Genomic DNA, 144,179 nt, shown 5'->3' with positions numbered 1-144,179 from the left:
GAGTACACATTCAGGAATAATTACAAAGTCTCCTATCAAGGAATGTAAAATAAGGAAGTGAAATACCATATTCATTTACAGAAAAGGACAGGTCGGAAAATACTGCCCTTTACAAAACAGAGAAATCATAGATAATTGAACTGTATGTCACAGGAATGTACCTGGGAATTAAAATATTATCCAGAAGAATCTCCACCACTCCAAGTTCCTAGATCATTTCTACCCATGCCAGGACCCTGACTATCTTTCTCCATTCAGAGCATGTAACCAGTAGTGAACCAAAGAGAAGACTCTAGCCTTAGAGAGATGGAGTACATAAAGGTTTCCCCTGTGTCACAGGATACACTCCTGGAAACGGAACTCTGAAACTGGTCAATGTAAGGAAAAGTGTTTAGAGGTAGGCCATGGCAGTTCCCAGTTACATCATCATTAGGACTTCCATGAAAAATCTCTTGTATCCTGCAGAGCCCTAGCTTCTCCTGTGATGTCAAAAGTGTTGTCCTCTCTGTAAATTCTCACATATTCCTTCATTACCTATAGGGTTTACTAATTGGCCTCTAGTTCATAGGAAACATCAATTTGAGTGTGAGAATGAAGGGGATCAAAAGCTCAGAAATGGGGAGTATGAAGATGGCCTTATGTCTTGGTATAAAAAAAAAAGGAAGAAATATGTCAACCCTGGGAAATTTCACTGAGTCCTTGGTAGGAGTTAAGTAGTTACATTGAAGAGATATAATTGATCTGAGCCTTCCACAGATGGGTTCAGGAGCTCAGAGCCTGTCAGCAGCATCTGGACTTCCTTGCTTCCAGTGGTTCCTAGAAGTCATAGAGATTATATCATTAATATCTTTATACCAAAAGCCAGGAGTTGGGAAGAACACTGTTCTTTTCCCTAGGGCTCATGGCTTTTATTTTTTTTTTGCCCAGAAGAAAAAGGTCCGATGGAAGAAGTGAAAGACAAGTCTTGTGTACTCAGCTCAGAGTAAACTCCTCGATTACTTGGATACCTATAGTGCCGTTTGTGTCTGATACTAGTATTTGGGAGGGAGACATGTATCTAGTTCACCATATCACTCTTTCCCCTAGAATTACTCTGACTCCCATTGCCTGATAGTTACCCTTTAGATTTCTCAGTCAATATGTGTGATTAGATGGCAGTTTTTTATCTTTAACTTATTTATTCTTTTTATTTTTTAGCATTTTTTTTGCTTTTTTAATTTGATTTTTCCATATTTACATTTCAAACTCTTTTGCCTTTCCCAGTTTCCTGCCCATAAGATCCCTAACTGGTCCATTTACATTTCTTTTATAATCCCCCTTACTGCCCTTTCACATTCCCTTGAATTGGTAATAAAACCTAGTTTAGACCAAGGGAATATCCTTCAATTGGTGTCCAACAAAGCCATTCTCTGCTACATATGCAGTTGGAGCCATAGATCTTTCCATATACAATCTTTGAATATTCGTATAGTACCATGACATTGTGGTTCATTGGGATTGTTTTTCTTAACTGATTGAAAGCTCCTTCAACTCTTGTCATTCTTTCTCAAAATCTACCAATAAGAGATCTGTTTTCCGTTCACTGGTTTTCCACTCTCATTCACATCTCTATTTGTCATGCTCTAGCTGTGTCTCTCAGGAAAGACCTATATCCGTTTTTTTCTAATTATGCAATTCTAAGCTTCATCAATCTTATCAAGTTTTGGTGCCTGATATACCTATCTATTTCTATATCTATATCTATATATATCTACATATATATATATATATATATATATATATATATATATATATATAACCTACAGCTACGTGGTTAGATGGAATTTTAACATGGATTTGGGAAACAATTTAAAGAAAGTAGAATCCACAAACGAAGGTATCAAGTAGACTCTCCATTTCTTATGAACCTAATGAAGCTGAGGATTCACTGGACCTCAAGCCATTCCTCATCCTGCTCATCCTCCTGAATTTATGTTTTGCATGGTAAAACATCCAAAATCCTCAAGTCTCTTCCTGGGAACACCGGAAGGTAGATCTTAGAGAACTGATATCTAATGGGACTACAGAAACACATTCTATATTTCATTCTGTCCTTTACTTTAGTGATGTCTTGTAATTTTTGGATAAAATAAGAATATGGGAGTTGTAAAGAAGATACACAATATTTACACTTTTATGTTCACTCTATAGCTCTGCCCGCTTTGTTGCCAAGATCATTGCAAAAAATTGAATTGGATACAGAACTTTTGAGTACACATTCAGGAATATATATAAAATGTCCCCTCTCAAGTAATGTAGAAAAAAATTTAATACAATATTCATTCAATTGAAGGTCTGTAAGGAAAGTACTTGCCTTTGAGAAACAGAGAACTCCTAGGAAATTGAAGTGTGTCACAGGAATAAAATTATTATCCAGAAGAATCTGCTCCACTCCATGTTCCTAGACCATTTTTACCCATGCCAAGCTCCTGACTAAATCTCTCCATTCAGAAAATGTAACCACTAATGAAACAAAGAGAAGAACTTAACTTTAGAGGGATGTAGTATGTAAAGTTTTCCAATGTGTCACAGGAGATACTCCTGGGAAGGGCAACCTCGAAACTGGTCAATGTAAGGAAAGCTGTTTAGCAGGTAGGCCATGGCAGTTCTCAGTGACATCAGCATTAGGACCTGCCTGAAAAATTCTAGTATCCTGGAGAGCCCTATCTTCTCCTGTGATGTTACTAATGTTGTCCTGACAGCAATTGCCTCTCAGATATTCATTCAGAACCTCTATGGTTTACTAATTGGCCTCTAATTCAGAGTAAACAACCATTTGGGAGGGAGAAAAAAGAGGGTAAAGAGAACAGAGATGGGGAGAAGGAAGCTGGCCTTCTGTTTGTATTAAAAAGGAAGAAGTACTTGGTCCATTGGAAAGCTCAGTGAGTCCTGGTTAGGTGTTGAGTGGGTATGCTGAAGAGATAGCATTTATCTGTGCCTCAACATATGGGAATCAGGAGCTGAGAGCCTCCGAGTAGCATCTGGACTTCCCTGCTTGTTATGGTTCCTGGAAGTCAGAGAGTTTATATATCATTAATTTTGTTATTCCAATAGCCAGTTGTTGGAAAGGGTCCAGTTGTTTTCCTGAGAGCTCATGACTTTTATTCTTTTTTTTCCCAGAAGAGAAAGGTCCTAAGGAAGAAGGGAAAGACAAGTATTGTGTCCTCAGCTCAGTGTAAACTCCTCCATGATTTGGATTCCTATAGTGCAGTTTGTGTCTGAGACTGATATCTAGGAAAGAGAAGTGCTTCAAATTTGGACTTCATCATCTCAGTCTTTCCACCAGTATTATACTTAGTACAATTCCCTGACAGGGACTCTTTAGATTTCTGAGTCAAAAGGTCTGGTTAGCTGACAATTTTATTTATTTCCTTTTTTATTTTTTCACAAATTGTATAGCTTTTTTTAATTGGATATTACTATAATTACATTTCAAATGTTATTTCCTTTACCAATTTACTGTCCATAAGACTCCTTACTGCTCCCCTCACAATTCTTCTATAATCCCCCTTACTGTATCTGGACATTCCCTTGAATTAGCAGTAAAACTAGGGAGAACCAAGGGCTTCTCCTTCCATTGATGCCCAACATCGCCATACTCTGCCACATATGCAGTTGGGGCACAGTCTTTGAGTATGGTTTTGTACCAGAAAGCTCTGGTTAGTTGAAATTGTTGTTGGTATGAGGTTGAAAGCCCATTTAGCTCTTGTAATCTGTCCTCAACATCTAGAAACAGGAGGTCCATTTCCAGCTCTCTGGTTTGTCACTAGCATTCACTTCTGTATTTGACATTCTCTAGTTGTGTCTCTCATTTAAGATCTATATCCAGTTCCTGGGAGCATGCTCTTCTTAGCTTCAACAATCATATCTAATTTTGGTGGCTGATATATCAATCTCTCTCTCTCTCTCTCTCTCTCTCTCTCTCTCTCTCTCTCTCTCTCTCTCTCACATACACATACACACACACATACACACACACACACACACTTTTGGTGGCTCCTACAACTATGAATTTTGATGGAATATTTACATTGATTCTGCGTAAGTAGGTCAAGATTATAGGATCCACAAATGACAATGCCAAATAGACTCCCGCCTATTCTTATAACCTTTACAAGTTTAGGTTTCACTGGACCTCAAGCCATTACTCTCACTGCCCATCACACAGAAAGTGATTTTTGGCCTGAATAAAGAATCATGGTAAAACATCCAAAACCCTCAAGTCTTTCTCTGGCATCACAGGAAGGCAGATATTAGAGAACTGATATCTAATAGAACTACAGAACCGAATTCTATAGTCGATGTTGTCCTTTGATTTATGATGTCTCGTAATTTATGGATAAAATGAGGATTTGTGTGTTGAACATTTGAAGTAGGTATGCAATATTTCCACTCTTTTATTCATTCTAGCTGGGCACCATTTGTTACCCATTTCATTGCAAAAAAAAAGCAATTGGAAAAATGAAATTTTGAGTACACATGCAGGAACATATATAATGTCCCCTGTCAATGTTTACAATCAGAAAATGTAGCACAATATTCACTCAATTAAAGGCTGTAGGGAAAATATTGGCACCTTGGAAACAGAAAACCTAGGGAATTGAACTTTATGTCACAGGATTGGACCTGGGAATAAAATTAATCTCCAGAAGAATCTCCTCCCTTCCGTGTGCTTAGATCTTTTCTACCCATGACAAGCCCCTGACTAACTTTCTTCATTCAGAGCATGTAATCACTAGTGAAGCGGAGAGAAGTCTCTAGCTTTAGAGAGGTGTAGTGTGTAAAGGTTTCTACTGTGTCACAGGAGACACTCCTGGAAATGGCACCTTCAAATCTGGTCAATGTAAGGAAAGCTGTTTAGCAGGTAGGATATGGCAATTCTCAGTAACATCATCATTGGGGCCTCCTTGAAAAATCTCTTGTATCCTGGAGAGCCGTAGCTTCTTCTGTGACATCACACGTTTTGTCTTGACAGCAACTGCCCCTCAGATATTCCTTCCATATATCTATGGTTTACTAATTGGCCTCTAAGTCAGAGTAAAGAGCCAACTGGGAGGGAGAACAAAGAGGATTAAGAGACCAGAGATGGGGAGAAGGAAGCTGGACTTCTGTCTTGGCATAAAAGAAAAGAAGAAATATGTGGTATTTGGAAAAACACCCTGGGCAGATGGCTTTAGTTCTTTTGTTCTATGTGTTAACCAAGCTCATGGAGAAGTTGCTGAACATCCTAAAAACCTTTGGGCAGATGGTAAAGTTTCTAGATACCCCTTTTTAGATTTTGATTGTCCTGGGGATTGTATGGCTGATGGAAAATATTTCCCAGGAAGAGTGCTAGAGCCAGATTTATTTTTAGATTCTTTAGAAGACATGGGATTTTTCTGATATACTTGGGCTAATGGCACAATGTCTAAATGATTTTTTATCGATGTGGACTTTCCCTCAGAACTTTGGAAATATAAAAAAGGCTTTGTATTTTTGAAGTTTAATATGCACAATGACAAATCACTTTGAGCATGAAGAACACTTTCTGGAGCCCTAGAGAGGGGTGAAGAGATTACCTGAAATCCTAGGGCACATGATGAACATACCTTTTTGGTAGAAGGAGGAGTTACTTGAGCTTCTTGGGAAAATATGGAATGTCCAGCATGCCCTTGTAAGGATTGGAAACTTTCCACAATCCCTTCGTCATTTTTGGAAAACTACAAGAACCTTTTGGTTCTTTTTTTTTTTTTTCGGAGCTGGTGACCGAACCCAGGGCCTTGCGCTTCCTAGGTAAGCGCTCTACCACTGAGCTAAATCCCCAGCCCCGAACCTTTTGACAGATGGAGAAGGTGTGGTACTCACCTGAGGAGTAGTTGTAGCTTTTGATGTCTCTTTGGCAGCAGAAGATGCCACAAAATCCCTTTTGGCAGAAGGGGGAATGTTGAAACTGTCTCCCTTAGAGGAGAAATTTCTCAAGACTCTATCAGAAGGATCAAATCTTAACCCTGTGTTTCTAGAAACTGGATGCCTGAGGTCAACATTGGTAGAGGGACAATGTTCACTAATTCTCCCCAGAGTGCACATGTGATATAAATCTACTTGTGTAGATGGGGATAGTTGTAAAGAATGCTGTTAAGATGCAGTAGATCCTAAGACATCCTTCTCAGATGAGGAAGGTCTTAATGTACCATGTATATGTGTAGAAATCCTGACTGTGACATCAGAATGGGTGGAAGGTATTAGAGCTACCTCTGAAGATGTGACCTCTCCTAGAGCATCATGGACATATGTGAGAAGTCAGAGAGCCATATTAGCAGATAAGGATGTTTCTAGATATTGTTGTGTAATTGTGGAAGTTCCAAGAAAAATTTCATCTGCTGGAGAAGAGGAAACAGACCTTCGTATGGAAGTGACACGTTCCCTAGCCTGCTTGATAGGGAAAACAGGTTCCAAGGCCCCTTCAGAAGATTATGTAAAATCCAGAGCCTTTGAGGTATTTGACAGATGCTTTGGGCCTGCTTGTGGGTATAAAGAAGGACTGACAACCTTTTGTGCACATTTGGAAGAGTGTGTACCATCTTCTGTAGTTGGGGAAGATGGCTGATCTTGAGGAGATAAGGAAGTTCCCATAGCCTCCTGTGAAATTTTTGGAGGTCATATGCATTCTTTTGCACAAATTGAATCGAAGGAATCACTTTCCTCAGATGTTGAGTATGCTACAGACACTGGTGTTTGCATATCATGTTCCGTCACTCCTGGTTCACATATGGTTGGATCCATAATGTTCTCTACAGATGGAATATGTCCAAGAACATCTTTTGTACATGTGTCACATCCACAAGACATTTCTAAGATGTGACTGTGGGTAGAATGCCTTTAGTAGATGTTTCTTGTCCCACGGTCCCTTTATGAGATGGAGTACTACTCATAGAATCCTGCTTAGTTTTTGGAAATTCTAGCATCTATGATATATATGTGGAAAATTTTGGAGCAGGGAATATTTTATCTTCATTGCACATTGTATCAATATGGAATTTGCAAGGCTCATTGACTGTGTGTTATGATAAATATGGCTCTTTTCAGCCTGATAGCAAGTCAGGGGGGTCCATTTGGGTGGTAGAGCATATTTGAATAATTTTCTATTGTATAGGGACATTGGAAGCACTGGGGGAGGTGATGAGGTTGCTAGATCACATTTTTCACACCCCTTGGGTGGACTCAAAATTTTCTACCATATCTTGCGTGGTTTGGAACTCTCAAGAGCCCCTTGTGAAGCTGGAAATGGTCCTTGATCTAAAGGTGTGCATGCAGAAAGTTTTCTCTCTGCTTGGGCTGTTTTGTGTGTTATGAGGTTCACTTGGGGATTTGTGACTGTATTTTGTCCCCCTTGGACCATAAATGATGACTTAAGCCCATTTTTAATAGTGGAGGAGATTAAAGGTCCTCTTGGTTTAATAGGGAAGTTCTGAAATCCCCTTTGTTGACAGAATCAGTTTTCAAACTCATTTTACCCGAAGCAGATTACATAAGGTACTTTGGTGGAGATCGGGGACATCTTTGACTATCTTTGTGAGTGGACATAGCTCTCTGCTTTCCTTTGGCTCCTGGAGAAGTTATTATAGTCTCATGTGGAAAGGGGTCAGGATTTAATCCATTTGTGGAAAATGAGAAATCACTGAGATTACCTTTAAGAGAAGTTATGCAGCCCTCTTTGTTTGTTGGGGCCTGTTTTATGTCCCCTTGACCAGAGGGGTCTTGTCCAACACACTTTGGAGGACAATTGGAAAGATTGGAGATCTGTAGGATAGGGAATGAACATTTGAAATACCTTTAGAAACTCTTGGGACAGAGAGCTGATCACCCAGAAGTGTGGGCAATACCTAGACCTCAGGGAAGGGGAGACTGCCACTTCTGCCCACCAGGCTCCACATCCCTAGCCCAAGAGGAAACTGCAGAGTGCCTCTAGACACATGAATATAAGAGCAATCAAGCTGCAGGAGCCCTGTGTCCAAACTGCAACTGGATCGGAACTGGTCAAAACTACATCCTATACCCAAATCTCCTGTTCCAATTACCTGGCTGGGGAAGATTTAGACCAGCAGAGGGACAGAAACCCCTGAGAACTCTGCTCACATTCTTGACTCAATAAAAAAAAAACACCTAGCTCCATCTGGGCCTATTGTGCATACTGACCTAGGAGCAATAGGGGCAGGGCATTTCTGGTTACTGCCCTCATGGAGACCTGAAAGTCAGCCCAAGGAACGACTTCATGCCTGAGACCAGAGGTGGAACCAACTTTTCTCCTCCAAGTGTCCTGCCTGATGGACTCAGGACACACAAAGGCAGAATTTCCATTGCGACCAGGCACTTCCAGTTTCTAGTTGGCACCAGAGCCTCGCTGATCCTGGCCCAGAACTCCCTGCTCCTAAATGCTGTGGGAGAGAGCTGATCAGTCAGGAGTGTAGGCTATAGTGACACTACAGGGCAGGAGAGAATGACACTTTTATACACCATTGCCCACATCTCTGGCCCAAGAGGAATATAGGAGGAGTAAAGCTGCAGGACCACCATGTTCCAGACTGTGCCTGGATCTGAACTGAACTGCACAAACTGCTCCCTGCACACAAATCCTGAGGGTGTGTGAACTATAACTTCAGAGGAGCAGACACTCCTGGGAAACCAGAGGAGACTATTCTCTGTCCAGATTCCTGATTCAAGAGGAAAACAGCTTGTGCCATCTGTGCCACCCCCACACAGAGGAACCTAGGAGAAGTAGGTGCAGTTCCTGCTGGTTCCTACCCACAGGGACAGCTGAAATCCAGTGGACAGGAGCAACTACATGCCTGAGAGCAGAATACTCTGTTCCCATAACTGAGTAAAAGAAAACAGGAAAACAGGTCTATAGCAGTCCTGACACACAGACCTAAAGGACGGTCAAGCCACTCTCAGAAAGAGTCAGACAAGCTAACTCCAGAGACAACCTGATGGCAAGAGGAAAGCACAGGAACGTAAGCAACAGAAATCAAGACTACTTGGGCTCATCAGAACACAATTCTCCCACCAAACAAACACTGGATATCCAAACACACCAGAAGAGGAAGATCTTGATTTAATATGACATTTTAACAATATCATGATAATCAAAGATGTTAAGAAGGTCATAAATAAATCTTTTAAGAAAATACAGGACAACAGAAGTAAATAACTAGAATCCCTTAAAGAGGAAACACAAAAATACCTCAAAGAACTACTGGAAAAACAGCAAAACAGGAGAAGGAAATGAGAAAAATCATCCAGGAGTTAAAAATGGAAATAGAATCAATAAAGAAAGCACGAAGGAATACAACCCTGGAGATGGAAAACGAAGGGAAGAGACTAGGAGTCACAGACCAATAGGTGATTCTAGAGATAGAAGACAGAATATCAGGAGTAGAAAACATCCACACAACTGTCAAAGATAATGTAAAACAGAGAAAGCTCCTAGCCCAAAACATACAGGAAATCCAGGAAACAATGAGAGGCTCAAACCTAAGGATAACAAGTATAGAAGACAGTGAGGACTGCCACCATCTAGGGACAGTAATATCTTCAACAAAATCATAGAAGAAAACTCCCCAACCTAAAGAAAGAGATGCCCATGAACATACAAGAAGCCTACAGAATTCCACATAGATTGGAACAGAAAAGGATATCCTCCCATCACATAATAGTCAAAACACGAAATGCACAAAACAAAGAAAAATATTAAAAGCAGTAAGGGAAAATGTTAAATAACGTATAAATGCAAACCTATCAGTATTACACCAGAATTCTCACCAGAGACTATGAAAGCCAGAAGATCCTGCACAGATGTCAAACAGATTATAAGAGGACACAATAGCCAGCCCAGGTTACTGTATCCCGAAAAACTCTCAATTAACATAGATGGAGAAACCAAGATATTCCATGACAAAACTAAATTTACACAATACCATTCTACATATTCAGTCCTACAAAGGATAATAAATGTCAAATCCCAACATAAGGAGTCAAGCAAAACCATAGATAAAGTGAGAATTTACCTTTTCGCAACAAAACAGAGAAGAGAAGCATACAAACATAAAAAACCTCAAATTATGAAGATAAAAGAAAGCAACCATCACTAGTACTAAATATCTCTGAACATCAATGAACTCAATTTCCCACTAAAACGATACGGATTAACAAACTGGATATGGAATGTGGACCCAGCATTTTGCACTACAGGGAACAAAGCTCAGAGAAAAAGACAGATATTTCCTCAGAGTGAAAGGCTGGAAAACAACTTTCCAAGCAAATGGTCTGAAGTAGCAAACTGGAGTAGTCTTTCTAATGTCAAATAAAATCGACTTTAGCCAAAAGTCATCTAAAAAGATAAGGAAGGTCACCTCATATTCATCAAAGGAAAAATTCATCAAGATGAACTCTAAATCATAAATATCTATGCTCCATATAAAAAGTGCATCTACAAACATAAAAGAAACCTTACTAAATCCCAAAGCACACATTGCACATCACACAATAACAGTAGGATATTTCAACACCCCACTATCATCAAGGGACAGGTCATGGAAACAGAAATTAAACAGAGACTTAGACAAACTAAGAAAAGTCATGAAACAAATGGACTTAACAGATAATTATAGAAGATTCTATCCTAAAGCAAAAGGGTATACATTCTTCTCACCACCTCATGGTACTTTCTCCAAAATTGACCATATAATTGGTCCTAAAACAGGCCCCAACAGATACAGAAAGATAGAAATAATCTCATGCATCCTATCAGTCCACCACGGGCTAAAGCTGGTCCTCAATGAAAATAAGGGAAGAATGCACACATATACATGGAAGTTAAACAATGCTCTACTCAATGATAACCTGGTCAAGGAGAAAGAAAAAAAATTAAAGAATTCTTAGAATTTAATGATAATGAAGGTATAATATACCTAAACATTATGGGACATAATGAAAGTTAGCTAAGAGGAAAGCACATAGCTCTGAGTGCTTGTGGAAAAAAAAAACAGGAGAGAGCATATGTCAGTATCTTGACAGCACACCTAAAAGGTCTCGAACAAAAAGGAGGAAATACACCATGAGCAGTAAAAGATAAGAAATAATCAAACTCAGAGCTGAAATCAACTAAGTAGAATCAAAGAGGACCATAGAAGGAATCAACAGAACCAAAAGTTGGTTCTTTAAAAAATCAAAAAGATAGATAAAACCTTGGCCAGACTAACGAGAGGACAAAGAGAGTGTGTCCAAATTAACAAAGTCAGAATGGAATTATAAGGGTGACATAACTGCAAAATCAGAGGAAATTTACAAAACCATCAGATCCTACTACAAAAACCTATATTCAACAAAACGTAAAAATCTGCAGGAAATGGACTATTTCGTAGAGAGATACTAGGTGCCACAGTTAAACCAGGAACAGATAAAACAGTTAAACAACCCTGTAACTCCTAAGGAAATAGAAGCAGACATTAAAGGTCTCCCAACCAAAAAGAGCCCGGGTCCAGATGTGTTTAGTGCAGAATTCCTTATTTATAATAGCCAGAAGCTGGAAACAACCCAAATGCCCTTCAACAGAGGAATGGATGCAGAAAATGTGGTACATCTACACAATGGAATATTACTCAGCTATCAAAAAGAATGACTGTAGGAAATTCATAGGACAATGGATGGATCTGGAAGATATCGTCCTGTGTGAGGTAACCCAATCACAGAAAAACACCCATGGTATGCACTAATTAATAAGTGGCTATTAGCCCAAATGCTCAAATTACCCTTAATGCATAGAACACATGAAACTCAAGAAGGATGACCAAAATGTGAATGCTTCACTCCTTCTTTAAAAGGGGAACAAGAAAATGCTTGGCAGGGAATAGGAAGGCAAAGATTAGAACAGAGGCAGAAGGAACATCCATTCAGAGCCTGCCCCACCTGTGGCCCATACATATACAGCAACCAAACAAGATAAGATGGATGAAGCAAAGAAGTGCAGGCAGACAGGAGCTGGATGAAGATCTCTCCTGAGAGACACAGCCAGAATACAGCAAATACAGAGGCGAATGCCAGCAGCAAACCACTGAACGAATCAGAGAAAGTACTGTAAGGGGCTCTGGACCCAATATGAACAACAAAGCCAACCAACCAGAGCTTCCAGGGACTAAGCCACTGCCCAAAGACTATACATAGGCTGACCCTGGGCTCCAACCTCATAGGTAGCAATGAATATCCTAGTAAGAGCACCAGTGGAAGGGGAAGTCTTTGGTCCTGCGAAGGCTGAACCCCCAATGAACGTGATATTTGGGGGGAGGGCGGTAATTGGGGAAGGATGGGAAGGGGAACACCATATAGAAGGAGAGGGAGAGGGGTTAGAGAGGTCTGGAAACCGGGAAAGGGAATAACAGTCGAAATGTAAATAAGAAATACTCAAGTTAATAAGTAAACGAATGTGAACAGATAAACACATATCGGTTTTCACTTCTTCATAATTTCAAGAAGAACCTGAAAGAGAATATACAATGTTCCAGAGACATATACGGGAATTTAAATTAGCCAGTATAAGTATGTTGTTAAAATTTTCTGCCTTCTGTTATTTAATAATTCTGACTATTCCTGCTACGAATGAAAAGACAGTTGTGTAATGTCTACCAAACCCGAAAGCCTGAAACATTGTGAAAACTGTATTTCTCCCTATTGTGGGTCTTTGGTCACCATTCATTTCATTGCTCATCTAAATTCTTTGTTTCTCAAGTAGATCAGAGGACTGCATGAGGGTGTCACTCTCATGTAGAAAACCAAGAAACTTTCTGCCCTTGCATGTATTTGCTCTTGTGAGCATGTAAATAAAACTTTCAGTTCCAAGAATAAAACATGGCCATCCAATGGGATTCCGTGAACCAAAAACTTTCTTTCTGCCATCAATGAACTTTAGCACACTCGTAGCAACACAAACAATAATATAAAGGAATAATCGTGGAATAATAATATTAATAAAATAATAATAATAATAATAATAATAATAATAATAATAATAATAATAATGGAATAATGCCCTCGAGGGATAAAGGACTAAGGAAAATACACGTTAAGCCCTGTTTTTCAAGGGATATTGTATCCATGAAAGCAATATACTTCACACACAAAAATCACTCACCCTGTCACCGCTTCACAGAGAGAGTTGAGAACCGGAGTGGTCTTTTCTTAGGACAAGATACATCAACCTTCCAAAAAGAAAACAAATCCAGACAGTCTGTGTGAGGATGGTAAGCTTATGCACGACTAACACACACACACACACACACACACACACACCGACACATGCACACACATGCACACACACTCACATATGCACAAACACACACAGACACACACACAGACACACAGACATACATCTCTGATGTCTGCTTCTTAGAGTGTTCACATGCACACCAGGTGTGAAAAGATGAATTGGACCCAGGAACCAGTCGGTCAGCAGAATCTTGGTGTGCCTACAAGTGAGTTAGGGGTTCCTCCAAGGAATTCAGTGTCACAGCTCTTTTAGAAGGTATTCGGGGATGCACTGTGTGCATATATTTTACTCAGGGTGAACAAGGGCTACACAAACCTTGGAGAGCAGAAAGGGGTTTTCGGGTGCATTTACATTGATGGAGGCCTCATTTGGTTGTGCTTCATTAATCTCTCTCCCAGCCTCGGTCTGTTGTTCAGGGATCTCCATTTGACCTCATCAGAAACCGACTCCACTGAATATGCCCATCCCCACCCCTGATGTCTTGCTTGCTCGATTTCAAAGGGTTGCAGGTTTGGACTCTGCATTCCCCATCAGATTAAATCCTCAGGAAGGTCGCCCTCTAGATGCCATGAATTCACCAGTGCATCAAGTTTCTGCATTAACCCGTATGTCCCCTAATTCTGGCCGGTTTTCTTTGCACCGTACTATCCCTCCATCTTCCCCACCGACCCTCTGCTCCTGTCCTCAGTCGCCCTCACTCACCCACAGAATCTGTTCCACTTTTCCTTTCAGAGAGGTAGATGCTTTGAAACCCCCTCACCGTCCTTCTCCATTCCTGTGTCCTCTCTGCATACGTAGATTGTAGATAGAATATGATTTGTCTCACAGCTGATACCATGCATAGGTAAACGCCCGCCATGTTTGTGTCTCTAGGTCTCAGTTCACTCTCGGGCTGATTTTTTTTCTAGTTTCATCTATTTTCACTTAAGCTTCATGATGTTATGCCTCACCCATGATGTCAAATCTCGCCCCCATGATGTGATATCCCAGACCCGATGATGTCATGCCCCACCCCAATAATTTCACACCCCCGTCCCCATGATGTCATGTCCCCGGCTCCCTCCTTGCCAGAATTGTTGTATCTATTCACTAAGTAACATTCGGAATGCTACCCTGTCACCACACTCCTCCAGGCCCCCACCATTTACAGTCCCTCCTTCTATCTTCTCCCCTTCTTCTCTGAGAGAGTGGAGGTCCCCTCTGGGTGCACCCTCTCCCCTCTGCAGGACTAGATTCATTGTCTCCTACAAGCTATTGAAAACGCAGCCTGGGTAGGAGAACAGGATCCACAGACAGGTGACGGGTTTAGTGAACCCAAGTGAGGACCACTGTGCTCCTCTGCCTCTCTCAGTCCTTCCCTCAGCTCTTCAGTGAGACTCAGTGAGCTCCATCCGATATTTGGCCGTGCGCCTCTGCTTCTGTGTCAGTCGGCTGCTCGGTGAAGCCTTGCAGAGGAAAATAACGCTACCCTCCCTTCTGCAAACACAAGAAAGGACCATGAATAATGTCAGTGTTTACCGTTTGCCCATAGGATAAGTATCACATCCGGTCACTTACCCTTTGGCCATTCCCTCATTTCCTCTTCCTTCTCTATCCCTGTGTTTCTTATAGAGGGGGCAATTTCTGGGTCAAAATTTTGGGGGTGGGTTTGGGTCCTTATCCTTCCACCTTGGGTCCTTTGTGGCTACAGAAAGTGGCCATTTCAGTATCTGTATCCCCACTGTTACGAGTCTCAGGTAAAGTCACCCTCATGGACGCCAGTGTAGCCTCACCCATTCCAGATTGCAGGCAAATCATAGAGAAAGCACCCACCCTGGACAGTCACTGATTTCAGTTTATTCTCTTGGCCCTCTGTCCCTCTTGCCCGACTCTCCCAAGAAATGATTCTCAAACCCCATTTCCCTTCCCATCCCACAGCCACCCAATCCTTTCCTTCCATCTGCCTCCTCTCATTAGTTTATTCCTCCTTCTGAGTGAAATTCAAGCATTTTTCTTTGTTCTTTCTACTTGTTTATCGTCTATGGTCTGTAAATCGTAGTGTGTGAATTCTGTACTATATGGCTAATACCCTCTTTTATGTGAATATGTACATGTTATTTTGGGTCTCAGTAACCTTATTCAGGACAATACTTTCTCATTCCATCTACTTGGCCGCATCTTCACAATGTCCTTATTTTTATTAGCTGCGTAGTATTCACTAGTGTAATTGAACCACATTTTCTGCAGCCAGTCTTTGGTTGAGGGGCATCTCGGTTATTTGTATTTTCTACTCATTATGAAGAAATCAGTTAGGAACATTATGGAGCACATGTCCTTGCGGTATGGCAGAGGTCTTTTCAGATATAAGACCAGGTGTGGTATAGCTGGGTCTTTAGGAAGAATATTCCCCATTTTCTCAGAATCCACTGGATAGATATGCAAAGCATTATACAGATTTGCTCTTCCCCCAGCAAATGGTATTCGTATCCTGATATTTATCTGCTTCCTCAAAGGAGGTTTCCCCCTGACTAGCCCTCTATCATGGACTCAGGGGATCGCATATGAACCTTCTTCCCATTTAAACCGGTCAGTTAATGCTAGAGCCTATTACTGAGAGCCAGGGGAAAGTTGATACTGGAAGTTTGATGGTGGGGTTAGGTAGAGAGCCAGAGGTGGATAAGAGGGGAAGGGAGAGGACTGAAGAAAAAGAGGAGGAAGTAATGTTGGAAACAATCCATATGGCCTGGAGAAAGCTCATGTAGCAAGGGGTTTTATGTTTGGGGAATACATTATGATAGCGTTAGATCTGCACACATTTATAGATTATAATTATAATAACCAGATTGTGTATTTTCTTTATGAGCTCATTGGGTTCTGAAATTATAATAAGCTTTTCTCAACAGTATTTCTGAATCAAATTTTCTGTTAATAGAGATCTCCCCTTGTAGGGGCTCTAACCATTGCTCCATAATCCAGTAGACACAGCTGATTCTTCCTCAGTCATGTCTCTTGTATTTTCTATGGACATCTGTGTCTTCAGTGATCCAGGCACAGTGTTCCTTTTTATCGAGGTCTTCAATGATCTCACCCAGAGGAGTTTCAGGTTTCTCAACTTGTTCCATCTAGTTGACTGCAGTTTCACAATGTCCTTATTTATCATAGCTGCACATGATTCCACTTCAAATATTTCCTGATAACAGTGAACCGTCGCTAGCAGGCTAAAATTTCCCAGGGAAACATTAAACATTCAGTCTCTAAATCTAGATCTCCTCATCCCATGATGCTTGGGTTGACTGAATGGACGTAGCATGAGGAGTTTGTTCTTACGGACATCAAAGCCAATTCCTTCTCCAGTAATGGATGCCATCCCTCTGTCAGAGATTTTTACCCTGGTTATTTTCTGTGACTGATGTGATTTAGAAATTGTGACACCATCTGCATGCTAGAAAGCAAGAGATGTTTCAGGTTGACCCTGCTTCCATAGCCAATGATGTCACATGTGCCCATTGGGCAACCATGTCACACCCAAACAGCAAGATGATGTCGTCTTTGACTCCACACGTGACCATCAAATTGCCTATTGTCCTGCATGCACCTTGGCAACCATGTCAAAACTGACTGTGAGATAGCAACTTTGAATCTACACCCAAAAGTAAGATGGCCTCTTTGACTCTCTTAATCCTACCTGTCCATGAGCATTGGAGGTCTTTCTGTCTTCTCCTGCCTTGCTCAGTTTCTATCTTCAGAAACTTGGAGTTCACACCATACATGTTACTGATGTGCTATGTTAAAGTTATTTTATATTTCATATTTTATATTTTATATATTTAAATATATATATATATATATATATATATATATATATATATATAATATTTTCATTTAATTTTTCATCCGTCCACTTGGGTGAAGGTGTTTTTCATAAGTAGGTCATTTCTGGTAAAACTTTGGGATCACATATATTCACTAGTATATGATGTGTAAATGGCGATACACTGAGTTCTCCTTTTCTGATATAATCCCCTCGACCTCATTTGGTTGTCTTACTGCTCTAGCTGGGAATTTTAGAAATTTACTGAAAGGATGCTGCGAGATTAGCAGTCTGTTCTTGTTCTCCAATTTAGTCGAATTACCTTTCGCTCCCCCCCCTTATTTTGATATTAACTGTGGCCTGCTATATTGCATTTTATGTAATATTTTTTATATTCATTTTAGTACGTTATTGCATTAGGTATATGCCTGACATCCCTTGTCTCCCTGAGACCATAAATATGGAAGGACGATGGATTCTGTCAAAGGCTTTTTCAGCATCTAATGAGAGAGTCTTACATTTTGTCCTTGTGACTTCAATTCTGCTCCTTCACACCATTGTGTAATAGTGGGTATTAATAATTCATATTAAATATATTAATAATTAATATATTAATTTTATATATTATTGTAATATATCAGTTATATTATTAGATCAGTATATATTAATTTAATATAGTAACATAATATATTAATATTAATTATATTTACCATATTAACATAATAATTTAATTCATAAATACGATATGTTAAATTAATATAGTATATTAATATTAGTTATATATTATAATGCTAGGATATAACAATTTAATATGTTAATTTATTAAAAAATATATATATATTGCATGATATGCAACTACCACAAAGATAAATCCAAGTGGAGTTCACATGTTAATGGGAAATGCTGAGGGCAGAATTTTTTTTTTCATTTCAATTTGTTAATATGGTGGATCACTTTGATGGGTTTTCATAGATTGATCCACTCCTGCATCCTCAGGAGAAAGCCTACTAGATGGTCCTGGATGGCGGATTGATATGTCCAAGGATTTTGTTTTCAAGCATTTTACCTAGTATTTTTTCCACCTATGTTCGTAAGGGAAATTCGTCTGAAATTCTTTCTTTGATGAGTCGTTTTGTGATTTCGGTGTCAGGGCGACTTTGGTGTCATGTAATCAGTTTGGTGATTTTCCTTCTGTTTCTGTGTTTTGGAGTATGTTGAGAATTCTTTGAAAATCTGGAAGAAGTCTGTGCTCAAACAATCTGGCCCTGGGGCTCTTTCAGTGGGTATATTTTTAATTACTGTTTGTGTCTCTTTAGGAGTTTTAGAGCAATTTACATAGTTTATCTTACCTCAGTTTACCTGTGGTCAGTGTTATCCATCTACACAATCATCCATTTAATTCAGAGATTCTAATTTTGCAGACAGCAGGTTTTTGAGACCTAATGATTCTGTGACTTTCATCAGTGTCCATCGATCAGCTCCCTGTTCATTTCTGATTTTGTTATTTGGATGCTGTCTTACCTCCTATTACATTATCTTTTTAAGACTTTGTCTGTCTGGTTGATTTTCCCAAGGAGCCAGCTCTTCTTTTTGTTAATATTTGTATTCTCTTTGTTTCTGATGGATCACTCTCACCTCGAGTCTGATCATTTCTTTCTGTCCCCTCCTTTAATATGTATTTGCTTCTTTTTATTCTAGAACTTTCAGGTGTGCTGGGAAGTTGCTAGTGTGGGGTCTCACCGGTTTCTTTATGAAAGCACTCTGTGCTGCATGTGCCATTCCTCTTAGTACTGCTTTTCTTATGTCGTTTAAGTTTGGAGACAAAATGCCATCATTTCCATTTAATTCTAGGAACACTTTTTTTTTCAAGTCTTCTCTGAACTGGTGGTCCTTCAGTTGCAAGCTATTGAATTTCCATAAGTTTATAGACTTTTTGTTATTGATGAAGTCCAGTTTTAATCCATGGCATTCTGAGAAGAGCCAATGGTTAACGCAGTCTTTCTGTATCTGCTGTGGCTTGTTTCGCGAGGGAGAAAATGAACAATTTAGGATAAGGTTCCATGAGGTACTGAATAGAAAGTGTGTACTTTTGTGTTCATGTGAATTATTCTGTAGATATCAGTGAGGTCAGATTAATTGAAACCTGTGTCAGTTACATCTTCTATTTTTTTTTCTTTTCTTTTTATTGGAGCTGGGGACCAAACCCAGGGCCTTGCGCTTCCTAGGCAAGCACTCTACCACTGAGATAAATCCCCAACCCCACCTCTTCTATTCTTATTGTTTTCTTTTTTAGTTTCTGTCTCAATGACCTGCCCTTGGTGAGATGGGACATTGATGTTTCCCACTATTAATATGTGAGGTTCGATATGATATTTAAGCTTCAGCAATATTTCTTTCATTAATGTTTCTACTTTTGTCTTTGGGATATAGACATTCAGAACTGAGAAGCCATTTTGGTGGATTTTTCCTCTGATGAATAGAGTATGCAGGTGAGTATGTGATCCCTTCCGTATTTGGTGCTGTGTAATTTTTAATTTCTAGTGGGAGGTTGGAATGGTTCAACTTCTGAAAATCCATCAACATAATCCACTATATAATGAAACTGAAAGAAAAAAATCACATGATAATCTCATTAGATGCTGAAAAAGCAATTCCAACCCCGCTTCATGCTAAAAGCATGAGTGTGATAAGGGAGACCAGTCCTATGGAGAAACATAATAAGCAATGGACAGCTAGCCGGTAATGAACATCAAGCTAAATTTATTTTGCTTTTTTTTTTCTGGAGCTGAGGACCGAACCCAGGGCCTTGCGTTTGCTAGGCAAAGGCTCTACCACTGAGCTAAATCCCCAACCCCTTCAAGCTAAATTTAAAGAAACTTAAAGGAATTCCATTAAAGTGAAAGACAAGATAGGTCCGCCCTATTCAGTATAGTATTTGAAATTCTATACAGGGTAAAAGCATGGTTGAAATTTGGTTCTGACATGGAATATTGCCAAGTGCTGTGAAGGAGGAATGACACAGCATTTTAGAAATCCTGGGGTATTGCCCACTCTTTAGCACAGTCTTATTACACCTTGGTCAGTCATAGCCCAAGGACGAAGTATACTGAGAACTTCATGCACCGTTTCACTCGGTTGTTCCCCTCATATCTCTCTTATTCTAAGAAGTACATAAAAATCCTCATGGAGCTTCCCACCACTCAGGGAGCAACATCATTGGCATTTGCAATTATAGTGGTCGAGGTCTTTTAGGAGTTTCCTCTGTGGAAGACCAATGCTTCCACCATCACCAAAGGAAATGTAGAATAATGAGCGATGGACACCACACTTAAAAAGCATTTGGAAAAATAAAATTGTTCGTTAAGCTGGCTAACATGTTTTAACTACTGGCTCTGATGTAAAAAAAATCAATAAGGGTACAATTTGAAGTTTGGAAAGGCTGGGACTTTTTAAGGTCAGGGATCAAGAACAATGTCGGCACTGGCTATTGGTGTGAGTATCACAGAGGCTGGACGTTGAGGACTGATTTCTGCACCAGTTGTACCCTCAGCTTCCTGATAGGATTTAATAAGGATTGACAATCACAGGTGTGCATTCTGATCATTTAAAGTAGATATGACATTTTTTTACACAGATGTTTAGATTTGTGCTTTTTAAAAGATTCTTATTAGAGTACTTTTCAAGATAAATAATATGATAGTTAACCATTTTTTCTGTAAATTTAAATTGCTGCCTACAGTAAAAGGAAACCAACTGAGCAAACTACTTTGCTTACTCTTTGTTACTCTATAACAAATTGCTCACATATGAAGTTACGTTGGCCTTGAGAGTAATATGTTTTCTTTATGTGTACTATGCAATATTTATTCTCATACAGTATTGGGTGTCATTTTTTTCAGCATCAAGCACGAGAAGAAACTAGAACATGATCACATTTGCAATTTTACATGTCGTGAATGATTTCTCTAGGATATCAAAGCTACTTGTTGTGGTTTGCCCTGAATTTACCTGTATTTTGATGCTAATTCCACTGCCCTAAGGACAGCTGCCTACTCATATACTCAGAACTCAGGTGACTTTACCAGAACAACCTCCCATTGTATTTGTAAATTACAGGTGAGGGTCAGGTACAGGATAGAAAGAAACCTGTCATTAAAGGAGAAGGAAGGATCTGTGAGAGAGATGTTTGAAGGAAGAGGAGGAGACTAGAGGAAAAAGGAGAGATAGGAAGAGGAGAGGGTGAGAAGCCATGGCAGGTTAGGTTATGATTTGGTCTGTGTATTTACAGGTTGATATTAGTGTTCCTAAGGGATGGATGGTAAAGAGCTTTTTATATTTAAGTGGGCAATTATATCTTATCAAATGGGTCAAGATTATTGTGTTGTGTGTTTTTCTATGTGAGGGATTGAATATAGGAAAGTGTGTGGCCGCAAGGGAAACTGGGCTGACAGGGAGTAGGGATGTGTTTTCACCAAAATATCTACCGGATATATTGGGACACTATGGTGCTAGTGATAGCAAGGTAAAAGACATGTTTTCTTTTTTCTTTTTTCTTTATACAACAACAGATGGTGAACCAAGGTGATGGGCAAGAATCCACTAGTAATCATAAAGTTGAGAGAACCTTTTTATTTTTTTAAGTAAGAGGACACCGGTGCCATATTAAGTCACGTGATAACTTAAGGGCTGGAAATCAAACAAAGAAATTGGAAAGCAGCCTAGGCTGACATGCTGTCAGTCCCCTGCTGTGTGATAAGTAGTGGCAGCTCAAAGAATTAAGAAATTAAAGCTGCTTTTTAAAGAAATTGTTTAGAAAGTCTTTCAGGACACTCATATTCTTTTTAACATGGGCTCCACGGAAATTTTGGGGGGGAATCCCAGTTACATAAAATATGTCTTTTTTTTTTCAGGAATTATTAACAAGTGTTTAAGTGTGTTTTGAGAAAGAAGAGAGTAGAGAGATTACCTGAATCAGGTGGGGATTTTCATCTACTTCCAGAACTTAGGGAAAAATTAGTCACTACCAAGTAGAGAGTTGTGATGAAATGTCTGTAACACCATGGAGAGTGAATTTAGACATATATTGTAGAAGTTCTAAGGATAAAGAAACATCTGTGGCTTCAGATAGAGAGTTTAACAGATTGAGATATTTTGGGAAAAAGTCCTCGTTTGATGAGCTGTTTATTGACATTAGAATTGATAAAAGGTATTTGGTTAGTTTTATGAATTACCCCAATATATATCTAGGAACGGTTTGTGGTTACTTTTGATATTTACTACAATAGGATGCTCAAATTCTCTTAACATGGGCTCCACGGGAACTTTGGGTTAATTTCCTGATATCACCGAGTACAGAGTGATATCAGGCTCATTGTTTACATAAATTCCTTTTTTAAAAATTGTTTAATCTTCATGATGGTTGTGACTTTGAGTTTTATGCTTTTATTATTATTCTGGGAGAGAGTGCAAGATACAAGCTTTTCTGGTTTCAGACTATGGAACAGAGTATTTTGGGAGAGAGATTTTGTCCTTGTGTTTTTAAAAATTGTGATTAGGTTCTGGAAACCTCACAAAGTCATACTGATCAGATTTGAGAGCGGTAGACTGCCTGAAAAAATATATTCAGGAGAATCAAACAAAAAGATATATTGATTCTAAACCTTTGTCTTGAGGGTTGTATTTTGCAAAGTGAACCTACTTGGAATCCTGGTCTCAATGACTTTCAGCTGGGTCCAGTCAGGACATATCGGCTATCACATTTCTTTCATTCTCCCTACCTCCTACCCTAAGGATATCTCAACACCCATGTACACCCTGAAGACGTTAGGGAGGAGTCGTCATCTCAATTCCTGGTATTTGTTGGGTGGGGCTTGAAGTGGTTATTCTAAAGTTATTTTTATAAAGAATTCAAAATTGGTTGAAATTTAGCAGGGAGGAATAAGATAGATTGAGTTATACAGTCAGAATCGCATTTGGTAACTAAGCTTGATCTTATCTTTGTTTGGGTATAGAATTTATTTGACAAAAAAAAATTTAAAAGTACAAGAGCCAGTCCTAATATTGTTGTCATTACAAACCTCTGAGTTGATTACACCTGTGAGTTAAGATTCAAATAGCAAAGTCATGGCTCTGACTTTGTAAGAGTACTTTCAATACAATATTATGATATAAAGACAACAGTCCAGATTGTCTTAGATAGATCGATGGTTTTCAAAAACATCAGAAATCCACAAAATTTGAGATTTAAAGTTATTATTTATCTTTAGTTGCTCCTAACTGTTCCCCTTTGGCAGATTTAATGAAGAATTTGAACATCTATACCTCCAGGTGAGGAAATATTTGTGGCTAGGCAGTCACTGGAAAAAATGCCTGTTTCATCTGCAGATTTATACTATCCAGAAAAGGACAAATGAGCAGAGGATTTCACTGATAAACCCTGCCAATACAGGATAATCAGGCCTTTCAAGTCTGCATTCAAGAGGCTGTAGGTTGGTCTTGGGTTAGAAGGCTGAAGACTTACGCTCACATGTTGCTAACAGGGGACTGTGCTTGTAGAGATTTGTCTCTACAACCTCTCAATTCCTATGTGTATAGATAGTTGGTCATTCTCAGATTTCTGACGGGGTTGGAGACTAATTATAGTCTCATTGCTTATCAGGCTGTATAACTCTGAAAATACAAATTTTATTGGATAGTTATCAGATAGTATACAAGCTATCCAAGACATAATGTAGATTTTAAGCCTTTCTGAAGCTGGAATGAAGAACTAAATATTCTGTCTATCTGATATAGTGATGGACAGGATGTTGAGTTTATCATAGGGTTTATAAATTGTAGAACAGTAATAATCTTACTCAATTGATATATAAATGAAAAGGCTATTTCCCTGGACAAAAATGGGGGAAATGTTGTTTACACTGAAGTTATCTGTATTTTGATGCTAATCCACTGCTCCAAGGACAGCACTTGTCCTTTACTCAGAACTCATGTGACGTCCCCAGAAACCCTTTCCCATTATATTTGTGTAGTACAGGTGAGGGGCACGTACAGGATAGAAGGAGGCCTATCCTTGGAGGAAAAAGAAGGATGGGCAGGAAAGAAGTTTGAAAGCAGTAGAAGAGACTAGAGGAAAAAGGAGAGACAGGAAGACGAGAGGGTGAGAAGCCATGGCAAGTGAAGTTAAGATTCTGCTCTGTGTATTTACTGGTTGTTATTAATGTTCCTAAGGTATGGATGGTACCAGGCTTTGTATGCTTAAGTGGGCTATTATATTTTATCAATTGGGTCAAAGATTGTTGTGTTGAATGTTCTTTTATCTGAGGTTTTAACTGTAAGAACATGTGTGGCAGTAATAGATACTGGGCAGCCAAGGAGTGGGGGTGTACTCTACAAAGATATCAAGCAGAGATTTGGGAAAGTATGGTGCCAGAGTTAGCGGAGTTAAAGTCTAGTTTTTTTTATTTTTATATTTTTGCAACAACACATTCACTTCTGTATTTGACATACACTAGGTGTGTCCTTTAGGAAAGATCTATATCTGTTTCCTGACAGAATGTGCTTCTTAGGTTCATCAATCTTATCTAGTTTTGGTGGCTGAATATATATATATATACTGAATATATATATGTATATATATGTATATATATATATTTTTTGGTGGTTCTACAGCTATGAGATTAGGTGGAATTATAACATGGATTCTAAGCATCTATGTCAAGAATGTAGAATCCACAATCGGCAATGCCAAATAGACTTGCTGCTGTTCTTATGAGCCTATTAAAGTTGAGGTTTCAGTGGACCTCAACTTCTTCCCTGCCTGCCAATCCTCCTGTATCTTATCTTTGGCCTGAAGAAAGAATCATTTTAAAAGGTTCAGAACCCTGACATCTCACCCTTGGAACACAGGAAGGTAGATATTACAGAAATGATATCTAATGGGACTACAGAACCACATTCGATAGTCCATGCTCTCCTTTGATTTACTCAGGCAGTTATGCATTTGCATAAAATAAAAAATTGGTAGTTTATCATTTTACGTAGGTACACAATATTTACACTTGTAAATTCACTTTAAAACTTGGCCACTTTTGTTGCCAAAATCATTGCAAAAAAACCTAGAATTGGTAAACAGAATGTCTGAGTACACATTAAGGAATATCTATAAAGTCACCTATCAAGGAATGAACAATTAGAAAATGAAATACAAAATTCACTCAATTAAACGTCTGTAGAGAAAAAAAATGGCCTTTGGGAAAGAGGGAAAACCTAGGAAATTGAACTGTTTGTCACAGGAATGGACCCGGGAATAGAGTTATTATCCAGAAAAATCTCTACAACCCATGTTCCTAGATCTTTTCTACCCAATACAAGACCTAAATGACTTTTTCCATTCAGAGCCTGTAACCACTGATGAAGCAAAGAGAAGTTTCCAGCTGTAGAGAGATGTAGTACATAAAAGTTACCACTGTGTCACAGGAGACTCTCTTGGAGAAGGCACTCTTGAATTTGGTCAATGTAAGGAAAGCATGTAGGCCATGGTAGTTCTCAGTGACTATATCATTTGGCCCTCCCTGAAAAATTTCTTGTACCCTGGAGAGCCCTAGCTTTTTTGATGTCACAAGGAACTGCATCACATATATTCCTGCAGCACCTCTAGCGATTACTAAATGGCCTCTATTTCAGTGCAAGCAGCCATTTGGTAGGGATGACAAAGAGGATGTACATAACAGAAATGAGTAGAAGATAGTTGGCCTTCTGTTTTAGTTTTAAAAAATGAAGAAATATGTGGTACATGGGAAATCACAGTGAGTGTTGTGTAGGGGTTGTGAGGGTTCACTGAACACAAAGCCTTGATCAGAGCCTTCCACATATGGGATTCAGGAAGTGGGAGCCTCTCAGTAGTATCTGGTTTTCCTTGCTTGTTATGGTGCCTGGCAGTCAGAGATTTTTTTATCATTAATTTCCTTATTCCAAAAGCCAGGTGTTGGGACGGGTACAGTTTTTTTGTTTGTTTGTTTGTTTTTTTCTCCTGAGAGCTCATGGCTTTTATTTTTCCCCCCAGAAGGAAAAAGTCCTAAGAAGGAAGGGAAAGACAAGTATTGTATACTCAGGTCAGAGTAATCTCCTCCATTCTCTGGATTCCTATAGTGCAGTTTCTCTCTGACACTGATATCTGGGAGAGAGAAATGCTTCTTTTTTTTTGCATGATAAATTTTCATTTATTTATGTATTAACTTCTTTCAGCAGCATACACATTCTGTACTTCTTTTTTTCTTATTAACTTGATTATTTCTTATATACATTTCGAGTGTTATTCCCTTTCCCGGTTTCCGCGCAAACATCCCCCTCCCCCCTAACCTTCCTTATCGGTGTTCCCCTCCCCATCCTCCCCCCATTGACGCCCTCCCCCCAACATTCTAGTTCACTGGGGGTTCAGTCTTAGCAGGACCCAGGGCTTCCCCTTCCACTGGTGCTCTTACTAGGATATTCATTGTTACCTATGATGTCAGAGTCCCGAGTCAGTCCATGTATAATCTTTAGCTAGGGGCTTAGTCCCTGGAAGCTCTGGTTGCTTGGCATTGTTGTTCATAAGGGGTCTCGAGTCCCTTCAAGTTCTTCCAGTTCTTTCTCTGATTCCTTCAACAGGGTTCCTATTCTCAAGTCAGTGGTATGTTGAGAGCATTCGCCTCTGAGTTTGCTGTATTCTTGCTGTGTCTCTCAGGAGCGATCGACATCCGGCTCCTGTCGTCCTGCACTTCTTTGCTTCATCCATCTTGTCTAATTGGATGGCTGTATATGTATGGGCCACATGTGGAGCTGGCTCTGAATGGGTGTTCCTTCTGTGTCTGTTTTAATCTTTGCCTCTCTATTCCCTGCCAAGGGTATTCTTGTTCCCCTTTTAAAGAAGGAGTGAAGCATTCACATTTTGATACCCAACTTGAGTTTCATTTGTTCTAGGCATCTAGGGTAATTCAAGCATTTGGGATAATAGCCACTTATCAATGAGGGCATACCATGTGTGTTTTTCTGTGATTGGGTTACCTCACTCAGGATGATATTTTCCAGTTCCAACCATTTGCCTGTGAATTTCATAAAGTCATTGTTTTTGATAGCTGAGTAATATTCCATTATGTAGATGTACCACATTTTCTGTATCTATTCCTCTGTTGAAGGGCATCTGGATTCTTTCCAGGTTGTGGCTATTATAAATAAGGCTGTGATGAACATAATGGAGCACGTGTCTTTTTTATATGTTGGGGCATCTTTTGGGTATATACCCAAGAGAGGTATAGCTGGATCCTCAGGCAGTTCTATGTCCAATTTTCTGAGGAACCTCCAGACTGATTTCCAGAATGGTTTTACCAGTCTGCAATCCCACCAACAATGGAGGAGTGTTCCTCTCTCTCCACATCCTCGCCAGCATCTGCTGTCACCTGAGTTTGTGATCATAGCCATTCTCACTCGTGTGAGGTGAAATCTCAGGGTTGTTTTGATTTGCATTTCCCTTATGACTAAAGATGTTGAACATTTCTTTAGGTGTTTCTCAGCCATTCGGCATTCCTCAGCTGTGAATTCTTTGCGTAGCTCTGAAACACATTTTTTAATAGGGTCGTTTGTCTCCCTGCAGTCTAACTTCTTGATTTCTTTATATATTTTGGATATAAGCCCTCAATCTGTTGTAGGATTGGTAAAGATCTTTTCCCAATCTGTTGGTTGCCGTATTGTCCTGACCACAGTGTCCTTTGCCTTACAGAAGCTTTGCAGTTTTATGATATCCCATTTGTCGATTCTTGATCTTAGAGCATAAGCCATTGGTGTTTTGTTCAGGAAATCTTTTTTCAGTGCCCGTGTGTTCAAGATGCTTCTCTAGTGTTTCTTCTATTATTTTGAGTGAATCTGGTTTGATGTGGAGGTCCTTGATCAACCAGACTTCATCATCTCCTTCTTTCCTCTACTGTTATGCTGACTACCATTCCCGGACAGTGTCCCTCTAGATTTCTGAAACAATATGTTGATTACCTTGCAGTTTTATTTACTTATATTTCTTTCATTACTTTTTCTTTGTTTGTTTTTTGTTTTTGTTTTTTTGTTTTTTTCTTTTTCGGAGCTGGGAACCGAACCCAGAGCCTTGTGTTTGCTAGGCAAGCAGTCTAACACTGAGCTAAATCCACAACCTATTTTTTTTTAATTTTTAAGCTAACTTAATACTTTTTGGATATTTCTATATCTACATTTTAAATCTTATATCCTTTCCCAGGTCCTCTCCATAAGAGACCTGCACATTTCCCTTCCTTTACATTTAAACCCCCCTTACTGCCCCTTGACATTACCTTGAACTGGGAGTCAAACCTAGGGAGGACCAAGGGCCCCTCATTCCTTTGGTGTCCAACAATGCTATCCTCTGCTACATATGCAGTTGGAGCCATAGGTCTGTCCATGTACAGCCTTTGAATATCGGTATAGTACCAGAAAGTACTTGTTCATTGGCATTGTTGTTCTGATGCATTTGAAAGCATCTTCAGCTCTAGAAATCCTTTCTCAAAATTTACCAACAAGAGGTCCATTTACAATTCTCTGCTTTGTCACTGTCATTCACTTGTGTAATTGACATGCTCTAGCTGTGTCTCTCAGGAAAGATCTATAACCTGTCCCTGGCAGCATGCACTTCTAAGTTTCATTAATCTTAATCGTATCTATCTATCTATCTACCTAGTTATCTTTCTATCTCTGTCTCTGTCACTGTCTCTGTCTCTGTCTCTGTCTCTGTCTCTCTCTCTCTCTCTCTCTCTCTATATATATATATATATATATATATATATTTGGTGGCTTCTACATCTGTGAAATTAGGTGAAATTTTAATATGGATTCTGAGCTCCTAGGTCAAGAAGGGAGAATCCACAAATGACAATACCAAATATACTCCCTCCTGTTCTTATGCGCCTATTGAAGTTGAGCTTTTACTGGACCTCAAGTCATCCCTCTCCCTTCCCATCATCCTGTATCTTTGTTTGGCCTGAAGAAAGAATCATCCTAAAACATCCAAAAGCCTGAAGTCTCACCCTTGGAACACAGGAAGGTAGATATTGCAGAAATGATATCTAATGGGACTACAGAACCACATTCTATAGTCCATGATGTAATTTGCTTTACTGATGTCTGATAATTTTTGCATAAAATAAAAATTTGGTGTTTATCATTTGAAGTAGGTACACGATATTTACACTATTACAAATTCACTCTTTAGCTTGGCCAGCTTTATTGCGAAAATCATGGCAAAAAACTAGAATTGGAAATCGGAATTTTTGAGTACACATTCAGGAATATCTATAAAATCCTGTATCAAGGAATGAACAATTAGAAAATGAAATACAAAATCCACTCAATTAAATATCTGTAGGGAAACAAGGGCCTTTGGGAAACAGATAGAACTTAGGAAATTGAACTATTTGTCATATGAATGGACCTGTGAATAATTATTATCCAGAAGAACCTCCTACATCCCATGTTCCTAGATATTTTCTACACATGCCAAGATCCTGAATAACTTTCTCCATTCAGAGCACATAACCACTAATAAAGCAAAGGGAACTCTCTAGCTTTAGAGAAAGGTTCTACATCAATGTTTCCACTGTATCAAAGGAGACACTCCTGGAAAGGGCACCCTAGAATCTGGTGAAAATATAAAGAAAGCTCTTTAGCAGGTAGGCCATGGCAGTTCTCAATGACATCATCATTAGGCCATCCCTGAAAAATCTTTTGTATCCTGGAGAGCCCTAGTTTCTTCTGTGATGTCACAAGTGTTACTGTGACTGCAACTGCCTCTCAGATATTCCTCAGTACCTCTAAGTTTTATTAATTGGCCTTTATTTCAGTGTAAACAACTTTTTGGGAGGGAGAACAAAGAGGATATATATATATCAGAGATCCCCATCTCTGGAAGGAAGTTGGCCTTCTGTTTTAGTTTAAAAAACGGAGAAATATGTGGTACATGGGAAAACACAGTGAGTACTATTTAGGGTTTGTGAGGGTTCACTGAACACATAGCCATGATCTGAGCCTTCCACATGAGGGTTTCAGGAGGGATGTTTATCAGTAGCATTCCTTGCTTGGTATGGTTAGTCGAAGTCAGAGATTATTTATCACTAATTTCTTTATTCCAAAAGCCACCTCTTCGGAAGTGTACAGTCGTTTTTCTGAGAGCTAATGGATTTCCTTCTTTTTACCCAAGAGAAAAATGTCCAAAAAAAGGAGGGATGACAAGTATTGTATCCTTAGGTCAGTGTAAACCCCTCCTTGCTTTGGATTCCTATAGTGCACTTTGTTTCTGACACTGAAATATGGGACAGAGATGTACATCTAGTTGAGACATCATCATCTCAGTCTTTCCATTATTATTACTCTGATTGCCTTTCCCTGACAGGTACCCTTTAGACTTCTGTGTCAATATATATGATTCATTGACAGTTTTCTTTTCTTTTTTACTTCTATCATTTGTTTTTTTTATTTTTTTAGCAATTTTTATTGCTTTTTAATGGATACTTCTATATTTACATTTCAAATATAGTTTCCTTTCCCAGCTTCCTGTCCATAAGAACACTAACCTGTCCACCTCCCATTTTTCTATAACCCCCATTATTGCCTCTTGACAGTCCGTTGAAGTGGGAATCAAACCTAGGGAGGACCAAGGGCCTCTTCTTCCATTGGTGCCCACTAAGGCCATCTTCGGATACATATGCAGTTGGAGCCATTGGTCTGTCCATGTGCAGTCTTTAATATTGATTTAGTACCAGAATGGTTTCCTTCTTTTGCATTGTTCTTATGGGGAGTAAAGCCCCATTCAGCTCTTGTAATTCTCATTCAACATTTACAAACAAGAAGTCCATTTTCAGTTCATGATTAACTTTCTTCATCCAGAGCATGTAACCGCTAATAAAGCAAAGAGAATTCTTTAGGTTTAGAGAGATGGAGTATCTAAAGGATTCCACTGTTTCACAGGAGACATACCTGGAAAGGGCACCCTCAAATCTGATCAATGAGAGGAAAGCTGTTTAACAGGTAAACCATGTCACGTCTCAATGACATAATCATTAGGCCCTCCCTGAAACATCTATTGTACCCGGGAAAGCCCTAGCTTCTGTGATGTCAAATGTGTTGTCATGACTGCAACTCCCTCTCAGATATCCATTCAGTACCTCTAGTGTTTACTAATTGAACTCTAATTCAGAGTAAATAGCCATTTGGGAGTGAAAACAAAGAGGATGAAGAGATCAGAGAAGGGGAGAAGGAAGCTGGCCTTCTTTTTTGGAATAAAAAAAGGAACAAATACATAGTCCTTGGGAAAGCTAAGTGAGTCCTTGGTTCAGATTGAGTGCTGAAGAGATAGCCTTGAGGTGAGCCTTCCATATATGGGTAACAGAAGCTGGAGCCTCTCAAAAACATCTGGACTTCTCTGTTATTATGGTTCTTGGAAGTCAGAGAGTTTATATCATTCATTTCTTTATTTCATAAGACAAGTATTGGGAAGGGCACAGTTGTTTTCCTGAGAGCTCATAGCCTTTATTTTTTTTTGTCAAAAAGAATGTGTCCTAAGGAACAAGGGATGGACACGTATTTTGTCCTCAGTTCAGAGTAAACTCCACCATGCTTTGGATACCTATGCTGCCATTTGTGTCTGACACTGATATCTGGGAGAAAGAAGCGCTTCTGTTTGAGGCTTCATCATGTCAGTCTTTCCACTAGTATTGCTCTGAATACCACTTTATATTTCCGAGTCAATAGATGTGATTCGTTGTCAGTTTTCTTTTATATTTTTCATTTTTTTTACTCTTTAGCAATTTTTATTGTTTTTTAACTGGGTGTTTCTATATTTAAATTTAAAATATTATTTCCTTTCCCAGATCCCTCCCCATAAGGTCCAAACCCGTTCCCTTCCCTTTCTTCTCTAACCCCCTTTTCAGCCAATTGATATTCTCTTGAACTTCGCGACAAACCTAGGGACGACAAAGGGTTTCTACTCCCATAGTGCCCAACAAGGATGGGGAGAAGGAACCTGGCCCTCTGCCTTGGAATATAATTAAAGGAGAAATACGTGGTCCTTGGGAATGCTAAGTGAGTACTTCATATGTGTTAAGTGGAGTAACTTAAGAGATAGCCTTGATCAGAGCTTTTCCCATATGGGAATCAGGAGCTGAGAGCCTCTCAGAAGCATCTGTACTTCCTTGTTCTTATGGTTCCTGTAAGTCAGAGAGTTTATAACTTTCATTTCTTTATTCCAAATGCCAAGTGTTGGGAAGGGCACAGTTGTTTTCCTGCGAGCTCATGTCCTTTATTCTTTTTGTCCAAAAGAAAAAGGTCCCACGGAATAAGGGAAAGACAAGTATTGTGTCCCTAGCTCAGAGGATACTCCTCCATGCTATGGATTCCAATAGTGCAGTTTGTATCTGACTCTGATATTTGGAAGAGAGAAGTTTTTCTAGTTTAGACTTCATCATCTCTGTCTTCCCACTAGTATTACTCTGAATACCACATTAGATTTCCAAGTCAATAGGTGTGATTTGTTGACTGTTTTCTTATCTTTTATATCTTTCCTTTATTTATTTTTAAGCAAATGTTAGTGTTTTTTTTAAACTGGATGTTTCTATATTTACATGTAAAATATTATTTTCTTTCTAATTTTCCTTCCTATAAGAACCCTACCTAATCACTACCCCTACTTTAAACACACTTTCTGCCGCTTGACAATCCCTTGAACTAGAAAACAATCCTAGGTTTGATCAAGGGCTTCTCCTTCGATTGGGGTCCGTCAAGGCTATCCTCTGCCACATATCCATTGGAGCAATTTGTCTGTCCATGTAAAGTCTTTGAATATTGGTCTAGTACCAATTCTGGTTCATTGCAATGTTGTTCTTATGGTGTTGAAAGCCCCTTCAACTCTTGAAATCCTTTCTCAAAATCTACCAACAAGAGGTCGGTTTTCAGTTCACTGGTTTGAAACTAGCATTCACTTACGTATTTGACATGCTCTAGCTGAGTCTCTCAGGATGTATCTACATCAGGTTCCTGGTAGAATCCACTTCTCAGCTTCATCTAGCTTATCTAGTTTTGGTGGCATATATATATATATATATATATATATATATATATATATATATATATATATATATATATATATATATATACACACACTTTTGGTGACTCCTACAGTATGAAGTTAGGTGGAATTTATCATGGATTCTGTGCACATAGGTCAAGAAGGTAGAATCCACAAATGGCATTGCAAAATATACTCTTTCCTTTTCTTATGAACTTTTTGAAGTTGACGTTTCACAGGTCCAGAAGCCATTCTTCTTTCGGCCCATTCTCCTCTATCTTATGAAACAAGGAGCAAAGAGATTGTATGTCCCCAAATTGTGGGTTGGATCAGACATAAAGCGTGTTTTCTGGATACAAGAAGTGTTGCCTTCATGTCATATAGCAGCTGTGGTTTCCTGCACAGCTTCAAGCCAGTCAACAGGGAAGAATGCAGTGATAAGGCCTGAAAACTGCTCTACCTACCTGACATACCATGGACAGTTAGTGTCTTCTGTTGGAGGGTTAAAAAATTATTTGTACGGGTTTATCATAGAGGTATTAAGAAGTACTTTAATGTAGAAGATATACACAGGTAGGATTCAAAGAAATAGAGTGATGTGGGTAAAATAAATGGAAAAATTATCAAAATCATTGGTGGAAATTCTCAGAGTAAAATGTATAAACTGTATTCCTCAATATTATGTATATAGAAAATATTCTATTACACAGGGATATTTCATGAAGCGACCTTATGATTTTGGTTGTTTACAACAGATATGCCAATTCTGTTAGTTGAATGAGTGGATTATATAATTTATTTTAATAAGTTTAAAGTGGCTATTTTCAAAAATAGTAAGCGTTATTTCCGTGTACATGCTCAACAATGGGCTTCTATTAATCATATTAGAAAAACACAATATATCAAGGAAACATAATTAAATCTGGCTACATACCTAAACAAAATATTCAAAAGTGAAGAAACTCAAGTGACTAAAAATCGAAAGTGAAATATTTATCCTCCTTCTACATTACTGAAATGTAAATCAAAATTATTCTGAGATTTTTTTCCTCCGTTTCAGAAAATTCAGTTTATAACACATGAGTCAACTTATGTTTACTGTGTTATGGAGAGAGTGGAACATTCCTATTCTCCTGGTGGGAATGCAAACTTCTACAGTAACTTTGGAAATCAGTATGATGTTTCTTCAGGAACACAGAAATGTATGCGCCTAAAGATATAACTCGAGGAAAATATATCCAAATGTTGATTAATCCTAGTATAGAGCCCCTTGAATATTTGGAAATATTCAAGTTGTTCCTTAACAAAAGAATGCATAAAGAAAAAGTGGTGCTTTTACTGATTGGAAAAGGAAAGCTTGTAATTTTCAGGACAATATATGTATCTTGTGAAAGTCATCATTGATGAGATAATCCAGATCAAAAAAAAAAAAAAAAGGGATACATTTCACTTTAATCTGAATGTTAATTCTCCACATTGTATCAGTATTATTAGTTTAGTGTAAAAGTCAAGGGACATGGTCCAGACTGTCCTCACTTTGGGACGTACAAATGTACTTATGGATTGCAGAGGAACAATGTCAGGAACAGGAATGTCAAATATGAAGAAAGAGGGGAGAGGATGAAAATGGAGGGAATGTAGAGATGTAGAGTTAAATTGGGAGACATTTGAGGCTTGGAATGGAAACCTAATACAACAGAAATAAAAAATACATTGTTTTTTGTTGAGGTAACTAAAGATTTATAGCTATAAGGATAGGAGATAAAACATTGATTGGGTGTATCTATATGAATTTCAATAATTAGAAACTCACAAAAAATATGGATTTCGGCTTTCAATAAATCTATAATACAGATAATGAAATATATAGTCCTTAAGGAGACAGATGTGAATATCTCTGTTGTAAACATAAATGTATTATGTTATATGCATTATATGTGTAAAATAATCTATTTATTTGTTTACATTTTAAATGTTATTTCCCAAACTGGTATTTCTTTCTTGAATCCCCTGATCTATTCTGATTCTCATTTTCTAATATGGTGCTCCCCCATCAACATGCCCACTTCCACTTTTGCCCTCTAACATCTCCCTTCTCTGGGATATGAAGTCTCCACAGGACCAATTGCCTCCCTTCCCAATTTGGCAGATGAGGCAGTTTTCTTCCCCATATGCTCTGCTATCTATGTAGCAGAAGTCTTGGACTGGCCAAAGCATACTCTATGAGGTGGAAAATTTCCTGAACCTCTGAAGGGTAAACCTAATGGATACTGTTGTTCTTCATATGGGGTTCCAATTCCCTCCAGATCCTTAAGGCATTCTCCTAACTCTTCTTTTGTGGCTGTCAGGTGCTGTCAAATGCTTAGGTGTTTCTTCATCTATTACAGTCAGGTCATGCAAGAGCCCCTCAGAGGGCAGACATATTAGGGTTTTATCTGCAAACACAGGTGGTCTCTGGATTGCCTTTCTTCATCTCTGCTCCATTTTTGTACTTACATTTTTTTTAGATTGGAGATTTATAGGTAAAACTTGTGAGCTGTGTGGGCAGCACCATCCCTTCACTGGGCGGCATGTCTAGCTACAGGAGGCAGTCTCTAGTTGTTCTATCTTTTTTGCTGCTCGGTATTTAAACTACCACCATCACAGTAAGATTCTGGGAGACACTTGCATCCCTGGCATCTGGGATTTTCCTGGGGATACCCAAGTTCACCACCCACCACTGACGCTTATTGTTATTTACTCCACATTTCCTCTGAATTTCTCTCTTGTCTCTTTAATTGTTGCAACTCCCATCACTTTGTCCATCATTTTCTACCTCTAGCTAGGTTCTTCTACTCCTCTGCCTTCCATGATTATTTTGTTCTCCCTTCTAAGTGGGTGTAAACATCCGCAATTTGGCCTTCTAACATGTTACCCTTCATGTTATAAAAGATTTGTATAGTGGGTATTCTGTTGGCAGGGATAATATCTACTTGTCACTAAGTGCATCCCATGTCATGTCCTTTTCGATTTCTGTTACTTCATTATTTTCCTGTTCAATCCTTTGTCTACAAAGTTCTTGGTGTCCTCATATTTAATACCTGACTAATGTTCCATTGTTTAAATATAGCACTCTTTCTGTATTTCTTCCTGAGAGGAGATGAGGTATATCATGATTGTTTTCAGCATTCGAATATTATAAGTAAGGCTGCTGTGAATATCTTCAACCACATGTCCTTGTTATGTGGGGATCAAGTTTGAGTATATGTGTTGAAGTGAGTGGTAAAGCTGGGTCTTCAGGTAATGCTATTTGCAACTTTCTCTGAACCTCCACACTGATATCCAAAGTGGCTATACAGCTACTAATCATACCAGCAGTGGAGGAGTGTTCCACTTTTTCTACATCCTAGCCCACTCTGCTACTGCATTAGTTTTTTGTCTTATCCATTCTGATTGGTTTAACGAAGACTCTTATGTTCATTTTGATTTGCCTTTTTGTGAACTAAGGATGTTAAACATTTCTCGATATGTTTTTCACCTATTGAGATACCTCAGTTGAGAATTCTTGGTTAGCTCTCTAATCCAGTTTAAAAATTGGGTTGTTTGGTTGTCTGGGAGTTTACCTTTCTGAGTTCTTTCTATATTTTTTATTTTGGCACTCTCTCAGATATAGGTTTGTTAAAACTCTTTACCAAATATGTAGGTTGCTGTTTCCTATTGGCAGTGTACTTGGCTTTAAAGAAAGTTTTCAGAATGCTGGGATTTTGTATATTGACAGATGCTCTTAATGTCTGAATCTTTGGTGTTCTGAAATTTTTCTCCCGTGCAAATGTGTTCTAGGTACTTTCTGATACTGTCCCTTCTATTGACTTCTGCATATCTGATTTTGTGTGGATTTCTTGATGTACTTGGACTTGAACTTTGAAGAAGGAGATAGAAATGGATCAATTGGCACCCGGCTATATCTAGACCACCAGTTAGGGTAATGTAATTTCTTGGAACACTTTGTGTTATGTATAACATACTTAGTCATCAGTGAAATGAAAATCAAAACAACCCTGAGATTCCACCTCACATCAGTCAGAATGGCTAACATCAAAAAGTCAGGTGACAGCATATGCTGGCAAGGATGTGTACAAAAAGTAACACTTCTCCATTGTTGTTGGGATTGCAAACTGGTACAACCTCTCTGAAAATCAGTCCTGAGTTTCCTAAAAACTGGTCATTGCACTTGCTGAAGTAACCAGCTATACCATCCCTGGGCATATACCCAAATGATGCTCCAACATACAACAAGGACACATAGCAACCTTATTCATAATATCCAGAAGCTGGAAAGAACCCAAATGTCCTTCACCAGAGGAATGGATACCGAAAATGACATATATTTACACAAAGTACTACAACTCAGCTATCAAAAACAATGAGTGCATGAAATTCATAGGCAAATGGATGGACCTAGAAAATATCATCCTGAGTGGGGTTACCCAATCACAGAAAAACACACAAAGTATGCACTCATTGATAATTGGATATCAGTCCAAATGCTCTAATTACCTATGATACAATGCACAGACGACACGGAACTCAAGAAGGAAGACCAAGATGCAGATGTTTCACTCCTTCCTCAAAAGGGTAAATAAAATATCCATAAGAGGAGTAGGGAGGCATTGTTTTTAGGAGACTGAGGAATGGCCATTCAGAGTCTGCTGGACATATGGCACACACAAACACACACACACACACACACACACATATGTGTATATATATATATATATATATATATATATATATATATATATATATATATATATATATATATATATGCACCAAACTCTTTTGGATAAAATAAGGATTTGAGAGTTTATCATTTGAAGTAGGTACACAATATTTACACTGTTACATTCACTCTATAGCTAGGCCCCATTTGTTGTCAAAAACATTGCAAAAAATGGAATTGTAAAACAGAATTTTTGAGTACATATTAAGGAATATTTATAAAATCCCCTATCAAGGAATGTACAATAAGTGAAATACAATATTCATTCAATTAAATATCTCTCGAGAGAATACTGGCCTTTGGGGAACAGAGAAAACATTGAAAATTGAACTATATGTCACAGAAATGAACGTGGGAATTAATTATTATCTAGAAGAATCTCCTCCACACAATATTCCTAAATTTTTTATACACATGCCAAACCCTGACTACCTTTCTCCATTCAGAGCATGTAACCACTAATGAAGCAAAGAGATTCCTGTAGCTTTAGAGAGATAGAGTACATAAAGGTTTCCACTCTGTCACAGCAGACACTCCTGGAAAGGGCACCCTCAAATCAGGAAAACTGTTTAGCTATTAGGCCTTGGCAGGTCTCAGTGACATCACCATTAGGCCCTCCCTCAATTATCTCTTGTAACCTGGAGGCCCTTAGCTTCTTCTGTGATGTCACAAGTGTTGTTGTGGCTGCAACTGACTCTCAGATATTCCTGAAGTACCTTTGGGTATACTAATTGGCCTCTATTTCAAAGTAAACAGCCATTTGGGAGGAAGAATAAAGAGGATGAAGACATCAGTGATGGGGAGAAGGAAACTGGCCTTCTGTCTTGATACAACAAAAAAGGAAGAAATATGTGATACTTGGGATAGCTCAAAGATACCTTTGTAGGGATTGAGTGGGACCTATGAAGAGATAGCCTTGATCTGCCCCATACACTTATGGGAATAAGGAGCTTGGAGCCTCTCAGAAATATCTGGACCTCCCTGTTCTTTTGGATCCTGGATGTCAGAGGGTTTATATCATTAATTTCTTTATTCCAAAAGCCAAGTGTTCGGCAGGGCACAGTTGTTTTCCTGAGAGCTCAAAGCCTTAATTCTTTTTGTCAAGAAGAAAAAGGACCTAAGGAAGAATGGAAAGACAAGTATTGTGTCCTCCCCTCAGAATAAACTCCTCTATGCTTTGGATTCCTATAGTGCAGTTTATGTCTGACACTGATATCTGGGAGAGAGAAGTGATTCTCGTGGAGACTTCATTATCTCCATCTTTCCACTAGTATTACTCCGACTACCATTCCCTGACAACGACCTTTAGATTTCTGAGTCAATAGCTGTGATTTCCTGGCAGTTTTTTTTCTTTTATTTCTTTCATTTTTTTAATTTTTAAGCAAATTTTATTCCTTTTTTATTAGATATTTATATATTACATTTCAAATCTTACTTCCTATCCAAATTCCCTGCCCATAAGATCCCTAACTGGTCCCCGTCTTCTTCTAGAACCCCCCCTTACTGACCTTTTTCAGTTCACTGATTTGCCACTAGATTGCACTTCTGTATTTGATGTGCTCTAACTGTTTCTCACATGGAAGATCTATATACGTTCCTGGCAGCATGCACTTCTTAGCTTCATCAATCTTATCTATTTTGGTGAGTGATGTATATATATTACTGCCACAATTACGGCATGCTCTGAATGGGATTCCATCAGTCTCTGCTCTAAATTCATAGATAGTATTGTTCCACCTTTTAAAAAGGAGTGAAGCATGCACATTTTGTGTGTTCTTTTCTTGAGCTTCCAGTTGTCTGTGGACTGAATCTTGGGTAACTTGAGACTCTATGCCAATATTCACTTTTGGTGATTTCATACCATGTATGTTTTTCTGTGATTGGGTCACCTCATTCAGTGTGATATTTTCTATTTCAATCCATTTGTCTATGACTTTTGTAGATCATTGGTTTTGATACCCTAGTAGTACACCATTGTGTACATGTACCATATTTTCTGTATCCATTACTCTAATAAATGCCATTAGGGTTCCTTCTAGCCTTTGGGTATTATAAATAAGGCAGCTATGACCATAGTTGAGGATGTGCCTTTTTTGTATGTAGGAACATCTTTTGGTTATATGCCAAGGAGAGATCTATCTGGGTCCTCAGGTAGTGCCATTTCCAATTTTATGAGGAATCTCCAAACTGATTTCCAGAGTTGTTGAACCAGTTTGTAATCCCACCAACAAGGAAGGAGCATTCCTCTTTCTTGACATCCTTATAACATCTGTTGTCTCCTGAGTTTTTATTTCAGCCATTCTTACATGTGTGAGTTGGAATCTCAGGGTTTTTTTTTTTCATTTAGATTTTCTTGATGAGTAAAATTGATGAACATTTCTTTAGATGCTTCTCAGATATATGATATTACTCAGTTGAGAAATCCTTGTTTAGTTTTTTACCAAAATTTTAATAGTGTTATTTGTTTCTCTTAAGTGTAATTTCTTGAGTTCTTTTTATGTATTAGGTAAAAGCCCTCTGTCAGATGTAGGATTGGTGTAGACCTTTTCCCAATCTGTTTCCTGCTGTTTTGTTCTAATGACTATGTCTTTGGCAGGCAGTTATCTAATACATTGAAGAAATATCAATTAGTGAAATAGAAAAGGGATTGGCTTCTTACTGATTTCTGTACGTGTCCTGAACAGTAATTGGGGGAACTGAACAGCCATGTTCTATTCCTACAAGGCATGTTTTTCTACACTCGTAGCTCTAGAGAGACTTAGCAGTGATCCTGGGCATCTGCACATCAACTATATGCTTATGGAGTTTGTAGTTTTCATCCTGCCTTCTGTAACTGCAGCCAAAGATGTTCTGAAGCCAAAGTACACCCTGTGCAGATGTGAATATGCCTGAGGAGGCTGTATCCTTCATTTCCTGAAGCATAGCTAAGGGAGACATAGGAAATCAGAACTCCCAGCTCAACTGATATCTGGAAATGCTTGCATTATGCTTTCATCTCTTTATATGTTCTTGAGTATCCTTTGGTGTTCTAGCATTGGACTGCAATGAAATGCTATGCAGGAGAGGTATAGGAAATACCTGAACTCTTCCATTAGCCATCAGCGAGATGAGCTCTATTTGCATTCAATTGACTGTGTATGTTTCTGGTCTTTGTTTGACCATGCAGTTCTGATGTCTCATACTTCATTGTTCATGTGTCCAAATTGTGGGAAAAGCACACCTCATAATTGTTTCCCATCCCCCATCCTGGGGTGTTAGATTTTAGTGCAACCCTTCACATTTTATATTGTGGATCCACTGTCCTAACTTTTTTTTCCACATGAACATCCCTATTATCCCTGCATACTGTGTGTATGTGTGTTTGTGTGTGTGTGTGTGTGTGTGTGTGTGTGCGTGTATCTGTGTATCCTTTGTGTGTATGTGTGTTTGTTTGTCTCCTTAAATGGTTAGTTTGTATGAAAGTTTACAGAAATCTTATCACTGAAATAAGTCTTTGTTAAAAATTTATATAGTGTGGATGGGGCATAATCCAAATGTTCTCCCAAAACGTGGCCTTCTAGAAAGAGTAGCATACTCTGCAATAAAAGAATACACTTGACAAAGAAATGCAGGCTGACAGGAACAGGATGTAGATCTCTCCTGAGAGACACAGCCAGAATACATCAAATACATAGGCGAATGCCAGCAGCAAACCACTGTCCTGAGAACGGGACCCCCGTTGAAGGAATCGGAGAAAGGACTGGAAAAGCCTGAAGGGGCTTGAGCCCCCATATGAACAACAATGCCAAGCAACCAGATGTTCCAGGGACTAAGCCACTACCTAAAGATTATACATGGACTGATCCTGGGTTCCAACCTCATAGGAAGCAATGAAAAGCATAGTAGGAGCACCAGTGGAAGGGCAAGCCCTTGGTCCTACTAACACTGAACACCTAGTGATTGTTGGGGGGAGGGCGGTAATGAGGAAAGGATGGGGATGGGAACACCCATATACAATAGGGTTAGGGATTAGGGAGTGGGGTTAGGGGGATGTTGGCCAGGAACCTGGGAAAGGGAATAACAATTGAAATGTAAATAAGAAATACTCAAGTTAATAAAGAAAAAAAAGAATCCATTTCAAAACAAAACTTGGAGAAAATACCCTGTCATGTCAACATCATAACTGTGAACTGTGACATTGTTTCCTTGTCTTCTGTGGTCAGATATGTGGTCTTTGAAGACAAGCTGCATCCTGTGGATCTGTAAATAAGCTGAGAGACTTTCAATTCAGTCACATGAAGCATGTGAAAGGCATGACAACACAGTTGCAGCCATTGTGACACTGCCATCCCAATGGATACATGGAAGTGTTGAAAATCACAGAGTGGGATTCTCATGTCTGAACTTTGAAACCCAGCTAGGAAAAGTGTAACCTGTCAGTTCACTTCTTGAGTACCATCCACAAGCCAAGGATAGGCTCAGATGAAATACTGTTGAAGATAGGTGCTGTTCCTTGTGTGCTGCATCTGAGGGTATGTGGAAGACCATTCAGCCTCTTGGAACATGGGAGATCAGAGTAATGAGAAACAGAGGGGACAATTCCTTGGTTTTTTTTGTTTGTTTGTTTTTTGTTTTGTTTTGTTTTTTTTTTTCTGGGCCACCATAACTACGTTTTTCAGGCTAAGGATTTGCTCATTGAAATCGAGAGTCTCACATTAGTAAAGGCAAAGCTCTATGAATCCTCAATATCAAAACGGGCTCCAAGGTTCTTTTTTAGTTACTGGGATTTACAGGCAGTCCTTCATACCTTCTCTACTAGATTCACAATTTTTTTTCTGGCTTCATGTACATAATACATATTCTTTCATTCTCTCTCTGTGTGTGTGTGCCTCTCTGTCATATTTTTTCCTCTTTCCTACAACAGTCTTTACTAATGATCACATATTTCATGCCAATTTATGCACTTCTTTATCTCATAAACCCCAGCGTGATCTGAACTTGGTGTCCTCTGGAGAACCTCAATTAAAAATAGAGTTGACATTCAACTCTATTAGACTAGAACTTAAACAACTGTGAATATTCAACAACTCCCAACAAGCCTAGGGCCCAATAAGAATGTATGGAAAGTAAATTTTCAGAGATCCAAGAAATGCATGGCAAGCTGAACATGGGCTGGCTTCTCTTTTGTGGGACTGACAGCATCATGACAGAGGTAATATGGGGCTTTAATAAACATGTGGAGTTTAATAATAGCTAGACTCTACCCTTATTTTATCATTCACTGTCTGTATGTTTCTAATGGATGTTATCGAGAAATGTAGTAGTGACACTCTTTCAGGAGTATAGACATGGTCACATTTGGCACACAACAGAAGAATTTGACTTCTTCACTGGTTGAAGCTCCTTATCAGTGATCTACAACATCTTTGTCCCCATGAATAATGCTTTGTTTTGGGGTGTGTGTGTGTGTGTGTGTGTCCGTCTGTCTGTCTTTGTCTCTGTCTGTCTTTCCTCCACATGATACCTCTCCATAGTACAGCGTGACTTCTTAATTGCTCATTCCAAGGTTTACCCACCATGCTTTCTCTGACTGTTTTTGAGGCTCAAATAGCACATATGTTAACCAATGCACCTGCAGCCTGACCTGTGAACTGTTTCTCACATCATAAACAGCCCCATGGCTAAAACATGTTATTTTTGAGGCTCTGAGCAAAGTTTTTATCTGAATTTACACAATCACTCCTTATTTTTTACTTTCCCACCCGAAGTGTACTACTCTGTGGATCTTTCCCAAGACTTTGCTTACTTGTATTTATCTATGTACCTGCTCTACAATGAAGGCAAAATCCCAACTCTTCACCATTAGTTAGGAGGAGCAATGGATGAGGAAATTGAAGAAAATGATCATTTAGCTCCAGAAGATGTCCTCTTAGAGGGATTAACTGTGTAGTATCGATGCATAAATGACATTCATCCTGACCTAAGTTCTCAACTTCCTTTCTTCTTTGTCATTTTCATCGTGCAACATAAGGTGGGGAAGAACAATATCTGGGCTTTGTTTGAAAACTTAGGCTTCAATATCTGTACATGAAGGTGGGAAGGAATTCCATAAATCAGTCATATCTCCGTTTTAGAAGGGAGAGTATTTGAAAGTCTTCCCTTGTGTCTCAGGCAAAGGTACTAGAAAGGGGAACTTGGCTTGTTGATTTGGAGAATAACTAGTTAATGTGTAGTTATGTGCTGTTGAAGGGGACACTCCTCTGGATACATTATTGTATGCCTGAAATTCCATGGTATTCTCTGTGATGTCAATAGTGTTATGGAAACAGAAGCTGCCCTTGTGGTATTTAGTTTGTGCTTATTGGTTTACACACAGACATGTTTTTCAGGATAATCAAGTTATTTACAGGGAAAACAGTGCATGGAGAGATGAGAGAGAGACAAAAATGAAATTAGGACTTCTTTCTTGTTATAAAAGTGCAAAAGAAATAATCTGGTGTAAAGTAAAGACAGTAAGCCCTGAACCAGTGCTGGGGAGCTTCCTGGAGAAGCTGTACTTGGTTCAGGCCTTCTAGGAGCAAGATTTATGGTCTGAAACATCTGGATTCTTAAAGAAGGGGCCAAGAGTCAAGAATATCTGATGAATGTTTGGCAGACAGCCAGGAATTGACAAGCATGCTGTTGGTTTGCCATGAGTTCTTTAATTTAACTCTGAATGAGAAAGATATCCAATAGGAGCCACATAGTTAAACTTTCAACTCTGAAGATAGAGTATTGGACTTCATCTTCTGAGGATGAATGCATTTTACATGTCATTGACATATTGTGACAAGAAGAGAGAGAGGGATACTCCCCTGGACATGTATCAAGATCTCAGACTCATTTTTCTTGAACATATATGATTAAGTCATGGTGTTCCTAAGCACAATGGACTACAGAATTGACCTGCATATGTCTAGCAATCATGGTTGGAGGCAGCAGAGTAGCTAATAGGTCCATCTTGAAAAAAGCTTTCTTACTCTTTCAGTGCTTCAAAGTGTCTGTAGATTTCCCCTTTCCTCATGCTTTGTTGGGGGACTCAGCATGGTCTCTCCTGTGACTGGGCCATTAATATGCAAGTTCCCTTCTGTTTATCTACAGGGTCTGCTGGGAAGGAATCATGCCAATGTTCCACCATCAATGAACAAGTACAGCAGAAATTGACTATTGAGCTAAAGAAGAAAACCTGTGAGTTGGATAAATTTCCAGGAATACTGACCCATTGCATCAACAGAATTTCAACAAAAGATAGTTATTATACACAGTCATTCATTGATGTCTTGACCCCTCTGTTTTACCCCAGTATTTTCACATCAAAAGAAACTACAACTCCAACGTCCTCATGCACTAACTAATTTTTCTAATGTGCCTCTCAAAAGCAGAACTTGAAGGTAGGATAGGAGTGTAATGGGAAGCTATTTCATTTCTCATAAAAGAAGAAGCTGTGTTTGAATAACAGTCGAGATATGGCAAGAAATATGTGAGCTCTCATCCTGGATTTTAATAGACAGAGAACGCATTTTCTGTCCTCAGAGGAACTCAAAGCTGGTCAGCTACAGAAGCACGGTAACTTAGACTTAGATAAATAAACTTTTGTTTTTTATTTATTTTAAAGATTTATTTTATTTGATTTTTATGAGTATACTATACTTGTCAAACACACCAGAAGAGGGCATCAGATGACATTATAGATTGTTGGATGCCACAATGTGTACACTTTGAATTGAACTTATGACTTTGGAAAAACAGGCAGTGCTCTTAAATGCTGAATAATCTTCCCAGCCTAAACTACATCTTTATTATTATTATTATTATTATTATTATTATTATTATTATTATTAAGCTACCCTACATAGATCAAAACTTACCCTTCTCCAAGGGTCTTCTCCCTTCCCTGTCTCAAGAATAACTTACAATAAAGAAAGTCACCATAATCCTTAATATCTGTCAACATCAATGGCATCAACTCCCCAATAAAAAGACATAGATTAACAAACTGGATACGCAACGAGGACCCTGCATTCTGCTGCCTATAGGAAACACACCTCAGAGACAAAGACAGACACTACCTCAGAGTGAAAGGCTGGAAAACAACTTTCCAAGCAAATGGTCAGAAGAAGCAAGCTGGAGTAGCCATTCTAATATCAAATAAAATCAATTTTCAATTAAAAGTCATCAAAAAAGATAAGGAAGGACACATAATATTTATCAGAGGAAAAATCCACCAAGATGAACTCTCAATCCTAACTATCTATGTCCCAAATACAAGGGCACGTACATACATAAAAGAAACATTACTAAAGCACAAAACACATATTGCACCTCACACAATAAGAGTGGGAGATTTCCCTGGAAGCTCTGGTTGCTTGACATTGTTGTACTTTTGGGGTCTTGAGCCCCTTCAAGCTCTTCCAGTTCTTTCTCTGATTCTTTAAACGGGGGACCTATTCTCAGTTCAGTGGTTTGCTGCTGGCATTCGCCTCTGTATTTGCTGTATTCTGGCTGTGTCTCTCAGGAGCGATCTACATCGGGCTCCTGTCGGTCTGCACTTCTTTGCTTCATCCATCTTGTCTACTTGGGTGGCTGTATATGTATGGGCCCCATGTGGGGAAGGCTCTGAATGGGTGTTCCTTCAGTCACTGTTTTAATCTTTGCCTCGCCCTTCCCTGCCAAGGGTATTCTTTTTCCTCATTTAAAGAAGGAGTGAAGCATTCACATTTTGATCATCCGTCTTGAGTTTCGTTTGTTCTAGGGATCTAGGGTAATTCAAGCATTTGGGCTAATAGCCACTTATCAATGAGTGCATACCATGTATGTCTTTCTGTGACTGGGTTAGCTCACTCATGATGATATTTTCCAGTTCCAACCATTTGCCTACGAATTTCATAAACTCGTTGTTTTTGATAGCTGAGTAATAATATACCATTGTGTAGATGTACCACATTTTCTGTATCCATTCCTCTGTTGAAGGGCATCTGGGTTCTTTCCAGTTTCTGGCTATTATAAATAAGGCTGCGATGAACATAGTGGAGCACGTGTCTCTTTTATATGTTGAGGCATCTTTTGGGTATATGCCCAAGAGAGGTATAGCTGGATCCTCAGGCAGTTCAATGTCCAATTTTCTGAGGAACCTCCAGATTGATTTCCAGAATGGTTTTACCAATCTGCAATCCCACCAACAATGGAGGAGTGTTCCTCTTTTCCACATCCTCGCCAGCATCTGCTGTCACCTGAGTTTTTGATCTTAGCCATTCTCACTGGTGTAAGGTGAAATCTCATGGACTGACCCTGGACTCTGAACCCATAGGTAGCAATGAATATCCTAGTAAGAGCACCAGTGGAAGGGGAAGCCCTGGGTCCTGCTAAGACTGGACCCCCAGTGAACTAGACTATGGGGGGAGGGCGGCAATGGGGGGAGTGTTGGGAGGGGAACACCCATAAGGAAGGGGAGGGGGGGAGGGGGATTTTTGCCCGGAAACTGGGAAAGGGAATAACACTTGAAATGTATATAAGAAATACTCAAGTTAATAAAAAAAAAGAGTGGGAGATTTCAACACCCCACTCTCATCAATGGACAGATCATGGAAACAGAAATTAAACAGAGACGTAGACAGACTAAGAGAAGTCATGAGCCAAATGGACTTAACGGATATTTATAGAACATTCTATCTTAAAGCAAAAGGATATACCTTCTTCTCAGCTCCTCATGGTACTTTCTCCAAAATTGACCATATAGTTGGTCAAAAAACGGGCCTCAACAGGTACAGAAAGATAGAAATAATCCCATGCGTGCTATCAGACCACCACGGCCTAAAACTGGTCTTCAATAACAATAAGGGAAGAATGCCCACATATACGTGGAAATTGAACAATGCTCTACTCAGTGATAAAATGGTCGAGGAAGAAATAAAGAAATTAAAAAGTTTTTAGAATTTAATGAAAATGAAGGTACAACATACCCAAACTTATGGGACACAAGAAAGCTGTGCTAAGAGGAAAACTCATAACGCTGAGTGCCTGCAGAAAGAAATAGGAAAGCTTGACAGCACACCTAAAAGCTCTACAGCAAAAAGAAGCAAATACACCCAGGAGGAGTAGAAGGCAGGAAATAATCAAACTCAGAGCTGAAATCAACCAAGTAGAAACAAAAAGGACCATAGAAAGAATCAACAGAACCAAAAGTTGGTTCTTTGAGAAAATCAACAAGATAGATCAACCCTTAGCCAGACTAATGAGAGGACCCAGAGAGTGTGTCCAAATTAGCAAAATCAGAAATGAAAAGGGAGACATAACTACAGATTCAGAGGAAATTCAAAAAATCATCAGATCTTACTACAAAAGCCTATATTCAACAAAACATGAAAATATACAGGAAATGGACAATTTCCTAGAAAAATACCAGGTACCGAAGTTAAATCAGGAACAGATAAACCAGTTAAACAACCCCATAACTTCTAAGGAAATAGAAGCAGTCATTAAAGGTCTCCCAACCAAAACGAGCCCAGGTCCAGACAAGTTTAGTGCAGAATTCTATCAAACCTTCACAGAAGACCTAATACCAATATTATAAACACTATTCCAAAAAAATTGAAACAGATGGATCAGTCCCGAATTCCTTCTATGAAGCCACAATTACTCTTATACCTAAACCACACAAAGACACAACAAAGAAAGAGAACTTCAGACCAATTTCCCTTATGAATATCGTCACAAAAATACTCAATAAAATTCTGGCAAACCGAATCGAAGAGCACATGAAAACAATCATCCACCATGATCAAGTAGGCTTCATCCCAGGCATGCAGGGATGGTTTAATATACGGAAAACCATCAACGTGATCCATTATATAAACAAACTGAAAGAACAAAACCACATGATCATTTCATTAGATGCTGAGAAAGCAATTGACAAAATTCAACACCCCTTCATGATAAAAGTCCTGGAAAGAATAGGAATTCAAGGCCCATACCTAAACATAGTAAAAGCCTACAGCAAACCAGCTGCTAACATTAAACTAAATGGAGAGAAACTTGAAGCAGCCCCACTAAAATCAGGGACTAGACAAGGCTGCCCACTCTCTGCCTACTTATTCTATATAGTTCTTGAAGTTCTAGCCAGAGCAATCAGACAACAATAGGAGGTCAAGGTGATACAGATCGGAAAAGAAGATGTCAAAATATCACTACTTGCAGATGATATGATAGTTTATTTAAGTGATCCCAAAAGTTCCACCAGAGAACTAGTAAAACTGATAAACAACATCAGCAAAGTGGCTGGGTATAAAATTAACTCAAATAAATCAGTAGCCTTACTCTACACAAATGAGAAACAAGCCGAGAAAGAAATTAGGGAAACGACACCCTTCATAATAGACCCAAATAATATAAAGTACCTTGGTGTGACTTTAACCTAGCAAATAAAAGATCTGTACAATAAGAACAACAAGACACTGAAGAAAGAAATGGAAGAAGACCTCAGAAGATGAAAAGATCTCCCATGCTCATGGATTGGCAAGATTAATATAGTAAAAATGGCCATTTTTCCAAAAGCGATTTACAGATTCAATGCAATCCCCATCAAAATACAAATCCCATTCTTCAAAGTGTTAGACAGAACAATTTGCAAATTCATCTGGAATAACAAAAAACACAGGATAGCTAAAACTATCCTCAACAATAAAAGGACTTCAGGGGGAATCACTATCCCTGAACTCAAGCAGTATTACAGAGCAATAATGATAAAAACTGCATGTTATTGGTACAGAGACTGACAGTTAGACCAATGGAATAGAATTGAAGACTCAGAAATGAACCCACACACCTATGGTCACTTGATTTTTGACAAAGGAGCCAAAACCATCCAATGGAAAAAAGATAGCACTTTCAGCAAATGGTGCTGGTTCAACTGGAGGTCAATATGTAGAAGAATGCAGATGGATCCATGCTTATCACCCTGTACAAAGCTTAAGTCCAAGTGGATCTAGGACCTCCACATCAAACCAGACACACTCAAACTAATAGAAGAAAAACTAGGGAAGCATCTGGAACACATGGGCACTGGAAAAAATTTCCTGAACAAAACACCAATGGCTTATGCTCTAAGATTAAGAATCGACAAATGGGATCTCATAAAACTGCAAAGCTTCTGTAAGGCAAAGGACACTGTCGTTAGGAGAAATCGGCAACCAACAGATTGGGAAAAGATGTTTACCAATCCTACAACAGATAGAGGCCTTATATCCAAAATATACAAAGGACTCAAGAAGTTAGACCGCAGGGAGACAAATAACCCTATTAAAAATGGGGTTCAGAGCCAAACAAAGAATTCTCAGCTGAGGAATGCTGAATGGCTGAGGGACACCTAAAGAAATGTTCAACATCTTTAGTCATAAGGGAAATGCAAATCAAAACAACCCTGAGATTTCACCTCACAGGAGTGAGAATGGCTAAGATCAAAAACTCAGGTGACAGCAGATGCTGGCGAGGATGTGGAGAAAGAGGAACAGTCCTCCATTGTTGGTGGGATTGCAGATTGGTACAACCATTCTGGAAATCAGTCTGGAGGTTCCTCAGAAAATTGGACATTGAACTGCCTGAGGATCCAGCTATACCTCTCTTGGGCATATACCCAAAAGATGCCCCAACATATAAAAAGACACGTGCTCCACCATGTTCAACGCAGCCTTATTTATAATAGCAGAAGCTGGAAAGAACCCAGATGCCCTTCAACAGAGGAATGTATACAGAAAATGTGGTGCATCTACACAATGGAATATTACTCAGCTATCAAAAACAACGGCTTTATGAAATTCGAAGGCAAATGGTTGGAACTGGAAAATATCATCCTGAGTGACCTAACCCAATCACAGAAAGACATACATGGTATGCACTCACTGATAAGTGGTTATTCGTCCAAATGCTTGAATTACCCTAGATGCCTAGAACAAATGAAACTCAAGACAGATGATCAAAATGTGAATGCTTCACTCCTCTGAAAGGGGAACAAGAATACCCTTGGCAGGGAAGAGAGAGGCAAAGATTAAAACAGAGACTGAAGGCACACCCATTCAGAGCCTGCCCCACATGTGGCCCATACATATACAGCCACCTAATTAGACAAGATGGATGAAGCAAAGAAGTGCAGACCGACAGGAGCTGGATTAGATCGCTCCTGAGAGACACAGCCAGAATACAGCAAATACAGAGGCGAATGCCAGCAGCAAACCACTGAAGTGAGAATAGGACCCCCATTGAAGGAATCAGAGAAAGAACTGGAAGAGCTCGAAGGGGCTCGAGACCCCATATGAACAACAATGCCAAACAACCAGAGCTTCCAAGGACTAAGCCACTACCTAAAGACTATACATGGACTGACCCTGGACTCTGACCTCATAGGTAGCAATGAATATCCTAGTAAGATCACCAGTGGAAGGGGAAGCCCTGTGTCCTGCTAAGACTGAACCCCCAGTGAACTACATTGTTGTGGGGAGGGCGACAATGGGGGGGAGGGTGTGGAGGGGAACACCCATAAATAAGGGGAGGGGGACGGATTAGGGGGATGTTTGCCAGAAAACCGGGAAAGGGAATAACACTTGAAATGTAAATAAGAAATACTCGTTAATAAAAAAAAAAAAGTAAAAAAAAAAAAACTTTAAATCTGCCCTTCTGAAAAAAAAAAAGATTAGGAAAGGTTAGCATCTGGATTCTGTTAAAGCGAAATGGGTGTTGGGAGCCATGTTTTGTGTCTTAAGCAATCAAAAATCTTAAAAAAAAATAGATTTAATCTTCTTCGAATTCAGAAAAAAAAGTCACCATAAAATCTGCCCCTCGACCTCAGCACTAAATAAAGAAAATTTAAATTTTACTTAGCTATGGAGATTTTCTTGTTGACTGGGCTCATAGCTTTAGACTGGAAGTCAGGGAGATCCTTTTGGAAGAAACTGCTTGCCTTGGAGGAACTGGGAAACAGTGAGTTAGAGTAAGATTTTGGTCCACCACCTGATCCCTTGCTGAGAATAAAGTCTCCATTTCACCGCTTGGAAACTGGGTAAGCTGGGTAAGCAGGCATAGCTAACAAGCCAATCCAGTTGTGTAAATGTTTGTCCATATACAGGGTATAAAGGGAGAGCATTTCATTGACTAAGTTGAATATAAATTCTGTCCACTATGTTCTTATCACATGCAAGGAAACTTTGGTGGATTTTGTCTATCCTGGGGTCCACAAACATCGCTTGACACTCTCATTGCCATTTCTTCCTTGATAGGACACTTAAGGGAACTGAGAGAGTGAGAGAAAGCCACAGACAACAATATTCTAAATTGTTGAGATCAAGGCCTTCTCATAAGAAACACTTCCTTCTAGCTGTGAATTCTGCAGAGAGGCAAAGTTCAACCAATGCTTGATAATGCAGTTGATATCTGGTATACAGGCTCGTTGACTAACTATTCTATTGGAGAAAGGAAGCATCAAAAGTTAGTGTGAGATCACAAAAAGACTTAAAACTGAGTCAGAACTCTGATTAGTAGCAGAAAGTGTTCCCAGTGAAGGTCACAAATAACATGAAGGGATTTTGTTTGAGCCAGTGTTACTCTGCTGGATTCCTCAGATTTCATATTTACTTGAAAATCTGTCACAACAAACTGTAAAGATATCATACAGTAGTCCAGAGAGACCATACGCAAAAGTATATAATTCCTTCAGAAATACAATGTTGAAAATACTGCACATCACAAATTTGTATGTAAGGCTAAAATTATTGTTCTACATAGATGAAAGCATTCCCTCAATTCTATCTTAGTAACTTGGTTTTATTTTTTCCATTTGGAAAATTGCTGAGTATTCTTCAGTTCCACACCTGAGCTGAACTGACTCTTCCTAAGATTGTATACATAGAGGACATCTGAGTAGCAACTGACATTTTTAGCCAGGTGGGTCTCCCCATGGATCTTTTCGGCATGAATAAGCATGCATAGACATATTTTAGCTAAGGGATTCATGTAGTAGCCTAAATATTACAGGATCGCTCTGCAGTAAATAATTTTATTTTACACAGGTGAAGGAGGGTATATCAAAGGCTGTGTATCAAACGTTGTAGATATTACACCATCTGTAGATGATAATATATCAAGAAGAATCCCTTAGGATTACACAGATTGATCTAGAAACCCCCACATTCTAATCCAGGACAAGTAATCACTTGGCTTTGAAACTTACAATAATATAATGCTGCGGAGCTATTTGGAGTGTTAATAGATAATGAGAAACGACCTAAAAAGCACATGCATATGTACAAGATGCTATTCAAAAATTATCCAGAGGCAGTTTGGCAACCTACATTCAGCACAAAGAGATTGATTCTTCACTACATAGATTATGATCAGATCAATTGAGTATTGAGAAAACTATATAAGAGCTCACTTGTGTATCGCATGACTGTACAACTAGGTATTCACAGCAAACATGACATTCAGGAAGCATAGCCTGAACTTGCCAATAATGGATGGAGTGCATTTAGCTGACGAGGTCTGACCATGAAACTCAAATTTCAAAAATACCAATTAGATTTGAATTTACAGAACAATAAATACTTAATGAGTTTTGGGGCGAAATTCTAATCTAAAGATTCCAAAAATTAGTTATCAATCAGCTCTAATCCCTATGGAGATATTAATGGTAGATATAATGAATTTAATCTGTACCCAGAGGTATAAATAAATGGTGCAATTTGAAGTGATTTGATATGTTAAAGAGACATGCAAAACAAAGGAAGTCATGCTATCTTTGAACAGATTTGATTCTCAAACATGTAGCACGAATTACTGAGGAATGACCTAGACACACACATGCACATATCCTACAATTAATTGACTTGCTCTGTGCCGTGTTTAGCATGCTAGATTAATCCAAGATAGGAAGTATATATTACACAAGTAATTTAAACCCAATATAAATGAAAAGAATTCAGAATGCCTCTTGTGAATGCCATCATAGATGAGTTAATCCAGATCAAAAGGAAAAATTAGTTACATATTCACTTTAATCTGAACGTTAATTCTCTAAACTGTGTATCTATATGATTTGTTTTCTGTAAGAGTCTAGTGAACCAGACTTTCGATATTTTGAGAAGTGCAACTGTACGTATGTATTGCTGAAGGACACAGTCAGGAACAGGAATATCAAATGTGAAGAGACAGGCGAAAGAGCAACAATGATAGGAATCTAGTATATACAGCTAAAATTGGGAGACATTTGAGGCATTGAATGGAAACCTAATGGAGTAGTAAGACAAAATATTTTTTTAATTTTTTGTATAAAATAACTATATATTTATTATAGTTACAAGAACAGAAGATAAAATATTGAAAGTGTTTATGGGAAATTTGAATAATAAGGAAGTCACAACAATAATGGATTTCAACTTTCAGTAAACCTATGTTACAAATAATGACGGTATAGTCATTAAGGAGAGGGATGTGAACATCTCTGTGGTAAACATACATATCTTACATTACAAACATTAGAAGTGTAAAATAATCTATGTGTTTGTTTACATGTCAAAGTCATTTCCCAAACTGGTCTTTCTTTCTTGAATCCCCCAAGCCTTTCTGATGCTCTTTGCTTCTACGATGGTGCTCCTCCAACTACATGCCCACTTCCACTTTAGCCATCTAACAACCCCATTCTACAGGATATGACATTTCCACAAGACCAATTGCCTTCCTTTCCAGAGATGGCAGATCAGGCAGTTGACTCCTCCATATGCTTTGCTATCTATATAGCTGTATCATGTAGTGACCAAGTATACTCTAGTTGGTAAATTTCCTGAGACTCTGAAAGGTAAACTTAATTGATACTGTTGTTTTTTATATTGGTTTCCAAACCCCTTAAGATCTTTTAGGCATTAGACTAACTCATCTTATGTGGCTGTCAGTTTCTGTCAAATGTTTAGCTGTATCATCATCTGTCTCAGTCAGGTGATAGCAGACCCCCTCAGAGAACAGACATATTAGGGTCTTATCTGCAAGCACATCTGGACATAAGGAATAGTGCAAGGATTTACGGTCTGTGGATGAAATCATTCTAATGATGGAGCAGTCTCTGTAGGGGCTTTCTTCATTCTCTGCACTTTTTTTTTTACATTTTTTAGGCCTTGGATATTTATACGTTAAAAATTTTGAACTGTGTGGGGAGCCCCATCCCTTCACTAGGGTCATGTCTAGCTACAAGAGGGAGTCTCTAGTGGTTCTCTCTCTTTGCTCCTTGGTATTTCAACTACCATTTTCCCAGTAGGTGTATGGGAGCCTTTTGCATTCCTTAAATCTGGGACTTTACTGGGGATACCCAAGTTCAACACCCAACATTGATGATTATTGTTATTTATTCAATTTTTCCTCTGGATCTCTCTCTTATCTCTTTTCATTGTTGCTACTCCCCCTACTTTGACCATCCTTCTCTACCTCTAGCTAGGTACCTGCTTCCCTCTGCCATCTATGTTTGTTGCATGCATCCACAATTGGCTTTCTTTCATGTTACCCTCCATGTGATAAATGATTTGAATAGTGGGTATTCTGAACTTTGTGTCTAACATCCAATTGTCCATAAGTACATCCTATGATATGACCTTTTTGATCTCTGTTACTTCACTATTTTCCAGTTCCATCCCTCTTCCTACAGCATTCTTGGTGTCCTCATTTTTAATACCTGAGTAGTGTTCTTTGTTTTATTATAGCACACTTTATTTATTCCTCAGTGGAGATGACATATATCACGATTGGTTCCATCATTTGACTAATATGTGTAAGACTGCTTTGAACATGTGGATCAAGTTTGGGTATATGTCTTGAAGTGAGTGGTAAAGCTGGGTCTTCAGGTAAAGCTATTTGCAATTTTCTCTGAACGTCCACCTTGATATCCAAAGTGGCTATACAGATACCAATCTCACCAGCAGTGGAGGAGTGATCCACCTTCTCTACATCCTAGCCTACTCTGCTAATGCACTACTTGCTATATCTTAATCATTCTGTTTGGTGTAATGTAGAATCTCTGGTTCATTTTGATTTGCTTTTTTCTCATATATATGGATGGTGAACATTTCTTGAAATGTTTCTCAGTTTTTTAGATACCTCAGTTGAGAATTCTTGGTTTACCTCTCTAACCTATTTTAAATGTTTGGATATTTGTGTGTCTGGGGCAGTAAGGAAGGGGTTGTCAATGTGGAGGGGACATCCAGTATAAAACGGGAGTGGGAGAGGTTAGAGGTGATGGACAGGAACCCAGGAAAGATAAAAATATTTGAAATGCAAATGAGAAATAACCTATTTAAAGAAAATGGAAAAAAGAATAAACTTACACTTCTAAAAGATTACTATTGAATAAATATAGCTATTGAGATTTTAAAACATTTAAAACATTTCCTATGGAAATTAAAATTGTATGTGCAAATGGAATAAAGTGCTCTACACTATATTAGCTAGTTATGGAGCCTGAGAATTAAACTTAAGTGTTCTATAACTATCTTTTAGGACATATTTAGGAACTTGTTTTAATTATTTCTACACCCTATCTGAGCCTGACATTTTTTTATTGACTATGTCCAATTGTTTTTAAAAAGATACGGAAAAGTTACTTAATCTTTTCACAAACATTGTCAAATATATTTCAGCACTGACTCAATATGTATTAGGGTGGATATTATAAGGTACTATTAACCTACTGTTTTCATATAAAAGCAAATTCTGTACCTATTTATTGGATCTTTTTACTTGTTTTACTATAGGAAATATCAAAATTTACATTTGCATCCATTATCATTTATTTGAAGATATTAATTTCATTGATTGTAATATGGCCCAGATGCAGTGCAAAATGGGAGAAATGTGAGGACTGCTGAGAAGCGTAGGGTCTCCTCTATTTTAAGCTTGGCACATACCAAAATCAAAGATATAGAATGACTGATTCTGAAATGTAAAAATGAAGTAGTTACAAATGGTTTATGTATTGTGAAAAATAATAAGCAGTCTTCATATTTAAGATTTTTAATATTTAAAGGAAAAGTTATTTTAGGTTCCTTTTAATGGATGTCCTTCTGAGGAGATTATTGGGTCTTAGTAACCAATGCCAACAAATATGTTACACTGCTCTACTTATCATTTTAAATTAATAATAACTGGAGTAGGTAAGTCCTGGAAGAAGATTTGTCCAGTATACTCCTGTCAGTTTAAATATTGGATATGCCAAAGATGAAAAGAGTTATCTTTGGTTCCTTTATTGAATATTCTTTAATGAAATGAATGTTTTCAAAAAAATATTAAAGAATATAGCCATACCTGAACAGATTTTTGTCACAGGTTTTTGTTAGTGTTCTCACTCTTGTGTAATTTCACAATAGGGTCATACAATATTGTTAGTATATCTAAGTCGTTCATCACATTAAATCATCCACTAATCTTCAGCATGTTCAAGCTGATAACATCCATAATGTAACCTGAACCAAATTTCCACTTTATTTCCTTTTCTGCTCTATTACACGTTGATGTCATTGTTTCTAGCATTTGTCATGGATTTATAAATAAACATGCTTATGTAGTCCACTCAGAATCACTTGTAAATATTCTTCAACAACTTTCAATCAATACGAAAGTTCAGGTCTTTTACACTTGTTTAAATTTGCATGAAGCACTTCCCTGCATGAGGTCTTCTACAAGGTCTGCTTTCTCCTCCAGAAGTGTTCTTCCAATTATTCCTGTCACATAGCCAGGTTTCTGTTTTAGGTCTACGTAGAATTAGCTCTTTGTAACAAGTTTGTTTTTCTTGTCTAAAGTTTCAATGGAATAAACTCTTGATACATAATTTATTAGGGGAAAAATAGAACATTTTATTTTCTCAAATAAAGAGCAACTATAAAATGGTTGATGTTGAAAATGGTACAGAAAACAAAGAAGTGGATAGGGATCACATTGGTGACAGAGAAATAATAGTTACCTGTATGAGAGCAATGTTAGTAAAGATAAGAAATGATGGATCACGATTAGTTTTCATGATAGCATATGAGGATCTCTTAGAACCTTAAATGTAGTGATAAGATTTGAGGTAGAATGGAGAGCAGGTTGGAAAGTGGCTGAAGATTTGCAAATAGAGACAGAGTATGATGTTATGCCTTTAAATAACAAAGAGGAGATGATGGGAAATTTGACAGATTAATGTAAAGGAACCTAAGTATTTCATCTCTGTTAATTACCTGAGGGGAAGTGTCAAATAGACATTTTATTTTAAAGATTATGGCTGATAAATCTTCCTATAGCTATTAGGTTATGAACATAATTCACATTAAAAATTTTGCTTCATATAAGAAAATATTTTCACGTTTTAATAATAATTATTTCATGATTGAGATTCTGAGTATGTGACATTTGTCTACTTATCATTTTTGATCTTTCAAATATGTAACTATGTATGTATGTATGCATGTATGTATGTATGTATCTATCTATCACTCTGATCTATCATGTATAGCAATCCATTTGTTATATTTTCTACCTCACATATGTCTTTTAGTATCCTGAAATTATATCACATGCTGGAAAAGCTAATTACATATGTCTGATGCTAAAACACATATACAGTTACATTACCAAACTAAATCTTTGTGTTTTATGAAATAGATGAAGAAATTTTATAGTATAAAAATTACCTACCTTGAATCTATTTTCTGAACTCTAACTTTAAATGAATCAAAATTTATGAAACAGCTTTTAAAAATCTTGAGTACTAATAGATATATGAGACAATTTTCATAAAATTAATAAAAGGAACTAGTGTGCTTTTTTATGTTACAATATAAATATATATACACATATATACACATACAAACAAATATATATACACATATATAAATATATATAGATGTGTCCTCCTACACATATATACATATACACATATATAAATATATATACATATGTCCCTATATACACATTCACAAATAGACATATATACACATATACAAACATATCTAAATATGTCCTTATGTACACATTCACATATACAATTACATACACATATACATATATACATACTACATTCTTTTACTAACCAAAAACCTTGCTTTTGAAAGAATTTGCCTAGGCATGACGTATATGGTTTAGCCAAATAAGAGAAAAATTATGTTATTGTCAAATGGCTCTGTTTGAGAACTCATTTCTGCTTGTTTAACATGAGGATGGTTCTACAAATCTGACTTTTGGTACTTGGAGATTATATGAACTACTCTAACTCATTCATACTCTTACTCCAAAAATAAGTGATTACTTATTATGTTTCCAGTACATGTCTAGAAAATAGGTTTATAAAAAATGTAGTTTCTGATTTCCTTAAAGAGCTTTACCATCTAGTGAGTATATAATCAAATATCATCATTTATTAAGAGTATAATCTACACTATTTTCTTCATATTCTATCATTTTGCTCCTCCAAAACAAGATTTAGGTATCAGTATACTACATTTTTTAAATACAAGAAACAAAAGTGTGAAAAAGTCCCCTTGAAAATCAGGATTACTTGAATTAAAATTCAAGTTCACATAATATATTGCTCAAAGTCATTTTTAAAAATGTATTATACTTGCTGTCTTGAGTCACAAAGTTCAATAATTTTCTTAGTAAAACATAAACCAAAAAAATATCCAAGGGAAAAATATTAATAAGATACAATTACAAATTGTTTCTCCACTGACTTATTACCTTTCATATCTTTACATTTAACACAGAACTAGAAAAAAAATAAAACCTCTTCCACCAATTCCCAACAGCCGTGTGAAAATTGTTTGGAACGGATGGAATTTTATAGATGAAAATTAAAATAAAACTGTCAGTTTGTGACCCTGCTGGTAGATGCTTGAAAAAACATGTATATTTAGGTTGAGTTTCTACAATATAAACTGGACTTATCCTACAACTAGATGGCATGTGCTTTTGGCCAAACAGAATAAGAAAATTAGCAGATGAGCTCCATGTCTTACTACATTATTTTACAAACTTGCTTGAAATCGTGGTTTTCATAATTGACCAAAATCTCCATCAGTATAGCCCTTTAAAAAACAACTTGTTATCACCTTTTGTTAACAAACTCTATATTTTTTATACAAGAGTAAGATTAAGTAACTGCTATTGAGGTGGTTTTAACAATTTGCAATGCCATTACAGCTCATAGGTTGTAAGTGTTTTAAAAATTGTTATATTGGAAACATGGTCAAAGGATCTACACTGTCTTGATTTTTCTCCTCTGATCACATATTGGATTACCCATTTCTACATTACCTGCAATAGCTGTAAATGATTGGAATAGTCTCTATCCCTCTGAGGAGAAAATGATGTACAGGATTGTTCAGCTAGAGTGATGTATTTGTAGCAGTAGCAAAAGTTTCAATTATCTTATATTTTCCAAGGGAAAGTTGACTGTACAGACTATGGTAAACAAATAAAGCAGCAGCCACAATGTTTGTGGATCTTGAGTCACTGCTGATTTCAATTCCATGAGATGGGCACAGCATATAACTTCTCCCTTTCTATGCTTCTTACAGAAGCCTGGCTGTTTCTACTAGGTTGTGCCACTGCTGCTGTTTCCTGTTTGTTAACCAACTCTACTAAATTGATGTACTAATATATTCATGAAATATTTGCTAATGGAACAAGCTGCCTCTGTTAACATGTGTAATGAAATTCTGCTTTCCGGACAACACAGATGGGAGTTGCTCCAATGAACAGTTTTTAAACTGGTCAACCCCCACTACCCCCAATGCCCCCATCATTTTTTCTTACCTTGGGAGGGAGGAGGGATACAAAGGATGTTAAAGGTTTTAAGAGTCATCATCAAAGGTTGATATTTGGAAAAAATAAAGTTTTAGTTTGAAAATTTATCAGCTGTGGTCTGTCCTTTGAGTGTAATATCACTCCGGCATTTGATGTATGCTGCATGGAAGGACCCTGCGGATGCCAAGTTAACTGCAAAAAGACAGGTATTTTGTGGTTCTGCATATATCAGTGAATATAAAGTTTTTATCAACACTAGTAAGAAGCAGGAGGTTTGGGGGGAGAGAGAAGGAAGATGGTTACTATGTGTAAAATGCATTGCATCTCAGCTACATAAATTCAAAGAGATCTGTATCAGAGAGGGAGTGACAGGCACACACCAGAGATGCTGAGCACTATACCAAAAATGGTAAAGTGGTAAGTTTTGTGCTGTATATATTTTGATACGAAAGAAAGGAAAAAACAAATAAAGAACAATGAGAACAATGACTGTGTATAAAGATCTGCTGGAAGAACTTTGTCTGAGACTCTAAATATTCAACACTAAATAAATTATCTAAAATAAATGATGACACACTCATTCATGTAGCTGGGCACAGAAGGAAAATCCATTCAGAGCCTGCCCCACATGTGGCCCATACATATACAGCAACCCAATTAGATAAGATGGATGAAGAAAAGAAATGCTGACTGACAGGAACCGGATGTAGATTTCTCCTGAGAGTCACAACCAGAATACAGCAAATACAGTGGTGAGTGCCAGCTGCAAAACACTGAACTGTGAATAGGACCCCCGTTGAAGGAATCAGAGAAAGAACTGGAAGAGCTTGAAGGGGCTCCATATGAACACAATGCCAACCAACCAGAGCTTCCAGGGATTAAGCCACTACCCAAAGACTATACATGGACTGACTCTGGGCTCCAACCACATAGGGAGCAATGAATAGCCTAGTAAGGGCACCAGTGGAAGAGGAAGTCCTTGGTTCTGCCAAGACTGAACCCCCAGTGAAAGTGAATGTTGGTGGAAGGTTGGTAATGGGAGGAGGATGGGGAGGGGAATGCTCATCTAGAAGGGGAGGGGGAGGGGTCAGCGGGATGTTGGCCCAGAAACTGGGAAAGTGAATAACAATCGAAATGTAAACAAGAAATACCCAAGTTAATAACGATGAAGGAAAAAAAAAAGACATGTCTTTGCTGTGAAAAAAAAATAGAGAAATAAATGCACCCCCCAAAAAAAACACATAACAGTCCCATCATCTCATCAAAAATGCAAAGCTACCCTCTGGTTTCTGAGAGGTACAGTACTCATTCTGGAAAAGAAAAAAAGAATATACATTAGCGCGTGAGTGCACACATACACACACACACACACACACACACACAAACACACACACACACACACACATTGAAAATTAATTGCAAAAAAAAAAACAATAAACCTTGACAGTAATTTCCAGATTTTCTACTGACATGCTTTGCTTTCTCTCCAGTTTCCTGATAGAACATATTTTTAATATCCTTGCATTTGTGCTTCAGGGAGCATAGAAGAGGTAGGAATGCTTTTAAATTAGGTAGTATGCCATGAAATTAGTATAATTTTCATATGAAAAGTCATTCAAATAATAAATTGACAATGAATACAAAGTCTCAAAATGCCCAGGCCCCATTGTCCTCATTAAAAATAGGACAAATGGCAACTGCTACTCTCTGATGTACTGTACTGTATGATGTCATGCATTTAGAGTATATTAGATTTCTAACTCTCTTTCAAAGTACAAATTCAATGATATAAAAAAAGGAGGTCATAGAATAAAGAAAACCTTTCTTCCTCTCATCTGACAAATATAATTACTTCACCATGTAAGGAATGCATGTGATAAATACTGGATTTGAAGTAACACCACAGATAATTACAGCATTTTAGGCACACTGAATAGAGAAAGAACTGCTTATCTGCACAATGCCAGTGATCTTTTATGAATGGGACAGTGGAAGCTAACTAATGTATAGTGTGTGTAAGGAAAAATAAGTTTATATTTTTTAAAGGGCAATAGTCTTTTAACAAACTAGCTTGCAACACAGAAATAAAGCACTATAAAAATTGAAATAAATGTCTTTAAAATTTTCTGTTATTTGAAACACAATTTTACATGGTACATTTCTTGTCTGGCCCTCACATAACTCTGCAAATATCTGTTGAATTCAAGCTGTCTCAAGGGTAAAGGTATAAAGTTCAATGTTTCTGTTGGATTTACTTGAGCTCAAAGAGTGTCTGGATTTGTTGGTCATGGCATTCTGTCTTAAACCCTCAAGTGTCTATCAGGCCCAGTTACACCAGAACAATTCAGCAATTCAAGGTTTATTTTTCTGTGCAGAAACATCTGAGTACATGGCTTAAGTAGGATTTAACAAGAGCATATTACTGTTTGTTAAAAACAATAAAAAGATAGTTGTATACCTTTTGAATGAATTATCTCTATCCTATTTATTATAATACTTTTTTAAAATAGAAGAATATAACTTTTTACTCTGGATTATTTCTGAAACGAGATATACAAAGCTATACTTTAAAAACATTGTTCATAATCTGAAGAGATAGCTCAGTGAGTGAACTGTCTACAGCATAAGTTAAAGACCCCAGAATGTAATGGTGCTCCCTGCTTACTCGTACTGGGGAAGGGTAATAGAGTCAGGGGGTCATGAAAAGTCACTACCCAGACAATCTGCTCAAGTGAAAGTCTTCAGAATCAGTGTGAAACCCACATACACATATCTGGAAATAAGACAGAAAAGTGAACACCCTTCACACACATTTACAAATGAACACACACACCACCACCACCACCACCACCATCACCACCACACAGAAAACATAGCAGTCACAAACCACAGTTTTGTTTATTTGCTTAATTCACTATTTAATAATTCTGTGATGTCTACTTAAACTTATTATTAAAGTGAAGCTTTTCATGTTAAATATTTTTAACATAAACCTAGACAAATTTAAGCAAGACATGCATGTGCTGTTGACATTTACCACTAAATATACTGCTGTTTCATGGGTGATGGTATCACTGGCTATAAGTACATGCAATTGCTATAGAAAAAGTACAGGCTCTTTTTAAATTCAAGCTTCATCTCATGAAAGCTACATTAAAGAGAACAGAGACAGGAACAGAATAAGAGCATCATTATTATTAATCTACTTTCATGTACATATTTTATAAAACTCAAGTAAAAAAATATCATGGTGCATCTGATGGTAGAGATGGCTATTTCTCATATGTTCTGTATAGTGTCAAACACTTAATATGAGAATGCATTTTAAAGAAGAAAGACAGCTATAAGGAAGGAGATGCATTTTACCTTCTTTATTATTGTCTGATATGTATCATTTTCCTCTATTTTGGAAATTGGAATTTAACTTTTTTCTAAGATGATGTATGTGAAAGAAAGGAAACAAAAACCCTGGAAGGACTACACTTTGTCTCTACAGCTGTATTGTCACAGCATGAGCAATTGTGGATTTTTCAATTGAATACTTAATAGTCATGATACAAGTCAAAACCATCACATTTGTGCACTCACACAATTCAATTAGAGAAAAAAAGTAGATCTAGACTGTCAACCCTAAACTCAAAAGCAAGTAGAGAAAGCCCAGGGAAGACAATAGAAAACAAAGTGTGAGAAAGGAACAGGAGGCTTACCTCAAAGAAATGAGAGAGCTTCTAGATGGTGGTTTATGTTAAAAGATTCAAGAATCTTTGTTATGTACGAAAGATAAGGATCAGCAGACTATAGTGTTTCACGTTTTTAAAGAAAAGTAATTGAAATAATAGTTCCATTTTCTTATATGAACACAGAATCATTGCAAAGAAAAATAGACCGCTGATTTTATTGGTTTTATTGGTTAAAGAATCATTGGCATATCTTCCAACATAGCTTAAACCACTCTCAGAAAGATTTTTATGGGATAAGACAGGAATAGAGAGTATTGGGTCAGTGTTGGGATACAGGCATCTTCCATGTATTTTCAGTCCCATACTAACATCCTATTAAACTGTGAAAATATAAAATTATTAATTGATTGAATGAAATGCTAAGAATATAATTACTTATATGAAGCAGTACTGTCTGTGTATATGACTTTCACACTTAGAGTAATATTAGGAGATGAATTCATTTAAACAATTGTTAAAAGTGCTGTGGTACAGTGGTGAAATACAGCATGTAAAGTATTACTTTCTGGGATTGAATACTGTCTCTCCATTATCTAATCGTAAATCAAATAAGAATGTAAAGAGACAAGTGCCTCTGAGAAAACACTCACTATAAAATATAAAATGACCTTATACATTCAAAAGAATACTAAAAATATTTTAGATCTTCTAAAAGGCCATAAGCATGATCATTTTAGAATGGGTTCATAATGTCATACAATATATTTTATTTAAAATTTAAAGCTCACAGGTGTGAAGTTTTGTTTGGTCCGAACTGTTTTCCAGCTAGCATGCATTATCTTCTACCTGACTTACCTCTTTAATTCTGACTGATTTTTATTGCAACATTCTATGTTGCCAAATTTTGTCTGCTCTGTGATAGCAACAACCATTTTTGTGCGAGTGTATTTGTCAAACATGTAGAACCAAATTAAATCTGATGTGTCATGGTGAATGGAATTGCAAAGATAGCTAAAGTTTACAAGATATATTTTGATATTAAGTACAGGCATAAAGGAAACTCTGTAGTACATTGATTTTTGCTAATTTGTTTGTAAATATTTTGAGATAAAAATGTAAAACCATGTTCTTTGAGAAAATAAGAATACCAAATTGCTAAAATGCCAGAAAATATAAGATACTTACTCTGAATTGCAAGGGAATGCAAAATCAAAATTAACAAGGGGAATTTGATGGGATGGCTATTGTGTATGCAATATTTTTATGTCACAGAATTGTACCCTTACATTAGTACTTTTTGGTACATGAAAGAGCAAAATGACCAAACTGAATTTTATTTCTTGTAGGACAGTTAAAAGGAACCTAGAAGCTATCCTTTTAAATTATTTTAAAACTTATTTTGCATTAGATAAATGTCTCCTTTAATAAGAGTAGAATGACTTTTTTCTAAAATACTTTTGCTAACTTGAGACATTCAAAAATGAATTTTGCTTTCTTTTTCCAAAAGCCAATACCAGTGTACATGAAGAAAGTCCATCAGTAGTGAGAAAATAATTGCTTCAGTTCTTCAATAATCATTTCCTTTGGTAAGTGAAATTTTATCCACGTGTTTGAGAATTAATCTAACTATTGTCATTTCCATCATTAGATATAGAAGAAACAATGATGTAAAGAAGTGGAATTCACAACCACAGTAAACTTATTAAGGGAAAGCCATATCTGCAAGCCATAGGAACTTTTCCAAGCAATTCCAATTGACATTCTTACACAAATTCTTTTTTATAATAAATGTAGTAAACAAAACGCACCCATACAAAGAGTAATATCTTCGGAGTTAGTTCACATTAAATTCAAACGTTCTCTCTAGATATAGAGTCTTATTAATTAATCTATTATTACATTGGAAGGAATAAAAGAGAATATGGTTTGGTTGAGTTGGGTAGTAGGCAGCAATCAGAAGCATCAACTTCTTTGTGGTAATGTAATAGATATGAATTTCCTTTCTTCCATGAATGTTTTAACAAGATTCTTCCCTTTTAATATACCCAGTCTCTTGATTTCTTTCCGGATATCACAGATCCCATAATGGTTTGACTAAAAAGTGTTCACTATGTCAGGATAATAAACTTAGTCTTAGAAATTCCCTATTTGTTGTTACCTCTGAATAAGGAAGTTTGAATCAGACAAGCTACTTGATTCCACAGAGATGTCATCCTTCTCTAATTAGCCTTTGCACACTTTTGTCCATAATACCATGTCTTAGCCAGAGTTCCTATTGCTGTTATGAAATATCATGACCAAAAGTGAAAAAAGAAAGTTGGGGAAGAAAGTGTTTATTTTAGTTTACATTTTCTTTTTTAAATTTTATTTCATAAAATTTTACAATCCAGATTTCATCACTCTTCCGGTCCATACTCTGTTCTACATCCCATACCTACTCCCCTCATTCCCATCTAAATGAAGCTGTCTCCCACTCCACCCCCAGGCTACCAGACCTCTCCACTCCCTGTGGACTCGAGTCTCTTGACAGTTAAGTGGATCTTCTCTTGTTGTGTCCACAACCAGCACTCCAGTCTTAAGGACCTCATATTAGCTGGTGCATGATGCCACCTTGATGACTCAGTGTATGAAAAAAACACTGGGTTCCAGGTTAGTTAACACTGCTGGTCCCCCTACAGGGTTGCTCCCCTCTTCAGCTTTCTCCAGCTTTCCCCTAGTTCGACCACAGGGCTTAGCAGCTTCTGTTCATTGACGGAGTGCAATTGTCCACATCTAACTCTTTCAGCTGTTTGTTGGTTCTTTCAGAAGGCAGTCATATCAGGTCCGTTTTGTGAACATGACGAAGCATGAGTAATTGTGTCTGGCCTTTAAGGCCTCTACTTAATCTGGTTCACAGATATGGCAGTTCACTGGAATTCCTTTTACTCAGGCTCTTCTCTGGTTTTGTCCCTGAAATTCTTTCATAGAGGAACAAATATGTGTCCGAGATTTGATTTGTGGATGGCAACATTATCCCTCACTTGAGGCACTCTCTCCCTCATGGAGGTAGACTCTACAAGTTCCCTCTACCCACTCCTGGACATTTCACTGAGTCCTGATAGTCTCTTGCCTCTCAGGTCTCTGGAATATTCTAGAGCCACCCCCCTCCTCCAACCATTTAGCTCCTGAGGTTGCCTGTTTCCATTCATTCTGCTGGCACTCAGGACTACAGTTCTACTCCCCACGAATACCTGACCATGTTACACTATTTCCTTTACTGTCTTCTTTCTCACCCTGGTCCCTCACTTTTCCCTTCTGTTTTTCATTTCTTCTCCCTCTCAAGTGGGATTGAGATTCCTCATTTTGGCTGTTCAGCTTGGTAAACTTTTATTTTTCCTTTTATAAAAATTGGAGGGATTGGGGATTTAGCTCAGGGTTAGAGCGGTTGCCTAGTGAGCGCCAGGCCCTGGGTTTGGTCCCCAGCTACGAAAAAAAAAAAAAAGAAGAGAAAAAATTGTATATTTTCGTTTACATTTCAAATATTATTTACTTTCCCAGTTTTCCAGTCATAAGAGTCCTATCCCTTCCCCCACCAGTTCTTCTATAAAGGTGTTCCCACTCACCAACCACTCCCTTTGTCAGCACCCCCTGACATTCCCCTACTCTGCGGGTTCCAGCTTTGGTAGCCTAAGAGCTTCTCCTCCCATTGACGTCCAACAAAGATACATATGCAGTTGAGGCATAGTTCTGTCCATGTACAGTCTTTGTATATTTGTTTAGTACCAGAAAGCTATGGGTCGTTGGCATTGTTGTTCTTATGTTCTTGAAATCCCATTCAGTCCTCGAAACCTTTCTCCAAATATACTAACAAGAGGTTCATTTGCATTCCACTGGTTTGCCAATAACGTTCACTTCTGTATTTGACATGCTCTACCTGGGTCTCTCAGGAAAGATCTATATCGGCTTGCTGTCAGGATGCACTTCTTAGCAACATCAATTTTATGGAGTTTGTGGCAGATCTATCTATCTATCTATCTATCTATCTATCTATCTATCTATCTATCTATCTATTTTTATCTCTATGTATCTCTATCTATCTTTATCTATATCCATCTCTATCTATCTATCTTTATCTCTATCTATCTCATCTAACAGTCTGTATGTCTGTCTGTATGTCTGTATGTATGTATGTATGTATGTATGTATGTATGTATGTATGTATGTATTTTGTGGTTCCTAGAGCTATGTGGTTAGGTGCAATTTTAGGATGGATTCTGTGCAACTAGGTCAAAGTTTGGAATCAGCAAAGGCCAATGCCAATCAGGGAGTCTGACTATTATGAACATATTGAAGTTCATGTTTCTCTGTACATCAAGCCATTCTTCTTCCTGCCCATTTTCCAGAGTCTTGTGTTTGGCCTGAAGAAAGGATCATGGTAAAACCTCCAAAACCCTTAAGTCTAGCCCTGGGAACACAGGAAGGTAGATATTGTATGACTGATTTCTAATGGGACTAGATATCTTCATTCTATAGTCCATAATGTCCTTTGCTTTACTAATGTCTCATAATTTTTGGATAAAATAAGGATTTGGGAGTTTATCATTTGAATTAGGTACACAATATTTAGAGTTATATTTACTCTATAGCTGGGGACTCTTTGTTGCTAATTCACTGCAAAAAATGGAATTGCAAAACAGAATTTTTGAGTACACATTCAGAAATATATATATATATATATATATATATATATATATATATATATATATATATATATTCTCCTATCAAGGAAAGTACAATACGAATATGAAATACAATATTCAATCCATTAAAGGTCTGTAGGGAAAATACTGGCCTTTGGGAAACAGAAAACCTAGGAAATTGAAGTGTATGTCACAGGAATGGACCTTGGAATAGAATTATTATCCAGAATAAACTCCTCCATCCCATATTCCTAGATCACTTCTACCCATGCCAAGTGCCTGACTAACTTTCTCTATTCTGAGCATTGAAACCAATAATGAAGAAAAAAGAAGCCTCTAGCTTCAGAGAGATAGATTATATAAAAGTTTCTCTTGTGTCACAGGAGACATACCTGGAAAAGGTACTCTAGAAACTGGTCAATATAAGGAAAGTTTTTAGAGGTAGGCCATGGCAGTTCTCAGAGTGATCATCATTAGTCCCTCCCTAAAACATCTCTTGTAACCTGGAGATTCCTATCTTTTTCTCTGATGTCACAAGTGTTGTCTTGACAGCAACTGTCTCTCAGATATACCTTCAGTACCTCTAGGCTTTACTAATTGGCCTCTAGTTCAGAGTAAACATCAATTTGTGAAGGAGAACAAAGAGGATGAAAAGATCTGATATGGGGAGAATGAAGGAATCTGGCCTTCTCTCTTGGTATATGAAAAAGGAAGAAATATGGCGACCCTGGGAAATCTCACTGAGTCCTGGGTAGGAGTTGAGTAGGTACGTTGAAGAGATAGAATTGATATGAACCTTCCACACATGGGATCGGGAGCTCAGAGCCTGTCAGAAGCATCTGGACTTCCCTGCTCCTAGTGGTTCCTGTAAGTCAGAGAGTTTATATCATTAATATCTTTATCCCAAAACCCAGGTGTTGGGAAGGGCACTGTTCTTTTCCTTTGAGATCATGGCTTTTCTTTGTTTGTGAAGAAGAAAAAGGTCCTAAGGAAGAAGTGAAAGACAAGTATTGTGTCCTCAGCTCAGACTAAACTCCTCGATTATATGGACACCTATTGTGCAGTTTGTGTCTGATACTGGTATTTGGGAGGGAGACATGTTTCTAGTTCATCATATCAGTCTTTCCCCTAGAATTACTCTGACACCCATTGCCTGATAGTGACCCTTTAGATTTCTCATTCAATATGTGTGATTAGCTGGCAGTTTTCTTTATCTTTAACTTATTTTTTTTATTTTTTACCATTTTTTTGATTTTTTAATTGTTTTTCCATATTTACATTTCAAATATGTTTGCCTTTCCCAGTTTCCTGCACATAAGATTCCCTAATCACTCCCCCTACCCTTCTTTTATAATCCCCCTTACTGCTCTTTGACACTCCCTTGAATTGGTAATAAAACCTAGATTAGACCAAGAGATTCTCCTTCCATTGATGACCAACAACGCTGTTCTCTGCTACATATGCATTTGGAGCCATAGGTCTATCCATGTACAATCTTTGAATATTCGTATAGTACAAGAAAAGTCTCGTTCATTGGCATTGTTTTTCTTATTGGATTGAAAGCTCTTTCACCTCTTGTAATCCTTTCTCAAAATTTACCAACAAGAGATCTGTTTTCAGTTCACTGGTTTGCCACTACCAATCACTTCTGTATTTGACATTCTCTAGCCCTGTCTCTCAGGAAAGACGTATATCTGTTTCTTCTAATCATGCAATTCTAAGATTCATCCATGTTATCTAGTTTTGGTGGCTGATATATTTATCTATATCTATATCTATATCTATATCTATATCTATATCTATATCTATATCTATATCTATATCTATATCTATATCTATATCTATATCTATATCATCTATATCTATCTATATCTATATCTATTATATATATATATATATATATATATATATATATATATATATATATATATATATATATATATAATAGAGCTATGAGTTTAGATGGAATTTTAACATGGATTCTGGGAAACAAGGTCAAGAAAGTAGAATCCACAAATGACAGTGCCAAATAGACTCTCTCCTTTTCTTATGAACCTAATGAAGCTGAGGTTTCACTGGACCTCAAGCTATTCCTCATACTGCACATCCTCCTGAATCTTATGTATGGCCTGGAGAAAGAATCATGGTAAAACATCCAAAAACCTCAAGTCTATTCCTGGGAACACAGTAAGGTAGATAATGCAGAACTGATTTCAAATGGGACTAAAAAACCGAATTCTATAGTCCATACTATCCTTTACTTTAATGATGTCTGGTAATTTTTGGATAAAATAAGGATTTGGGAGTTTATTATTTGATGAAGGTACACAATATTTACATTGTTATACTCACTCTATAGCTGTGCCCCCTTTGTTGCCAAAATCAATGCAAAAAATTGAATTGGAAAACAGAATTTTTGAGTACACATTCAGGAATATATATAATGTCCCCACTCAAGGAGTGTAGAAAAAATTTAATACACTATTCATTCAATTGAAGATCTGTAGGGAATATACTTGCATTTGAGAAACAGAGAAAACATAGGAAATTGAAGTGTAAATCAGAGGAATGAACCTGGGAATAAAATTATTATCCAGAAGAATCTCCTCCACTCCATGTTCCAAGATCTTTTCTACCAAAGTCAAGCCCCTAACTAACTTTCTACATTCAGAACATGTAACCACTATTGAAACAAATAGAAGTACTAAACTTTAGAGAGATGTCGTACCTAAAGTTTTCCACTGTGTCACAGGAGAAACCCATGGGAAGGGCACACTCGAAATTGGTCAATGTAAGGAAAGTTGTTTAGAAAGCAGGCCATTGCAGTTCTCAGTGACATCATCATTAGGCCCTGCCTGAAAAATTCTTCTATCCTGGAGAGCCCAGCTCTTCTGTGATGTCAAAAGGGTTGTCCTGACAGCAAAAGCCTCTCGGATATTCCTTCAGTACCTCTAGGGTTTACTAATTGCCCTCTAATTCAGAGTGAACAGCCATTTGTTAGGAAGAAGAAAGAGGGCAAAGAGTACAGAGATGGGGAGAAGGAAGCTGGACTTCTGTATTTGTATAAAAAAGGAAGAAATACTTGGTCCATTGAAAAGCGGAGTGAATCCTGGTTATGAGTTGAGTGGGTTTGCTGAAGAGATAGCCTTGACCTGAGCCTTGCCCATATGGGAATCAGGAGCTTAGAGCCTCCCAGAAGCTCTGGACATGCCTGCTTGTTATAGTTCCTGGAAGTCAAAGAGTTTATGTCATTAATTTCGTTATTCAAAAAGCCAGGTGTTGGAAAGGGTCCAGTTGTTTTCCTGAGAGCTCATGGCTTTGATTCTTTATCCCAGAAGAGAAAGGTCCTAAGGAACAAGTGAAAGACAAGTATTTTGTCCTCAACTCAATGTAAACTCAGCCATGATTTGGATTCCCATAGTGCAGTTTCTGTCTGAGACTGATATCTAGCAAAGAGAAATGCTTCAAATTTGGACTTCATCTTCTCAGGACTTCCACCAGTATTATTCTGACTACAATTCCCTGACAGGGACTCTTTAGGTTTCTGAGTCAATAGGTCTGGCTAGCTGCGAATTTTCTTTTCTATATTTCAGTTTTTCCCTATTTCACAAATTTTATATCTTCTTTAATTGGATATTTCTATATTTACATTTCAAATGTTATTTACTTTCCGCGTTTCCTGTCCATAAGTTTCCTAACCGGTCCCCTTCCCCTTCTTCTATAATCCCCCCTTACTGTGGCTGGACATTCCCTTGAAAAAGCAGTAAAAACAAGGGAGAACCAAAGGCTTCTCCTTCCATTTATGCCCAACATCGCTGTACTCTACCACATATGCAGTTGGAGCCATAGGCCTGCCCATACACAGTCTTTGAATAATTGTTTAGTACTAGAAAGCTCTGGTTAGTTGAAATTTTTGTTCTTATGGGGTTGAAAGCCCATTCAGCTCTTGTAATCCTTTCTCAACATCTACAAAAAAGAGGTCCATTTTCAGTTCTTTGGTTTGCCATTAGTATTCACTTCTGTGTTTGACATGCTCTAGCTGTGTCTCTCATGAAAGATCTATATCTGGTTCCTGGCAGCGTGCTCTTCTTAGCTTCAACAATCTTATTTAGTTTTGGTGCCTGATATATATATATATATATATATATATATATATATAGATAGATAGATAGATAGATAGATAGATAGATAGATATAGATATAGATATAGATATAGATATAGATATAGATATAGATATAGATATAGATATAGATATAGATATAAAGGTGTTTAGATGAGATAGATAGAGATAAAGATAGATAGATAGAGATGGATATAGATAAAGATAGATAGATAGAGATACATAGAGATAAAAATAGATAGATAGATAGATAGATAGATAGATAGACAGACAGACAGATAGATCTGCCACAAACTCCATAAAATTGATGTTGCTAAGAAGTGCATCCTGACAGCAAGCCGATATAGATCTTTCCTGAGAGACCCAGGTAGAGCATGTCAAATACAGAAGTGAACGTTATTGGCAAACCAGTGGAATGCAAATGAACCTCTTGTTAGTATATTTGGAGAAAGGTTTCGAGGACTGAATGGGATTTCAAGAACATAAGAACAACAATGCCAACGACCCATAGCTTTCTGGTACTAAACAAATATACAAAGACTGTACATGGACAGAACTATGCCTCAACTGCATATGTATCTTTGTTGGACGTCAATGGGAGGAGAAGCTCTTAGGCTACCAAAGCTGGAACCCGCAGAGTAGGGGAATGTCAGGGGGTGCTGACAAAGGGAGTGGTTGGTGAGTGGGAACACCTTTATATATATTATATATATATTTATATTTATATATATAAACTCCTACAACTATGAATTTTCATGCAATATTTACATGGATTCTACATAACTAGGTCAAGAATATAGGAACCACAAAAGACAATGCCAAATAAACTCTTTCCTGGCTTATAACCTATTGAAGTTGAGGTTTCACTGGACCTCAAGCCATTCCTCTCAGTGCACATCACCCAGAAACTGATGTTTTGCTTGAAGAAAGAATCATGGTAAAACATCCAAAACACTCAAGTCTTTCCCTGGTAACACAGGAAGGTAGATATTAGAGAACTGATATCTAATAGAACTTCAGAACCAAACTCTATAGTCCATGTTGTCCTTTGCTTTACTGATGTCTGGTAATTTATGGATAAAATAAGGATTTGGGAGTTGATCATTTGAAGTAGGTACACAATATTTCCACTCTTATATTCACTTTATAGCTGTGCCCTATTTGTTACCAAATTCATTGAAAAAAATTGAATTGGAAAATGAAATTTTGAGTACACATGCAGGAACATATATAATGTCCCCTCTCAATGAATTTACAGTCAGAAAATGTAGCACAATATTCACTCAATTAAAGGTCTGTAGGGAAAATACCAGGACATGGGAAACAGAGAAACCTAGGGAATTGAACTTTATTTCACAGGACTGGACCTGGGAATAAAATTAATCTCCAGAAGAATCTCCTTCTTTCTGTTTTCCTACATCTTTTCTAACCATGGCAAGCCCCTGACTAACTTTCTCCATGCAGAGCATGTAATCACTAAGGACGAAGAGAGAAGTCTGTAGCTTTAGAGAGATGTAGCATGTAAAGGTTTCTACTGTGTGACAGGAGACACTCCTGGAAATGGCACCTCCAAATCTGGCCAATGTAAGAATAGGTATCTATAGGTAGGCTATGGCAATTCTCAGTGACATCATCATTAGGCACTCCATGAAAAATCTCTTGTATCCTGGAGAGTCCTAGCTTCTTCTGTGATGTCACAATTGTTGTCTTGTCAGCCACTGCCTCTCAGATATTCCTTCCATATATCTATGCTTTACTAATTGGCCTCTAATTCAGAGTAAAGAGCCACTATGGAGGGAGAACAGATAGGATCAAGATATCAGAGATGGGAAGAAGGAAGCGGGCCTTCTGCCTTGATATAAAAGAAAAGAAATATGTGGTTCTTGGGAAAAACACCGCTAAGATAGCTTTAGTTCTTTTGTTCTCTTGGTTAACCGAGATCTTGGAGAAGTTGTTAAACATCCTAAAGACTTTAGGCAGATGGTAAGGTTTCTAGATAACCCTTTTTAGATTTTGATGGTCCTGGTATTAGATGGCTGATGGTAGATGTTTCCCAGAAAGAGTGCTAGAGCCAGATTGATTTTTAGATGCTTTATAAGACATGGAATTTTTCTGATATACTTGGGCTAATAGCACAAGTTCTAAAATATTTTTTTTTCGATGTGGACTTTCCCTCAGACCTTTGGAAATATAATAAAAGGTTTTGAAGTTTGAAATCTAATTTGCACAATTACAAATCACTTTGAAAATGGAGAACACTTTCTGGAACCCTAGAGAGGTATGAAGAAATTCTTTGAAATCCTATGGCACACAGTGAACATGCCTTTTTGGTAGAAGGAGGAGTTACTTGAGCGTCTTGGGACAATATGGAATGTCCCGCATGCTCTTGTAGGATTGTCAACTTTCCACAATTCCTTCATCATTTTTGGAAAATTCCAAGGCCTTTTAGACACATAGAAAGTGCGGGACTCACCTGAAGTGTAGTTCTTATTTTGGTGTCTCTATGGAAGCAGAAGATGTCACAAGATCCCTTTTGGCAGAAGGGGGAAGGTTGAAACTGTCTTCCTTAGAGGAGAAATTTCTCAAGACTCCATTAGAAGGATCAAATCTTAACCCTTTGTTTCTAGAAACAGGGTGCCTGTTGTCCACTTTGGAAAAGGGAGAATGTCTACTATTTCTCCCCACAGTAGATATGTGAAATAAATCTACTTGGGGAGTTGGGGATAGTGGTAAACCATGCTGTCCAGATGCAGTAGATCCTAAGACATCCTTCTCAGATGAAGAAGGTATTAATGTACCGTGTATATGTGTAGAAAGGCTGACTGTGACATCAGAATGGGGTTAGGTATTGGAGCTACCTCTAAAGTTGTGACCTCTCCTCGAGCATCATGGACATATGTGAGAGGTATGAGAGCCTCATGAGCAGATAAGGATGTTTCTAGATATCGTTGTGTAATTGTGGAAGTTCCATGAAAAATTTCTTCTAATAGAGAAGTGGAAACAGACTTTCATATAGAAGTCTCAGGTTCCCTAGCCTGCTTGATGGGCAAAACAGGTTCCAAGGCACCTTCAGAAGATAAGGTAAAATCCAGAGCATGTGAGGTATTTAGCAGATGTTCTGTGTCTGCTTGTGGGTATAAAGAAGGACTGTCAACCGTTTGTGCATATTTGTAAGAGTGTGTAGCTTGTTCTGTGGTAGGGGAAGATATCTGATCTTGAGGAGATAAGGAACTTCCTGTAGCCTCCCATGAAGTTTGCGGAGGTCATATGCATTCTTTTGCACAAATGGAATCCAAGGAATACACTTCCTCAGATGTTTAGGATGCTATAGACAATGGTGTTTTCATATTATGTTCCCCTACTCCTCGTTCACATATGGATGGATCCATAACCTTCTCTACAGATGGAATATGTCCTAGAACATCTTTTGTACATGTGTCACATCCACAAGCCATTTCAAAATATGTGGTTGTGGTTAGAACTACTTTTTTCGATGTTTCTTGCCCCACGGTCTCTTTATGAGGTAGAGTACTACTGAGAGAGTCCTGCTCAGTTTTGGGAAATTCTAGCATCTCTGATGTATATGTGGTAAATTTTGGAGCCTCCCCTTTCAGGACAGAATGACCTAGAGTCCCCTGAGGAGGTAGAGGATGTTTTATCTTCTCTGTACCTTGTATAAATATGGAGTCTGCATGGCTCATTGACTGTGTTGTGAAAAACTTGGATCTTTTGGGACTGAAGACAAGTCAGGAGGGTCCTTTTCAGGGGTAGAGTATATTTGAACAATTCTCTGTTGTATAAGGACATTGGAAGTACAGGGGGAGATGTTGAGTGTGCTAGATTACATTTTTTATGTGCAGGAGGCACAAGAGTTCCGTGGGTGGGCTCAGATTTTTCTACCACATCTTGTGGGGGTGTGGAACTCTCAAAGCCCCTTCTGAATCTGTCAATGGTCCTTGATCTAATGGTGTACATGCAGAAAATTTTGTCTCTGCTTGGGCTGGTAGGAGTGTTATGAGGTTCACTTGAGGATTTGTGACTGCATTTTTTCCCTCTTTGACCATAAGTGATGACTTAATCCCATTTTTAATAGTGGAGGACTTTGATGGTCCTCTTGGTTTTATAGGGAAGTTCTGAAATCCACTTTGTCAGCACTATCAGGTTTCAAACGCATTTTACCCGAAGCAGATTGCATAAGGCACTTTGGTGGAGATGGGGGACATCCTTGACTGTCTTTGTGAGTAGACATAGCTCTCTGCCCTGCTTTGGCAGCTGACAAAGGTTTTAAAGTCTCCTGTGGAGAGGGGGCAGCACTTAATCCATTTGTGGAATATGAGAAATCACTGAGATTACCTTTAAGAGAAGAAATTTTGCAGCCCTATTTGTGTGATGGGGACTGTTGTACTTCCCCTTGACCAGAGGGGCCTTCTCCAACACACTTTGTAGGAGAATTGGAAAGACTGGAGACCTGTAGGATAGGGAATGAACATTTGAAACTCCTTTGGAAACTCTGTGGTACAGCGAAATGATCACCCAGAAGAGTGGGCAATACTGAGACTTCAGGGAAGGAGAGATTGCCACTTCTGCCCACCTGTGCCCACATCCCTAGCCCAAGAGGAAACTGCAGAGTGCCTCTGGACATATGAATATAGGAGCAGTCAAGCTGCAGGAGCCCTGAAGTCCAAACTGCACCTGGAACTGAACTGGTCCAAACAGCATCCTACACTCATATCTCATGTGGGGTGGGGAAGTCTGAGACCATCACAGGAGCAGAAACCCCTGAGAACACTGCTAACATTCCTGACTTACGAAAAAAACACCTAGTTCCATCTGGGCCTCCTGTGCATAGGGACCTAGGAGCAGTAGGGGCAGCACTTTTCTGTTTGTGCCTCACATGGAGAGCTGAAAGTCAGCTTGATTGTTCCAGATTTGCTGTAAACAAATAATTTTCTGTGGCTTGGAAAGGGTTTAAAATATTTTCATTCACTTTTGATATGGAATTAGTTAGGACTTTGAGAAAAGAGGGCAGACAGGCCCTAGAAAGTATATTTTTAAAATTATTTTCTTAAGATTCAACTTTTTCATGCAATATATTTGAATTATGATTTCCCTTTCCTTTATTCCCCCCCCTTCTTCTATACCTCTCCAGTCATCTGTATAAACATTCTTCTGACTCTCACTAGAAAACAAACACTCATCTAAGGGATAAAAATAAAATGAAAGTTAATGAACTGGAGTAGAACAAAACAAGGAGTTAGATAAGAGCCAATACAAGGTACAAGAATCAGATACAGACACAGAGACCCAGACTTCCATTCACACACTCAGGAGTTCCATGGAAACATAAAACCAGAAAAACATATATAAACAAAACACACAGAGTAAAAATTAATAGATAAATAAACAAATAACAAAAGGAAAAAGACATTCTGAAGAAAAAGTCCTGACGATTATGAGACAAGGATCCTCCAAAGATGATGTTCTGTTCCCTTAGTGCTTTATGTGAAGTTTATCCTTAAAATTAGTTTGTGTACCCAGTGAGATTCCCTTAGAGAAAACTAAGTTTTCATTTTCAAATGATTACCCATTGGAGTTAACTTCAAGTTTAGAGATAAGGTGATATGCAGGTCTTGACTTCTTTCAAGGGCTAATTAATAGGTAAGGAGATCTGTGAGATGCTGTCCTCTGAGCATGATACAGTTGTCACACTCAGGAACTCACAATAGTTACATCTATCTGAGCAGACCCTATATAGTATTCACCCTGCCTATTCAAAGGAACTAAGTGAAGTACAGGAGAATAGAAAATGAGGTAGCCTCGGGTGTCTTAACAGTTGTTAAGTGTATAGCTTCATGCCCATGTTCAAAGAAGAGGCTCAGGTTAAATCCAGGGGGTCATGAAGCAAAAAGATAAAAGACATGCATGTGTTATTGGTATTTGTTCTAAGGAGCGTATGTTCGTTGGGGAAGATAGGGGATTTTGAGTGTAGAGGGCTTCCATACATGTGTTGTGCATGTATGTAATTCTCAAACAATAACTTGCTTTCTTAAAACTTCCAAATGTAACCACTAAGAACTGTTTGGCAGACACTCTTTCAAATCTGATCTATGTGTTTTTTAAATTGGGTCTCATTGTTTAGCTCAAATTAACCTAGAACTCCCAGTGTTCTGTCTACTGGCTCCCATGGTCTTGTAGCAGGTTTATTTTACATTGACAAAATTATACAATATGTGTAAATCTTCTGTTTATGAAGTTTGATTACATAATGCAATATTCTGTCATTTGTTTTTCTTTTAACAAAATATCTTGAATACATGTGCATGGGAGATTTCTTCATGGAACATCATGCATTTAATAGATGGTAGTATACTCATTTGTTTAAATAATAACCTAATGGTGCCTTTCAGATTACTTTCCTTTTCATTAACTAAAGTTTGCTACAGAAAATCAGCATGGACTTTGACTCAGGCACTCTACTCAGTGGTGATTATTTACATTATATTTTGTATACATTACAAAACATGTTGTAGGAATGATGTCAAGGGTGTTAAGTAATGGAATACTTGTATAGATACTGGCAAATTTCCATCTCAGAAGAGTATAATAAATTCATATTGCCATCAATTTTATATGAAAGGACCCATAGTATACCATTCAAAATTAAATGCTACATATATTTTAAAACGTTATCAGTCTCTGACTTCTGTCAGTTGTTGAATTAGGGGAAGGATTAATGAAGTTGAAGCGGGGGGCAACCTCTATAGGAAGACCAGCAGTCTCAACTAATCCGGACCGCTGAGATCTCCAAGACACTGAGCCACAAAGCAGGCAGCATACACAAGCTGCTCTGATGCCCTGACACATGTATGGCAGAGGACTGCCTGTTCTGGCCTAATCCTTGAGAGACTTGAGGCCACAGGGATTATGTTGCATGGCAGGATCTGGGGAACATCCTCTTGGAGTCAGGGAAGGAAGAGGTGGAATGGGATGAGGAACTGTGGGAGGGGACTAGGAGAGTGTACAATGAAAGGAATGTAAATAAATAAAATAATTTATAAAATAGTTTCACTCATAAGTTCAAATGCTAGATTCTTTTTAACATCTACATTGCAATTCAATAGTGAAGTTTAGCATTTTATGCTTACTGCACTGTGTAAGCATTAATCCTTAATTTGCTCTTCATACTATATGCGAACTGTCTCCTTTCTGATTACATTGCATCAACTGTGTTTTCATATGTAGAAGGCTTACTATTTATAATTTGTGCAGAAAATACATTCATGATTTTTTTTAATGATTTGTTATGTGTGAACGTCTATATATAGATTTTAGCACATGAACACATTCACCTGGGAAGACCAGAAGATGTCAGATCCCTTGGAGCTGCTTTTATAGTAGGTTGCAAGTGGCTTGATGAATGTTGGAAACTGAACGTGTTTGGTCTAAAGAGTAGTAAGTGCTCTTACCTACTAAGCTAATACTACAATACTTATTCCCTAATATACTCAACCTATTTATCATTTTGTCATGTATTTCAAGGTATCTTTGAAATTGAGACATCTTGCCACATTGTAGGTGCTGAGATTACATTCAGGCATTAGTTTTTCCAACTTTCTTTTCTTTATTACGTTAAGATGTGTTAGATTAAATATGTTAATATTATGCAGTAAATCCTCCAAATGTTAACTTATAGAATGTTGGCTTACTGTTTGTTTCTTTCCTCTGGAATGACTATATTAATTTTACAGTTTGCAGTTCTCTCTTTCTTTACACAATTGATCTGATGTGTTTTTCTTTCATATAGAATGAAGTAAACGCCTTTTAGTTTTTCTTTGAATAGTTAATGTACTAAGAAAATGTGTTGAATTTCCCATTTTAAGCCCAATACAATACATTATTTCTTTAAAATATTCCTAGATTTTTGTTTTTTCTTTTCTTATTACTATTGTTCTCACTAGTCTCATTATTAATAGTCTGTGTAAGCTTTCATGTGTTCTGTTAATGTAGTGAATATGGAAGTCTTCCAAACATATATGTGTAGGTATCAAATTTAGATTCTTGGTTTTTCATGGCATAAAATTTTATCTGCTTATCCACCTCACTGGAACACACTATAAAACATTAAGGTGACATGTAGCTCCAGGCTTCTTTTATATACAATGTTTTCATCATTTGGATTTTAATAAATATTTTTGATTATTCTAATATATTTTGTTTTCCATGTCCAGTTAATAAATCTAGTAGGCTTATTTTAATATTTAGCTAATAATTTAATCATATTTATTATGCACTTGATACCTAGCTAATATGAAATTATCTTAGATACAATTGAACAAATGTAATTAGTTACCAACAGCATGAATCTTGGTACATAATTTTGTTCGTTATTACTATGATTTGCATAAAACAGAGAATATTTCATTGTCCCAATCCTGATGCCAATTTTATACAGTATGACAGCTACCAACTACATGTGACATTTAATCATTTAAAAGAAGTAAGTGTTATATTGTTATATGATATTTCCACAACATCAAGTAAATAGATTTTTTTTGCTTCAATTAATTAAATGCGCTATAGCAGGAAAAAGTTTAATTTCCTTTTGTTACATTAAGACCAAATTTAAATTTTCCATTCTCCTGCCTATCAGAAAGTCACCATTTTTATGCAGGAAATGTGCCAAGCTCAGGTCAAATTTCTAGTATAACACGTAATTACAATCATCAGTCTTGTCAGTTTCAAGTGATTGTTCACATCATGCCTGTAAAAACACAATGATCAACATGGCAGGATAACCATAAGTGCAGTACAGTGGCATAAATAGCTTGGTGATAGCCAACAGCTCTCTAATTTTGCTTAAACCTGTTCAATGAACATGTATGGTACTGGTAATTTAGCCACATATATAAGGCTATTGAAGCTGTGGTTATGGGGGAGAATGTACAGCCCCTTACTTACTTAAGCCAGTATCATATCTAAGAACAATCATAGCCATGTGTCCTTATATACAGAATTAATTACAGTCTCTGCAACAAAGATAACAGTAAATATCCCAGCCATTCAAAATGCAGGATAGAAATTTCAAGTCCAGTCTCAATGTCTCTATCTACAAAATGTCACTTGACTCAAGGGTGAGGAACATTACAGATGATGGGGCAAGAAGGTTGTAAGAGACTAAAGTTTACAATGAGATGGTGACTGAAAGTAACACCAGAAATTAAACTTATACCATCTCACTAACATGACTGCCTAAACAACCGCAAGAAGAGAGGGAATGGGGAAGAATTAAAGTTCAGTTTTCTTTCTGTTTCATCGTCGTAGTCGTCGTCGTCGTCGTCGTCCTCCTCCTCCTCCTCCTCCTCCTCCTCCTCCTTCTCCTCCTCCTCCTTCTCTTCTTCTTCTTCTTCTTCTTCTTCTTCTTCTTCTTCTTCTTCTTCTTCTTCTTCTTCTTCTTCTTCTTCTTCTTCTTATTCTTCTTCTTTTTCTTCTTCTTCTTCTTCTTCTTCTTCTTCTCTTCCCCCCTCTCACTTTCTTGCTCTCTCTCTCTTTCTCCTTCTCTCTGTCTCTCCATTTTCTCTCTCTCTCATTATTTCCTGTTCACATTTCAAATGTTATTCCCTCTCCAGGTTTTTAGTCCATGAGCTCCTAAACCGTTCCCCCTACTCCTCTCTAAGGGTGTTCAGATTCCCACCTATGGCCTCCCCACACCTCCCACATTCCCATACACTGGGGGTCCAACCTTGGTAGAATCAAGAATTTCTAATTACATTTTTTCCCAGAAAGGCCATACTTTGCTACATATGCAGTTGGAATCATGGGTCAGTCCATATATAGTCTTTCTGTTGTGGTTTCTTCCCTTGAACCTCTGTTTGGTTGGCATTGTTATTATTATGGGGTTGAAATCCCTTCAGCTCTTTCAATCCTTTCTCTACTTCCTCCAACAGGGTTCTGGTTCTTGGTTCAGTGGTTTGCTATATGCATTTGCCTCTGTATTTGACATATTCTTGCTGTGTCTCTCTGGAGGGATCAATATCCAGTCGTTGTCAGCCTGCACTTCTTAGCTTTATCCATCTTATCTAGTTTTGGTGTCTGTATACATATGGGCTACATGTGAGTCAGGCTCTGAATGGCAGGTCCTCCAGTCTCTGTTATAAACTTTGCCTCCTTTTCCCCTCCTATGGGTATTTTGGTTCCCCTTTTGAAAAAGGAGTGAAGCATCTGCATTTTGGTCATCCTTCTTGAGTTTCATGTGGTCTGTGTATTGCAGGATGGGTATTTCAAGCTTTTTGGATAATAGCTACTTATCAATGAATGCATACCAAGTGTGTTTTTCTGTGTTTGAGTAACCTCACTCAGGATGATATTTTCTAGTTCATATCATTTGCCTATGAATTTCATGAAGTCATTGTTTTGATAGCTGAGTAATATTCTATTGTGTAGATTTACCACATTTCTGCATCCATTCCTCTGTTGAAGGGCACCTGTGATCTTTCCAGCTTCTGGCTATTTTAAATAAAACTGCTATGAACACAATCAAATATATTTCACTGTTGTACGTTGGACCATATTTTTGGTATATCCCCAAGAGAGCTAAAGCTGGGTCCTCAGGTCATGGAATTTCCAATTTTCTGAGGGACCATCAGACTAATTTTCAGAAGGGTTGTGTCAGTCTGCAATCCCACCAACAATGGAGGAGTGTTCTTCTTTCCCTCATCCTCACCAGCATTTGCTGTCACCTGAGATTTATATCTTAGCCATTCTCACTGCTGTGAGGTGGAATTTCAGATTGATTTTGATTTCAATTTCCCTGATGACTAAGGATGTTGAAGATTTATTTAGGTGTTTTTTTGGCCATTTGATAACCTTCAACTGAGAATGTTTTGTAACTCACTATACCCAATTTTTGATAGTGTATTTTTGCTTTCTAGAGTCTAACTTATTAAGTTCTTTGTATATTTTGGATATTGCCCACTATCAGATATATGATTGGTAAAAATGTTTTCCCAATCTGTTGGCTGCAGTTATGTCCTAATGACAGTGTCTTTTGCCTTACAGAAGCTTTGCTATTTTATGATGTCCTATTTGTCAATTCTTGATCATAGAGCATAAGTCATGGGTGTTTTTTTCAGGAAATTTTCTCCAGTGTCCATGTGTTGAAGAATCTTCACCACCTTTTCATCTATTTGTTTGAGTGTATCTGGTTTGACGTGTAGGTCCTTGATTCACTTGTAGTTAAGCTTTGTACATGGTCATAAAAATGGGATAATTTGCATTCATCTAAATGCTGACTTTCAGTTGAAACAGCGCTATTTTTGGAAAATGCTATGTTTCTTCCTTTGGATGGATTTATCTCCATTGCCAGAAATCAAGTGGTAGGTTTGTGGGTTCATTTCTGGGTCTTAAATTCTATTCCACTCTCTATCTGTCTGTCACTGTACTAACACCATGCAGTTTTTATCACTATTGCTCTGTAATACTGCTTGAGTTCATGGTTGATGTTTCCCGCAGAAGTTCTTTTATTGTGAAGTATAGTTTTAGCTATAGTGTGTTTTTCTTATTCCAAATGAATTTGCAAATTGCTCTTTCTATCTCTATTAAAGAATTGAGCCGTAATTTTGACGGAGATTGCATTGAATATGTAGATTGCTTTTGGAAAAATGGTCATCTTTACTATATCAATCCTGTCAATCCATGAACATGGAAGCTCGTTCTGTCTTCTGAGGTCTTCCTCAATTTCTTTCTTCAGAGACTTGAACTTCTTGTCATACAGATCATTCACCTGCTTGGTTAATCTCACACCAAGATATTTTATATTATTTGGGACTATTGTGAAGTGTGTGATTTCATTATTTTCTTTCTCAGCCTGTTTATCCATTTAGGAGAGGAAGTCTTCTGGTATGTTTGAGTTAATTTTATACCCTGACTCTTTGCTGAAGTTATTTATCAGGTTAAGTAGTTCTCCAGTGGAACTTTTGGGGTCACTTAAGTATACTATCATATCATCTGCAAATAGTGATATTTTGATTTCTTACCTTCCAATTTGTATCCCTTTCACCTCCTTTGTTCTCTGGTTTCTAAGGCTATGAAATGGAGTCCTGTTTTGAATAAGTAGGGAGAGAGTTGGGCAGCCTTGTATAGTCCTGATTTTAGTGATATTGCTTCAAATTACTCTCCATTATTTTGATTTTAGCTAGAGGTTTGCTGTGTACTTCTTTCACTAATTTTAGAAATGGGCCTTCAATTCCTGATCTTTCCACGACTTTTATTCTGAAGTTTCACGCCCACCTCATCCGGCATGGAAGACACAACACGGTCGGATTCTTCTCTACAGCCTTTATGGCAGGACCACCTCTTTGCTGATAGAGGGGCCTCCAGAGGCAAAAGCGCTCACCTTATATACACAACACATTGTGGCTATGCTAATTGTCCTTCAGGGATTGGCAGAGCATGAATCACCCCACTATCACCCCTGCAACTTTTCCTTCAGGGATTGGCAGCGCATGAATCCCTCATTAGCATATTAACTTCCTGGCCAACTGACACCAAGTGAAAACCCCGCACATGTGCAGTACTTTTGTTCACCACAGGAGGGCGCCAGATCACCTCACTATCCTACATCTGCTTTGGCAAGGGGACAAGCCTGTGCATGCGCAATAAATCGTTTACTACCAGACAGGACTGGATGTCAGCACCATCTATGTTTTACCACGATGCTCCAGTGTAGCTGAAGGGTAGTTGAAATTTGTCAAATGCTTTCTAAGCATCTAATGAAATGACCATGTGTCCTTATCTTTGATTTTGTTTACATGTTGGATAACATTGATGGTTTTCTGTATATTAAAACGTCCCTGTGTCCTTATCTTTGATTTTGTTTACATGTTGGATAAAATTGATGGTTTTCTGTATATTAAAACATCCCTGCATCCCTGATCATGATGGATGATTGTTTTTTGATTCGGTTCACAAAAATTTTATTGAGTATTTTTGCGTCAATATTCATAAAGGAAATTATTATGAGGTCCTCTTTCTTTGTTGGGTCTTTGTGTGATTTAGGTATAAGAGTAATTGTGTCTTCATAGTAGCTATTTGGTAGTGCTCTGTTTCAATTTTGTGGACTAGTTTGCACACTATTTGTATGAAGTCTTCTATGAATGTTTAATAAAATTCTACCCTGAACCCATCTGGAGCTAGGTTTTGGTTGGGAGACCTTTAATAACTGCTTCTATTTCTTTAGAATTAATGGGGTGTTGAGAAAGTTTATTTGATCCTGATTTAATGTTGCTACCTGGTATCTGTCTAGAAAATTGTCTATTTTTCCATATTATCCAGTTTTCTTGTATATAGACTTTTATAGTGGCATCTCCTGATTTTTGGAATTTCTTCAGATTCTGTTGTTATGTATCCCTTTTCATTTCTCATTTTGTTAATTTGGATACAGTCTCTATGACCACGGATTAGTCTGGCTTAGGGTTTATATATCTTGTTGTTTTTCTCAAAGAAACAGCTTCTGGTGTTGTTGATTCTTTGTAAAGTCCTTTTTGTTTATACTTTGTTCATTTCAGCTCTGAGTATGATTATTTCCTGCCTTCTACACCTCTTGGGTTTACTTATTTCTTTTTGTTCTAGAGCTTTGAGGTGTGCTGTCAAGCTGCTGATATAGGCTCTCTCCTGTTTCTTCTCACAAACATTCAGAGCTATAAGTTTTCCTCTTAGCACTGCTTTCATTGTGTCACATATGGTTGGGAATGTTGTATCTTCATTTTCATTAAGTTCTAAGAATTTTATAAATTCTTTCTTTATTTCTTCCTTGACCAAGTTGTCATAGAGTAGAGCATTATTCAACATCCATGCATACGTAGTCTTTCTGTCATTTTGTTATTGTTGAACAGCACTCTTTGTCTGTGGTGATCTGATAGAATGCATGGGATAATTTCTACCTTCATGCATATGTTGAGGCCTTTTTAGTGTCTGATTATATGGTTAATTTTGCAGAAGGTTCCAAGAGATTCTGAAAATAATGTATATCCTTTTAATTTTAGGATGGAATGTTCTATAAACATCTGTTAAATAAATTTGGTTCATAACTTCTGTTAGTTTCTCTACATCTCTATCCAATTTCTGCTTCCATGATCTCTCCAGTGGTGAGAGTGGGGTGTTGAAATCTCCTACTATGATCTATAATGTGAAGTACAATGTATGCTTTGTATTTCACTAAGGTTTCTTTTATGAATGCAGGTGCCCTTTCATTTGGAGTATAGATATTTTTGATTGAGAGTTCATCTTGGTGGATTTTTCCTTTGATGACGATGAAGTCATCATCCTCCCTATCCTCCTTAGAAAGCCATGTCCTTCCTTATATTTTTTTAAAGACGTTTTGTTGAAAGTCAATTTTATTTGATATTATAATCCAACTTCAGCTTGCTTCTTCAGGCAATTTTCTTGGTAATTTGTTTTCCAGCCATGCACTCTGTGGTAGTATTCGTCTTTGTCTCTGAGGTGTGTTTCCTGCCTACAACAAAAATGCTCGATACTATTTATGTATCCATTGTGTGAGTCCGTGTCTTTTCATTGGGGAATTGAGTCCATTGATGTTGAGAGATATTTATTTTTCTTGTTAAATGTAGAATTATCTTTGTTTGTCTCTCATTTCATTTCCTTGCAAGGAAATTATATTCTTGTTTTCGGTATGATGTATTTTCTCTTCTTGTGTTGGACTTTCCATTTATTATCTTTTGAAGGCCTGGATTTGCTGAAAGAGATTTCATAAATTTGGTTTTGTCATGGAATATCTTGGTTTCTCTGTCTATGTTACTTGAAAGTTTTACTGGATACAATAACCTGCTCTGGCAATTGTGCTCTCTTAGGGTCTATTTGACATCTGTGTAGGATATTCTCACTTTCATAGTCTCTGGTGAGAAGTCTGGTGTAATTCTTATAGGTCTGACTATATATTTCACTTGGACCTTTTTCCCTTACTGCTATTAATATTCTTTCTCTGTTTGGCACTTTTGGTGTTTTGACTATTATGTGATGGGAGGAATTTCTCTTCTGCTCCAATCTATTTGGTGTTATGTGTGCTTCTTGTTTGTTTATGGGCATCACTTTCTATAGGTTAGGGAATTTTTCTTTTTTAATTTTGTTGAAGGTATTTACTGGCCCATTAAGTTGGGAGTCATTTCTTTCTTCTATACCTATTAACCTCAGGTTTGAACTTTTCATTTTGTCCTGGATTTCTTCTATGTTTTGGGCCAGGAACTTTTTGGTTTTACGTTATCTTATTCAGTTGTGTCGATGATTTCTATGGAATCTCCTGCCCCTGAGATTCCTCTTCTATCTCTTGCATTCTGTTGGTGATTCTTGTATCTACGGCTCCTTGTCTCTTCCTTTGTTTTTCTATCTCCATCTTTGTCAACTTTTTGCTTTTTTATTATTTCTATTTCTATTTTCAAGTCGCCCACCTGTTTGGTCATGTTTCCTGTAATTCTTTCATGGATGTTTGTGTATCCTCTCAAAGGGCTTCTACTTGTTCACTTGTTTTTCCTCCCTTTTTCTAAGGGAATTGTTTAGGTTTCTCTCAAATTCCTCCATCATTATCAACAAATGTGATTTTTTTTATTACTTTTTTTATTAACTTGAGTATTTCTTATATACATATCAAGTGTTATTCCCTTTCCCGGTTTCCGGGCAAACATCCCCCTCCCCCCTCCCCTTCCGTATTGGTGTCCCCCTCCCAACCCTCCCCCCATTGCCGCCCTCCCCCCATAGTCTAGTTCACTGGGGGTTCAGTCTTAGCAGGACCCAGGGCTTCCACTTCCACTGGTACTCTTACTAGGATATTCATTGCTACCTATGGGGTCAGAGTCCAGGGTCAGTCCATGTATAGTATTTAGGTGGTGGCTTAGTCCCTGGAAGCTCTGGTTGCTTGACATTGTTGTACTTTTGGGGTCTCGAGCCCCTTCAAGCTCTTCCAGTTCTTTCTCAGATTCCTTCAACGGGGGACCTATTCTCAGTTCAGTGGTTTGCTGCTGGCATTCGCCTCTGTATTTGCTGTATTCTGGCTGTGTCTCTCAGGAGCGATCTACATCCGGCTCCTGTCGGTCTCCACTTCTTTGCTTCATCCATCTTGTCCAATTTGGTGGCTGTATATGTATGGGCCACATGTGGGGCAGGCTCTGAATGGGTGTTCCTTCAGTCTCTGTTTTAATATTTGTCTCTCCCTTCCCTGCCAAGGGTATTCTTTTTCCTCATTTAAAGAAGGAGTGAAGCATTCACATTTTGATCATCCGTCTTGAGTTTCGTTTGTTCTAGGGATCTAGGGTAATTCAAGCATTTGGGCTAATAGCCACTTATCAATGAGTGCATACCATGTATGTCTTTCTGTGTTTGGGTTAGCTCACTCAGGATGATATTTTCCAGTTCCAACCATTTGCCTACGAATTTCATAAACTCGTTGTTTTTGATAGCTGAGTAATATTCCATTGTGTAGATGTACCACATTTTCTGTATCCATTCCTCTGTTGAAGGGCATCTGGGTTCTTTCCATTTTCTGGCTATTATAAATAAGGCTGCGATGAACATAGTGGAGCACGTGTCTCTTTTATATGTTGAGGCATCTTTTGGGTATATGCCCAAGAGAGGTTTAGCTGGATCCTCAGGCAGTTCAATGTCCAATTTTCTGAGGAACCTCCAGACTGATTTCCAGAATGGTTTTACCAGTCTGCAATCCCACCAACAATGGAGGAGTGTTCCTCTTTCTCCACATCCTCGCCAGCATCTGCTGACACCTGAGTTTTTGATCTTAGCCATTCTCACTGGTGTGAGGTGAAATCTCAGGGTTGTTTTGATTTGCATTTCCCTTATGACTAAAGATGTTGAACATTTCTTTAGGTGTTTCTCAGCCATGCGGCATTCCTCAGCTGTGAATTCTTTGTTTAGCTCTGAACCCCATTTTTAATAGGGTTATTTGTTTCCCTGCGGTCTAACTTCTTGAGTTCTTTGTATATTTTGGATATAAGGCCTCTATCTGTTGTAGGATTGGTAAAGATCTTTTCCCAATCTGTTGGTTGCCGTTTTGTCCTAAGCACAGTGTCCTTTGCCTTACAGAAGCTTTGCAGTTTTATGAGATCCCATTTGTCGATTCTTGATCTTAGAGCATAAGCCATTGGTGTTTTGTTCAGGAAATTTTTTCCAGTGCCCATGTGTTCCAGATGCTTCCCAAGTTTTTCTTCTATTAGTTTGAGTGTGTCTGGTTTGATGTGGAGGGCCTTGATCCACTTGGACTTAAGCTTTGTACAGGGTGATGAGCATGGATCGATCTGCATTCTTCTACATGTTGCCCTCCAGTTGAACCAGCACCATTTGCTGAAAATGCTTTTTTCCATTGGATGGTTTTGGCTCCTTTGTCAAAAATCAAGTGACCATAGGTGTGTGGGTTCATTTCTGGGTCTCAATTCTATTCCATTGGTCTATCTGTCTGTCTCTGTACCAATACCATGCAGTTTTTATCACTATTGCTCTGTAATACTGCTTGAGTTCAGGGATAGTGATTCCCCCTGAAGTCCTTTTATTGTTGAGGATAGCTTTAGCTATCCTGGGTTTTTTGTTATTCCAGATGAATTTGAAAATTGTTCTGTCTAACTCTTTGAAGAATTGGATTGGTATTTTGATGGGGATTGCATTGAATCTGTAGATTGCTTTTGGTAAAATGGCCATTTTTACTATATTAATCCTGCCAATCCATGAGCATGGGAGATCTTTCCATCTTCTGAGGTCTTCTTCAATTTCTTTCCTCAGTGTCTGGAAGTTCTTATTGTACAGATCTTTTACTTGCTTGGTTAAAGTCACACCGAGGTACTTTATATTATTTGGGTCTCTTATGAAGGGTGTCGTTTTGCTAATTTCTTTCTCGGCCTGTTTCTCTTTTGTATAGAGGAAGGCAACTGATTTATTTGAGTTAATTTTATACCCAGCCACTTTGCTGAAGTTGTTTATCAGCTTTAGGAGTTCACTGGTGGAACTTTTGGGATCACTTAAATATACTATCATGTCATCTGCAAATAGTGATATTTTGAGCTCTTCTTTTCCGATCTGTATCCACTTGATCTCCTTTTGTTGTCTGATTGCTCTGGCTAGAACTTCAAGAACTATATTGAATAAGTAGGGAGAGAGTGGGTAGCCTTGTCTAGTCCCTGATTTTAGTGGGATTGCTTCAAGTTTCTCTTCATTTAGTTTAATGTTAGCAACTGCTTTGCTGTATATGGCTTTTACTATGTTTAGGTATGGGCCTTGAATTCCTATTCTTTCCAGGACTTTTATCATGAAGGAGTGTTGAATTTTGTCAAATGCTTTCTCAGCATCTAATGAAATAATCATGTGGTTCTGTTCTTTCAGTTTGTTTACATAATGGATCACGTTGATGGTTTTCCATATATTAAACCATCCCTGCATGCCTGGGATGAAGCTTACTTGATCATGGTGGATGATTGTTTTGATGTGCTCTTGAATTCGTTTTGCCAGAATTTTATTGAGTATTTTTGCATTGATATTCATAAGGGAAATTGGTCTGAAGTTCTCTTTCTTTGTTGTGTCTTTGTGTGGTTTAGGTATAAGAGTAATTGTGGCTTCGTAGAAGGAGTTCGGTAGTGCTCCATCTGTTTCAATTTTGTGGAATAGTTTGGATAATATTGGTATGAGGTCTTCTATGAAGGTTTGATAGAATTCTGCACTAAACCCGTCTGGACCTGGGCTCTTTTTGGTTGGGAGACCTTTAATGACTGCTTCTATTTCCTTAGGAGTTATGGGGTTGTTTAACTGGTTTATCTGTTCCTGATTTAAATTCGATACCTGGTATCTGTCTAGGAAATTGTCCATTTCCTGAAGATTTTCAAGTTTTGTTGAATATAGGTTTTTATAGTAAGATCTGATGATTTTTTGAATTTCCTCTGAACCTGTAGTTATGTCTCCCTTTTCATTTCTGATTTTGTTAATTTGGACGCACTCTCTGTGTCCTCTCGTTAGTCTGGCTAAGGGTTTATCTATCTTGTTGATTTTCTCAAAGAACCAACTTTTGGTTCTGTTGATTCTTTCTATGGTCCTTTTTGTTTCTACATGGTTGATTTCAGCTCTGAGTTTGATTATTTCCTGCCTTCTACTCCTCCTGGGTGTATTTGCTTCTTTTTGTTCTGGAGCTTTTAGGTGTGCTGTCAAGCTGCTGACATATGCTCTTTCCTGATTCTTTCTGCAGGCACGCAGCGTTATGAGTTTTCCTCTTAGCACAGCTTTCATTGTGTTCCATGAGTTTGGGTATGTTGTATCTTCATTTTCGTCAAATTCTAAAAAGTTTTCAATTTCTTTCTTTATTTCTTCCTTGACCAGGTTATCATTGAGTAGAGCATTGTTCAATTTCCACGTATATGTGGGCATTCTTCCCTTATTGTTATTGAAGACCAGTTTTAGGCCGTGGTGGTCCGATAGCACGCATGGGATTATTTCTATCTTTCTGTACCTGTTGAGGCCCGTTTTTTGACCAATTATATGGTCAATTTTGGAGAAAGTACCATGAGGAGCTGTGAATAAGGTATATACTTTTGCTTTAGGATAGAATGTTCTATAAATATCCGTTAAGTCCATTTGGCTCATGACTTCTCTTAGTCTGTCGACATCACTGTTTAATTTCTGTTTCCATGATCTGTCCATTGATGAGAGTGGTGTGTTGAAATCTCCCACTATTATTGTGTGAGGTGCAATGTCTGCTTTGAGCTTTAGTAAGGTTTCTTTTACGTATGTAGGTGCCCTTGTATTTGGGGCATAGATATTTAGGATTGAGAGTTCATCTTGGTGGATTTTTCCTTTGATGAATATGAAGTGTCCTTCCTTATCTTTTTTGATGACTTTTAGTTGGAAATTGATTTTATTTGATATTAGAATGGCTACTCCAGCTTGCTTCTTCTGACCATTTGCTTGGAAAATTGTTTTCCAACCTTTCACTCTGAGGTAGTGTCTGTCTTTGTCTCTGAGGTGTGTTTCCTGTAGGCAGCAGAATGCAGGGTCCTCGTTGTGTATCCAGTTTGTTAATCTATGTCTTTTTATTGGGGAGTTGAGGCCATTGATATTGAGAGATATTAAGGAATAGTGATTATTGCTTCCCGTTATATTCATATTTGGATGTGAGGTTATGTTTGTGTGCTTTCATTCTCTTTGTTTTTTTGCCAAGACGATTAGTTTCTTGCCTCTTCTAGGGTATAGCTTGCCTCCTTATGTTGGGCTTTACCATTTATTATCCTTTGTAGTGCTGGATTTGTGGAAAGATATTGTGTAAATTTGGTTTTGTCATGGAATATCTTGGTTTCTCCATCAATGTTAATTGAGAGTTTTGCTGGATACAGTAACCTGGGCTGGCATTTGTGTTCTCTTAGGGTCTCTATGACATCAGTCCAGGATCTTCTGGCCTCATAGTTTCTGGCGAGAAGTCTGGTGTGATTCTGATAGGTCTCCCTTTATATGTTACTTGACCTTTTTCCCTTACTACTTTTAATATTCTTTCTTTATTTTGTGCGTTTGGTGTTTTGACAATTATGTGACGAGAGGTGTTTCTTTTCTGGTCCAATCTATTTGGAGTTCTGTAGGCTTCTTGTATGTCTATGGGTATCTCTTTTTTTAGGTTAGGGAAGTTTTCTTCTATGATTTCGTTGAAGATATTTACTGGTCCTTTGAGCTGGGAGTCTTCACTCTCTTCTATACCTATTATCCTTAGGTTTGATCTTCTCACTGAGTCCTGGATTTCCTGTATGTTTTGGACCAGTAGCTTTTTCCGCTTTACATTATCTTTGACAGTTGAGTCAATGATTTCTATGGAATCTTCTGCTCCTGAGATTCTCTCTTCCATCTCTTGTATTCTGTTGGTGAAGCTTGTATCTACAGCTCCTTGTCTCTTCTTTTGGTTTTCTATATCCAGGGTTGTTTCCATGTGTTCTTTCTTGATTGCTTCTATTTCCATTTTTAATTCCTTCAACTGTTTGATTGTGTTTTCCTGGAATTCTTTCAGGGATTTTTGTGTCTCCTCTCTATGGGCTTCTACTTGTTTATTTATGTTTTCCTGGAATACTTTCAGGTTTTTTGTGTCTCCTCTCTATGGGCTTCTACTTGTTTATATGTTTTCCTGGAATTCTTTCAGGGATTTTTGCGATTCTTTCAGGCATTTTTGCGATTCCTCTCTGTAGGCTTCTACTTGTTCTCTAAGGGAGTTCTTCACGTCTTTCTTGAAGTCCTCCAGCATCATGATCAAAAATGATTTTGGCACTAGATCTTGCTTTTCTGGTGTGTTTGGATATTCCATGTTTGTTTTGATGGGAGAATTGGGCTCCGATGGTGCCATGTAGTCTTGGTTTCTGTTGCTTGGGTTCCTGTGCTTGCCTCTCGCCATCAGATTATCTCTAGTGTTACTTTGTTCTGCTATTTCTGACAGTGGCTAGACTGTCCTATAAGCCTGTGTGTCAGGAGTGCTGTAGACCTGTTTTCCTCTCTTTCAGTCAGTTATGGGGACAGAGTGTTCTGCTTTCCGGCGTGTGGTTTTTCCTCTCTAAAGGTCTTCAGCTTTTCCTGTCGGCCTGTGTCTTGAGTTCACTAGGCAGCTTTCTTGCAGCAGAAAACTTGGTCTTACCTGTGGTCCCAAGGCTCAAGTTCGCTCGTGGGGTGCTACCCACAGGCTCTCTGCAGCGGCAGCAACCAGGAAGACCTGTGCCTCCGTTTCCGGGAGCTTCAGTGCACCAGGGTTCCAGATGGTCTTTGGCTTTTTCCTCTGGCGTCCGAGATGTGTGTGCAGGGAGCAGTCTCTTCTAGTTTCCCCGGCTTGTCTGCCTCTCTGAAGGTTCAGCTCTCCCTCCCACGGGATTTGGGTGCAGAGAATTGTTTATCCGGTCTGTTTCCTTCTGGTTCTGGTGGTTTCTCAGGCACAGGGGTCCTGCCGCTCCTGGGCCCTCCCCCATGGGAGCCCAGAGGCCTTATGTGATTTTAAGTCTAAATCTTGGTTTTCTTGTGTAGTTTAAGTATCCAGTATTTTATTTGGTGGGATAACTGGGCTCTGCTGATGCCAATTAGTATTGTTTTTTTTTCTTAGATTTCTAAACTTGCTGCTAGACATTGGGTTCTGGTGTCCTGTTCTCATCTATGTAGGCAGCTCTCTCCCCTATGGGATTTGGGTACAGGGAACTGTTTGGCCATTCAGTGAAGTCCTCAGTACACACCAGAACCATGGGTAATGGTGGCTAACTGTTCCTATATCCCAGTGTCCAGAAGCACTGTTCAATTTCTCCTTGCATCAGGGATGTGGGCTGAGATGGGCAGATCTGTCAACCTGTCCTGCAGACTCAGGATTTCCTGCGAATAATTTTATTGCACAAATTTAAATGTAAATATAAAATTCTGGTTCTTGAGTTGATTTTCTGGAAATTTAACTGGGAGAGGAAAGGCCTCACACTCTAGCTAGAGAGCTACCTATACAAATACAGAAACTACTAATGAAAAGGAAGTTTCTTTAAAAATATTTCAAATTATAAAAGTATTCATTTTCTGTGTTACCTGTGGGTAGGTTGTTTATTTGTTTTTGCTTATTTGTTTGTTTTAATTGAATATGGAGAAATATTTACAATACATCAAGATAAGTGTGAAATTCATCACAATAGAATCATCTGCATTCCAGCAATTTTTCTACAAAAGCAGAGTCCACTGAGAGGTCAAGTATGTACAACAGACCTCCTGCTTCATAATTGTCAGAGCATTAAGTCTGTCTCATGTTCTCTACAATTAGATATTTATAACTTTTGCATTAATGGGTACAGATCTAATCTAATAGATCTAATAAGCTAGTATACCTGACTAAGTCTCCTGAGGAACTATGTATTGTTATATTTTTTGTTGTTTTTTTTTTGTGGGGAGCTTTGTTTTTCATTATCCCCAATAGAAAATTAATCTAGAGATGAATGAGTGAATAGAAACGAAAATTATGTATGATGATGAGAAATTCCCCAAAACAGAGTGTACACAAAGGTAAATCTGAAATGTGTGTGGGTAGACATGCACACATGCTCATAACCCATGTAGCTGACAAGCATTCCACACCAGATCAACTTAAGTGATTTGGGAATTAACTTATTTCACACAGAAGCAAACTCATGGGGAATACATTTTTTTTCTTAGCCGTGTCTTTAAGTGACCAAATGGTGAAACGGGATGTAAACAAATACTGCTACCCTGCATTGTTGTTTATACTAACATTTTAATTCATGTACAATCTCCATGTGCTCTTTCTCTATTGTGTTTCTCTGTGTCTGTGTTTCTGCATGAATATATAGGGACACACGTGTATGTGGCATACATGTGAGTGCATGTGCATGTGTATGTGCATGTGTGTGTCCATGTGTGTTTTTATTTGTGTATGTGTGTGTGTGTCTTATATGCTGTTTGTAAACAAAAGTAAATTGTGTATTTATAATTTGGAAATACTGAAACTCACAATTGATTTGTGGATTAACCATGTGACTGATCTACTCACATATCTCTGAAATCCCATTATTTCAAGTGAATAGAGAGAGAACCTAATATGCTGGTGGTTTCTCTTTTCTACCCTTGTCAGGAAAACGTAATTTTTGGCAAGAAAACCCAAACTTCAGCAAAGTCATATGCACCCCACAAAATAGGACAGTTATATCATTTGAAGGGAAAAGGTATCAGACTGGTAGAAAAATGAGTTTGCCACCTCTCCAATACTTGAGAGACATGAGATTGAACTTCAGAAGATATAATGGGAAGGGACAGGCAGAATCCCCAAGGAACCAAAGTAAGCTAAACACTGGAGCTTCTCATTACATGAGAGCTCATGGATTGATAAGGATGGTAAGCATAATGATAAGAACTTTCAAGACCATACTCAGTCTCCATAGAAGGCTACAATGTGAACAAGATGAGAAGTAGTCACCACCACAGTGCTAACAGCTACTTTACAAGTTACAGTGTGAAAAGCAGAGTGTAACTGTAGAAAGAATAGAAGGATGATATCTGAAAACAGACAAGGCTGCGCTGGAACTGAACAGTTTTCCATGTGAGTAACCAAGCAAGCACACAGCATGTGCCATATGCAAAAGTGAGCAAAGAGGAATGAACTGTGTAGATACTATGTGTACAGAAATACAGGTAGTTTGGTGGAATTCTAAGATGTTGAGATGAAAGAATAGGAAGGAATTTCTATTAAGCCAGGCAACATGTCTTGCTCTTAGAATACTCACATTCAAGAGACTGAGGGAGAGAAATTAGGAATTTCAGGTTAGCCTGGACTACATAGCAAGACACTACATCTTTTATTCTTTTTTCTTCATTTAAATGAATAGTCTGATTGATAGAATAACATGAACAATATTAAGAAAACAGAAATGTAATGCCTATGCAGTGATACTCCTGCTAAGAAAACATGTTCTATAAAGAAACAGGAACTATTAAGTTACAAATACCTGCTGTCATATTGAAGGTTGTGGAATGAAGGGGTATGGTGTTGTTTGGTTGATCCTTCTTCACTTTCATGGCTCACTTTACACATCTTAAAAAGCATTTCTGATGACCTCGTTACTGTGTAGACATCGAGATGTGCCTTACTTTTAATTCTATGTATTAAAACCAGTAATCATTTATTTATCAAATGATAATTTGATTTGATTTATCTTCAAAAATAATGAGTCTTGAGGAAATGATACCTTTATTGTGTGGGTTTGAATATTCATAATAGCAATCAGAGTATAATGGGGCCCAACACACACACACAGGTTTGTTGGAGAGACAATACCTTTGGCAACAAGAAAGCATAGAAATGAGTGGGTTGATCTGTTTTTCTGCATAACATTTATAACTAGTTAATGATAAGAATGAGTAAAAAATTGAGATACTGTCAAGGTTTTCTTTTACTTAATTTGAATGATTGCTTATACAGCATGTGAAACTGAACTCAGACCCATGGTAAGCCTTCTGCCAGAGCTTCATTAGTGACAGGACTACAAGTTTGCACCATCTTTGTAAATGTTTAAACACTTTGCTCAGTTCTTCGTACACTTTTGAAAATCCCCTGGTGTTAAGAGAGAAAGTATTAGATATGAAAATCTGTGAGAATAAATCACTTCTAAGCTTTGATTTTTGTGACTACAGAGAAAGACTTTGACTCTGATGAAACTGAGTGTCTAAAAGTATTAAAAAATCAATATCTCTCATCTGCAAGATACTTCTAATGGCTTACTGCTCTGTCTTCCAGGAGATGAGTGTCAAATGTGTCAGTTGCTCTTTGTGGCAGGAAAAGGGCTTGTCTGTCAAATGCTTTGCTATTACCAAGTTCTCTGAGGTTCCTGGAGAATGCTTCCTCCAGTTCACCCTCATTCTGCTCTCATAGCGTTTGCTATCTACACCAGTCCATCTCTACACACCCCCATATACTTCTTTCTGGCGAACTTATGTATCCTGGAAATTGATTAAGAAGACTCTGTCATACCTAATATTTGGTGAGCCTTGTAAGTGAGATATGAGGAATCTCTCAGGAGGCATGTGCCACACAAATGTTTTTCTTCACACTTTTTGGTATAAATGAGTGCTGCCTATTGAAAGGCATGGCTTTTGTCCACTGTATTGCCCTGCTTCACTTTGCAACCCAAATGGGTCATGAGGTATGTGCCTATTTGGCAATTGTTTAATGGGAAATAGGTTGCCTTGTAGGGTTGGGACAAATCTATTGAAGCCCAAATCTAACCACCCACAAGGAGTTGATAAATTCTTGGTCATCTTCCATATCACAGTGACATCCTTGCTGAATGCCACCATCTATAATTTAAGGAACCAAGAAGTCATGGCAGCACTGAGAAGAACTCTGGGTCTGAAGAAAGTTCTGATAATAAATAGGAAATTAAGGATACCAAAGTGCTCTTTCAAAAAGGTGAAAAGTCTGTGAAAGAAAGAAAACAAAACCACTGTGCTCTTTCTTGCTGTCTTGAAACAAACTTTAAGAAACACAACTTTGTTTTAGAGTGTTCTCTTTATTCTCCACCATGCTTAATTGTAAAGAATTGTAAATTATGCTTGCTACTAAATTACTTCAGTAGGTTAGTCCAGTACTTAAACATTTTCAACTGGGAAGAGTTTAAACCACATGCTAATGTCTCAGGCGCCTTGAAAATTCTCTGTATCCATTCTTAGCTCTTTGGAAATCTTCCAGAAATTGTTTGTAAATGATCTCATCTTGTTATGCTACAATTCCATATTCCTCAGTACATGTAAATTCATTGCATTGGACTGGAACTGCTAAGTAGTTCTCAGGACAGTGAATTGTTAGGCTCTGCTTTGTGCACCATTTGGTCAGTCCATACTTCAGTTCTGGACACCCAGGGGTTATGATTTTGAAACAGGAGTAGTCTTTCCTCCACTTTTTAATTTCTAATAGGATGGTGGAAAAGAATTTCAGCCAGGTGATTCTCAACATCAATATCACAGTTTCAGATAAACACAAACACACACACACACACACAAACACACACACACACAAAGACACACAAGTATGCATGCACACACTATACAGGAATTGAAGTGGGTTTACAAGTGACAGAACACAAATATGAATGTCAGCTAGTGTCAGATAATTAGATTCAGGTTGCTATTAAACAAGAAAATAAAATAACATGAAATTAGAATCTTGAGTCTTTATGAGTATAATGAAACAAAAATAAAATTCCATTTAAGTGTGCTGAAAATATGGTGGTCATTAAAAAAAATTACCATGACAGAAAAACTAAAGTATTGTTTTAGGCATGAGTCACCCAAACAGAAAGACAATAATTATATTCTCCTTGGACTCATTGTTCTGAGTCTACTTACATGCAGTAAGGACCATTCAGGTAAAAATGTTGGTAAAAAAATAACCGAGAGGCTGAAAACAAAGCCTAAATTTTTCAAGAGACACACAGTTTTCCCATAGGTTTTAAGTAATTCTCCTATAACTTTTATTACTTTAAAAGGAAATACAAAAGAAAAATACATTAAAATATTTTAAGTACGAAAGGAAAATAAATTAAAATAATTCATTGCTCTGTAAATGGGAGTTGTAAAGATGACAGGCATCCTCCTAATGCTTAACTGCCATAAGCAAAGCAAGAAACACATTTTGGTATCTGTGTCAAGTACATATAATCTCAACTTAAAAGAGAAAAACCACTGAGTAAATCCAAAGACAAGAGACATTCTTGCAAAGTAATTATTTATATTCAAAGTTGTGGTCACAGAAGATAAAAATAGTAATGGATTATCACAAAACAGAATGATGTAAGATATGTAATAGCTAAATGTCAACTGGATTTCTGGATTGGAAACGGGCATAGGAAGTGTACAGTTCTAGAATCATTGATGTTATTATTTGGTCAACTTACTGTGTTACTTGTAGCATTTTTTTTTCAATTTTCTGATTTTTGAGAATTAGTCATTAGATTGATTAAAGTATGTAAAATTCTGGAATTAGGTTACGATATAAAACCGGTTGTACTATTTCCTATCAATTAAATCTGATTTCCCTGTATAGTTTGAATTCTGCTTTATTTTTTGTATTTATTTTATTACTTTATTTATGTCTCAAATGCTGTCCTCCCTAAGTTTTCTCCTGAGTCCCTTACCCCAAACACCATCCCTTTCTGATTTCTTCTTTCAAAAAGACAAAACAACAGTAGTTATAAAGCAGGTTAAGTCCCTGAATAGATGTTCATTTGGCCACACATTTGAAAATCTACAAAATTGATAGTGCAGATATCAGGAAATAGCTTCAAAAATGATCTTCAAAAATTACATATTCTCCAGTTATCAGCTATCAGCTGTCAGCTTGACAAAACTGGAAGAATCTAAGAACAAAATATCTTTGTAATGTACGTAGAGAAAATTGATCAGACAAGAAGGTAAACAGAGAGCAACCTTCCTGGATTCAACACAAGAGAGCCTTTGTTCCTGTAGTGTATTCTACATGAGTTTATAAAGGTTATGGGCTAATACCTGGAAATGAACTCCTACAAAAACCAAGAACAAACTAACCACAAATTGCAATATTAATAAAAGCCAAACAAATATGTGGAAAGCATTATTTTCAGCTCTATATGAGAATATTAAAGTTTATTAATTAGTATATTAATATAATTTTAATTTCATTACTGCAATTTTTAAATAAATAGATGTTAAGTGAGTCATGTGATCATTAAACTTTAGTGGCTTTGTTTGCATTATAGATCAATGAAGTGTTTATTTGACTGTGATCATCACTATGAATATTAACGAAAATCAAATTATGTCAACCAGGAAGTGCTCTTCTGTTTTTTTACTTTTTATTGTACATATGTAACAGTTTTATCTGCTTGTTCACATGTGCAATACATGGATGCCTAGTGTCCAGGAGGTTGAAGAGGGTGGGAGATTCCGTGATGCTGAAATTACAGCCACTTGTGAGCTGTCACTTGGCAGCTGGGGATCGGCCCCTGGTTCTCTGGAAGAACAGTTAATGCTATTAATCACCGAATCATTTCCTCATCTTCAGCAAATGCCATTTTTTGTTAATATAGTGCCTAAGCTGTCCTGTCTTCTGCATAGACCACTGTTTTCTCAAATGTGAAAATTTAATATTAAACAAACACCCACCTGCTTCTTACCTTCATACATACTCACACACACAGACACACGCACAACTGCTCTTACCTTCAAGTTTACTTACTTACACACACACACACACACACACACACACACACACACACACACACACCTTCTTCTTACCTTCAAGTAGACTTAGTAATTTTCATAGTTATTTGTTTATTTATTCACTTTACATGCTACAAAATGCTCCCTCCAGTTCACCCCTCTCAAAATCCTTCCCCTACCTTTTCACCTCTGAGCAGGAGGGGAACCCATGGGTATCTCCTCACCTTGCATAGCTAGTCTCTGTGATCATATCCTCTGCTACTGAGGCCAGACAGAGCAGCCTAGATGGATAGGGGTGGGAGGGTAGGGGTCATATCCAGAAAGAGGCAGAGAGCTGGGGTAAGAGATGCTCATGGATCAATAGGTGTTTCCTTAGCTGAGAATCACAGCCTCAGTGATAGAGACCTGAAGAAGCCATCTCCTGTAGCCAGAGCACAACCCAAATGGAATGATATAGACACCTACTTTTGACCCAAAATTTATTCTGACCACAAGAAATGAAAGGGCCGTGCATAGAACAGAAAGTGAGGAATGATCACCCAATGATTAGTGCAGATTGAGACTCACCCCATGGATGAGCACCAATCCCTGACACTAATAATGAAACTCTGTTATGCTTGGAGAAAGGAGTCTAGCATGGCTTCCCTCTGAGAGACTCCTCTAAGCTGCTGACTCACACAGAAGCAGACATCAACTAGCTGAACCATGGGTAGAGCTTGGGGACTCTGATGGAAGAACAAAACGAAAAGAATTATGGCCTCTAAAGGTATTTGCACTCCAGAGGCTTTGTCTTCATGTGGGTAACGAACAACTAGAATTGGACTTTCCCAAAACATGTTGTCCATAGATGGAACATCTGTTTCTTTAAAATTTATTTCTTTAAATACTCACTTTACATCACAATATCGGTGCTCCATCTTCAAGATACGACAACACCCATAGTCAGGGGTACCCGTAAAAAGACAAAGCTATACATTTCCTATCTATGTCCTGGGGGTTCAAGTTCAGTCCATGTTCATTCTCTGGTTGGTGGTTCAGTCCTTGGCAAACCCCAAGTGTCCCCGTGAATTGACTCTATTGGTCTTCCTGTGGAGTCCCTCATATCATCTGGGCTTCAATTCATCACCTGTATTTTTTTCTAAAGAATCCCCAAGCTCCAGCTAATGTTTTGTGGTGAATCTTTACACTTGTTTCTCTCAGCTGTTGGGTGGAGTCACTCAGAGGACAGTTATGCTATGAACCTGTCTGCAAGCACATTAGAGAATCTTTAATAGTGCCAGGGATCAGTGCTTGCCTACGGGGTAGGTCTCAATCTCTGCTAGACATTGCTTGGACGTTCCTTCCATGTCTTCTCTATCTATTTTTGTCTCAGAAGATCTTGTAGGCTGTGTTCATTTTGAAATGAAGGTTTTGTGGTTGGTTATTTTTCCTTGTCACATCACTGGGAGTAATGCGTGGCTACAGAAGTGGCAAATTAAGTATCTGTATCCCCATTGCTAGTGTCACCCCAATAGACACCCTGGGGATTCGCCTTCCCCAGGTTTCTGGGACTTCCTAGAGATGTGCACCCCACACTTGTGATTTCTATTCCCTTTTCCCTCCATTCACTATACCTAATTCCTCCAAACCAACTATACCTAATTCCTCCTACCCATTCCCTTCTCTATTTATCCTCCCATTCAGTTTCCTCCCTCCCTCCATCCGCCTCAATATCTATTCTGCTAAGTACATTTTAAAGTCAATATTTAGGAAAAACACTGAGTATGTATAGGAAATATTCCATAAGTAATTGTGGTGGATGTTTAGACAAGATATGCACATATTCAATTTTATAGAGGCCAAAATTACTACATATATTGTTAGAAGAGACACTGTCTTTATGACATTCAACATAAAGTAAAACCATTTATATATTCTATTAAGTTATACAAGGGAATCTGTTAAAAGAGTTACACACATCACAGAACTTTATTACTTTGAAAGCTTTCTTTATTGCAAATATTTACACAATGAAAATTACAAAGGTCTAAACTCATGTGAGTGTATTTTTTGTAAAGTTATAGTTTATGTATACAGGTTGATGACAACAGTCATCTCAGATTCACAGGGGATAAATACATCAGGGAGTTCTCTATTTCTTACCTGTCTTCTTTCCTTTATTCCTGATGAAGTCTCATCTCATTTGCAACCCCTGCTTTGAGAGATGGATCAGAAAATGCCTGATTGTCTACAACCCAGAGTACATCGACAGAAAAGATAAAAGAGAACATCACCAAATAGTATACACATTCCAAACTTTCCTGTAGATCTTGAAAAAATGCAAAGAACAAACACACATCCTAGGATATTACCACATATAGAAAATGATAGCTGTAGGAAGCATTCTCTGAGGATTTTAAACATCTGCACCTAAAACCAAAACTGCCTTCATGAACATGAAGATTTATTCCTTTGGCAAGAAAGTCAGTCTGTATCTTGACATTCCTGTCATCTGTCCTTCACTAGAGCGACGGCAATGCTTTATGAATATGTACAGATAAACACATACCGGTTTTCATGTCTTCAAAGAATTTCAATAAGAACCTGAAAGAGAATATATAATGTTACCGAGACGAAATAAAGGAATTTAAATTAGCCAGCATACATACTTTGTTAAAATTTTCTACCTACTATTATTTAATAATTTTTACTATTCCTGCTATGAATGAAAGATGGCTATGTAATGTCTACCAATCCCCAAAGCCTGATGCATAGTGAAAAACTGTCTTATTTCTCCCTAATGGGGTTTTTGGTCACCAACCTTTTCATTGCTCTTCTAAATTCTGTTTCTCAAATAGATCAGAGGACTAAGTGAGGGTGTCACTCTCATGTAGAAGACCAAGGATCTTTCTGTACTTGCATGTATTTGCTCATGGGAACATGTAAATAAAACTTCCAGTTTCAAGAACCAAAACATGGCTGTCCAATGGGACCCATGTGAACCAAAACCTTCCTGCCTTCAGTGAACATTTTCACACTGGTAACTGCAAACAAAATAATATAATGGTATAATCTTGGAATAATTATAATAATATATAATGATGATGATGATGATGATGATGATGATGATGATGATAATGGAATAATCTCCTCAAGGGATCAGAGACTAAGGTAGATAAATGTTGAGATGTGTTTTTCAAGGGTTATTATATCCATGAAAAGCAATTTTCACTAGGACAGACTCCTTATACATGAAAAACACTCAACCTGTCATGTCTTCACAGAGTGAGTTGAGAACGAGTGTGGTCTTTTCTTAGGCCAAGAGAAAGATTTGCCAACCTTCAAAAAGTAAAGCAATACAGACAGTCTGTGTGTGAGGATGGTTAGCTTGTGCATGACTACCACACAGACACACAGACACAGACACACACACACACACACACACACATACATACACATAAACACACACACATGCAAACAAACACAGACACACACATACACAAAGAAACACAGAGACACACACATACACACACATACACACACAAATACACACAGAGAGACACACAGACACACACACACATACAAACACTCACACAAATAATAATACACACACACACACACACAGAGACACACAGATAGAAACACAGACACCGACACACAGACACACACACAGACACACAGACAGAAACACACACACACACACACACACACACACACATCTATGATGTATGCTTCCAAGAGTGTCCAGGTGCAAAAGGATGAAGTGGCCCCAGGAACTAGTCGGTCAATAGAATATTGGTCTGCCTGCAAGTGAGTTGGGGGTTGCTCCACGGTATACAGTGTCACAACTCTGTTAGAAGGTATTCAGGGACACGCTGTGTGCATATATTTTACTCAGGTTGAACAAGGTCTACACAAATCTTGGAGAGGGGGAAGGGGTTTTTGGGTGCATTTACATCGATGGAGGCATAAGGTACCAGGAAGGTCTCAATTGCTTGAGCTTTTATAATCTCTGTCCTAGAATCGGTCTGTTTTTCAGGGATCTCCATTTGACCTCCTCAGAAACCGACTCTACTGAATGTGCCCCGTCCCCAACCCTGAGGTCCCACTTGCTTGATTTCAAAGGATTGAAGGTTCGGACTCTGAGTTCTCTATTAGATTAAATCCTCGGGAGGTTGCCCTCTACATTCCATGAATTAACCAGAGCATCCATCGAGTTTCTGCATTAACACATATGTCCCGTAATTCTGGCCGGTTCTCTCTGCACTGCGCTATCCCTCAGTCTTCCCCACCGACCTTCCCCTCCTGTCCTCAGTCGTACGCACTCACCCACAGAATCTTTCCAGTTTTCCTTTCAGAGAGGTCGATGATTGCCCCCTCACTGGCCTTCTCATGCCCTGTGTCCTCTCTGCATTTGTGTATTGTAGATAGAATAAGATTTATCTCACAGCTGATACCATCCATAGGTAAACGCGCGCCATGTTTGTGTCTCTAGGTCTCAGCTCCCTCTCGGGCTGCTTTTTTTTTCTACTTTCAACTATTTTCCTTGAAGCCCCATGATATCATGCACCCATCCCTATGATATCATTCCCCAACCCCATGATGTCATGCACCACTCCCATGATGTCATGCCCCACCCCCACGAGGCCATGCCCCACACCCAGGATGTCACGCCCCAGTCCCCGTGTTGTCATGCCTGCACCCCTTGCAAGAATGGTTGTATCTATTCACCAGGTAACATTCTGAATGCTGCCCTGTAACCACATTCCTCCAGGCTCCCACCATTTACAGTCCCTCCTCCTATCCTCTCCCCTTCTTCTCTGAGCGAGTGGAGGACCCCTCTGGGTGCACCCTCTCCCCTGAAACATCAAGTCTCTGCAGGACTAGATTCATCGTATCACACCAGGTCCTGAAAACGCAGCCCGGGTAGGAGAACAGGATCCACAGACAGGCGACGTGTTTACTGAACCCACGTGAAGACCATGGTGCTCCTCTACCTCTCTCACTGTTTCCTTCAGCTCTTCACTGAGACTCACTGAACTCCATCCGATATTTGGGCATGCGTCTGTGCATCTGTGTCAGTAGCCTGCTTGGTGGAGCCTTGCAAAGGACAATAACACTACACTCCCGTCTGAAAAGACAAGAAAGGACCATTAATAATGTAAGTGTTTGCCGTTTGCCCATAGGATAAGTCTCATATTCGGCACTTATCCTTTGGCCATTCCCTCATTTCCTCTTCTATCTCTGTCCCTGTGTTTCTTATAGAGAGGGCAATTTCTGGGTCAAAATTTTGGGGTTGGGTTTGTGTCCTTATCCTTCCACCTTAGGTCCTCTGTGGCTACGGAAAGTGACCATTTCAGTCTCCGTATCCCCACTGCTACGAGTCTCAGCTAAAGTCACCCTCATGGATGTCGGTGTAGCCTCACCCCTCCCTGATTGCTGGCAAATCATAGAGATATCACCCACCCTGGACAGTCACTAATTTCTGTTTATTCTCTTGGCCCTCTGTTCCTCTTGCACGATTCTCCCAAGGAATGATTCTCAAACCCCATTTCCCTTCCCAGCCCCTCAGCCACCCAATCCTTTCCTTCCATCTGCCTCCTCTCATTATTTTATTCATCTTTCTGAGTGAAATTCAAGCATTTACTTACGCCTTTCTTATTGTTTAACTTCTTTGGTTCCGTAGATTTTAGTGTGTGAATTCTGTACTGTATGGCTAATACCCTCTTTTAAGTGAATATGTACAAGTTGTTTTGGGTCTCAGTTACCCCATTCAAAACAATACTTTCTCATTCCATCTTCTTGACTGAAACTTCAAAACGTCCTTATTTTTCATAGCTGCATAGTATTTCATTGTGTAAATGAACCACATTTTCGGTAGCCATTTCTTGGTTGAGGAGCATCTGGGTTATTTGCATTTTCTGCTCATTATGAAGAACGCAGCTAGGAACATGATGGAGCACATGTCCTAGTGGTATGGAAGAAGTCTTCTCAGATATAAGTCCAGGAGTAGTATAGCTGAGTCTTTAGGAAGAATATTCCGTATTTTCTTAGAATCAACTGGATAGATAAGCAAAGTCATTATACGGATTTGATCTTACCCCAGGAAATGGTATTTGTATCCCGATATTTATCTGCTTCCTCAAAGGAGGTTGCCCTGACTGGACCTCTATCATGGACTCTGGAGATCGCATATAAATCTTCTCCCCATTTTAACTGTTCAGTAAATGCAAGAGCCTATGACAGGTAGCCAGAGGGTAAAGTTGGTATTGGAGTGTTTAGGGTGGGGTTAGATAGAGAGTCAGAAAAGGATAAGAGAGGTATAGTATTATTACTATGTAATAATTTAAATACTAACATAATATATTAATATTAATTACATTTTATCATGATATCAACATATAATTTAATATATCAATATAATATATATTAAATATATATTATATTAATGTTGATATATAACTATTTAATGTTAATATACTATATTAATATTAATTAGATTATTAAAATGTTAGTATATAACTATTTAATGTTAATATACTATATTAATATTAATTAGATTATTAAAATGTTAGTATATGACAGTTTAATATATTAACTTATTATAATAATTTTTACATATGTGTATACTCACACACACACACACACACATATATATATATATATATATATATATATATATATATATATATATATATTGCATGATATGCAACTTCAACAAAGTTAACTCCAAGTGGAGCTCACAAGTTAATGTGAAATGCTGAGGGCAGAATATATTTTTACAGTTCAGTTTGCTTATATGATGGATCACTTTGATCAATTTTCATAGACTGAACCATTCCTGCAGCCTCAGGATGCACTGGATGTAGGATTCATATGTCCTGGATTTTGTTTTCTATAATTTTCCCTAGTATTTTTTCCACCAATGTTCTTAAGGGAAATTCGTCTGAAATGCGTTCTTTGTTGAGTCGTTTTGTGATTTAGGTGTCAGGGCGACTGTGTTGTCATGGAATAAGTTTGGCGATTTTCCTCCTGTTTCTGTTTTTTGGAGTAGGTTGAGAATTCTTTGAAAATCTGGTAGGAGTCTATACTCAATCAATCTGGCCCTGGGGCTCTTTAGGTGGGGAAACTTTTAATTAATGTTTGTGTCTAAAGAGACCTAAAGAGGTGTTGTAGAGCTATTTACATAGTTTATCTTACCTCAGTTTACCTGTGGTCAGTGTTATCCATCTACACAATCATCCATTTCGTTCAGAGCTTCTAATTCTGTAGACAGCAGGTTCTTGAAGTGAGACCTAAGGATTCTGTGACTTTCATCTGTGCTCGGTGCTGCATGTGGACATTCTTCTTAGCAAGGCCTTCCTTATGTCCCTTAAGTTTGGAGACGATATGCCATCATTTACATTGAATTCTCAGAACACTTTTTTTTTTTCAAGTGTTCTCTGAACTGGTTGTTCTTCAGTTGCAAGTTATTGAATTTCCATGAGTTTATAGGCTTTTTGTTATTGTTGAAGTCCAGTTTAATTCCGTGGCATTGTGAGAAGATCCAAGGATTAGCACAGTCTTTCTGTATCTGCTATTGCTTTTTTTGTGAGGGAGAATATGATCAGTTTAGGATAAGGTTTCCTGAGGTACTGAAAAGAAAGTGTATACTACTGTGTTCATGTGAAATATTCTGTAGATATCAGAGAGGTCAGATTAATTGAAGCCAGTGTCAGTAACATCTTCACTTTTTATTGTTTTCTGTTTTAGTTTCTGTCTCAATGATGAGAGTGGGACATTGATGTCACCCACTATTCATGTGTGAGGTACTATATGATATTTAAGCTTCAGTAATATTTTTTCACTAATATTGCTACTTTTGTCTTTGGCATATAGACATCGAGAATTGAGATGACATTTTTGTGGATTTTTCCTCTGATGGATATGAAGTGTCCTTCCCGTTTCTTTTGATTACTTTTGGTTGAAAGTCTGATTTTCTGGATGTTAGAATGGCTACACCATTTTGTTTCTTGTGTAAATTTGCTTGGAAAACTTTTTCCAACACCTTAGTCTGAGGTTGTGTCTATCTCAGTTGCTGGATTATGTTTCTTGAGTGTACCAGAAGGATGAATCCTTTCTTTAAATCCATTGTGTTAGTCTGTGTTCTTTTACTGTTGAGTAGAGGCCATTAAAATTTAAAGGTATTAATGAGAAGTGATATTTAGTTCATGCTATTTTGATGTTGTGGGAGCAGGGTTTTTTTGCTTGCATGTTTTTTGGTTTTTGTTTTTTCGATTGTGATGTTTGAGTATGAATGTCAGTATTAGATCTGTTCTGTAGGGTACATGGTTTTTTTTGTTTGCATGTTTTTGTTTTTGTTTTTTTTTTTGGGGGGGTGAGCTGTTAGAGTATGCGTGTGAATATGAGATCCTTTCTGTAGGTTATGCTGTGCAATTATTAATTTATAGTGGGAGGCAGGGATGGTTCAGTTTCTGAAAATCCATCAATATAATCCACTATATAATGAAACTGAAAGAAAAAAAATCACATGATAATCTCATTATATGCTGAAAAAGCTTGCAAAAATATTCCAACTCCCCTTCATGTTAAAATCATGAGAGAGATCTGGGATACCAGTCCTATGCAGAAATATAATAGAAGTCATGGACAGCAGGCCAGTACCCAACATCAACCTAAATGGAAAATTGTAAAGCAATTCCATTAAAGTTAAGGACAGTGTAAGGATGCCCACACTCCCTACTCAGTATAGAATTTGAAATTCTATCCAGGGTAAAAGCATGGTTCAAATTTGGTTGTGACATGGAGTATTGTCAAGGCCTGTGAAATAGGAATAGGACAGAGATTTGGAACTCCTGGGGTATGGCCCATTCTTCAGCACAGCCTCATTAGACCTTGGTGAATCGTGAACCTGACGAGGACTTAGCGGAGTGTGGCTCCGTTATTGCATTCATATCTCTATTAGTCTAAGAAGTGCATGAAAATCCTCATGGAGCTTCCCCCCACTCAGATGGCAGCGCCATTGGCATTTGCAATAAGAGTGTTCGAGGTCTTTTAGGGATTGCCTCTGGGGCAGATCGGTGCTTCCATCATTGTCGGAGGAAATGTAGAATGGCCAGCGATGACCACCACCTATAAAAAGCATTTGGAAAAATAAAATTGTTCATGAAACTGGCTAAGATGTTTTCACTACTGAATCTGATGTAAAAAAAATTTATTGAACAATTTGAAGTTCAGACAGGGTGGAACCTTTTAAGGTCAGGGATCAAGAATAATGGCAGCCCAGGCTAATGGTGTGATTGTCACAGAGACTGGACTGTTGATGATTGATTTAAGACTGGACTGTTGATGATTGATTTCTGACCCAGTTTTACCCTCAGCTTCCTGGTAGGATTTAATAAGGATTGCCAATCACAGATGAGCATTCTGATCACTTAAAGCAGGTATGACATTTTTATAAAGATGTTTAGATTTCTGTTTTTTTTAAATATTCTTATGAGCGTACTTTTAAAGATAAATAATACAATACTTAACCATTGCTCTGTAAATTCATATTGCTGCCTACAGTGAAGGGAAACCAACTGATAAAAGTACTTTAGTTAGTCTTTGTTACTCTATAACAAATTGCTTACTTATGAAGTTACGTTTACCTTGGGAGTAATTTGTTTCTCTACATGTATTATGTAATACTAGTTCCCATACAGTATTGGGTATCACTTTTTTCAGCATCAAGCAAGAGAAGAAAACTAATACATAATCACATTTGCAGTTTTTCATGGCTTGAAAGATTTCACTAGGATATCAAAGCTACTTGTTGTGGTTTGCCCTGAAGTTATCTGTATTTTGATGCTAATTCCACTGCCCTAAGTACAGCTGCCTAGTCCTTTACTCAGATCTCAGGTGACTTCACCAGAACAACCTCTTCACTGAATTTTTAAAGTACAGGTGAGGGGCAGGAACAGGATAGATGGAAACCTGTAATTGGAGGAGAAGGAAGGATGGGCAGGAGAGATGTTTGAAGGGAGAGGAGGAGACTACAGAGAAAAGGAGAGACAGGAAGAGGAGAGGGTGAGAAGCCATGGAAGGTGAAGTCAAGATTCTGTTCTGTGTATTTACAGGTTGTTATTAATGTTCCTAAGGGATTTATGGTAAAGTGCTTTGTATCTTTAAGTGAGCAATTATATCTTATAAATTGGGTCAAAATTATTGTGTTGTGTGTTCTTTTACGTGAGGGTTTGAAAATAGGAAAGTGTGTGGCAGCAAGAGACACTGGGCAGCCAAGGAGTGGGGATGTGTTTTCGCAAAGATATCTACCAGATATCATGGGACAATATGGTGCCAGAGCTAGCGGGGTAAAAAACAACTTTACTTTTTTTATTTTCTCTTTTTACAACAACAGATGGTGAACTAAGGTGATGATCAAGAATGCACTAGCAATCCTTACAGTTGAGCGAAAGTTTTATTTTTTAAGTAAGAGGACACTGGCACCATATTTAGTCATGTGGTAACTTAAGGGCAGGATATCAAACAAAGAAATGGAGAAGCAGCCTGGGCTGACATGCTGGGAGAACGTTGTGATAAGTAAGGGCAGCTTGGAGAGTTAAGAGAATAAAGCTGCTTTTTAAAGAAAGTTGTTTAGGAAGTCTTTCAGGATACTCATAATCTTTTCAATGTGGGCTCCATGTGAATTTTACGTTGAAATCCTAGCTACACAGGTACTTCTTTATTATAGGTATTATTAAAAAGTAATAAAAGTTGGTTTTAGAAAGAAGAGTGTAGAGACATTTCCTGAATTAGGAGGGGATTTTCATCCATGGTTTGAAACTTAGGTAAGGAAAAATTAGTCACTACCTCCAAGTTAAGAGTTGTGATAAACGTCTGAAACACCAGGCAGAGTGATTGCAGGAATATATTGTAGAAGTTATTAAGGTTAAAGAAAAATCTGTAGCTCAGGGTAGAGAGCTTAACAGATGGATGTATTTTGGGCTAAAGCCCTGAGTTTTAAGTTGCATAGTGATTTTAGAATTGATAGAAGGTGTTTAGGTTTGTTTTAAGGAGAGTAAAGAGATTACCTGAATCACGTGGTGATTTTCATGTATGGTTTGAAACTTAGATAGGGAAAAATTGGTCACTAGCTTCAAGTAGCAAGTTGTGGTAAATGTCTTTAACACTGGGAAGTGAATGCAGACATATATTGTAGAAGTTATTAAGGGTAAAGAAAAATCTGTAACTCCAGGTAGAATGCTTAAACAGAGTGAGATATTTTGGGCAAATTCCTGATTTGAGGTGTTGCTTATTTATATTAGAATTGAAAGAAGGTATTTAGTTTGTTTTAGGAATTACCCTGCTAAAGGCCATATGGCTCGTTGATGCTGGCTAGCTAGGGTTTGTGGTTACTTTTGATATTTACAACAATAGGAAGCTCATATTCTCGAAACGTTTGCTTCATGGGAACTTTGGATTAATTTCCTGACATCACAGAATACAAAAGCCTATCTCGCTCATTGTTTTTCTTACTTACTTTTTTAAAGATAATTTCATCTTCATGATGGGTGTGACTTTGAGTTTTTTGATTATATTATTACTCTGGGAGACAGTGCAAGATACAAGCTTTTCTGGTTTCAGACTAAGGAACACAGTATTTTGGGAGAACGATTTTTATGAATGTGAACGTTGAGCTTGCATGTATGTCTGCACCGTGTATGAGCCTGATGTCCTTAGAGGTCAGAAGAGGGTATGGAACCTCCTGGAACTGGAGTTTTAGGTAGTTGTGAACAACCATATGGATGCTGTGAATTAAACCTGGGTCCTCTGGAAGAACAGCCAGCCATCTCAAACACTGACCCAGTCACAGAAAGGAGCTTTGTCTTGTTTTTAGCACACTTCTGGAGAACTTCAGTAGATCAGAGCAATTTGCAAGCACAAGTGCCACTCTGCTAGATGATTAATTTGTAATTTAGTCATTTCATTTGGAATTTCTTGTTCGTTAATGAATTATCAGTGTATGTTTTCAATCCACCCTTGGTTGAATTTCCTATTAGATTTTTTTTAATTCATTTAGTTCTTTACATATGAGGTAGAATTCATCTGGTAGTTTTTAAAATCTGGAAGTTTTTATAAAAAAATATTACCCCAGATATTCCGTGGTGGCCCATGCCCTTAATCCCTGCACTGGGAAAGCAGCGACAGGTGTATCCCTGAGTTTCAGATCAGTCTGGTCTACAGAGAGTTCCAGGTTGGCCAGGGCTACACAAAAAAGTTTCTGCTGCAGTGTTTCCTCCTAACATGGCCTTTAACAAATATTTCCTTCTATTAATGACTCTTTAACCAAGGCCTTGGTCTGAAGTTTTCTTTTCTTTTCTTTTCTTTTCTTTCTTTTCCTTTCTTTTCTTTTCCTTTCTTTTCTTTATAATCTCAGTCTTAATGTTTTTATTGGTGTCCTATGTTCTTGTTTTACAGGTAACTCCATGATCTCTTTTGATTGACTTTCTATGTAAGTTTTGAAATAGTCAAAATTTATATTAGATCTCTGACTGTCAGGTTTGAGTAATACTACTGTTATTTCAAAGAGCTATCTCTGCTCTATAGAATGTCAGCTTTGAAGATCAATTAGGCATTTTGTAGGCTGTGGTGGTCCATTCCATGATTCTTTCTTTTTGTTTCGTGTATGCCAATACTGGAACTGCATATTAAATCTCAATTTGGTAAATTGATTTCACCTGCCTTACTATTCGTTTCCAGGTTGTTTTGACTCTGTTAATTTCTTTTCATTCTTTTACTAACTTTAGAATTATAATGAACCCTATTATGACTTATATAATGCCTGCCTCTGCCTCTGCCTCCTAAGTTCTGGGATTAAAGACATTTGACACCACCTCTCAGGTGATTTTTTCCCCTTTTGTTATTATTTTTTAACTTAATTCACTTTACATCCTGCCAACTGTCCTCTCCTTGTAACGGACTCCCACATTCCTTCTCCACATTCCCCAATCCATTCTCCTCTGACTAGGTAGGGTTCCTCCTGGATATCCCCCAATCCTTACACTTCAAGTCTCTAAAAGTCTAGGCATATCCACTGCCCCTGCAACAAGACATGGCAGCCCAGTTAGAACATATCCCACGAGCAGGCAACAGCTTTTGGGAACACCCACCCCAAGATGTTCAGGACCCACATGAAGTCCAGGCTGCATTTGTCCAGGGAGGCCTAGGTGTATGTTCTTTCATTGGTGGTTCTGTCTGTGAGAGCCTCAAAGATCCAGGTGAGTTGCTTCTGTTGGTCTTTTTATGGTGTCCCAGTCCTCTCTTGGTCCCCAAATCCTTCCTTCTAATTCTTACATAAGAGTCCTCCAGTTCTGCCTGCTGTTTGGCTGTGGGTACCTACATCTTTCTGAGTCAGCTGCTTGGTGGAGCCTCTCAGGGGACAGCCGTGCTAGATTCCTGTCTGCAAGCATAACAGAGCATCATTAATGGTGGTAGGGATTAGTGTTTGCTCATGGGATGCCTCTCTAGTTGTGGCAGTTATTGGTTGGCCATTCTCTACGTTTATGATCCATCCTGTGTCCATGCATTTCTTGAAGACAGGAAAGATTTTGGGTCAAGATTCTTGGATGGGATGGAGTCTCTGTTGTTCCACTGAAGATCCTGCCTTGGCCACAAGAGGTGGCCTCTTTGGGTACCATATCCCCAGTGCTGTGAGTTACAGCTAAGGATGCTCCCATTGATCTTGGGCACTTCCCTTATCCCAGGTCTGTCTCATCTTGGAGTTGCCCACCCCTACCCCTGTAGAGTTGCAGATTTTCACTCATTCTCATGACCATTTGGCCATCCCTCCTTTTCCTCCCCACACCTGTTCCTGAATTCCCTCCATTCCCGTTCTCATCCCCTCCTTCCACCTATTTCCCTCCCTACATCTGACTATAATGACATTTTTATTCCCCTTCTATATGAGTTTCAAGCATTCTTAATTGTGTCTTCCTGCTTGTTTAGCTTCTTTGTGTCTGTGGAATGAAGCATGAATCTCCTGTGCTTTATGGTTAATATCATTTATTAGTGAATACATACCAGGCATATCCTTTTGGGATTGGGTACAGCACTCAGGATGATATTCTCCACCCATTTCCCGGCAGAATTCATGATGTCTTTTGTTTTTAGTAGTTGAATAGTATTCCATTCTGTGGATGTACCATGTCTTCTGTATCCATTCCTCAGACAAGGGTCATCTAGGTTGTTTTCAAATTTCTGACTATCATGAATAAAATTGAGGAATTGTTTGTGGGATGGTGGAGCTTCTTTTGAGTATTTGGTCAGGAGTGGTATAGCTATGTCTTGAATTAGTACTATTCTCAGTTTTCTGAGAAAACTCCAAAGGGCATTCCCACCAGCAATGGAGGAATGTTCCCATTGCTCACATCCCCACCAGCTGAGTTTTTATTGATGTGAAGATCAAGTCCACGTCTCACTCAGGGTGAGCATTACTCTACCACAGAGCTGCTCCCTTAGCCTCTATGTATGGTTTAAAATAATTTCCCTGCATTATCACAGAAATAATTTTAATGGTGCTCTATACTCCTAGGACTTCCTTTTCACTTTAAATGTGAGAGAGGATCAGGGAAGCATGTTCTGAGGTACAAAAGTGTCTAAATAGAATAGCTATTTCCGTTTTCCTCTTTTATTCTTAGGACTAGTTTGCCATTCTCTTTCCAATTATGTAAGAATACAAGTCTCCTGTATCCATAAGGTTGGGAAGTGACAGACTCTGGATTCCAACTCAGATTAAAACCAGTTATTTTTGTACGTCCTGTCTCTAGGATTGTAGTTTCTTTAACTGTAAATGAAAATGAGAATGGCTGCTTTTCACACTCCAAAATGAAGATGGTCATCACTAAGGAGTACCATGTGCAATCATATGTGCACTAAAACTCACTGATGACCAATGACTGAGCACCCATACTTCTGACAGATGAGAAAGTTGTGTCCTGTAACTAATGAGCACGGAGAATATGGTTAGTCCAAGTGGATTTCATGCACATAGCTGACCACACATCATAGCTTTTGCACTGGGGAGAACCAGGTGCTGGCAGTCATGTACTCATGACTGCTGGAGCTGTGCCCACTGCTGCTGCCTGTCATTGTGAGAATGTCATCCAGCATATAACTAGTCAGAATACAGGCTATAATTTCTTCTGATATCATACAGCTTTTACATTATTATATGTTGCAGATTTTCTGTCTATTTATTTCTCAAATAACAGTAGTAATCTCAAAAATCAGTATTTTGATCTTGGGGACTATAGGAATAAATGCAAAATTTTTTGGCACAAACTTCAGTCATAATTCAGCTTACTCCAAAGTTTGGACTTTGAAAACAATGTATGCCACATTTAACTTTTTATCTAAATTTGGGTTTAAAAGTGTTAATTATCAGAGTAGGTGACTTTTGAGAGAAGAGACACCCTTCACATGCTGCCCCATTAAGCACCCTTCAAAAGAGATGGATTGCTGTTTGTTGCTCTGGTTTCTTCCCTTTCACTCCACTCCCTTCTTATTTCACTTTCATTCCTATTATGGCTGTGGCTCCACAACTCTTATGAAATTTATTTTTATTTTAAATTCAATAGATGTCAGTTCTCTAAATGTGTTCCATATATTCTGCATCAAATATGGCAGGTGTGTAAGAGAGAGACTCCTCTGGTAGAATAGCAATGACTTGATTTTCTGTGATTCTTACCATTACTAAAGTGGACTAGCAGAGTAAGCCAAGAGAGAGTAACGTGTAATTTCTTGACTAAAATGGTGGTAGAATCCTTCCAGTATGTCCTCTGAATACCAAAGAAGGAGGAGGAGTTAAAGGAGGAACATTCTTTATTAGGGAAATAGGGAAAATAAAAAAAATGCGACCCAAATTTAGCATGGGTGAATCATTAAAATATGAGGTAAAATATTACCTACTCTGGAAGAGTCTGTGAAGATATTTAAAAGCCAGTACATCTACATGTATTTCTCCTACAAGTTTCATAGAATAAAAGGGCTTACAGAGGTGAATGACAGCAGCAAACCACTGAACTGAGAACGAGACCCCCATTGAAGGAATCAGAGAAAGAACTGGATGAACTTGAGGGGGCTCGGGACGCCATATGTACAACAATAACAAGCAACCAGAGCTTCCAGAGACTAAGCCACTACCTAAACACTATACATGGACTGACCCTGGACTCTGACCTCATAGGTAGCAATGAATATCCTAGTAAGAGCACCAGTGGAAGGGGAAGCCTTGGGTCCTGCTAAGACTGAACCCCCAGTGAACTAGAGTGTCGGGGGAGGGCGGCAATGGGGGGAGGATGGGGAGGGGAACACCTATAACCAAAAGGAGGGGGGAGGGGGATGTTTGCCTGGAAACTGGGAAAGGGAATAACACTCGAAATGTATATAAGAACTACTCAAGTTAATAAAAAAAAGAAAGAAAGAAAGAGAAAGCTACTCACTCCATCTTAACAATTGTATTATAAAGACAAGGCAAAAATCTAGAAAAGGAGGAAGATTAGTATACTGTGTTTTGTTTCAGTATTAATTTACTTTCCTCTGACAATAATTTATATTTATTTCTTCAGTAACTAATAAAGAGCATCCGTTTTAAGCAATAAGATTGATACTACTTATGCTCACTTGACAATCACCAGTGTGTGACTTACTTAATATGTGCCTGTTATTCCTTGCAAGTCCTCACTTACTAGCAAGCTAGTTTATTATTATTATTATTATTATTATTATTATTATTATTATAAAAATGAAATAAAATTTGTAGATTACATGGCTTATCATGAACATTTCATTTTAAAAGTTTCTAATCTATCACCAAATATTTTGTCTTTTAATCTCTATGTTCATCTTATTTTTTAAATATTGAAGACTGGATTTCATTCCATTCCTGAATTGGCTTTATTTTTGCAAACCTTGGTAGATAAATTGTGAGTGGGTTTTAATGACCCTTGAAGCTGATAATTCCTACTACTTAGCTGACCTCTGAAGAAAGTCAAATATACGTAGAAAACAAAGTATGTGTTAGATAGTTTGAATTCAAATTCAGTGTTCTAATATAAATATTTAAACTAATATGCTTCTGAATAAAATTCTTATGACTTTTCAGTACTTTATTGCTGTGAAGAGACAATATCATCACAGCAATTCTTATAAAGAAAAACATTTAATTGGTGCTGGCTTACAGTTTCAGAAGTTTAATCCATTTTCATGGGGTGAAGCATGACAGAGTACAGCAGACTTATGAAGAGAAGGAGCTGAGAGTTCTACATCTTGATCCACAGGGAACATAAGATAACTGTGTATTAAACTGGGCCTAGGATGAACATATTAGACCTAAAAGCCTGTCTCTTCCACCAAGGCCACACATTTTAATAGTTCCACTCTCTTTGGACCCAGGTTTCAGTCTGCTGGGCCAAACCTATTCAAATAACCACAGTGACAATAATTTAAACCTGGAGATTGTTTCCTATCCAAACAGAGCCTTTTTGTTCTGTTCTGCTCTGTTCTGTTCTTTCTTTTCTTCCTCCTCTCTTCGTCCTTTTTCTTCTTCCTCCTCTTCCTCTATTTTCTTCTTTTTTGATAGATCCAATTAGGATCACTTTCTTTTACCTCCTACTAACTGTCTAAAAGAGGCTGTGATATACTAGTGATATACTAGGGTAAGTGATATACTAGGGTATATTTATTTAATAAACCGGCTCTGGTGTTTATTAAATAAATAATATTTAATTATTGGGGTGGGAATATAGATTGGGAACACTCTGTTGTAGTGTTTCTTGATTTACATGATGTAAATTTTTCCATCCGACCCAGTTTTATGCAACTGACTGTTGCCTATGGAGTTGAAAGAAGATGTACAGTAGACCAGCAATGCACAGTGTTTCTGTCATGCAGATAGAATGTATGCAGCCTGGAAGGGTTTAGAAAAACAGAATTTAACACCAGGAAGAAGTGATAAATTCTGAGTGTCTATTATTTTAACATATACCTAGCTGTAAATTTATATGCCTTACCATTTAATAGTGATTGTGTCAGCAAACAGTTATGTATCTTATGAGAGAAGACATACTGACACCAGTTGTTCTAGACCTGCAAGATATCAATTCTTTCTGACTGTGCAATTCTGGTGTCAGTAAATGTCTGAGCACTTATTTGACTAAAATCATGATCCTAAGGCCCAAGAAGGCATTCAGAAATCAAGACCTATGTCTTTTCCAATGTTATTTCGAGTGGTTACAAACTATCTTGTGTGTTGTCTTATGTCTTATTAACCCTAAATATAAACAACAATTTTTAAACATAACACACTTTCATACCTAAAGCCTTTTCAAAAATGTCTTCAACCTCACTTTATCCTCGTAGCATTTGCAATACTGTTTATTTCTTATTCTAGAAATATCACAAATGCTGCGGGCATGCATTTCCTTCTGTGGGAAACTCCCATTCTCCTTGATGTTTTTGCAGCTCCTTGTACTTCATTTGAAATCACCTTCACTTATGTAGCAAACGTCTGATACTCAGCAAATTATCAGTTACCTTTGGATCATTCCATACTCAACTCATTAATAACTTTAAAATGATCAGTAAATACTTGTTTAATAGGACAAATTGTGGAGAATGCATGAGACAGTATGAGAAACTGACCAAAATTTAAAGCTTTTTGAGGTTAGATCATGTGCACCATTATTTTTCCGTGTAATTCAGAACCAGCTCTTTGCTTATCCACCCATATCTTGAAACTGGAGAACATCATGGGGACTCATGAAATAACCAGAGGAGGATTTCTGAGAGCAAATGGCACTCAAAACCAAAAGTTTAAATTGTATAACTATGTTTACAAATTATTTTTATTCTGATTTGATGAGCTTTATTGTGTTCTCAGAATAAAACTGAAAGTTTCCAGCACAAAGACAGATTAGCCTTTCTATGGGTGATGCCTCAGTTGGGGGAGGCGGGGAGGGAAAGTCATGGATCTCTGTAGCTTGAGGGAAGCTTGGCTCCATAAACATAAAGGGCAAGTAAGTGCCTCATCACAGCCTCTGTTGTGTTCTCAGCACTTTCTCTGGAGTCCTCTGTGCTCCTGAAGGGTAAGCATTGATGATCCAGTGTGTGAAGGTGGCTCTAAACTAAAAAACACCCCAGGAGCTCTTGGAGAGAAAGTGGTGCAGGGTCTTGCTGTTCCTTCTGCATTGTTTTCCCCCCATCTTTTACCCTAAGCTGTCACCTAGTGGTGGAAGTTTAAATTTCATGTTTAGACATCCAAAGAGTACCCTGAAATATTACAGACCCCTAGTAAACATTTGTATAATTTTGTATACGGTTAGTTCAATGATTGTTGTGGCACATCAGAGAAGTCATATATGTTATTAACCATTGTTTGACAATGATTCTTTTAGGGATGTTTATTTTAACAGTTTGATTTCTTTATAGCGTTATGAAGAATCTACCTTTACTAAGGAACTGTAATTCAATCTAGTAATCTTTTCTTTCCTTTCTGCCTTTCTCTCCTCTTTCTCAAGAATGAGTACTCTCTGACACCATGATGTTCTTTTACCTGTGATCGTCTTTTGTATCATCAGTTCCTGCTATACCCTCTTCTGGTATCTCAAGATGGACTGGGGTCTCTTTGATAAGAATGCAGTAGAAAACGCTTTCCTCTGGGAGGAAATAGTATACCCTCAAAACATTCATGTATGGAATGTTCATACTTATCTTAGATATATCTGTAGTTAGATCAAAGAGCAGTACTGACACAGGTCTAGTTAACTAATATGATTACAAAACAATTATCCCAGATACCAATCTAGTACACAAAACACCTTATCTTGTTTGTTTGCTGGGTAGTAGATGCAGTGGGACATTGAGTGCCAACCCAATCAGAGTGGGAGAAAATATATATGTTATATATTGTATACAATATATTATATATATAATATATTATTTTGTGATTTTACTGGCATATAGAGTTACAGGACTATGAGATGCTGAATTTTAAATTAAAAGAACAAGAATCTTTACAGAGTTGATTTAGTAAAGGTAAATGTGATGATTAGATCTTGAAAACATTAAGCAATGAACTGAGACTCTATCTGTCTGTATCCAATCCCAGCTGTACAGCAACTAGGCCATTCAGACAGCAAAGACCACAGAAGATTATCAAAATAAGGGTGTTAGACTACAAGAGCTCTTGATATGTTTATTGGCCTAAAGTTCTGCTGTGGACAGCATAGAGATTGAGTTAGTAATTTTTCAGGATTTATATATTTATGTCATGTATATGACTACACTGTAGCTGTCTTCACACACATAAGGAGAGGACATCAGATCCCATTACAGATGGTTGTGAACCACCATGTGATTGCTGGGATTTGAACTCTGGACCTCTGGAAGAGCAGTCAGTGCTCTAACCACTTAGCCATCTTTCTAAGCCTGAGTTAATGTTTTGACCTATACCAAAATGTCTCCTATATGTCAGATTTGTGTTTTGGAAAGTGTGTGACTGTGCGGTCTCTGGTAGAGAAAGCTGCCTGCGAGGACTGGAGCAGCATGTGTGAGCAGAATGCTGTGTGCATAGGTGCCTCGGGTGAGCCCTTGCAGAGAAGCAGTGATCCTCACATGAGAATTTAGGAAACATCACTGAGCATTGAACATACCTTTTGTAATTCTCAACTAAAGGAAAACAAGGGGCAGGTCCGGTGACAGCATGCAGGCACAAGCAGGCACAGGATGCAGATTTCAGTCCCTAGTACCGTTTTAAAGAAAGAAAATAAGCAGGATCAGGTAAAGATGCTTCATGTTCACCATATGTGTGCTTTTTATGACTGTTGTGGTGTTTGGTAAACACTTGGACACATTTGTTTCCTGTGCTCACTGTGTAAGTTCAGTGTCTATATATCAATGTTAGTTTGTTTTCTGTCATAGACTTCTCATTTGTAAACTTCCATACAGTGAGATTGGCGAATAGATTCTGTCAGTCAGTATATATATGTTTTTTGGGGGGGGAGCTGGGGATCAAACCCAGGGCCTTGCACATGCTAAGCAAGCGCTCTATGCTGAGCTAAATCCCCAACCCCTTATTATTATATATTTTAATGCTCTAGAAAATAAAGTTATGCTTTCTTGAAATATAATTGCAACGTTATAAGAAGAAAGTGAAGAAGCCATGGTGCAGTCCAGTTTACCTTCATTCTGAAATCCTGTTACAGTGTCATACAAATTCTGCCTGCCTCCTATCAATGGGGAACCTAGGTTGTGTGTGTGTGTGTAATGAGTCTAGGAAGGGGCCAAGAAAGGGTTAAAAAGAGCCCTTAAGGCATGAGGGAATGGGAGTGATCACCACATGTGACATGAAAATAGAAGAGGAGTCAATGTGTAGCAAGAAGAAGGGATAGAGCAAGGGGCCAGGAATGAATCTAAGGAATTCAGAATGAAGATTGAGGAGATGCCCTATGGAAACCTTTTGGTGATTTTTGCTGGCATAATTTTTTTTATTTAAAAGCTAATTTTCAGCTCATTGATAATGTTTAAAACTGACTAATCAAAACATTTAAAATTATGGAGGCAAATGGGATGGATAATTACAAATGTTTGTCTCTAGGTAGTGGAAAAAGAGAGCAGTACAAGGGGACTGATTGTAGGTTCTTGTTAATCTTCTAGTGGTGATGAATACACTTGGTTAAAGTTAAAATAAGGATGGAGGAATGGCTCAGTACCTAAGGAAACCTGCTGAACTTGGAGAAGAACTTGCTCAGTTCCCAGTACCCCATGACAGCTCACAGCCATCTGCAATTCCAATGCCAGTGACTCATTGTCTTCTCGTGGCTTCTGAAGGGACAAGGTACACACAAGGTACCATATATACATGCCAGCAAACTCTCACACACATAAAAGAAGAATACTTTTAAACAGTAAATTAAATAAATACTATAGCTTAGTATCTAGAAGTTCTAGTTACCAAAATGTCACAGCCTTGTAATCCACTTTAAAGTGCTAATTTTGCTTAGTAATAAGTAAATTGTGTGTTCTGGGATCTTTTGGCAGTTGTGTACTTAAGAATCTTGGATAAACTGCCTTATCAGAATACTATGATCAGTGATGCTTCTCAAATCCAAGCCTCGATTTATTGTTTAACATCAAAAATAAAAGGCAATAGTTATGTGTGTGATGAAGAAATTACAGTCTGTACATTGTGTCTGACACTGATATCTGGAGAGAGAAGTGCTTCTAGTTGAGACTTCATCATCTCAATCTTTCAATTGGTATTACTCTGACTACCATGCATTGACAGTGACTCTTTATATTTCTGGGTCAATACACGTGATTAGCAGGCAGTTCTATTTTTTATAACTTCTTTCATTTTCTCTTATTTTTAATAAGTTTTTTGCTTCTTCAATTGGATATTTGTATATTTTCATTACAAATGTTATATCCTTTTCCAGTTTTCTGGATCCCTAAGCAGTCCCCATCCAATTCCTCTATAACCACCCTTACTGCCCCTTGACATTCCCATAATCTGGGAGTTAATCCTAGGATGAAACCAAAGGGCTTCTCTTTCCTTTGGTGCCCAACAAGGCCATCCTCTCCTACATAAACTGTTGGAGCACTAGGTCTGTCCATAAACATACTTTGAATATTGATTTAACCTGAAACTTCTGGTTCATTGGCATTGTTGTTCTTATGGTGTTGAACGCCCCTTCAGCTCTTGAAATCCTTTCTCAAAATCTAACAACAAGAGGTCCGTTCTCAGTTCACTGACTTGACACTAGCTTTCACTTCTCTATTGGATGTGCTCTAGCTGTGTCTTTGAAAACATCTATATCCTGTTCCTGGCAGCGTGCACTTCTAAGCTTCAACACTCTTATCTTGTTTTGGTTAGGGTGGTTATACATATACCATATATGTATATTATCTATTATATTATATTATAGATAATATACATATATTTACATATATATTTTGGTGGCTTCTACAAATGAGATTAGGTATAATTTTAACATTGATTCTTTGTAACTAGCTCAATTTTTAGAATCCACAAATCGCAATGCCAAATAGACTCCCTCCTGTTGTTATGAAACTAGTAATGTTGAGGTGTCCCTGGACCTGAAGCCATTCCTCTACTGGCCCATCCAAATGAATCTTATGTTTTGTCTGAAGAAAGAACCATGATAAAATATCGAAGACTCTCAATTCGGGAACTGGGAAAACAGCAAGGTAGTTATTAGAAAATTGACAGATAATAGGACTACAGAACTACATTCTATTGTCCATGTTGTCCTTTGCTTTACTGATGTCTCATAATTTTTTGATAAAATAAGTATTTGGGAGTTTATCACTTAAGTAGGTACAGAGTGTCTACACTGTTATATTCATTCTATAGCTGTGCCAACTTTATTGCCAAAATCATTGCAAAAAAAAATTGAAAAAGAAAACAGAATTTTTAGTACACATTCAGTAATATTATAAAGTCCCCTATCAAGGAATGTACAATAAGAAAATGTAATGCAATATTCATTCAATTAAAGGTCTTGAGGGAAAATATGTGCCCTTGTGAAACAGATAAAAACTAGGAAATTGAACTGCATGTCACAGGAATGGTCCTGGGAATAAAATTATTATCCAGAAGAATCTCCTGCACTCCATGTTCCTAGACCTTTTCTACCCATACCAAGCCCCTATTTTTCTTCCATTCAGAGCATGTAACCAATAATGAAGCAAAGAGAATTCTCTAGCTTTAGAGAGATGTAGAATTTAAAGGTTTCTCGTGTGTCACAGGAGACTCTCTTGTAAAGTGCACCCTAGAATCAGGTCAATGTAAATATAGCAGTTTAGCAGCTAGGGCATTGCAATTCTCAGTGATATCATCATTAGGTCGTCCCTGAAAAATCTCTTGTATCCTGTAGAGACCTAGCTTCTTTTATGATGTCACGAGTGTTGTCCTGACTGCAATTGAATCGCAGATATTTCCTAAGTACCTCTAGGGTTTACTAATTGGCTCCTAATTCAGACTAAAGAGTCATTTGGCAGGGAGAACAAAGAGGAAGAATATATCAAAGATGGGGAGAAGGAAGCTGCCCTTCTGTCTTTGTATGAAAAAAGGAAGAAATACATGATCTATGGGAAAGCTTGGTGAACCCTGCGTTGGGGTTGAGTGAATTCTCTCAAGAGATAGCCTTGATGTGAGCCTTCCACAAATGGGTATCAGGAGTTGGGAATCTCTCAGTAGCATCTGGACTTCCCTGCTTGTTATGGTTCCTGGACATCAGAGAGCTTATATCATTAATTTCTTACACAATCCAAGAATTAGGAAGGGCATAGTTGCTTACCTGAGAGCTCATGACTCTTACTATATTTTGCACAGAAGAAAAAGTTCCTAAGGAAAAAGGGAAAGACAGGTATCATGTCCTCATCTCAGAGTAAACTCCTCCATGATTTGGATTCATTTAGTGCAGTTTGTGTCTGACCTTGTTATCTGGGATAGAGAAATGATCCTAGAAGACACTTCATCATCTCAGTCTTTTCACTAGTATTACTATGACTACCATTTACTGTCAATGACTTTTTAGATTTCTGAGTCAATAGGTGTTATTAGCTGGTTGTGCTCTTTAATTTCTTTCATTTTTTATTTTTTACCATATTTTATTCCTTATTATTAATTGGATATTTCTATATTTATATTCAAATTTTATTTCCTTTCCCAATTACCTGCCCATAAGATCTCTAACCAGGCTCCTGCTCTTGTTCTATTATGCCCCTTACTGCCCCTTTACGTTCCATTGAACTGTGAGTCTAACCCAGGGTGAACAAATGGGTTGTTCTTCCATTTATGCTTAAAAAGGACATAACCAGCCATAGTTCTGTCTGTATACCTGCATTGAATATTGGTTTAGTACCTGAGATCACTGATATATTTGCATTGTTGTTCATATGCAATTAAAGCCCCTTCACCTCTTGTAATACTTTCTCAAAATCTACCAAGAAGAGGTTCATTTTAAGTTCACTGGTTTGCCACTAGCACTCACTTCTGCATTTGATGTGCATGTCTCTAAGGAAAGATCCATATCTTGTTCCTGGCAGAATGTACTTCTTAGCTTCATCAATCTTATCTATTTTTGGTGGCAAATATATATATATAAAGTATATACATATATACTTTGATGGCTCCTGCAGTGATGACATAAGGTCGAATTTTAACATGGATTCTGCGTAACTAGGTCAAGAATATATAATATATAATATATAATCCACAGATGAAAATGCCAAATAGACTCCCTCCTGATCTTATGAACCTTCCTCTCCCTGCCCTTCCTCCTGAATCTTTTGTTTGGTCTGAAGAAAGAATCATGGTAAAGCATCCATAACCCTCAAATCTGTCCCTGGGAACATAGGAAGGTTTACTGTAGTACTGATATCAAAACAGTCTAGAGAAACAAATTCGATACTCCATGTGGTCTTTTGCTTTACTGATGTCTGAAAACTTTTAAAAAAGTAAAGATTTGGGAGTTTATTATTTGAAGTAGGTACACAATATTTACACTGTTACACTCACTCTCTATCTGGGCCCCTTTTTTGCCTTAATCATTGCAAAAAGTTGAATTGGAAAACAATTTTTGGGTACACATTCAGGAATATATATAATGTCCCCTCTCAAGGAATGTAGAAAAAAATTATTACAATATTTCATCAATTGAAGGTCTGTAGGGAAAATACTTACCTTTGAGAAATAGAGAAAACTTAGGAAATTAAAGTATATGTCACAGGAATGGACCTGGGAATAAAATTATTATTCAGAAGAATCTCCTCTTCTCCATGTTCCTAGATCATTACTATCCATGCTAAGCCCCTGACTAACTTTCTCCATTTAGAGCATGTAACCACTAATGAAGCAAAGAGAAGTATCTAGCTTTAGAGAGATGGAGTACATAAAGTTTTCCACTGTGTCACAGGAGACACACCCATAAAGGGCACCTCCAAATCTGGTCAATGTAAGGAAATCTATTTAGAAGGTATGCTATGGCAATTCTCCGTGACATCATCATTAGGCCCTCCATGAAAAATCTCTTGTATCCTGGAGAGCCCTACCTTCATCTGTGACATCACAAGTTTTGTCCTGACTGCAACTGTCTTTCAGATATTCCCTCAGTACCTCTATGTTTTACTAATTGGCCTCTAATTGAGAGTAAACAGCTATTTGGGAGTGAGAAGAAAGAGGGTAAATAGTACAATGACAGGGAGATAGAAGTTGGCCTTCTGTATTTGTATTAAAAAGGAAGAAATACGTGGTCCATTGGAAAGCTCAGTGACCCCTGTTGAGGAGATGAGTGGGTTTGATGAAGAGATATTCTTTATCTGAGCCTTCAACATATGGGAATCAGGAACTGAGAGCCTCCCAGAAATATCTGAACATCCCTGCTTGTTATTTTTCCTTGAAGTCAGAGATTTTATATCATTAATTTCTTTATTCCAAAAGCCAGGTGTTGGGAAGGGCCCAGTTGATTCCTGAGAGCTCATGGCTTTTATAATTTTTCCCAGAAAGAAAGGTCCTAAGGAAGAAGGAAAAGACTAGTATTGTGTCCTCAGCTCAGAGTACACTCCTTCTTGCTTTGGATTCCTATAGTGAAGTTTGGGTCTGACACTGATATCTGGGAGAGAGAAGTCCTTCTATGTGAGACTTCATCATCTCAGTCTTTCCACTAGTATTACTCAGACTACCATTCCCTGACAGTTATCCTTTAGATTTCTGAGACAATAGGTGTGATTAGCTGGGAGTGAACTTTTCTTTTTTTCTCTATCTCTTTTTTTTTACTTTTTAGCAGTTTTTATTGCTTTTTCTAATTGGATATTTTTATATTTACATTTCAAATGTTATTTCCTTTCCCAGGTTCCTGTCCATGAGATCCTTAAACAGTCCCACTAACCTTCTATAACCTCCGTTACTGCACCTTGACATTCACTTGAACTGGGAGGCAAACCAAGTAAGGAGCAAGGGGTTCTCCTTCCATTGGGGCCCAACAAGGCCATCCTCTGCTCCCTATGCAGTTGGAGCAATAGGTCTGTCTACACATAGTCTTTGAATATTGGTTTAGTACCAGAAAGCTCTGTTTAGTTGAATTGTTCTTCTGGGGTTTAAAGTCCATTCAGCTCTTGTAATCATTGCTCAACATCTACAAACATGAGGTCCATTTTCAGGTCTCTGGTTTGACACTAGCATTCACTTCTGTATTTGACATGCTCTAGCTGTGTCTCTCATGAAAGATCTATATCAAGTTCCCGGAAGCAGGCTATTTTAGCTTCAACAATCGTATCTAGTTTTGGTGCCTGGTATATACATTTGGTGGCTCCTACTACTATGAATTTTGATGGAATATTTACTTGGATTCTGTTTAACTACGTCAAGAATATAGGATCCAAAAATGACAATGTCAAAGAGACTCCCTCTTTTTCTTATAACCTATTGAATTTGAGGTTTCACTGGACCTCAAGCCATTCATTTTGCTGCCCATCACCCAGAAACTGATGTTTTGCCTGAAGAAAGAATCATGGTAAAACATCTAAAACCCTCAAGTCTTTCTCTGGGAACACAGGAAGGTCGATATTAGAGAACTGATATCTAATAGAACTACAAAACCACATTCGAAAATACATGTTGTCCTTTGCTTAACTGATGTCTGGTAATTTATGGATAAAAGAATGATTTGGGAGTTCATCATTTGAAGGAGGTACAGAATATTTGCACTCTTATATTCACTGTTTAGCTGGGCCCGTTTGTTGCCAAATTCGTTGCAAAAAATGGAATTGGAAAAATGAAATTTTTGAGTACACATGCAGGAACATATATAATGTCCTCTATCAATGAATGTCAAATCAGAAAATGTAGCACAATATTCACTCATTAAAGGTCTGTAGAGAAAATACTGGCACTTGGGAAAATGAGAACACCTAGGAAATTGAACTTTATGTCAAAGGATTGTACCTGGGAATAAAATTAATCTGCAGAAGAATCTCCTTTTCTCTGTGTTCCTATATCTTTTCTACCCATCACAAGACCCTGACTTACTTTCTTCATTCTGTGCATGTAACCACTAATGAAGCGGAGAGAAGTTGGTAGCTTTAAAGAGATGTAACATATAAAGGTTTCCACTGTGTCACAGGAGACATTCCCAGAAAGGGCACCCTTGAATCTGGTCAATGTAAGGAAAACTGTTTAGCAGGTAGTCCATGGCAGTTCTCAGTGACATCATCATTAGGCCCTCTCTAAAAATTTCTTGAATCCTGGAGAGCCCTAGCTTTTTCTGTGACATCACATGTGTCGTCTTGACAGCAACTGCCTCTCAGATATTCCTTCGTTAAGTCTATGGTTTACTAATTGGCCTCTAATTCAGTGTAAAGAGCCATTTGGGAGGGAGAACACATAGGATGAAGAGATCAGAGATGTGGAGAAGGAAGCTGACCTTCTGTCTTGGTATAAAAGAAAAGAAGAAATATGTGGTTCTTGGGAAAATACCCTGGGAAGATGGCTTTAGTTCTTTTGTTCTCTAGGTGCACCAAGCTCTTGCAGAAATTGCTGAGCATCCTAAAGACCTTTGGGCAGATGGTAAAGTTTCTAGATACCTTCTTTGGATTTCGATGGCCCTGGAGATTGTATGACTGATGGTAACTGTTTCCCAGGAAGAGTTTGAGAGCCAGATTGATTTTTAGACGTTTTAGAAGACATGGAATTTTTCTGATATACAATATCTTTCTACATATCCAGTAATACAAAGGACACTAACTGGCAAACCCCAACACAAGGAGGCAAGTAAAATCATAGATAAAGCAAGAAATTAATCTTTTCACAACAAAACAAACAGAAGCACACAAACATAACCTAACCTCCAATTATGAATATAAGAGAAAGTGACCATCACTATTCTTTAATATCTCTCAAATTCAATGGAATCAATTCCCCACTAAAAAGACCCAGATTGACAAACTGTATATTTAATGAGAACCCAGCATTTTGCACTACAGGAAACACACTTCAGAGACAAAGACAGACACTAACTCAGAGTAAAAGGATGGAAAAATACTTTCCAAGCAAATTTTCTGAAGACGCAGCTGGAGTAGCACATCTAATATCATATAAAATCGACTTTCAACCAAAAGTCATCAAAAAGCATATGGAAGGACACTTCATATTAATCAAAGGAAAACTCCACAAAGATGAACTCGAAAGCATAAATATCTATGAGCCAAATACAAGGGCACCTACATACATAAAAGAAACCTTACTAAAGCTTAAAGAACATATGGCACTGCAAATAATAATAGAAAGGGATTTCAACTCTCTACTCTCATCACGAGACAGATCATGGAAACAGAAATTAAACAGAGACATAGACAGACTAACAGAAGTTATAAACAAAATAGACTTAACAGATATTTTAGAAAATTCTATCATAAAACAAAAGGATATAACTTCTTCTCACCAATTCATGGCACTTTCTCCAAATTTTATCATATAATCAGTCAAAAAGCAGGCCTCAAAGGATACAGAAAGATAGAAATAATCCAATGCATCCTATTAGTCCATCACGGGCTAAGGCTATTCTTCAATAACAATGAGGAAAGAACACCCACATATACATGGAAGTTGAACAATGCTCTACTCAATGATAACCTGGTCAAGGAAAGATGAAGAAAGAAATAAAAGACTTCTTAGAATTTAATGAAAATGAAGGAACAGTATACCCAAAATTTTGGAACACAATGAAAGCTGTGCTAAAAGGAAACCTCATATCTCTGAGTGTCTGCAGAAAGAAACAGGAGAGAGCATATGTCGTAAGCTTGACAGCACACCTAAAAGCTCTAGAACAAAAAAGAAGCAAATATTCGCAGGAGTAGTAGAAGGCAAGAAATAACCAAACACCGAGCTGAAATCAACCAAGTAGAAAAAAGGGGACCATACAAAGAATCAACAGAACCAAAAGCTGGTTCTTTGAGAAAATCAACAGGATACATTAACCCATAGTCAGACTAACCAGAGGGCACACAGAGTGTGTCCAAATTAACAAAATCAGAAATGAAAAGGAAGACATACAGCAGAATCAGAGCAAATTAAAAAAGTCATCAGATCGTCCTACAAAAGGCTATATTCAACAAAACTTAAAAATCTGGAGAAAAAGAACAATTTTCTAGACGAATGCCAGGTACCAAAGCTAAATCAGGAACAGAAAAACCGTTTAAACAACCAGTAACTGCTAAAGAAATACAAGCAGTCATTACAAGCCTCCCAACCAAAAAGAGTCTAGGATCAGATGGGATTAGTGCAGAAATCTATCCAAAATTCATAGAAAATTTCAAACCAATACTGTCCAAACTATTACACTAAATTGAAACTGATGGAGCACTACCTAATTCCTTTTATGAAGCCAAAATTACTGTTATACCTAAACCCAACAAAGACCCAACAAAGAAAGAGAACTTTAGACCAATTTCCCTTATGAATATCGATGCAAAAATACAAGTTAAAAGTTTTGCAAACTGAGTCCAAGAACACATCAAAATAATCATCCATCCTGATCAAGTAGGATTTATCCCAGGCATTCAGGGTTGGTTTTGTATACGGAAATCATCAACGTAATCCATTATATAATCACACTCCAAGATAAAAACCCAATTATCTTTTCATTAGATGCTGAGAAAGCATTTGACAGAATTCAACACCCCATCATGTTAAAAGTCCTGGAAAGTATAGGAATTTAAGGCTCATTCCTAAACATATACAGCAAACCAGTAGCTAACATTAAACTAAATGGAGAGAATCTTAAAGCAATCACACTAAAATCAGGGACTTGACAAGGCTGACAACTCTCACACAATTTATTCAATATAGTTCTAGACTTCTTAACCAGAGGAAGTAGACAACAAAAGGAGGTCAAAGGGATATAGATGGGAAAGGAAGAAGTCAAAATATCACTGTTTGTAGATGATATGATAGTATACTTAATGACCTCAAAATTACCACCAGAGAATTACTAAGCCTGATAAACAATTTCAGCGAAGTGGCAGGGTAAAAAATAACTCTGCACAAAAGTTAAACAAGCAGAGAAAGAAACTAGGGATATGACAATCTTCACAATATCCACAAATAATGTAAAATATCTCAAGGTGTCTTTATCCAAGCAAGTAAAATATCTGTATGAGTACTTCCTAAAATATCAGAAGAAACTGAAGGAGATTTCAGAAGATGGAAAGATCTCCCATGCTCATGGACTGGCAGGATTAATATAGTAAAAATGGTCAATATACCAAAAGTGATCTACAGATTCATTCCAATCCCCATCAAAAACTCAGGTGACAGCAAATGCTGGTGAGGATGTGGAGAAAGAGGATCACTCCTCCATTGTTGGTGAGATTGCAGACTGGTACAACCATTCTGGAAATCAGTCTGGAGGTTCCTCAGAAAATTGGACATTGAACCACCTGAGGACCCAGCTATACCTCTCTTGTGCATATATCCAAAAAAAGGCCCAACATATAAGAAAGATACGTGCTTCACTATGTTCAGAGCAGCCTTATTTATAATAGCCAGAATCTGGAAAGAACCCAGATGCCCTTCAACAGAGGACTGGATACAGAAAATGTGGTACATCTAAACAATGGAATACTACTCAGGTATCAAAAATAATGACTTTACTAAATTCATTGACAAATGGATGGAACTAGAAAATATCATCCTAAGTGAAGTAACCCAATGACAGAAAAAACACCATGGTATGCACTCATTGATAAGTGGCTATTAGCCCAAATGCTCAAATTACCCTAGATGCACAGAGACATGAATGTCAAGAAGGAAGTCCAATATGTGAATCCTTCACTCCTTCTTTAAAAGGGGATCAAGAATACCCTTGTCAGAGAATAGGGAGGCAGAGTTTAGAACAGAGGCTGAGGGAACACCCATTCAGAGCCTTCCCCTAATGGGGCGCATACATATTCAACCACCAAACTATATAAGATGGATGAAGCAAAGAAGTGCAGGCTGACAGGAACTGGGTGTAGATATCTTTTGAGAGACACAGCCAGAATATGTAGGCAAATGTCAGCAGCAAACCACTGAACTTAGAATGCAACCCCTGGTGAAGGAATCAGAGCAAGGCCTGAAAGTGTTGAATGGGCTTGAGACCCCATATGAACAAAAATGCCAACCGTCTAGAGCTCCCAGATCCTAAGCTACTACCCAAAGGCTATACATGAACTGACCCTTGGCTTCAAATTCATAGGTATCAATGAATGCCTGTTAGGGGCACCAGTGGAAGGGGTAGTCTTTGGTCCTGCCAGGACTGCACTCCCTAGCGAATGGGATTGTTGAGAGTAGGGCAGTAATGTGGGGGTGGATCGGGAGAGGAACACCCCTTTAGAAGGGGAGTGGGAGGTGCTAGGGAGATATTAGCCTGGAAACCAGGTAAGGGAAAAACATTTGAAATATAAATAAGAAATACCCAATTTAATAAAGATGGAAGAAAAAAACACACTCCTTCTGGAAGAGGAGAAAGTATGATTTCTTTTCAGGATATATGGGAAGACTTTGGACACCTGGGCAAATGTGGAATGACCTATAAATCCTTGGAAACATTTGGATAGTTCCAGAAACTCCTGGAAAAGTGGAAGACCCAAGATCTCTATAGCAAGAGAGGAAGGTTGTTTTGAACCTGGAATGTGTGGGGAAATTACCTGTCCCAGTTTGTCAGTAAAAGAATCAGCACAAAGTAGCAAAGGCACAGTGTGATCTTCTTTGAATCTTTCACTGTTCTCTCCAGTACTGTGTTTTGTAGATGTTGCAGGCACGCTGGCTACCAACTCGCCAAAGTCCACAGAAATGTAGTACTTCTACAAAATGGAATATTACTCAGTTGTAAAAACAATGACTTCATGAAATTCTAGCCATATAGAAGGAACTAGAAAATATCATCCTGAGTGAGGTTACTCAATCACAGAAAAACACACCTTATATTCACTCATTGATAAGAAGATATTAGTCTAAAAGCTCAGATTATTCATCATTCAATGCACAGATCACATGAAACACAAGAAGAATGACCAAAATGCAGATGCTTCACTCCTTAAAAAGGGGGACAAAAATACCCATATTAGGGGATAAGGAGTCAAGTAAATTGCAGAGATTGAAGGACCGGCCATTCAGAGCCTGGACCACATGTTGCCCATATATATACAGACAACAAAACTAGATAAGATTGATGAAGCTAAGACAGGAAATTTCCCCAAACATTCCACGTTCCCAACATCCTTCCCTATCTAGACATGGAGGACTTGGATCTCCCATTTTTCCCCAAGATGTTCCTACCCACACAAGACTTTCCAGAAATAACCAAATGTTTCCAATGTTCTATAGGGCTATTCCACATTTGCCCTAGTGTCCAAAACTCTTCCCACAGATACTGAACAGAAAACCATACATTCTCCTCTTCCAGAAGGAGTGTTTTTTTCTTCAATCTTTATTAACTTGGGTACTTCTCATTTACATTACAAATGTTATTCCCTTACCAAGTTTCCACGTTAATATTTTCCTAGCCCCTCTCACTACCCTTCTATAGGGGTCTTCCTCTCCCGAGCTGCACCCACATTACTGCCCTTCTCCCAACAATCCCATTCACTTGGGGTTTAGTCTTTGGAGATCCAAAAACTTCCCTTTTTACTGTTGCCCCTAGTAGTCATTTAGTGATACCTCTGATTTTGGAGACCAGGTTTAGTTCATGTATAGTGTTTGGGTAGTATCTTAGTCTCTGGAAGCTCTGGTTGGTTGGCATTTTTGTTCATATGGGGTCTAAAGCCCCTTCAGCTCTTTCAGGCCTTTCTCTGATTTCTTCAGTCAGGATCCCTTCCTCAGTTCAGTGGTTTGCTGCTGGCATTTGTCTATGTATTTGCTGTATTCTGGCTGTGTCTCTCAGGAGAGATCTACATCCAGTTCCTGTAAGCCTTTACTTCTTTGCTTCATCCATCTTGTCTAATTGGGTGGCTGTATATGTATGGGCCCCATGAGGGGCAGGCTCTGAGTGGGTGTTCCTTCTGGCTCAGTTCTACAATTTGCCTCCCTATTCCCTGGCAAGGGTATTCTCTTTCCACTTTTAAAGGAGTGAAGCATTCACATTGTGGTCATCCTTCTTGACATTCATGTGTTCTGTGCATCTAGGGTAATTCGAGCATTTGGGCTAATAGCACTTACCAATGAGTGCATACCATGTGTGTTTTTAATGTGATTGGGTTACCTCACTCAGGATGATATTTTCCAGTTCCGTCCATTTGCCTATGAATTTAGTAAAGTCATTGTTTTTAATAGCTGAGTAATATTCCATTGTGTAGATGTACCACATTTCTGTATCCATTACTTTGTTGAAGGCATCTGGGTTCTTTCCTGCTTCTGGCTATTATAAATAAGGCTTCTATGAACATAGTGGAGCACGTGTCTTTGTTATATGTTGGGGCATCTTTGGGTATATGTGCAAAAGTGGTATAGCAGGGTTGTCAGGTAGTTCAATGCCCAATTTTCTGAAGAACCTCTAGACTGATTTCCAGAATGGTTGTACCAGTCTGCAATCCCAACAAAAATGGAGGAGTGTTCCTCTTTCTCCACCTCCTTGCCAGAACCTTTTATCACCTGAGTTTTCATCTTAGTCATTCTGACAGGTGTTAGGTGGAATCTCATGGTTGTTTTGATTTGCATTTCCCTGATGGCTAAGGATGTTGAACATTTATTTAGGTGATTTCTGGCCTTTCAATTAACTTCAGCTAAGATTGTTTTGTTTCTCACTATACCCCATTTTTAATAGGGTATTTGGCTCTCTAGAGGTGAACATCTTAAGTTCTTTGTATATTTTGAACATTACCCACTATCAGATGTAGGAGTGTTAAAGATCTTTTCCAAATCTGTTGGGTGCTGTTTTGTCCTAATGACAGTGTCTTTTGCCTTACAGAAGCTTTGCAGGTTTATGAGATCCCATTTGTAGATTCTTGATCTTAAAGCACAAGGCTTTGGTGTTTTGTTCAGGAAATTTTCTCCAGTCCCCATGTGTTCAAGACTCTTCCCCATTTTTCTCCTCTTAGTGTGAGTGTATCTCGTTTGATGTGGAGGTCCTAGATCCACTTGGACTTAAGCTTTGTTCATGGTCATAAGCATGGTTCCATCTGCTTTCCTCTACATGCTGACATCCAGTTGAACCAGCACCATTGAAAATGCTATCTTTCTTCCTTTGGATGGTTTTATCTCCTTTGCCAAACACCAAGTGACCATAGGTGTGTGTGTTCATTTCTGGGTCTTCAATTCTGTTCCAGTGATATATCTGTCTGTCTTTGTATGAATACCATATAGTTTTTCTGACTATTGTTCTGTAATACTGCTTGATTTCAGGGATAGTGATTCCCCTTAAGTTCTTTTATTTTAGCTCTTCTGGGTTTTTTATTATTCCAAATGAATTTGCAAGATGCTTTTTCTATCTATATTAAAGAATTGAGTAGGAATTTTGATTGGGATTGCACTGAATCTGTAGATTGCTTTTGGCAAAATGCCCATCTTTACTATATTAATCCTGCCAATCAATGAGTATGGAAGATCTTTCCATCTTCTGAGATCTTCCACAATTTCTTTCTTCTGAGACTTGAACATCTTGTCATATATCTTTCACTTGCTTGGTTAAACTCACACCAAGTTATTTTATATTATTTGGGACTATTGTGATGCATGTGATTTCATTATTTTCTTTCTCAGCCTGTTTAGTCCATTGAGTAGAGAAAGGCTACTTGTATGTTTGATTTAATTTCATATTCTGACTCCTTGCTGAAGTTGTTTATCATGTTAAGAAGTTCTCTAGTGGAACTTTTGGGGTCACTTAAGTACACTATTATATCATCTGCAAATAGTGATATTTTGATTTCTTATCTTCCAATTTGTACCCATTTGACATCCTTTTGCTCTCTACTTGCTCTGGCTATGACATGGAGTCCTGTATTCAATAAGTAGGGAGACAGTAGTCAGCCTTGTATCGTTCCTGATTTTAGTGTGATTGCTTCAAGTTTCTCTCCATTTAGTTTGATGTTAGCTACAGATTTGCTGTATATTTCTTTCACTATGTTTAGATATGGGACTTGAATTCCTGATCTTTCCAGGACTTTTATCCTGAAGGGTTGTTGAATTTTGTCAAATGTTTCTCAGCAACTAATGAAATGATCATGTGGTTTTGTTCTTTCAATTTATTTATATAATGGATTACGTTGATGGATTTTCCTATGTTAAGATATGCCTGCATCCCAAGGATGAAGGATGATTTTTTTGATGTGTTCTTAGATTCAGTTTCCAAGAATTTTATTGAGTATTTTTGGATCAATATTCATAAGGGAAATTGCTCTTAAGTTCTCTTTCTTTGTTGGGTCTTTGTGTGGTTTAGGTATAAGGGTAATTGTGGCTTCATAGAAGGAATTCGTTATCACTCCATCTGTTTCAATTTTGTGGAATAGTTTGGATAGTATTGGTATGAGGTCTTCTATGAAGGTCTGATAAAATTCTGCACTAAACTCGTCTGGACCTGGGATCTTTTTGGTTGGGATACCTTTAATGACTGCTTCCATTTCTTTAGAGTTATGGGGTTGTTTTTATTTGATTTGACTATGGTACCTGGTATCTGTCTACAAAATTGCCCATTTCCTCTAGATTTTGCAGTTTTGTTGAATATAAGCTTTTATAGTAGAATCAGATGATTTTTTTAAAATTTCTTTAGATTCTGTTGTTATGTCTCCTTTCTCATTTCTGATTTTGTTTTTTGGATACAGTCTCTATGACCTCTATTTATTCTGGCTAAGGGTTTATCTATCTTGTTACTTTTCTCAAAGAAACAACACCTGATTTTGTTGTTTCTTTGTATAGACCTTTTCGTTTCTACTTGGTTGATTTCAGCCCTGAGGTTGAATATTTCCTGCCTTCTACCCCTCTGGAGTTTACTTATTTCTTTTGGTTCTAGGGTTTTTACAGGTGATCTCAAGCTGCTTGTACATGCTCTCTGCTGTTTCTTTTTGCAAGCACTCAGAGCTAAAACTTTTCCTCTTAGCTTCTCTTTCATTGTGTCACATATGTTTGGGTATGTTGTGTCTTCATTTTCATTAAGTTCTAAGAAGTCTTTAATTTCTTTTTTTATTTCTTTCTTGACCAAGTTCTCATGTAGTAGAGCATTTTTCAACATCCTTTTATGTTTTGTCTTTCTGTCATTTTTGTTATTGTTGAAGACCACTCTTAGTGTGTTGTGATCTGATAGAATGCATGGCATTATTTCTATCTTCCTGTATCTTTGAAGGCCTGTCGAGTGACGGATTATTTGGTCAATTTTGAAGAAGATTCCTTGAGGTTCTGAGAAGAAGTTATATCCTTTTGTGTTAGGATGGAATGTTCTATAAATATCTGTTAAATCCATTTGGTTCACAACTTCTATTACTTTCTCAACATCTCCATTTAATTTCTGTTTACATGATCTCTCCAGTTATGAGATTGTGGATTTGAAATTTCCTACTATCAGGAGCAATGTGTAAGTTTTGTAAGGTTTATTTTATGAATGTAGGTGTCCATGCATTTGGAGCATAAATACCTATGATTGAGAGTTCAGCTTTGTGGATTTTTCCTTTGATGAATGTGAAGTGTTCTCCCTTATCTTTTTTAATGACTTTTGTTTGAAAGTCAAATTTATTTGATATAAGAATGGCAACTTCAAATTATTACTTCATGCAATTTACTTGGAAAGTTGTTTTCTAGCCATGTACTCTGAGTTAGTATCCATCTTTGTCTTTGAGGTATGTTTCCTGCATACAGTAAAATACTGGAATCTATAATCCTTGTGCTCCAGTACCTGAATGACAGAGTAAATTAGGAGAAACTTAGACACTTATAGGCCAGCTTGTCTGGCAGAGCCGAGGTAAACAATAGAGAATCCCTGCCTCAAAACAAGATGGAACAATGCCTGCCATTGTCCTCTGATATTCTACCTATCCAGGGGCTCACATTTACATTTATGGAAAATACAAACACATCAGGTTTTAAGTTACTTATAGATGAGCAAATAAAGATAAATTTATAGTAATCCTGTATATTTAAGGTACTAAGTTCATTGAATAGATGAGGAAACTGCTGTAGAAAAGAAAAAATTTCCATTCGACCAAAACAACAACCCACCAATGGTGGAGCTGGAACTGAAATTCAGGCAGAGTTCTGCTCTTTCCTTGGCAGCTTGGTAATCAGTTTGGTCGTGTGTACTATAGACGTTTCACGTAACCTAGACACATAAACTATAATTACCCTATATGCACAGAAACAGGTTACAAAATTAACATAACTCTCAGCAATATTAAATTGTACAATTTGGGTGCATAATACTTTTTGGCAACTAGTGGGAAGGAGGACCTTGAAGTTTTTGTTGTAATGGCTAACCTGTTTTTCTAGCTACAGAATGAAATCATAAAGTCAATAGGAAAGTTCATATACAACCCTTGCAACTAGGGTTATATCTTTATGATATATAATAGGCAATTCTTAGGAAAAAGCATCCAAAAAATAATAAAGTTTAGTACATCACTTAATTTCACCTGGTTTTCCCTTTGATCCATTCAGACTTCTCCAAATATTGTTAAACTCCTATTATGATCCATGTAGTATTTTAGCGCTTAGAGACAACAGTCCAGCCATAAAGGTGTTTGGGACCAAGTCAAACTATTTCTTACACATTAGTGGCAAGTAGAGACAGGAGTAAGTGATGCACTGTCATATCACAAATATCTGAAGAAAACTAATATGGGCTAAAGGAATAGAAAAATAAAGAAGAGATCATTTTAGTGTAGTGTGATCACCGAATGCCTCACTGAAAATTCAGCATTAAACAGAGATCTAAATGAAGGGAAAGAATAAGGCAAAGAGACACCCTGGGAAAGAGCTCCCGAAGCAACAGATGTGTTCAAAGACTAGTGAATACAACTGAGTGAACATGGGGAGAAAGACAGGATAGGAAGTAACCAACAACTAAGGTCCAACATCCTTGAATATACTATTTACTATGGAGGGGGAGGGGGTGAAGAAAGAAGAACAGAAGAAAACCACCTTGCACAGACTTGTGGTTAGAAGAAGCTCACAGTAGATGCACACTGTTGTATGGTAAACAAGAAACAACTCTGGAGACAAAGATAGTAATAATAGATCGAGTGAAGAGTGATAAAATTCAAAGAATATGAAGACACAGTAATAAGATTTCTTGTTTGTATAAGTGATAAAATACAAAGGATGTTGTTTGGGAACTAAGTGTTGGCCAAAGGTAAAGTATCATGTGTGCTGTCCCTAGCGAGTAGTGTTACTAGAAATAACAGTGAGCAACTGACACTAACACTGTGACAAAAGTGATGTGCCTTCCTACAGACCTGAAGGGTTCAAGTTATCAAACTAAAATATTTACAAACATGAACCAAAAGGAATCAAATCCATGAGCTCTCAGGAAAACAGCTTTGCCCTTCCCAAAACCTGGCTTTGGAATAAAAAAAAAATAATGATATAAACTCTCTAACTTCCAGGAACCATGACAAGCAGGGAAATACAAATGCTTCTGAGAGGCTACTGCTCCTAATTCCCTTATGGGGAAGGCTCAGACAAGGCTATCTCTTCAGCGAACCCACTCAACTCCTAATGAGGAAGTACTGAGCTTTCCCATTGTTGACATATTTCTTTCTCTTTTTATTCCAAGACAGAAGGCCAGCTTCCTTCTCCCTATGTTGGTAGATTTTGAGAAAGGATTACTGAAGGGTCTTTCAACCCAATACTAACAAAAATGCCAACAAATCAGAGCTTTCTGGTACTAAACCAATGTTCAAAGATAGTACATGGACAGACTCATGGCTCCAACTGCATATGTAGCAGAGCATGGACTTGTAGGGCACCAAAGGAAGGAGAAGTCCATGGTCATACATAGGTTTGACTCCTAGTGAATGGGAATGTCAAGGGGCAATAAATGTGGTTGTAAAGGTATTGGATGTGGACTGCTTAGGGATCTTATGGAAATGACCTGAATAAAGACATAACATTTGAAATGAAAATATATAAATATTCAAATATGGGTTGGGGATTTGCTCAGTGGAAGAATACTTGCTTAGGAAGTGCAAAGCCTTGGGTTTGGTACCTATCTCTGAAAAAAAGAAAAGAAAAGAAAAAAGAAATATCCAATTAAAAGGGCAAAAAATTGTTAAAAAAATAAAAAAAGAAAGAAATAATACAAAAGAGAACTACCTGCTAATCACACATATTGACTCAGAAATCTAATGATTTAGTTCAGGAAAAGGTAGTCAGAGTAATATTAGTAGAAAGAGTAAGATGATGAACCATCAAATAGAAGCACTTCTTTCTCCTAGATATCAGTGTCAGACACAAACTGCACTCCAGGAATCCAAACCATGGAGGAGTTTATACTGAGCTGAGGAGACAATAATTGTCTTTCCCTTCTTCCTTAGGAAGAACCAACAACTGGTTTTTGGCATAAAGAAATGAATGATATAAGCTCTCTGACTTCCAGCAACCATAACAAGCAGGGAAGTCCAGAAGCTTCTGAGAGGCACCTGGCTCCTGATTGCCATATGTGGAATGCTCAGGTCAAGTCTATCTCTTTAGTGAAACCACTCAATGCCTACCCAGGACCCACTGACTTTCCCATGAACCATGTTTTTTTTTCCTTTTTTTATACCAAGACAGAATTCAACTTCCTTCTCCCCATCTGACTTTGTCATCCTCTGTGTTCTCCCTCCTAAATGGCTGTTAACTCTGAATTAGTAGCCAAATAGTAAACACTATTGATACTGAATTAATATCCAAGAGGCTCTTGCAGACACAAGAACACTTTTGACATCACGGAAGAAACTAGGGCTGTCCAGGGTAGAAGACTTTTCAGGGAGGGCCTAATGATGATGCCACTGAGAACTGCAATGACCTACCTGCTAAACAGCTTTCCTTACATGTAAGAGATTTGAGGGTGCCCTTTCCAGGATGTCTCCTGTGACACAGAGGAAACCTTTACATACTACATCTCTCTAAATCTAGAGACTTCTCTTTGCTTCATTATTGGTTCTGAATGGAGAAAGTTAGTCAGGGGCTTGACATGGATAGAAAATATCTAGGATCATGGAGTGGAGGAGATTCTTCTGCATGATATTTTTTTCCAGGTTGATTCCTGTGACATACAGTTCAATTTTCTCTGTTTTCTATTTCCAAAAGGCCAGTATTTTCCTTGCAGACCTTTAATTGGGTGAATATCTTATTACATTTTTTCATTGTACATTCCTTGCTAGGAGACATTATATATATTCCTGAACGTGTACTCAAAAATTCTGTTTTTTAATTCAATTTTTGCAATGATGTAGGCAACCAAGGGGGCCCAACTATAGCATGAATATACCAGTGTATATATTGTGTAGTACTTGAAATGATAAACTCCCAAATCCTTATTTTATCCAAAAATTACCAGACATCAGTAAAGAAAAGGAATACATGGATTATAGAATGTGGATCTATAGCCATATTAGATATCAGTTCTCTAATATCTACCTTCCTGTGTTCCCAGGTACAGAATTAAGGATTTTTTATATTTAACCATGATTCTTTCTTCAGGCCAAATATAAGATTCAGGAGGATGGGCATGGAGAGGAATGGTGAGGTCCATTGAATCCTCCACCAAATTGGTTTCATAATACCATGAGGGTGTATATTTGGCATTGTTCTTTGTGTATTCCACATCTTTGATCTAATTTCCCAGAATCCATGTTAAAATTCCACCTAACATCATAGCTGTAGGAGCCAGCAATATATATATATATGTATATATATATATATATATATATATATATATATATATATATATATATATATATATATATATATTCAGCCACCAAATCTAGATAATGAAAAGAAGTGTCACTGAAAGGGACAAGATATTATTCTTTCCTGAGAGACACAGCTAGAGCTGGTAAAATACAGAAGTGAATGGTAGTGGTAGACAAATGAACTGTAAAGATACCTCTTTTTGGTAGATTTTAAGAAAGGATTACAAGAGCTGAAAATGCTTTCAATACCACAAGAACAACAATG

This window comes from Rattus norvegicus, chromosome Y (assembly GCF_036323735.1).
Source record: "Rattus norvegicus strain BN/NHsdMcwi chromosome Y, GRCr8, whole genome shotgun sequence".
NCBI classification, from domain to species: Eukaryota; Metazoa; Chordata; class Mammalia; order Rodentia; family Muridae; genus Rattus; species Rattus norvegicus.
This window is presented reverse-complemented; position numbering follows the sequence as displayed.